At 36.6% G+C, this 144,179-nt stretch overlaps 1 protein-coding gene across 5 annotated transcripts; it reads right to left on the bottom strand.

Moving 5' to 3' along the window:
• Window positions 1–32,986: 32,986 nt before the first annotated feature.
• On the bottom strand, window positions 32,987–119,752 carry MSR1 (macrophage scavenger receptor 1). Of its 5 annotated transcripts, none has more exons than XM_082374805.1 (10): window positions 119,085–119,752; window positions 90,599–90,705; window positions 88,844–88,957; window positions 82,597–83,009; window positions 78,241–78,427; window positions 68,929–69,009; window positions 65,921–66,010; window positions 60,497–60,550; window positions 46,225–46,413; window positions 32,987–36,579 (listed from the first exon to the last, which is right to left on the bottom strand). In XM_082374805.1, exons 2-10 carry the CDS (start codon window positions 90,699–90,701, stop codon window positions 36,446–36,448), a joined length of 1,365 nt encoding a protein of 454 aa, XP_082230931.1. In that variant the 5' UTR covers window positions 90,702–90,705; window positions 119,085–119,752; the 3' UTR covers window positions 32,987–36,445. The 5 variants fall into 5 exon arrangements, with proteins under 5 accessions (XP_082230931.1, XP_082230930.1, XP_082230929.1 ...); XM_082374804.1 differs by lacking the exon at window positions 119,085–119,752 and adding an exon at window positions 104,397–104,735; XM_082374803.1 differs by lacking the exon at window positions 119,085–119,752 and adding an exon at window positions 100,949–101,189.
• Between the last annotated feature and the right edge of the window lie 24,427 nt (window positions 119,753–144,179).

Here is a 144,179-nt window from a genome sequence, read left to right on the forward strand (position 1 = left end):
ATCTGCACACATGCTTTTTTTAAGGCCATGCTATTCTTATGCTCCAGATCCATTAGTCACAGCCTGAACGACGAACCAGATATTTGAAACACAGGAGGCCTTTTCAAGGCTTTACCCTTCACCACAACGGCCCTTATTATCGGGGGTTTAGCGTTGACAGGAATGCCTTTCCTCACCGGCTTCTATTCTAAAGACTTGATCATTGGAGCTGCTAACACGTCTTATACCAACGCCTGAGCCCTGTTGATAAGTCTAATTGCCGCCTCCCTCACAGCTGTCTATAGTACCCACATTATCTTCTTCGCTCTATTAGGACAACCTGGCTTCTCCCCCCTAACCTCTATCAGTGAAAACAACCCCCTCTTAATTAACTCCATCAAACGCCTACTAATTGGAAGTGTCTGCTGGATTAATTATCTCCAACAACATCCCCCCAACCACAGTCCCCCTAATAACCACACCCGTACATCTAGAACTAACTGCCCTGCAGTAACCATCCTAGGCTTCGCATTGGCACTCAAAATTAACCTTAACACACAAAACTTAAAATTTATCCACCCCTCAAATACCCTTAAATTCTCTAGTCTCTTAGGATATTTCCCCACCATCACGCATCGTCTATCTCCTTACCTAAACCTATCAATAAGCCAAAAATCAGCATCCTCTCTTTTGGGCTTAATCTGACTAGAAAACATTTTACCAAAAACCATATCCCTTATTCAACTAAAGTTCTCCATACTAATCTCAAGCCAAAAAGGCCTTATCAAACTATACTTCCTATCATTCCTTATCACTCTCACCCTTAGCATGCTTCTATTTAATTCTCATGAGTAATCTCCATAATAACCACAACACCAATAAGCAACGACCAGCCAGTAACAATCACCAGCCAGGTACCATAACTATATAACTCCACAATCCCCATAGCTTCCTCACTAAAAAACCAGTCACCAGTATCATAAATAACTCAGTCTCCCAACCCATTGAACTTAAACACAACTTCCACCTCCTCATCCTTTAAAACATATAATACCATCAAAAACTCTATTATCAACCCTGAAAGAAATGGCCCCAAGACAGTCTTATTAGAAACCCAAACCTCAGGATATTGCTCAGTGGCCATAGCCGTCATATAGCCAAACACAACTAATATCCCCCCATAAATGAATCAAAAACACTATCAGACCTAAAAATGAACCACCACGCAGTGGTTGAGAATCTGCCTGCCAATGCAGGGGACACGGGTTCGAGCCCTGGTCTGGGAGGATCCCACATGCCGCGGAGCGGCTAAGCCCGTGAGCCACAACTACTGAGCCTGTGCATCTGGAGCTTGTGCTCCACAACAAGAGAGGCCGCGATGGTGAGAGGCCCGCGCACCGCGATGAAGAGTGACCCCCGCTTGCCCCAACTAGAGAAAGCCCTTGCACAGAAACAAAGACCCAACACAGCCAAAAACAAATAAATAAATAAATAAAATTTAAAAATAGCAATTAAAAAAAAAAGCATATCTACTCTTAAAAAAAAAAAAGAACCACCAAAGTTCAACACGATCCCACACCCAACACCACCACTCACAATCAACCCAGAGCCCCCATAAATAGGTGAAGGTTTTGAAGAAACCCCCGCAAAACTGATCACAAAAATAACACTTAAAATAAATACAAAATATGTCATCATCATTCTCACATGGATCTAAGCCATGACCAATGACATGAAAAATCATCGTTGTCATTCAACTATAAGAACACCAATGACCAACATCCCCAAAACACACCCACTAATAACAATGCATTTATTGACCTCCCAACCCCATCAAACATTTCATCATGGGCCTTCCCTGGTGGTGCAAGTGGTTAAGAATATGCCTGCCAATGCAGGGGACACGGGTTCGATCCCTGGTCCGGGAAGATCCCACATGCCATGGGAGCAACTAAGCCCGTGGGCCACAACTACTGAGCCTGTGTGCCACAACTACTGAAGCCCGTGCACCTAGAGCCTGTGCTCTGCAACAAGAGAAGCCACCACAATGAGAAGCCCACGCACCACAATGAAGAGTAGGCCCCACTCGTCACAACTAGAGAAAGCCCGCGCACAGCAATGAAGACCCAGCACAGTCAAAAATAAATAAATTAATTAATTTTAAAAAATTTCATCATGATGAAATTTTGGCTCTCTACTAGGAATTTGCCTGATCCTGCAAATCCTAACAGGCTTATTCCTAGCAATACATTACACACCAGACACAGCAACTGCTTTCTCATCAGTAGCACACATCTATCGAGATGTTAACTACGGGTAAATCATTCGATACATACATGCAAACGGAGCTTCCGTATTCTTTATCTGCCTTTACATTCACGTAGGACGTGGCCTGTATTATGGGTCCTGTGCCTTTCTAGAAACATGAAACATCAGAATTATTCTACTACTTGCAGTTATAACTACTACATTTATAGGCTATGTACTACCGTGAGGACAAATGTCATTCTGAGGGGCAACAGTCTTTACAAACCTGCTTTCAGCAATGCCATATATTGGCACCACTCTTGTCGAATGGATCTGAGGTGGCTTTTCCATAGACAAAGCAACACTCAGGCCATTCTTTGCTTTTCATTTTATCCTCCCTTCATCATCACAGTGCTAGCAGCTGTCTACCTACTATTTCTCCATGAAACAGGATCCAACAACCCCACAGGAATCCCATCTGACACAGACAAAATTCCATTCCACCCTTATCACACAATCAAAGACATCCTAGGCACTCTACTACTAATCCTAGCCTCACTAATACTAGTCCTATTTTTACCCGACTTGCTAGGAGACCCTGACAACTACACCTCAGCAAACCCACTGAACACACCACTGCATATTAAACCAGAGTGATATTTTCTATTCGCATATGCAATTCTACGATCAATCCCCAACAAACTAGGAGGAGTCTTAGCCCTATTACTCTCAATCCTAATTCTAGCATTTATCCCAATACTCCACACATCCATGCAATGAAGCATAACATTCCAACCCCTTAGCCAATTCATATTTTGAGTGCTAGTGGCAGACCTACTAACACTAACATGGATTGGAGAACAACCTGTACAACACCCCTTCATCACTGTCGGCCAACTCACATCTATTTTATACTTTCTTTTAATTCTAGTACTAATACCAGTAACTAGCATCATTGAAAACAATCTCCTGAAATGAAGAGTCTTTGTAGTATATCATATTACCCTGGTCTTGTAAACCAGAAGAGGAGAACAACACACCTCCCTAAGACTCAAGGAAGAAGCCCCAAGCTTCGCTGCCAGCACCCAAAGCTGAAATTCTACTTAAACTACTCCCTGAAATTATAAAACATTTACAGAAGTGTTAAGTGCTATATCAGTATCAAAACAGCCCATTTTATCACAAGCTACAATGTACATCATGCATACTTCTATTACCACATTAATAAGTACATACATCTTATACGTACATATTACATTCTATGTATAATTGTACATTACACTATCTACCCCATGCTTATAAGCATGTACATCTTATTATTAGTATTACATAGTACACATAGATTATCAATCATACATAGTACATTAAGTCAAATCACTATCTACCCCATGCTTATAAGCATGTACATCTTATTATTAGTATTACATAGTACACATAGATTATCAATCATACATAGTACATTAAGTCAAATCTATTCTAGTCAACATGCATATCCTGTCCAGTAGACCACGAGCTTAATCACCAGGCCACATAAAACCATCAACCCGCTTGGCAGGTACCCCTCTTCTTGCTCTGGGCTCATAACTTGTGGGGGCTTCTATTGATGAACTTTATCAGACACCTGGTTCTTACTTCAGGGCCATCTCACCTAAAATCGCCCACTCTTTCCCCTTAAATAAGACATCTTGGGCTTCCCTCGTGGTTCAGTGGTTAAGAATCCACCTGCCGATGCAGGGGACACGGGTTCGAGCCCTGGTCTGGGAAGATCCCACATGCCGCAGAGCAATTAAGCCCATGCGCCACAACTACTGAGCCTGCGCTCTAGAGACTGCAAGCCACAACTACTGAGCCCATGTGCCACAACTACTGAAGCCCGCGAGCCTAAAGCCCACGCTCCACAACAAGAGAAGCCACCGCAATGAGAAGGCCACGCACCACAACGAAGAGCAGCCCCCACTCGCCACAACTAGAGAAGGCCCGTGTGCAGCAAAAAAGACCCAATGTAGCCAAAAATAAATAAATAAAATAAATAAATTTATTTAAAAAAAAAAAAAGACATCTCGATGGACTAATGACTAATCAGCCCATGCTCACACATAACTGTGATTTCATGCATTTGGTATTTTTTAAGTTTTAGGGGGGATAATTGGACACAGCTATGACCTTAAATGGTCTTAACACAGTCAAGCAAATTGTAGCTGGACTTCAACTGAAAATTATTTACCAACGTCAACAATTCATGGTGTGTAATTCAGTCAATAGTTACAGGATATAACAATATTATACGTGTATACACGTACAACAGACACAGCATTCCACTCTCCCCTCTCCCATCTACAACAAACACCCATCAAAACAGATTAGCCTCAAAAACACCCCCATCATACCAATAAACTACTTAGATATTCACCACCCATATAGACTGACATCTCCCCTAGATTCATTAGCCATTTTATCAAAAATTTAATACTAAATCCAACACAAACCGCACAACACAGCCATATAAATACCACCTGTACACAGCAAGTTGATGTAGCTTAAACAACCTCTAAAGCAAAGCACTGAAAATGCCTAGATGGGCTTACTAGCCCCATAAACATACAGGTTTGGTCCCAGCCTTTCTATTAATTTTTAATAGAATTACACATGCAAGTTTCTGCACTCTGCTGAGAATGCCCTCTAAATCACTAAGATTAAAAGGAGCGGGTATCAAGCGCACTATGCCAGTAGCTCACAACGCCTTGCTCAGCCATACCCCCACGGGAGACAGCAGTGATAAAAATTAAGCCATAAACCAAAGTTCAACTAAGCCATATTAATTAGGGTTGGTAAATTTCGCGCCAGCCACCGCAGTCATACGACTGACCCAAGTTAATAGAAATATGGCGTAAAGCGTGTTAAAGAGTAATAAAAAATAAAGTTAAATCTGAATTAAGCTGTAAAAAGCCATAATTAAAGTGAAAATAGACTACGAAAGTGACTTTAGCATATCCTGATTACACGACAGCTAAGACCCAAACTGGTGTTAGATACCTGCTTAGCTCTAATTGTCATAGCCGGAAGCGTAAAACTGATTTAACTAAAGAAATATAATAAGCAGTTTTCAGAGTCAATAATTGTGCATTCATGATGGGAGCCATTTATCTTGTATAATTGTCTCTAGTTGTATTTAGCTACCTAGATCCTAGCAACAAAAATACATACGGTTGATTTGATACAGTATAGTATAAAATCTGGAAGTTTTCCACCAGGCATGTGGGTGACCATTAATTTTAATTTAATTTTACAAATGGCCCAAATCTTTGAATTATCCTAGACTCTACTTTTTCTCTCACATCCCGTTTTTAGTCCATTATCTTGGGTTGACATCTTGAAATTCCCCTACTGGTTTTTCTTAAAGCAGAAATGTGACTACAGAATAACTGTGTCTTAAAACCCTAAACCCTAGATAATATTACCTCTTCTCCAAAAACTCAGTTTATGACTGCATTTTCTGGGCTCAGTATATGGTGAGGTTGTTTTAGATTGTAAAGGAATCGGAGAGTATAGCTCTCCAACATTGCAGTGAAGGAAGTTTACACTAGATTTCCACACTGGGCTTTTAAAACTAATAAAATGGAGATAATTCAAGCTATAATAGCCATGGAAACATTTCATTCAGAAACCGCATGATAGAGAATATCTTTCTCATAGGCAAAAAAACCTAGGTGGCATATCTGAGATGGCATGAATTTCCATACATTTTTGTCCTCCTGTGAAAGCTATCTTTCTGAATTTCAGTTATGTTGAAGATGTCCCTTAAATAAGATAACTTTTATGGTGTACTTATTATGCTCAAAGAGCTTTGGCAGATATTTGGAAAAATACAATAATCAATCATATATCTCAATTTTCAAGAAGCCCATGTATTTGCATTCTTTATAAAATAGAGATGCAATAAAGGCTTAGAGAATTTAAAAAAATATATACGTTCTACAATGATCCCAGGATAGATACTCTGAAGTTAATTGTAAATTGTGCAATATGCATTTACTGGGGGCGGGGGATGATGAAAGGTCTAATTCATGATAAGATAGTGAACTAATAGTTACTGATTCCCACCCCTCAAAACCACCCTGCAGATGTCACAGAAGAGAATATTTGGTTTATCCCAGAACCTAATATTTAAATATTCTGACCAGTTAGGTGGTGATTGGGTTCTAATATAAGTTCAGAAAATAATAGTCTGGGTAGAAAGGGATGGATAGATCCCCTTGGCAGCTCTTCTGATTATGCCCTGGTTGGATCATTTCTTGTTCCAGCTCTACCTGGTGGCAGAAAAGCATCAGGAGCAGCTTAGTGCTGACTTGAGTTACCAGAATAGCATGAAGGACATGCTGGCTAATGAAGGGACTATAAAATTCTACATTGTGTGAATAGGGTGGCCACGATGGATTCTTCCTTATCTACCGCATGTGGGTGAATCCACCCAGGATCGTTTTTCGAAAAGAGCAGGACCTGCAGTTGAGATATTAAGAGGTTCCCCGAAAGATAAGATTGGTTGGTAGGAGGGAAAGCGTGATGGGGAAGTGTTAGAATGATATGGAATGTCATAAACTCTACCTTAAAGCAAATTCCACCACAATCTCCGCATAGACAGAAAGGGCAAATGCTAGGACCCGGATTTTCACCTCGCCTCAGTTACCCTTCCCCCAACAACGCATTAGCCAATTCTTCCAAGGGAATATGAGTTTAAGGGACTAAATATCTAAATATCTGAGAAGCATAATACCATAAGAGAAAGACTTCCAAACAAACGATACATACATTATTTAAAAGCACATGTGAAAAAAGAAAATAACATAACCCCACTACTCTGGCCACCCTGTTCTCTCGTTGGGGAGCTCCTCAACTTCTTGACACAGAGATGATACTCAGGACCCTGTTCTAGCACCAGGGCTGATGTTTGTCCTGATTCCTTGGGGTCCATATAAAGGTAAGTGGACATTTATAGGAAAGGCAAACACGGAAACAAGAAGCAGCTATGGTAGGTATTTAAATAGCCAATCAAATAGAATTAAGGGGGAAAAAATCATAAGGAATGAGGAGGAAATTATATACAGATAAAGGTGATACTCCATCAAGAAAACAATTGATCAGAAACATTTGGGCCAGAAAAATATAGTCGTGATATAAAAGGCAACACCTGACAGAATCCCAGGGGAAAATAAATGGATCAAAAGGTATTCTGAGATTTTAACTTATGCTTTCCAGAAACTGCAGATCAAGCAGTTGAAAAATATTTTAGAGGATATCTATATACTGTTATACACTAATAGGTATATATTATTGAGTAAAAACTCTTGGGGAAGATAAGTGTGTAGTATGTGACTTTCATGTAAGAATGTGGGAGAAATAATATGCGTGTGTAGCTTTTTATTTGCTTCTATTTGAAGAGAAACACTGGACGGGTAAAGACATAAATAAAAATATTAGAGGACAGGGAAGTAAAGTATACACAAAAAATATACAAAAAAATCTAATTATATATTTTAAAGTTTTGATTTTGTAGATAAGTATTTTTAAAAAGAAATAGAAGTCCAGGGCTTTCCAAGTCAGCCACCTCAGATCCAAGGGGGAATGGATTCTGTGACTTGATATTCTCTACTGTAATAGGATTAGCAGATGCTGAGACCCAGGGTCAGGAGTGCCTATTTGTGGGCACTAATGCAGTATGTAGGGGCTGGTCCAAGATTATATGATGAAAAGAAGTCTGAGACTTGAATCAGAGTTGAGGGCAAGGATTGAGGGAAGATCCACAGACCAGCTCCAGGGCAGGACCCAAAAGCTATTTGTCAAAGATTTGCCAAGAGTTTAAAGCCCCTTTAATGTGGAGGCTTTAAAGAACAGAGCAGAGGGAGATGAGACAGGTGCATCAACATTCTGAGAAATTGGTGCATCAAACAAAGTCTAACAGACCTATATGCAAATTAGGAGCAGGTGAGGATGTTCCAGTGGCTTTACTAGAGCTTTAATATGGGTCCATTAAGGACCAAACCAATCCAGCTTGGCTGGTGGGCTCAAGATAAATGAAAGGATCATGAAGGGAGGACTGTACGTATGAATCATGTAAGCAGGTCTTGAGGAAAATGGTACATCATTTTTCAAGTTCTAATAGTAATAGCTTAAGTTAAAAAGTGCTTTCACATTCATTCTGTCATGTGAAGCTCAGAATAACTCAAACAGCCAGAACTCCTATTTCTGTTACCACTTCTTAGATGAGAAAACTGATTTTCAAAAAAGTGAAATGGCATGCTCATGTTCATAGCTAGTAAGAGGCTGTGCAAAGAACGAATACAATTCTTATTCCCGCTCACTGCCTCTGTCATTAATTTATTCATCACTCATTTCGAGTCCCTAATAAGTGAGGCACTTCTTAACAAGAAGCAGTGTTTCCCTCTGAGCAGCCCACCATACCATGAGGTCCCCTCTTTCTGCTAATGCTGTATCCAAAAGGAATTTTCTTCTTCGTGTCTTTAACTGTACTACCGGCAAGAAGAAATGTGCAATCAACCCATTAAATTCAACTCCAGGGGGTTTCAAGATCTCCATGGGAGGCCAGAAAGCCCATTTATTCAGGGTCTAGTTATCTAGTCCTGTGGTTTGATAACACTCCCTCACCTACACTACCTCTGTGCTCCTTAGGACCATTTCACTGGATATTAGTATCGTGAAGGAGAGGATATGGAAATGAAAAAGATGGAATTCAAATCCATCAATTTTTCTATTTGTTAGTTGCCCATAAATAAGAATGGTGAGGAGGCAGTTGGGACTAATGACAAAATGAGAAGCTTGGATTATTTGATGATATAAACTATTCAGCCTAACTTCCCCTCTCCCCTCACTGCCATGAATAATAAAGTTGGAGGTTTCTCACAGCCACATGCTGATTGGCCTTGGATCTTATGTTTTTCTATTCTTTTATATTAAAGATTGCAAAAGCCTTCTCCAATACACAGAACTGTTTTCATGTTAAAATCATTATTTGTTTGTTTGCTTTGCTTTCAGTTAATGGGACAGTGAGTGGGTACAGGCAAATCAGAAATTCTGGAAATGCAGTCAATCGGAGGACTAAGGTCTACTAAGCCATATTTTTGTTTAAGATGGGAAAAGAACAGAGAAACTGTCATCGGGATTGAATGAGTAGATTTTTTAACTGTAAATGCAGGAAGGAATGAAATTAAAAATTTCAAGTACACACTGCTTGTAACTGGATTCTAATGGAAGAGTCTGCAAGTTCACTTCAGATCATAACTTTCAAAATGAGTTTGTTGTTAAAATAATGAATTCCCAAGGAGACCTTGCCAGTGTTGAACGAGTTTTTTCACAGTATAATTTGATAGAAATGTTTGGAACCTGTGTCACAAATAATAGACAACTGAATTTAGAGACATCCACAAAAGCTTTATAAAAAATACTGAAGCTAATGCTTTGTTTGGTCTCTGGAAACTGTCTGGAACCTTCCACCAGTGCTCCACTAACAGTGATTCCAATGACAGCCATAAGCAATTACAGTTTCCAGAACCAGTCGTTAACTATTGGTGTCTTTAAAGAAGAAGGCAACTGTTTGAAAATGTTGGGAAGAAACTGTGGTTCCCTAACTGTGCTTCTAAACAGAAATTCATGTTTGCCAGGCAGAAAATTGCAGCAAGGTGTTTTCGAAGTAATTCCCTCCCCTCGTATAATTCAGACTGCTTGTCAAGTTTCTATTCTATCTTTTATCCAGCTGGCTCTGTCTTTCCTGTTCTCAACCCAATCTACTGAAAGACTGAAGAAAGAGACGAACAATGGAAAGAAAATAGGCATGTCACTCCTCTTTCACGTTTTTCCTCTCTTAAGTCCGATCTCAGTTGAGCCAAATGTCATCACACTTTCGTGTAGTGGGCAAACACGACTAGACCCATTACAGGGGGGTGGACTAAGGTACGCTATTCATCACAGACAGAAAGTTAAATAAAGAAGTGCAGTCTGGAAAAATCAAGATTATGCAGTATGTCTCCTTGATATATTAGGTAAATACTGAGAAGGGGGCTGCAGGTTAGAAAGAGATAAAAAGTACAGCCAATTTAACAAAACTAATCTATAAGTAACCATCTGTATTGATAGATGGTAATAGATTTCCTCCATTAATGTGACACAATAAACTCCTCATCAAGACAATTAAAATAAAACCTACTGAAATACAAGAGAACTTTGGGATCTACCACACCACCCCAAATTTTTTGCATCTCTTCAAATCGGTGTTCCACTTGACATATTTTTCATGCCTGATGGGCCAATACATGTTTGTTATATAAAGTATTTTAAATAGACTTAAGGAATAGAAGTGGATCTATTAGGGTAAAGTATCTTTGGGTTTTTTTCTCTTCTCCCTCTCTTTTCCATATCCTATTATTTCCATCATCATCACTCTACTCTTGCCAGTAAGTTCTAAAAAATAGCTAGCTTAGAATAAATGTCATTAGTTCTTACATGATCGTCAGAGATACAAGTTGTTAGGATGTTTCTCAAAAAATGTTTATTTCAGGGTCAGATAAATTGACCTTTTCTCTTTACCCCTACATGATGATAGCTGACTGATTTTCTTTTTTTATTCTAATAAAAGTAGACCAATGTTGATAAAAGCTTAACTAATTAGTCTCTTCAAGTACAAGACAATTTGGAATAAAATTTTATAAAATCAATCTTATATCTATTGGCTAGGTGTCACCTACCCTGATATTTCTTATAGGGATTTGCTAACTACTTTCTTAGTTCTGTGTATCATAAGTTAACACATTTTGAATTTTGATTTTTCATTTTTGATGAGTAGTGACATGTTTATTTTACTTAGCTGGTTGGAGACTTATTTTCTAATTATTCAATGCCTCCATCCTCTACTTTTTATTCTTTTTCTTCACCTCTCTGCCCCACCACTCCCTCTCTTCTTTCTTCCCTTCTTTCCTCAGTTCTCTACCTCTTCTTTCTCTCTTTCCCACCCTTCCATTATCCTTTTTTTTGTTTGTTTTTTTCTTTCTATAAATATGTAATGACTTTCTACTATGTGACCGCCACTATGCTTGATTCAAGCACAGTTCCATCCTTGAGGAGCTCAAACTAAAACAGTGTTGCAACAGGGGATTATGGAAGGGACTATGTCCCGGGTACTGTGGGAAAACCCAGAGAAAGGAAGGGGCAGTTCCTTGAAGGGGCAAGGGATAGAGTGGAATGATTGAAGATGTTTTCAATTTCTAATTTTTTAAGAGTCTATCAAAGTAATGAGGACATTTTAAGCAGAAGGAAAAATAAACAAGTGTACAAAGATATAAAAATGCATGGGATGTTTATGGAATTGTGAGTAGCCATGGCAAGCTCATGCCAGAGAGGAAGTGGTAGTGTTTGCAGTAGGGGGAGCATTAGTTGTAAGGCAACATTTATTTTGTTTTTTTAAAATTTTTATTGAAATACAGTTAATTTATAATGTGTTAGTTTCAGGTGTACAGCAAAGTGCTTCAGCTATATATATATATTTTTTCAGATTCTTTTCTGCTATAGGTTATTATAAGACACTGAGTATAGTTTCCTGTGCTATACAGTAGGTCCTTGTTGGTTATGTATCTTATATATAGCAGTGTGTATATTTTAATCCCAAACTCCTAATTTATCCCTCCTCCACTTCCCCTTTGGTAATCATGTTTCTTTTCTATGTCTGTGAGTCTATTTATGTTTGTAAATAAGTTCATTTGTATCATTTTTTTAGACTCCACTTATAATCAATATCATATGATATTTGTCTTTGTCTGACTTGCTTCACTTAGTTTGATAATCTCTGGTCCATCCACGTTACTGAAAATGGCATTATTTCATTCTTTTTTAAATTCCATTGTGTATATATACCACATCTTGTTTAAATTTGTGGTAGGCACTGTGAATTTGATCTTGTAGGTAATTCACTCCTTTAAGGGTTTTCAAGATAGGAAATAGAGTGACTTATTCTACTTTAAAAAATCATTTTTTCATATAGTGGATTACAGACTCTTCAAAGAAATTTATAAACAAAAAAAAAATATCTTATCTGTGATCCCTTCCCAAGTAATTTTATAAGCAAATAGCCTGGAACTGTGAACCCAGGAGCATCTCCTGCCGGGGGAGTGCCGATGGTTTCACTGGACCCTCCCAAGTCAGGCTGCGGTACCCAGCGCTGCTCAAGGAGGAGATGCACGGTCTGTGCAGATTCACTGACAGCTGTTCTGGAACCTCTAGCTAGGAGTTTCTCAAAGCTCAGGTCCACTCCCTTCAGCATATAATTTGAGAGCATCCTATTTATCAAAATCTAAAATGGCAGGAGAAGACAGGATCCACCGTAGTATTGGAATAAAGGTATTCATTCAACGCATTCTTCCATTCACCCAAAATGCCTTTGCTTCTTGAGAAAGATTTCGGTTATTTTGTTATGATTGTGATCCATTTTCAAGTGCACTTGGGGGCAGCTGGAAACATTTGCTACTAAGTGCTGATCAATGTCATAAGAAAATTGTGGAACATCTCTTACAAAATTGCGGTCATCTTCTTTGACAGCTTTAGCAAGAAGAGTGGAAAATTGCAGAAAATTGTCAAAAAAAAAAAAAAGCAGTTAAAATGGTTTACACTTACTGACAATCTCTACCTCAAACCCTGCTGTTTATCATTTATTTAATTTAATCTATGATTTTAGCTACTAGTTTAAATTTCACTTTCGATTTTCTCCCTTGTGTTAAGACTCCCTTGCCTCCTGCATCTGGCAACCCAGCAGTGAGCATATACTCATTCCTGATTACCAGGCACCTGGGCAGTTACATATTCAGGTCTCCAGCTCTAAATGGGGATGAGTGCTTATTAAAGACTGCCGTTTTATGCACGCATTTTATGATTATTCTCCTTTGATTACATTGCAAACATTCCAAACTTTTTATTGCTGACAATCTGACCTTCTTTTTAAATTAACTACAGATGTTTGGTTTATACTAATCAATAAGAACTGTTAGCTTCAATATTTGTACACACACAAAAAAACCTTTTTAACCTATAGGAAAGTTTGAACTATTATTTGAGAGTTTTTAAAAATAATAATGCAATAGGATCAAGGCTCTGATTTTTGTAATAAAACTCCTTTCTCCTCTCTGGACTTAGAATTGTAATGGTTTTGTCCACTTATTTGCCTCAATCAAATATGACCTTGCATTACCTCTTATTTTCTTGTCTACTTGTCCAAATATTGTGTCATAAGTATTCTTACCACAAGTAAACTGTAAGCTCCCAGAAAGTATGAAATGTATACCATTTTTTTTCTAGCTCCCCAAACCCCCAGAAAACCTCATATGTTACTTGGCATATTCTACGTTAAAAATGTTCCATCAGGATTAAATATTTTGAGGAGAAATTTGCCTCTACTCTTTTAGTACATTTAATACACAACTCAGGAAAGTAGATTTACTTATTACGTTTCTTTCTCTTGTAGTTCATATTCTCATTTGCTTTGAGGCTTTTCAACTTTGTGTGAGTGAGGAGGAGCCCAATTACTCCCACAAATAATGGGAAAGTAGATTGAGGAAAAAATTATATTTTCCAGTACATAAATGGGGGTCATCTGCCTTAAAGAGTTACCTATAACAAATTTTAAATAATTGATATAATGCAGTGTAGAAAAATAGACAGAATTTGCAGCAACATGGATGGACCTAGAGATTGTCATACTGAGTGAAGTAAGTTAGAGAAAGACAAATATCATTATATGTGGAGTTTAAAAAAAAAGGATACAAATGAACTTATTTACAAAACAGAAATAGAGTCACAGATGTAGAAAACAAACATGGTTACCGGGGGTAAGGGGGGAGGAATAAATTGGGAGATTAGGATTGACATATACACACTACTATATATAAAATAGATAACTCATAAGAACCTGCTGTATAGCACAGGGAATTCTACTCAATACTCTGTAATGACCTATATGGGAAAAGAATCTAAAAAACTGTGGATACATGTATATGTATGACTGAGTCACTTTGCTGTGCACCTGAAACTAACACAACATTGTAAATTAGCTATATGCCAATAAAAAATTTTTTAAAATAAATTAAAAATAAATAAAACATTAAAAAAATAGGCAGAAACATAGGTAAGTGAGAGATGATGTGAAGGTTATTATTAAAAATGGAGCAGAAGAGTCTAGAAAGAGAAGAAAAGAGAGAAAGGAAAATAATTCATTCTGGCAAGAAATGACTTCAAGGCTGACTTTTATAGGAAAGCAGTACGTTTAGAAACAAACCGGAGGAAATTGAAAGTGATCTTTGATCATTTAGAGAGTAGATGCCAACAAAATGTTCCTTCTAAAGGAAGTAGTCATAGTAAGGAAAAAATCATCACCTTAACCCTAAAGCTAAAAAACTAGAACTTATAAATTATGAATACTGCCTTATAAATCAGTCAGGGATATTAGAGCACTAAGAGAACTATACAGGTGAAACAAAATATATATTGAAAAGGAGCTAATGTTACTCCTGAGAGAAAAGTCAAAACAACAACAAAAAACAGGGACTTCACTGGTGGCACGGTGGTTAAGAATTCGCCTGCCAGTGCAGGGGGCACGGGTTCGAGCCCTGGTCCGGGAAGATCCCACATGCCGGGAAGCAACTAAGCCCGTGTGCCACAACTACTGAGCCTGCGCTCTAGAGCCCGCGAGCCACAACTAGTGAGCCCACGTGACTACAGCCCGTGCTCCGCAACAAGAGAAGCCACCGCAATGAGAAGCCTGCAATGAGATGATTTGAGTTTGAATGAATAAGTCAGTAATTCTTTTCTGCGCCTATATTAAATTTATATGGAAAATAGGTGGATAGGAAATTATGTATCCTTTTGTGATCTCTGAGAAGGTTTTATAGCTATTCTTTTCAGTTGTTTCCTCATAATTTTGAATGATTCTGTATTCTCAAGATGTACTTCCCATAACCATTTATGTCAATAACTCAGGATTTTCCTGTCAAAGGTGAAATATCTGATTTTGTGAAAGCTGTTGTAACAATTGGCTAAAGATATCAACAAATGCCAAAATATCTTGAAGACAATGGTTTCAAATAATATGTTGAATGTTATCCCAACAAGAGCAAGGGTGCAAGTGAACAAATTAATTGATGTAAGCTTAGTGCAAAAGATATAATTTTGAAATTATATGTATGCTTAGGGATATCTTAACATGTGGGAAGAGTATTTTGAAGGTGCTTTTCTTTTTTAATAATTGGATATATTTTTATTTAGTTCTGTACTGGTATGAAATGAGAAGCCCTATGATTGTATAGCATCTAAAGTTCACAAAACATTCAAAAGTACCAAATAGAAACTATTTTTATCTTACAAAAATGTTTATAGTAGAAAGGTACTCTGAAAGAAGCAAAAAAAAAGTTACCTGTGAAAATATTTTAGCTAAAATATTTATACATTTTAATGCAAAAAATAAAATTGAATATACTTTCTGTCCAGCAGAATTTGCCCCTATAGAAAGATAATTTCTCAATTAAAAATGCGATATGTAGGGCTTCCCTGGTGGCGCAGTGGTTGGGAATCTGTCTGCCAATGCAGGGGACACGGGTTTGAGCCCTGGTCTGGGAAGATCCCACATGCCGCGGAGCAACTGGGCCCGTGAGCCACAACTACTGAGCCTGCGCGTCTGGAGCCTGTGCCCCGCAACAAGAGAGGCCGCGATAGTGAGAGGCCCGCGCACCGTGATGAAGAGTGGCCCCCGCTTGCCACAACTGGAGAAAGCCCTCGCACAGAAACGAAGATCCAACACAGCCATTAATAAAACTAAAATAAAGCACACCTAGTATAGTGTAATTTAAAAAAAAAATGCGATATGTAGAGAAGAGTCAATTAAATCTATCAACAGCAGAGTATGCAAGTGGAAATACAAAAAACTAAAAAGTTTCTGCACACCAAAGGAAACCATCAACAAAATGAAAAGGCAGCCTACTGAATGGGAGAAAATACTTGCAAATCATATATCTGATAAGGGGTTAATATCTAAAATATATAACAAACTCATGCAACTCAAGAGCAAAAAAAAAAAATTCAATTAAAAAATGGGCAGAGGATCTGAATGGGCATTTTTCCAAAGAAGACATTGAGATGGCCAACGGACACATAAAAAGATACTCAACATCACTAATAATCAAGGAAATGCAAATCAAAACTACAATGAGATATCACCTCACACTTGTCAGGATAGCTATTATCAAAAAGACAAGAGTTAACAAGTGTTGGAGAAAAGGGAACTGTCGTGCACTGCTGGTGGGAAAGTAAATTGGTACAGCCACTATGGAGAACAGTATGGAAGTTCCAAAGAAAATTAAAAATACTACCATACAATCCAGAAATTCCACTTCTGGGTACATATACACAGAAAACAAAAACACTAAGTTGAAAAGATAGCTATCTGAAGCCCAATGTCCACTGCAGCATTATTTACAATAGCCAAAACATGTAAGCAACCTATGTGTCCATCAATGGATGAATAAAGGAGATGTGGTATAAATATATACAATGGAATATTATTCAGTCATAAAAAAGAAGGAACTCTTGCCATTTATGACAACACAGTTGGACATTTAGGGTATTATGCTTAGTAAAATATGTCAGAGAAAGATAAATACTATATGATCTCACTCATATGTGGAATCTAAAGAAAAAAAAAAAAAGCAATTCACAGAATCAGAGAATGTATTGGTGGTTGCCAGGGGTGTGGGGTATGGGTTGGGCAAAATGGGTGAAGGGAGTCAAAAGGTACAAACTGCCAGTTATAGAATAAGTAAGTCATAGGAATGTAATGTATAGCATGGTGATTCTATTCTAGTTAATAATACTCTAGTGTATATTTGAAAGTTGCTAAGACAATAGATCTTAAAAGTTCCCATCAAAAGAAAAAAGTTTGTAACTATGTGTGGTGATGGAGGTAAATGACTTGTGGTGATGATTTAGATACACAGGCAAATACCAAATCATTTTGTTATATATGAAATCAATATAATGTTATATGTCCATTAGATCTCAATAAACATTTGTAATTAAATAAAAAGAAAGTATCAACCATTTCAAAGTTTTTAACCATAAATTGCCTCCTGGAAGAAAATAGCTGACAACGTTACGAAAAAAAAAATTATTCCCATCTCCTGAGGATGATGTTCTCCTGAGAAAGCACTTGGTACGTGGCAGCCCTGGGGAGTTGCCATGTGTGGGTACTCTCTTGTTCTTTTGTACTTTCAGCTAAACAGGAATGGCTTTTTCTTTCCCTACGGGTCCTGCTTTGCCCCCTGGAACAGAGATGTTGTAGCCATTTGACTAGTATTCTCACTTCCATTCTACCAAGCAGAGCCAGCAGAGTTTACAGTCCACACGTAATCACTCCTGCAGCAGCCACTCAATATAGCTTTTTTTTTTCCTCCCTGAGGTCTGTATGCTCCTTGCAGGCAGTTTAACGGGGCACCACACGCAAGATGGAGTCTGCAGAGAAGGGCCCTTTTTCACCATGCTTCGCACCTCCACATTTTTGATAGCATGTAGCCTAGGCTTTGACCTGTTTATTTTTTTTTAATCTAATTCTGAAACTCAAAAAAATGTCCTTTTTTGGGTGACATTTATCCTAAATTTAGTTTTTTCATCTCCTATTAAATTGTCTGTCAACAAAAGATAATTTTGTCCTGACATATTCCTAAGAATGATCCTAAACCCAAGGCAGAGGACTTCTACAAAAAATATCATTCTTTCCCCTATCTTCTCACAAAATTTTACCTGGAGAACAAGAAGGTAATGGAAAGGAAAGAGGGCCAAAAGGGCTTTTTGATTGCTCTTGGGTGACAAAAGATGTGCCCCTATATGGATTACAGTTGGGTCCAAGCACTTTCCTGACTTGTAGGCAGATGAAAGATAGTATGAGGTCTCCTCAGGAAATATTGAGGTGGCAGTGGTCTGAAAGACTGATTTATCTTGGGTGGTCTGATTAAAGTTCTCCCCATTCATTTGAAGGCAGCTGTGACAAAAGAAATGAATGCTAGAAGCCTGGCCTATCAGTCCCAGGTGTCAGATCATCCTCACTTCCAAATCTCTTGGAAGAATATTCCTACCCATCTTCTCAGGATTCTGAGCCCCACGCTGTGACAAATGGCTCTACCATAGTATTAAATATAATTTTTTCTCATCACTATTTCAGCATTTACCCTATCTGTAACTAGTTAAACTCATTCCTTTTTTTACTATCAACTTAGACTTCTTACAGAGATGAACTTATGGCTATATACATGTATATGTGTTTAACTTTTTACTTTATAATTTCCATTTGCAGAGATATATACTTAAAAGTTTAACAGAACTTCTAAAGTTCTGTAGAGCGTGAGGCGACTTTCTACTTTGGACACATGGAATAAGAAAGAGGTCCTTGGAAGGGGACAAATGGAAAGAAGAGAATGCACTCAAGCCCACTAATGACGACAGGGAAGGATTGTGATTCTGCTCAGAGAGGAAGATGGGATGGGAGCGGGGACATCTAGAAAGAGTCTTCACATGTACAGATTGGACAGTAAGTAAATGGGTCCCTCTTTTCTACATATTATTCTCAATCTTATCAATAAAAGACTATACCTCACATTTATTTTTAATGCATTTTTAATCAGATTGTTTCTATAGACACAGATCCCAGAGATGTCCCTGACTATATAGGTCAAGTGTCCTCTTGCTTCATATGATCTACAATCGTATTACTTTATTCATACAAGTCTTCATTTTATTTTATTCATACAAATTTTGATGCTTATAAGGATTTTAATAAACCGTTCCTCTCAGTTTTAGGCTCCCATCCTAAATCTAATGGGTGGGGGGCGAGATGCATAGGGTACAGTAATTTATCATCTTTCACTCCTGATCCACCAACAACATCCTGGGTCTTACCTCCTCCCCAGAGATAATATGTATCTGTTCATGGCCATAGTGTAAATGTCAATGAGTATATCAGCTAGATGGTGGCATGGAGGAAAGAGTGTAATTTTCCCCCCATCAGACTAGATATGCCTAATATGGAATTAAAGATCTAACTAGATGATATGACCAAAGGAGTTCATCTAAAAGTATCCTTTACCTCAAAATCCCATCGTTTTGTCCCAAATTTTATTGGCATCTTTTCTGGGTAGTTAATTTAAAGCTCATGTTAAATCATGTGTTGTATGGGTGTATTAGTTAAGGAAATGCTCACTAGGTGCTCTAACAGATAAACCCCCAAATATTAGTGGCTCAACACTAACAACTTATAAATGACAACTGTTCATTCCTCACTTGTATAAGAGTCCCTGATATGTTACTGGTTGGTAAGTTTCCCACAATCAAGTAGGACCCAGGTTGGCAGATGTTCTTATCTTTATAATATGGTTTTGAAGGTTATCTTGGGAGTGTGTTCCAGACTGCAAATGGAGGGAGGGAGGGAGAGAGAGAAGAGAGAGGAGAGAGGAGGAGATATTATGGGCAAGGCCTGTGAGTGGTAGATATAGTTTCTTCCTATATTCCTTGAGTCAGAACTCAGTAGCATGGCCATAACTCCCGCAACTGCATTCCCAGGAGGAAGGCAAATAGGTTTGATAAATGTTATTTTTCTCTGCCACAATGGAAAAGGTAAGAGAGAGTCGTTCATACAAATGCTACCAGAGGTAGGGTTTGCAAGAAAGTAGGTCTGAAGATAGAAGTTTTGTAGGATACTTGGGAAAGTGATCTTCCACCAAGAAAAAAATTTCCCATCCTCCTATGACACATCTAATGGGGAACAACATAAAGATAACGAACAGCTAAGACAGAGGAAGAAGATGGCAAAATCAAAGAGGAAGAATGGAGATAGGCACAGGAAGTTTTCCTGAGGACAACTGTTTCCACTTTGCTACATGCTCTGTGCTCTCCCTTCTATACAGAAGGTGTAAGAATCCCAAATGATGGTGAACGCCTGTGTGATAAAAGTCAATGCTTCCTAAAATGGAGAAAAAGGATCAGAATTAAGACTCGTCACTGACAAGAGTTACCAGAAGCACTTAGAATGAGCCAGACACTGTTAAGTGTTTTGCTTGTATTAGTGTTTTTTAACTTTCACAACAACCTTATGAAGTACTGTAGTTCTATTTAGATCACTTCTACAAAAATTAAAATTGAAATTCAGAACTAAAGTGGCTTGTATAACATCATACAACAGAAAGTACTGAAGCTAGGACTAAATCCCATGTTAGTTTTACTGCAAAACCTTGTTCTTCTTCTGGTGATATTGGGAAGACTGAAGCTATCGTACTTTAATATGATCAATAACATGATATACACCTCACTGGGAAAAGAATAGACTGTTATTTATCAGAAGAAAGCTATTTGCCTTAAGAAAGAAATGTTAAAAATGTTAATAGGTTGTATTCAGTAAAAACCAAAGTACTGATTACAAGTATAGTTTATTTTGAGAAAATTTTTGAGGAAATAGAAATATTCAAGTACAATAACAAAACCAGGAAAGTTTTAGAAAAATCCAATGTATTAAAATACATTCTACCCTTAGAAACTTGAAGTCCTTTCCCTTTGTCTGGTCACTTCTTTACAAATTTATTGTTCTTTCATTAAGGTGCTATATGAGTCCAGATTCTAACCACTCCTTTGAGTTACACATCACTGAGTATTCTTCACATTTGAGTATGATGTTCTGGTCTAACCTTCATTTGCAATCATTTGTTTCTGACTTCACTTGGTTTACAAATTTTCTGGACATTATTGCCACAGGATTAACATCTTCGTAAGCATTTCGTTAAATACTTGAGCTTGGCTGCTTCAAGAAGTGAGCACGTAGTTTTACAATGTGTTAGGCACAGATAATGAGTTTTTAATTGTGAATATACTTATTGGAGGCAAAGGAAGTATTAACTGTGTTCTCATGGGTCAGTAATTGCAAATTGAGGAAGGCTTTCCCTAATCCTCTCTTCTCATGCTATTTTATTTCTCCTGTTTTTCTCTTGCCTCTTCCCGATTCCTGGATCTGTCTCCAGCTCTCCCCTGACAGCTGTGCCAACAACTGGAAACTCAGCTAACTCTTCTCCAGTGCCCCCATCCTGTTGACCTTTTCTGGCTCTTTCTCATTTCAAAAGTGGCCTACACTCAAAGCAATTAAGTTCTCTAAAAATGCATGACTATAAACACTTGCTGTGCTTTTGCTGCTTCTCAGTAGAGGAACTAATGACCATGTCTGTTGGTTTAAAGTGTGACAGGGGTATATGCAGAGAAAAGCACACATGGCAAACCTCTTCATGGTAGGTTTGCTTTTGAACTGTGCCCAGACCATCTCACAACAGCTCAGCTGGAGTAAATATCTCTTTCATAAATGTTGTCCATAATCCCTGTCTCCACCTCCACAAATTCCAACCTCTTCTCAACCTCCATTTCCACCACCCCTCTCCCCTGCCCCCAAGTCAACAAGAACTTGCTAGGTTCTTAAATCCAAAAGACACTTTTTGCTTTTCATTTTAAAATGCTCTGCAGCATTTGATACTATCATCCCCTCCTTCTGAAAACAATCACCATCAAATATTGTGCCCTACAATACTTTTTCCTTTAAAATTGTGAAATAATGAAAATTGCAAAAAAAGTTTAAATGACACTATGATGAACACCTATGAGGCCACCACCTTAACTCAAGAAAGTTAAAACTTAACAAATACAGTTCAAACTTCCCACGCATTTCCTGACTGCAAGCCTCTCTCTCTCTCTCCATTCCCCAAACCCTCAATATGGTCACTATTGTCTATCTTCATTTTCTCAACTTGGATCACATGCGTATGTATCCTTAAATAATTTATACTGTTGATTTGCATTTATTTAAATTTTCTATGAATGGAGCTAAACTGTATCTACAGCAGTTTTTGTTTTATTGTTACTGTTTTTTAAGTTAAATGTTGTTTGTCAGATTTATTCATATTGCTTTGTATAGCTACAGATCACTTCTTTTTATAGTACATTCATTGTTTAAATCTACTACTGCTGACTGCCCAAAAGACCACCAGAAAAACTTGCTAATCAAGTAAAGTTTATTAGACTTAGTGTAGTAAAGCAGAAACAACACTGACAATTTTAAAATTATTTCAGAAGGGACAAACCAGGGAGAATATTTATGCAGTTTGAAGTACTGCGCTAGGTGATTTTAAGGTGGGCCTTACAAGGAAGGAAACAGTTTGAGACTGAACAGGATTTATGGTATTATGTCTTTGGAATAAGGGTTTTGAAGATCTTTCTCAGTCTGATAGTCTTGAGATGATAGGAGAATTATTAGTTTGTAAATTAGGCTATTGTAGATTGTGCATAGGCTTATTTCCAGGAGCAAGTATTTCTTGGAACAAGCTAACTTACTTTGCTTTTTCTCAGTATTGTTTAACACAGGACCATTGTTAACATGGCTCAATTTTATTTAACTATGGGGCAGAAAAGGATTGTTTAACACAACATGATGTAATTGTGTTTAAATTCTTCCCGCAAATTTTAAAAATCCATTTTCTCTGTCAACTGTTTTCAATGCTACTATGAACGATGCTATAATACCCCTTTTTAATATTAAAAAACCTAAAGTGTAATAGATGGTTATAAGGAATGTGCATTTTAGAATTTACTAGACAATGAAACTTTGCTCTACAAATACACTGTTGTAAGTTAAATTCCCACCAGAACCTTATGAGAATTCTTTGTCCACACTCTTGCCAGTACTTACAACTGTTAGATTTTTAAAATTTTCCCCAAATTTAAATGATACCATGGTTCAGGTTGCTTTTTGTAGTCACTACTTGGTTTGCTTTCTGTCAGTTGCTGTTCCTATCTTTTATCCACTTTTCTACTGAATCTATATTTTTCTATATTGACTTTAGATGCTCTGGAGTTTCATGTAAACCATTTTTTTAAAATGATTATATGCATTGCAAATATTTTATCTCAGTTTTCGGCTTGTCTTTTCTTTCTCCATTTTATATATTTAGTTTCCTATAAAGATTTTTTTTAATGTAGTAAGATTCATCAATCTTTTCATTATAGCTTATAATTTTTGTCCCATTCAAGATATATTTCCCTGCTAGGAAGTCATCAAGATGTCTTCCTGCGTTATTTTTTTCTCCTCGTTTTACAGGTTGGCTTTAAACATTTAGATCTTCAATTAACCAGGAATTAATTTTTGTACTTGGTGTTAGTCAGAAACGAATTTCATTTTTTACTCTACGTGGATGACTCGTTTTCACAGCATAATAGAGAACTTTTCAACTTTCTATCACATATCAAACTTGCAAATATGGGTTGTCTACTCCAGGCTCTAAATTCTATTCCACTGCGCTATTTGTCTATTCCAGAACCAATGCCATCCTTTCTTAGTGTAGTGTGATGATATTTGAGACTTGGAGAAGCAAATTTTCCTATCCAGTTCTTTTTTCTTCAAAGGTGTCTTTCCCCCCACTTTTTCTCTTCCACAGAATTGTGGAGTCACCTGTCAAGCTCTACTGAAAAAACAAACCAACAAAAACAAACAAGAAACAAATTTTAAAATCCCATTGCCATTTTAATTGGAACTGTGTTGACTCTAGGTCATTTGGGGAAGAATGGGGATTTTAAAAATGATATCCAAACTTTCTATTCATGAAGATAGAATCTCTTGCTCCTTGTTTGTAGCTTTCTAAATGTTATTGTGACTATGGAAATGCACTTCTCTGATCTCTTACTGTAGAAAGCATAGTGGATGGATGAAGGCCCTGGTTGACATCTCTCTGGATCTATCACCAAGTTCAGGCAGGTGATGTTGCACTTGTTCAAGGTTGCTCCCAGCCAGTGATGGAGCACACAGGGTACTAAATTCAGGCCCAGTCCTCCTTAATTCAAGTCTCCTCTGACGGGTAACTTTGACTCAGGGACTCCCCATTGGCTTGGCAGAAACTTTCTTAGGACTGCTTTATGGTCCTCTCCTACCCAAGCCTCCTTCCTTCCCTCATTTCTTCCCGAAGTATCAAACCTACATCACAGTCTAAGGCTTACTCTTCTTTCCCCTTTATCCTCCAGATGTTCCCTCTAATCAATCTATTTCATTGCTAATTACATCTAGGTGCCTGCCTCTTGCAGCACCCAAACACAGTGATTTTCAAAGTTATTTCCAGACTTTTATGAGATTTTTTTAGTAAACATTTAAGATTTAAAAATCATACTTCTTGATTGCTATTGGGGGTAGAGATATTGAACATAGGGACTAGCATATATCTTTGAGGACTTGCCTAATTCATGCTATTCCCTACCCAACAGATGTAGAAAAGCAGCAGCAAGAGTACACCATGTTCAGCAACCTGTAGGTCTGTGGAACCACATTGGCCATCTTCTACCAACCCCTCATAGCTAAGACTGAGGTTGCAGGGATAATAAAGGGAAAAGAGCAGAATTCTTGACCCCTTCCTGCGGGAAGAGACTAAGGAACAAGGAATCGCAGAGCGGCAGAGCTCAGGGACGGCACATGAACCTGGTTCTGTAAACCTGAAACTGAAAAAACAGAGTTCTAGACCCAGTCTTGGCTTCTCAACCTCTCAGCTTCTGTTTGGGGATGTTGTTATAGTGAGACAGGTCCTATGGCTTCCATCTCTGAGATTTGGGAGGTGGTACTTCAACAATACCCAGTTGCCTAGACAAGAAACCATTGCCGGGTAACACAGCCCAGGAGGCACCTCCTATCAATGGACCCCTAAGTAATGAAGACCACTTGCTAAGGGCTTGGCAGAGAAATAGTGGACGAGTTTATCCATAAATCCAGGAGGGAAGTCCAGAATGAGTCATCTCCTCTTCTGACAAAACAGCCTTTAGTTTGAAAACCAATCTAACCTTGAGGCAGGATGTTCTGAAACAACCTACAGGCAGAAGAATAGAAAATTCTCTTGGAATTCAGCTGCTCCTCTGTTAGGTGAGGCTGGGACATGGCAGCAATGCCACATCCTTGGCTGCTCTGGGCACTTTGCCTACAGTGCTCCTTGCTGCAGAGTTCAGCAGATCGTCATGTCCCAAGGCTGAATGCTAGGACCCCAAATTGCGTGCCCTCCTTCGGGTGATTAAGCTCATCCCACTTGGATGCTGCCCCAACTTTGCAGGCTCCTAGGTGGAGAGTCTCTGTTTTCTTTCATTCCATTGTTAACATCAGTTTGAGTTTCAATAGACCCTATCCTTTTGTTTACCTTTTGGTCCGGAAGCCTCAATCCTATTATTTACCAGCAAATACAGCGATCACTGGTCTGCTTTTCCAAGGACTGAGCCAGACTAGTGATAACATTAAGTGAGGCTTCCAGTGAGCTAGAAGATGACCATCGTTCTTTATGATAATTCTTATTACATGACTATGAGAGATAAGACAGCGAGTCTAAGGAAGGTTGAGTACTTTGCCTAAGGTTACATGTAAACTTGTAAAACGCAGAGTTAGGATTTGAACCCAGGATTCCTGGACTTCGGATTCTGTGCCCTTTCCATGGTGCATTTTCACCTACCGTGCTATGCACTTCAGTTCCCCATCTCTGTGTTCAATCTCCAGACTTGGTCATCTTATTGCATCTTTTTAGATGCCTCAGTGCAAAGTGTGTAATTAAACCTTGACAGCTCTCTCAGTCGGGTCTCCCCTTGGTCTCACTGTGTCCAGGGAAAACGGGGGTGTTATCCCTCACCATCTCCTACTACTCTACTTTATGGATAAATCCTTAGAAATTATAAATGTTGAGAAATCATGTTTTTTCTATTATAAAATTTTGTTATTTCTAATCCCTTCTATCTATTTCCATTGATAAAAGCTACTGATTCTCAGATGCCATTTTTATTATTATCTGAGAGAGTACTCAGCTAAAGAAAATGTTTTAAACTAATTTATTATATTTTCTAAGTTGTAAATTGCTTTCCATTAGCTTTAATTTATGAAAATATGCTATGAGAAGTCAGAAAATGTTGAATATGCACTGGCACCAACACTCAGGGAAGGTTATGCCTCAGCTAAGGAGATGCTTAAGTCATTTAAAGGCTTATTTCAAAGTTCAAAAATAAAATTATTACTGCAGAGCCATCAACACAGTGCTTAGATAAAGGATATGATGGGAAAGCAACGAGTGATACTTTACATGAACAAATACCTTCTTATGGTCTATTAACGGTTCTGTGCTTGAACTAGTAGTTACTGCCATTAGCTTCTAAATGGAGCATTGTTGAGAAGCACTGGACTGTGATATTATGAATGATGTCGCCAGTAGAACAAAGTGATTAAAGAGTTGAACTATTTTCAAATGATAGCTGGAGAGATACTACGGGATCAATGAGTTTGGTGTATAGGAAAGACAGGGAGTTGGGTGGGGAGCTCCATCCTTTTCAAATGCTGACTAGGATATGTAGAGGGCTGATATTTTGGTTGGATCCAATTAATAAGTCACAGAACCAGAAATCAGGATGGCTGGGGTTGTGATTTTCATGGACTCTCTTAATATACACAGGGTTACATTAGGGTTGACAAGACAAGAAAACCCAGCTGACGGAAAGGGAGAGTGTGCTGACATGGACTAAATGGGACCATAAGACCCCAGCAAGCAGAGCAGAGACCCTGTAGTCCTCCAGGCCAGTGGGGGGCGCCTGTGATAATCAGGCACTGAGAAAGACATCCAGTCATTTGGCCAGCTTATGTAGTAGAAGCAATAAGAAAGCCTCTTGTTGGAGGTACAAGGACGCTCAGCATTCTCAGGAAACAGGATGGATACCAGGATTATGACTATGCTTGTCATCGGAGATCACACCTGCTGGTGGGAACTGGGTTTCCAGTGTGTTCAGTCTTATTGCAAGAACCGGCCAGACTGAGTCATTAAGTATTGAATAACAGAGCCTGTTTATTTGCTACAGCCTTCTAGAGATTATGAATAATAAACTCAGTACATCTATAACCGTGGTAATTCTGCCTGTCCACCTCTTATTTACCAATTATATTTTATTCATTTTTTGGCCCCATAGTAGCTAGATAAATGCTTGCCTAGTTTGAGTTCTTAGAAAATGCATGGTGGTGTTTTCTCTTTGAAACTAACCTATAAGGTAAGGAAGAAAATGGTTTCAGTAGCTTGTAACAGGTCCTCTTAGAGAGAAGTAAAACTGTTAGGTCAATGTTTGTCGGTAGATTTAGGGGAGGAAAGTAAGACTCCTTAGTCAAGGACATACACAATGAGAAAAAGCAAGATGAAGATCTGTGATGCACAAGCAATTAATAGGCATTGGATGCTGGGCTAGAGCCTAAGAAGAATGAGAAAGAATTGAGGAAACAGGTAGGTATCTGAGAAGCAAAGGGGAAGTAAGATTGTTCAATGAGACATTCCTGATGGTAGGGCTTCAACAACAGGGATGCTTAATATTTGGTCCTGTATTGTTAACATTATTGGGAATTTTATCTGATTCTTTGAATCCTCAGGCTTTTTGTATGTTTTATTTTGGACATAGAGGAATTCGAATGGTGTCCATAATGAGGCAATGCAGAAAAAGAAATACACTCTTGAAACACTAAGCTGAACCCTAAATTTAACTTAGAAGAAGCAGGCATGGGAATCCCAGGTTGACCAGGTGAAGCATCAGTTCTAATTGGTTCCCTTCAGTAAATCTGAGAGGGACCTAGGTCTCCCTTTGCTGGTTGGGAGGGAAATCAATTTGTTTAATGTCTGGATTTAATTTTACAGGAGTTTTCAGTTCCAGACAACAAAAGCAAAAAGAAATTCTCTACTTATCATCTTTCCAGTTTGTAATTCAGTATGCATTTGGCATTTAAAAATACACGTATTCGAAAAAAATACATATATTCGGATCTAAAAGAACTTCTGATCACTATAAAAACACGTTTACAATCCTTCAAGATAATGAATTTCTAAAATTAGCATCCTCCTGTGTACTTTCATATCCTAAAAGTCTATCTGAGACTCTAGGGGTGGGGAGCTAGAATTGCAACACCCAGGAATTATAGTGGAGCTACAGAGCCCTGCCCCTTGTCCTCATTACTGTTAATAAAGTCCTCTTCAGCACTGTCTTCTGACATTGAGAAATCCTTCTTTCTAAATGACTTCTTAAATAATACCAGTCTTTAAAAATTATCCTCAGCTGCTCCTCATATTATTTTATTGATTTTAACAAGTCTGTAAGTACTTTTATTTTCACCATATACACATATGAGAAAATTGACAGTCATGGATTGACGTTTGTGTAGTTTAAACTTGTATACGGGAACCAGCACCGAACTCACATCTGACCATCAGAGAACAGGAGGAACCGGTAAGTGAGGTAGGAGCCCAGCCACCATGGTCTGTCCCCAAAACTTTCCACATAGCACTGTGCCTTATATACGCCAAAGGTGGGCCTTGCTTAAACCATTTAAGAAAAATATGGAAATGAAAGCAGAATCGCTATTACTAACGATGCTGGCACCTGGCAATGTCATAACATGAATTATACAATAAAGCAAGGCAATTATGCCAAAATGATTAATCAGAACTACTAAGAAACTTATAATATTATCATATATTAAAAATTCATCCTACACACACGTATAATTCTATACTTGGAATTACACCAAGCCAGACTCACTCCTTGGGAATAAAATGGAAGTACATTTTCTCTGCCTCTCTCTCACCTCCTCCTCCTAGACAGCAATAATAATAAAGCTAATTTAAATGTTATTAAAACATTTACACAGCATACCCATATTTTCGTATGAGTCTAATATTATTGTGACAGTGGCACTGTAAAGTAGGAGTTGCAGGTGTACATATCTTATTTTAAAGATGAATAAATGTTACGCATAAGAAGTGTCATCACCCTGTTTAATTTCACACTACTCGTTAGGGGGTTCGTGCAGCTCAATCCAGATTTGGGGAGCTGCTCTCAGGGACCGTGGAGTAGCGGAGAGCAGGATCACTTTCAGTTTGAACGAGCCCATTACTGAGCTAAACAGATGCTTGGTATTTTCATCACCAGCTCATCAAGCCTGCAGATAACCAGCTTCTCTCTAGCCACAATCATCATTAGATACGACTTTCCTTTCCACAGCTTTACAATGGGTCCCAGATGCTTCTTAAATCCAATTAAAAACTCCTGAGTTGGAGTTCTTTTCCTTCTAGGAATTTCCTTCAGCTCTTAGCGTTCTTCTCAGGTTGTTAAAGTTATACCCCTTCGTGGCCCTGCTTGTAAGAACCTCTTCTACACTAAAACACATTTTTCTTCTTTAGACCATAACCACTTCCCAAGAAGGGCCCAAGTTTCTTCCTTCTTTCTTTCTTGTTTTCCCAAGTCTCTGTAACTTTCCCCAACCTGACTCGGATGGTTGTGTGCTGTATCAGATGCTGGCTGACTCAATTTAGTAAGTGGTTTGGATGCAGACCTTGGCAGGCTTTCTCTAGGACAGGCCAGTGTCTGTCTAGTGGCTTTTCAATAGAACCCCAGGCCTTTTCAAGGGTGAGAGAGGAAAGGAAAGGAACAGCAGAGATAAGAGAGAAATGATATTGAGAGAAAACTACTCAGTAAAGGGATTGACATTTTGGAAGGCACAGGGAAGGAGATTCACCTGGGGAGTGTTTTGGCTTCTTCATCTGAGGTTTCTGCTGTGGCTCAGGATCAGTCTGCAAATTTCTTTGTCTCCTGTCTTCTTTCTCTGGACTCCTGTGCAGGCCTGAAGCTGCTTCTATAGGGGGCAAGGTGCGTACCCCCAGGCAGCCTTGGAAATGTCCCCCTTATTATGTTTTTCAGTTTACCAGGTAATTCCTTTACCAGGTTAAACTAAACTTATTCCTACAACATTTCTCCCCCCAAAAGATCTGAGTCAATTCAAAGTTCTAGATACACAGTAAACTTTCTATTCGAATTTACAGAACACTGTCACATTTTGAACCCCAATGATCCTATGTGTGTGTGTGTCTCAGGGTCATGTCCCAATGAAAAGGGCACAGTCTAGAAAACAAAAGAAACTTCAAAATCATTCCATTTCTTTACTAGTATTCACACCATCAAACACGCGAGGGCTAGTAATTATTAGGGGTATTTGAATCACTTCTGTTCTGTCAGTAATTCATGTTCACATCTACTCCTCACAAGCACGCCCTGAGTTTTAGGTAAATCGCATGCAATTACTCCCATTTATGTATGAAGGTTTGAGAATTTAGAGGTTAAATGACTTCCCTAAAGAACGTACAGCCAGCAGGAGGCAGAGCCAGGAGAGAAAGACTGGTTTTCCCTTCTAGCCCAGTACACTGACCATATCACAGGGCTTCCTAATAAACACTAGCCTTTTCGTGAAACGACGAAAATGAAATGCCTTGTTGGTGTAGAAAACACTTGGTAAATTATGACGAATTGCTTGTTTTTCACCCCTATGAGAAGCGCATAATCCACAGAGAACATTATGCATTTGTGCTTCATCTTAATGTCATATGTTTTCTCAGTGTTAAGGATTAAAAGACATTATATTGTAATTCTATTTTAAAATGAAACATGCAACAAATGGTGTTCTAGCATAGGAAATGTTTGTTCTGTTGTCACACTGTGAACCTAAGTTTATGGGTGGAGATTTCTCCCAATTGTAACTGGAGTCCACGGCCACTGGTGGGAAGTTTTTATATGCTAAATTTGCTCCCCTGAATTTCTTGGTTCCCTTACTACCTGCAATGTGGAGTGAAGCTCTGTCTTTAGGTAGAAAGTCAACTTTAGAATCTGAATATTAAGATAAAAATAATTGTCTAATATTACCATAGTCCCAAGAGCCTTTTTTCTCCAATTAAATTGTTACCTCATTTCTTCAGCATAAGAAGTTTAAAAATATCACAAACCGACTTACTTTCTAATTCAGAAGTTTTGGTGTATAATGAAGTGGTGATTAGCAGACTTGCTATTCCTTGGATCTCTTTTCTTCTTTCCTCCTTTTCTCTTTCTTCCTTCTTTCCTTCCCTCCCTTCGCCCCTACCTCCCTTCACTCCTACCGCCCTTCCTCCCGTCCTTCCTTCCTTTTATACTGAACTCGCAGGTTATCCCTTTTACCCCATAATCACTCTGGCAGCTGACTTGGATATGACATATTAGTTCTCTAAGTCAGCAAGCGTTGCCTTCTTGAATAGGCCCTTATTCAGAATAACAGCTGTGTTTTCACTTTATTCTGCCATTGAATCTTTACAGTAGGACAATTTTATGCCATTTAATAAAAGAAAATAAATGAGCAATTTATGTCATTAATTTTATCAGTCTTTTTAGGGAAATGATGTAAGCATGAAACATCAAAGACATTTTTTGAAACAATTCAAACGTCTTCCTGTAGGTTTGATTGAACTGACTTGGCCCTAGGGAGGTTCTTAATGGATGATTAACAAATGTATTTCAATCTTTTTTTTTTCTTTTCCCCCTAACCTAAAATTACTCTAGGCATGTAATCCTAAAGTTTTTCATTCAGGGAACCCCAAAGAGCTTTAGGGTTACAGTCAATTCTAGAGTTATTAAAAATAATATAGTAATTTCCTTTTTAAAAATTCTTTGGGTGCTTGACATTTTTGTAGAAAAACCTACAGCACAATAGTTTCATACTTTATGTAACCACTTTTAAAACCTGGGCCCATGTGTTTCAGTTTCAACATAGTGTTGCTTTCAGAAAGCTTGTTCAACAGCCAAAGTAGTTCAAAATAATTCCATGTTTTACTTGTATGCTTTATAAACTGGAAGAGAATCTAAATTTCTTTTTTGATGTGACCATTTTTTAAAAGTCTATATTGAATTTGTTACAATATTGCTTCTGTTTTATGTTTTGGTTTTTTGGCCATGAGGCATGTGGGGTCTTAGCTCCCTGACCAGGGATCGAACCCACACCCCATGCATTGGAAGGTGAAGTCTTAACCACTGGACTGCCAGTGAGGTCCCATTGCAATGATTAAATGTCCTCTATTCTCCGGTCCCCTTTTCTGCCTAAGACCAGTCTCAAAATCCAGAGCAACTGTTCCTTTGTTCCCTTCAAGAGATTCAATCTTATGCAATTGTGGATTGTGGCTGATGATTAAGTTTTCAAGGCAAGTGTGTTGTGTTTGTGCCTGGTCCTGGGTCTGAAGTCAGGTGGTGGCTGTTTAGGAGGGAGGATGGGTGTGAACTGGGAAAGAGAGTGAGGACAAAATGGAACCCCTATAGATGAGCTGGAACCTGCATTAGCTTCTCACTCCTCCAACTTTGATGACCCAGGTGGCATGCAGGAGAAGGTAGTAAATTCATCACAGAGCTCAACGTGCACCTGGCTCAGGTGGGAGAGAAACTGCAGGAGGCTCCATGGGGAAGTTCAGGAGCTACAGGCTCTACTGTCCTGCAAACCCAGTCAGCCATCAGCACAGCACCATCTGTGTACGCTGTGTCCGTGCCCTGCTGCCCCTCAGCGACTTTCTGAGCATAAAAGGGACCATGGCTGCTGCTAAACTCTCAGTTTCTCAATCCCATGCAAAAATGTCCTTGGTGGGCCATGATAAACCAGAACAACATAGGAGAGAGAGAATCCTGGAAAGTGCAGTTCTTCCATAGCTACATCGATGAAATATAAATCCAGCAGCATAGTGGAGAAGGCAGGGAGGATTTGGCCTAGATAGTATAGGGTTTTTTGTCTGTTTGTTTTTGTTTTGTGTTTGTTTTTTAGTAGGTTGGAGGAGGAGAAAGTTGGGTAATACTACCACACCAATTATTGTTGTCGTATATCACTGATTTGACACTGTTTTGTATTTTGTTTTAAAGTCTTTTTTTTTTACTATAGCATTCTTGTGAAAGAGATAGAGATTATTGATTTTTCTTCCCCTTTTATACAAGCATTGTAATTTCTGATCTGTAGAATTGCACTTAAGAAACAAAATCTATGTAGAAGGTGATTTGCCCAGTATCTCCCCTACAAGTCTATGGGAGAGTCAGAGCATTCCTGCTTAGTTGAAAAAACAATGACTTGAGAATAGGGAAACCTCGTGTGACTTCTCTCTAAAAGCTGGGTAATCTCTGGCAATTAATCTGTCTTACTGTGCTGCAATTGTTCTATCTGAAAAAAGGGAAAATAATGTGCAAGATAATTTCTAAAATTATTAGTTTTCAATTTTAAAAAGTCTGGTTATATAAATAATACTTGTTAAGTATAAGAAATTCAAAGTTCCTAGCACAATTATCAGTGATTAGTAGAACATCTCCTGGTTAGGAAAAAAAAAAAAAAAAAAGCTACTTTCCTACTCCTGCTGCTTTATTTCTTATGACTTTGAGTTAATTTCTAGTGTTCTTTCATTTCAACCTGAAGGACACCTCTTTAGTTTTTCTTATAGGGCAGGTCCAGTAGTAAGAAACTACCTTAGTTTTTGTTTATGAGGGAATGTCTTACTTTCTCCTTCATTTCTGAAGACAGTTTTGCCAGATACAGAATTCTTGGTTAATGGTTTTTTCCTTTCAGCACTTTAAACCTTGTCTTCTGGCCTCATGGTTTCTAATGAGAAATTGGCTGTTAATCTTATTGAGGATCCCTTGTACATGACAAGTTGCTACTCTCTTGCTGCTTTCAGGATTCTCTCTTTATCTTTCGACAGTCTATTATGATGTATCTTTCTGTGGGTACTTTGAATCTATCCTACTTGGATATTGTTGAATTTCTTGGATATGTATATTTGGATATTCCATCAAATTTGAGAAGTTTTGCACATTATTTCTTCAGATATTCTCCTTCCTCCCTCCCTCCCTCCCGCCTTTCTTTTCTTCCTTCTTTCCTCCCTCCCTCCCTCCCTTCCTTTTCTCCTCCTTCTCCTCCTTCTTCTCCTTTCTCTCTCTCTCATTCTCTGCTATTTCAGGGACTCCTATAATGCATTTTTTGGGCAACCTACAGGTACCTTACTTTACTTTTCTTCATGTTTTTGTCATCCTCAGACTCAATAATTTCAATTGTCCAATCTTCAAATTAGCTAATTCTTCTTCTTTTTGTTTAAATGTACTGTTAAATCCATCAAGTGAAGCTTTCATTTTAGTAATTGTAATTTTCAGATCCAGAATTTCTGTTTGGCTTTGTAAAAAAATTCTCTTTACTGATATTCTGATTTTGTTAGTACACTGTTTTCAGTTTCCTTTGTTTTTTTTTTTTTTTTAGCATACTTTAGTGGTTATTTTAAAGACCTTGTCTAGTAAGCCCAACACCTAAACTTCCTCAGTGACTTTTTCTGTCAAGTTATATTGTTCCTTTCAATGGGTCATACTTCCCTGTTTCTTTATATGCCTTGTGATTTTTTTTTTAACTGCTGTTGTTGGACACTGGACATAAGAATATTATAATGCAGTAACTCTGAAAAGCAGATTCTCCCCCTTCCCAATGATTTGCTGGGGATTTTTCTGTTTGTTTATTTGTTTGCTGAAGGCTGTAGAGTCTATTTGTAAAGTTATTTCCCTGAACAATTTTGCAAAGACTATGTTCCTTGTTGTGGGTAGTCACTGAAGTCTCTGTCCTTTAGCTTGTGTTCAGCTAGTGTTTTTGAATGTTAGGAGCTAAAACAACAAACAAACAGAACTCTACAAAAAAACCAAACATACCCAAACAAAAACAACAACAATAACAACAAAACCCACCTCTCCCAGCATTTGCAGATTGGCTCTGTGCTGAGGCACTCCTTCAACACTTAATCACAAAAATACACCAGTGGAGAAAATCACCTACGTTCAACAAGTAGAAGAATGTATCACAATAAATGCATTTTCAGCAGACCATTTCCAATAGTCCCAATTCCAAGGTAACAATTTTGCCTTTGCAAGTGAGAGGGCAGGGAGTCTATTATTTGGTTACTATCTGTGAGGTGAGACTTCAGGGTATGAAAAAATGCTTAAGCCCATGCTTTTGCTTATCACCATTAAAGAAAGAACAGTAGAGCCATTCTGTACTAGTACTATTTTCTAATCATGAGTTTCTCTGAGTTGGGCTTAGGAAACTTGAAAATTATGTTTTTCAGGGCTGAGATTAGATTTAGTTGAATTTCAATAGCAATCACTGGTCTTTCTGCCTGTACACCTAGACAGCAGGGCACAATCACCAGGTTCCAGGGTGAACTTGGCACTATTTTGGCATGCTCAGGGTCATCAACCCTTTAGGGTTGAAGATGCCTCTCTCTCTCTGGTTGTAAATATTGACTCACTTCATGAAAGACTACAGAGGAGGGTTGTTGAAGCTTCCTTCTGCACTCAAGACATTGCCTGCTGTTAGTTAAAATGGAATAAGTAGATATATTTACCTTTTAAACACAGTGTCCTAGAATTGTAACAAAGTAATTACTCATATTAATTTAAAATGCATAGCAAACTGAGCTCCATGCTGAAAATGACATTTTTTGATCCACTGATTAGCTGGACACATATAGCAATGGTGGGCCTGTGCCTTTTCTCGTATGTCCTGCTTTCAACTAACTTTATAGTGCAGTTAAAAAAAAAAAAAACTGTCAATACATGACCATGTCAAATAAACATGTTATTGTTAATGACCATACTATTAGCCATGTTATTAATGACCATCTCAATATATGAGCATGTAAAACATGATGAGTTTTTCATCATGGCCAAAACATATCATGAACATTGCTATCTAACAGCTAAGTTATTGCACAGAGATCTTGAGAGCTGGATAAGATTCTTCCTTTAGAAATGTGTATGGATTGGAGATTTTGCCAACTTGGCACAAAAGAAAACTTTCCAACCCTCTCATTATTCAAAAAGTAATTACATTAAAATGAACTAAATAGATTACAAAGAAGACAAAAATTATAATCTTGTGAAGATATAAATTGTAGCCAGTGATTGGGATGTGTTTCCATTATCACTGGCATTTGTAATCTAGAAGTTTTAAACTTCAATATATTCAATTCAATACATAAGTCATTATATTAGAAAATTCCATTTGAAAACCTAGAGAAGTTAGAATGGTTCAGATATAGACATATAGTAATTCTGAAGGTATTTTACATGTTTATCCACTGATTTTTAAATATTCCTTTTCTGTGGACAAAATTCTTAATCTCTTAAATATTCATTAAGCTGATTTTAATGAAGCAAAGTAATAAAAATCATTCTGCAGCAATTTCATAAATGTGAATGAAAATATGATGCATTATGTACTGCAAGTGACCCCGGCATCTTCAGCATGTGAACAGACTCTCACACCCCATTGTCTAATTTTACACTCTTCAATAGATGATTCTCTCCCAAAACAAAATACTTCATTCAGCCATATTGGACCAGTACCTGCAAAAATCAGATACAACTGTATTAATAAGTATAGTTTAGTGTTTATGTTTGAGTGAGACAGAGCCATTAATTTATTCACCAATTTAACAAAAAAAAATGTGTTGATCATTAGCCATATACAAGTTCTGTGCTCTGCATTAAGATTCAAAAATTAACCCCCTGCCCCAGAAAATTTTATTTTCTGTCACTGTGTAAACAACTAAAATACTAAGTAATAAGAGGTGTAACAAAGGTGCATACAGAGTTCTATGAAATCATAGATTAAAGAACTATTGGTTTCCTCTAATGATTTAATAGTTTTATTTTTAAAAATAAGGAAGGAAATAAACTTTAATAATAATGGATATATGCAATGATTTAATGATCTATATGTATCTGTACAAGGCATATCTAGAACATAAGCAATCCTGGAGTTCTTTTCTTAGGTTCCAGTGTATTTCAGTTTGCATGTGTCTGGTTTACCAGACATGTTATCTATTTTTAATTAAACCAAGAGTAATATGATCAGCAAAGGGCTTATAAAATATCCTGCAAGAACACCATAGATTATTAAGTGCAAACACAAGCAAACAACAAGAAAATGGCACAGCTAACACTGATTCTTTTTGTCCGAATTCTTCCTCAGACACATTAGAAGGAAAAACGGCCTGTCAGCATAGGCTACCTAGAAGACAATTAACTAAATGAACGTAACCGCCACTTTCAAGATAAGGACATTATTTTATCAATGAATAAGAAAACAACTGTTTTTTTGAAAGGAATTCATGGCAGGAAAAGATAACTTTAAAACGAATATTTGGAAATGTTTTTCTGATATTCTCTAAAGATTTTTTAAGTGTATCACTATAAAAGTTCGTTCTTTTATACTTAAGACATTTGGGAGCAGAACCTTTGAAAAACTTCTAAATGAATGATTTCATTGGGTTTTGTTAAACATATAATATTGCAAACCTCCTAATGAATTTTCAAGAACATTTCATGTTGTCAAGAAACTGATGATTTAGCAGCAAAATTTCAATAAACACCTTTGCAAAACTGGTGGATGGTAAATAAATATCTTAATACTGTAAGCATAATCAACAATGCATTTTTTCCATTTGAATCAATATGATGTTAAAAGGTTCTCTTTCAGTCACAAGAGCTATATAAAGCATATTTAGAAACGTCTTCAAGACTTAGAAACATACCTTTGTGTAGTTCTAAAAGTTAAATGAAGACTTGTTTTTCACAGAGGCATAAATAATGGCACATATAATTACATTATTAACTGATTTTTCAAATATTATGTCAGTTCAAGAAATAAAAATTAACAACATGTGCATGGTTTATAATGTGCATAATTGTATAGCAGTATGTGCCTATAATATATGAATAAATTTCCAAGATATTGGAAATTTTGTAATCACAATATGGATAATATTTGACTGAACCTTAAAAAAACTGAGGTTTTCCGTGTATGGAAAAGAAGTCATTCCATATAGTGGGGGCAGCATGAAAATACTTGATGTATTAGAACAGTTAATGGTCTCCTGGCATCTAAAACACAAAGTATATTAATGAGGGGAGGAGGACTCTTTGGGAAGGTTGGATAGAAAGCTGGGACCATGCTATAAACATTTTTGAATTTTATGTTGCGAGTCACCAAAAGAAATATCATCAGAACTATATTTTAGAATTGTATGTTTGGCAGAAATGTGGAAGCTGGATTGAAGAAGAAAAAATCTATAAGCTAAAAGAACAGTTAATAGGATGTTTATATAGATATTTTCTATGAAGACATGTTTTTATTTACCCTTAGAACTAGGAAATTTTGATTTCCACATAGAAAATAAATAGGTTCATTCACTTAGTTTTTGAATAATTTGTACCTTCACCAGAAATATCCAAATACAAGACAAGTTATATTTAGGTTTACATTATCAAGGTAACTGGAAATATTGTATTTTTCATTTCATATAATAGTAATTAAATCAATAGAATCCAAACAATGTTTCTATTAGACAAGCAAAGGTTTTCCTGGGCTGACCAATTATAAGAGTAGTAACCTGGACAGCTCAAGTGTTTTCTGAAATGTTTATAAGAGTATTAAGACTTTTCAACTTGAAATTTTAAGGCAGATAAAAAGGAAAAGATTAGGAGAATATGATCTCAAAGTCAGAAACCTTGCCAGGAATACTTTTTGGTTTCCAAACTGCTCTTACTAGGCATATCATGGTCTCTTTTCTGTTTGTGTTTGTATGTACTAGCATGTTTGTGTATGTATGTATGAGCATGTTTGTGTATGCATGTTTATTTTAAATATATAAAGTCTATCAGAACTTTTTGGAAGTTGCTCCAAAGGGCTATTCAAAAACATAGGCAAGGACTTCCCTGGTGGCTCAGTGGTTAAGAATCCGCCTGCCAATGCAGGGGACATGGGTTCGAGCCCTGGTCTGGGAAAATCCCACATGCTGTGGAGGAACTAAGCCTGTTTGCCACACCTACTGACTCTGCGCTCTAGAGCCCACGAGTCACAACTACTGAGCCCATGTGCCACAACTACTGAAGCCTGCGTGCCTAGAGCCTGTGCTCCACAACAAGAGAAGCCACCGCAGTGAGAAGCCTGTGTACCACAATGAAGAGCAGTCCCCACTCGCCACAACTAGAGAAAGCCTGTGCATAGCAATGAAGACCCAACACAGCTAAATAAATAAATAAATAAATAAATAAAACCTTCATAAAAAAAAATAGGCAAATAATAACAATTGCACAAATAATAAAACTACTTCCATTTTAACATGTAAAGGAACCAAAACAGTGGGACATTTATATATTATATTTATTGCATTTATGAACATTTATAAATTGTATAAACAAACATAAGTAAAACTTTTGGTGAAAGCCATGGCTCTGTTGTGTTTGGGAGCATGAGAACAGTATGGTTCCATGGCTTCTGTACCCAGGGGACAGTGATGCTTTCACTCTATATTTTGTAGATCTAGTCACCAGATTTATGTCTCAGCAGTGCAGAATTTTTACAATCCAGGAAAAGAGAATTAAGGGTGAGAATCCTCTCAATGTCTGAAGTATCCAGAAGGGCATCCCCATAGGGGAAGCGCAAGATAGATATTATTCAGTCAATGTGCCGACATGTGAGCACAAGTTTTTAGAAACCATAGTAGAGGAAATCATGAACATTAGAATACCAAAGCTGTAGTAATAACAATGAACATTTAAGCCCACTTTTTTTAAGAATTTACCATGGGGCAGAAAATATTCAAAGTACTTTTGAGTTGTTATCTCACTGAATTCTCAAACAACCTTAGAAAGTTAATAAATGCTATTATAGTGTCATTTTACTGTTGAGGAAAGTGAAAATCAGAGAGAAAAAGTAACTCCACCCAAGGTCACATAGCTAATGCCTAATGGAGCCAGTATTCCCACCCTGGGTCTGCCTAGTGTCAGTGCCTTTAATCAAAGATTTACTGCAATCCCCTGCATTATTAGATTTGGTCATTTAACAAATCTCTTTTGAGTGCCTATGTGAGTGAACAAAAATCAGAATCCATTCTCTCTTGGACTGACCTTCTAGTGAAGGCTTCTGTTTTAGGTAAATGCAGCAACTGAGGTCACATATGTAATTAGTGGCAAAGCTGATTCTTGTATTTAGAACCCCAAACTCATATTTCAGTGCTTTTCTCACCAAGAACATATGGATGTGATAAATATATTGTATTATTCAGTAACTCTGGTCTTATGCTATGTGGAAAAGATTCAGACACAGTGAACATGCTAGGTCTTTTCACATATAATTTAAAAAATTTACTTCTAGTAACTTTGTAAAATATTGGCAATTATTTCCATTTCACACGTAAATAAACTGAGACTCAGAAAGGATGCATGACTTTCTCAAAACAACAGAGAGAATAGAGCCAAGCAACAGAACATGATGACATTTAAAACTTAGAACTATTCATTGACCACAAAGAAGCCCAGATAGTTATAAAAATAATTTTCAAGGGTTTGCTGTTTTATTTTTATATTAATATATTTGGGACTATCAAGCCTAAGAAAAAAAATTATTTAATACTCATGTCCCATCTCCTTCCAAATTGTTTTCTGCATTAAAAATTAATGCCAAGGTAGCATAAAATGCATAAAATTTTATCTTCATGTGCACCTCAAAGATTAAAAAAGAGCACTCTGGGTTTTTGTTTTTGGATCAATGTTAAAAATGAAATGGGAATCAGAATAGAGAATGGGTAAACTTAGACTATAGTTCTGGATTCTAGTTTTGTGGTTCTGGAGAAGCCACTTATTTTCCCTGTTTTATTATATAGGCAGAACAGAGAGGTGGGGTCAAAAGAGCTCTAAGATTTCATTTCCCTTTAAAATTCTGTGATCCTAAGATTCTGAAGAAGCAAGCTCTTTAGAAATGAAGTTCTTAAGATTAAAGAACTTAGAAGGACAGTCTGCCTAGTGGAGAGACAGGGTGAGGGATGGATGTTGAGCGCTATCCCCACGACTGCCACAACAGCTATGTAAATGGTGCACGTTTTGTGACACTTCTGTCAGCTTTACTTAATTTTATATGAGAAGTGGGGCTGTAATATCTATTTCTCACAGGCTCTGTAAGTACTGAATGATAACATGTAGTAAACACATGATAAACATTATTATTCCATACTCAGTATTTATTGCCTTTGTTACTGTAAGTAACAGAACAGACACGTTAAGAACCCTATTATAACGGCTCTATATCAGGGTCCATAATACCCAACATCTAAACATTTACATTTCAAAACTTTCAGTGCGCAGGGAGCAGTACATAAGAATTGGAGTTCTGACCTATTGATGTATTTTATTCATCTTTGAGATTGTTTTTACTTCCAATCACTAATGGATAGTTCAGAGATGCACAGTTATATTTTTGATCTCCTTCAGTTTATTCTTGTAATTTTTTAAAAGTTTCACTCAGAAAATTGATTATGGAATGTGAAAGGGGTAATGAGTAAAAGATAGCATTTATGTTTAGAATTTTCTTTTGTTTCTGCTTTTAAGTTTAGAGCTTCAGCACCAACTCCTTTAAATTTAGGAGAAGATGAGATAGCTGCTCCAGATGCAGCTCTTACTTCCTGCATCAGCCGACAGGCTCAGATATGCCTGGAACAAATTCCCGGACTACCACTGTCGTCTGACAAAGCTCATCCAAGTTTGCTACAGGGAGACCACCAGGATGAGAGATTGGAAAGCTTGCATAGGGAGAGAAGAGGCTCGCTCCCCCTTCCCTGCCCCTTGCAATGGCAAGCACCAGAAGCTTCTCAGTGCTTCCTTAATTCAACCTTTTTGTCTACACAGGAAAAAGAAAGAACATTCCACTTTATGCAAATGGTGCAACCAGATGAAAGAACCCATTTAAAGGAGTGTGCTTTAAGCTTTGTTCCTATAAATCATTTTCTTTGTAACTGCAAAACTCATTGTTCTTAAAGCTAATAAGGATTCTCTCTGGTAAGCCAGGTTTGCTATTTTAAAATGAGAAGAAAGAAGAAAGAAAAAAAAAGAAGGTGAAACTGTGTCCAGAAAATTGTATTCTTTCCTTAATGGGAGGACAGATACAAAGGAGATAAACTTTTTTCTTCTTGTTTCAATTTTGATAGTAATGCAAAATATAGTATTAATCTGATTCTTCTTACTTTCTTATGAAAATGACACATAATTAAAACTCTAGTGCATTCCTCCTCCTCTCTACCCCTCCACTCATATTTCTAAGTGTCCTTTCCAGTCTCTGTTCTGCATTCAAAATTGCTTTTTCTTTTCCTCCTGAGTAAAACTGTAAATTTAAGGTGGAGGAGTGGAAAAAGGAGGAGTTGAAACAGCTTTACATGAAAAGGTGGTTTACCATGACTAATCCAACATCAGTTTACGATGCAAGCCTGTTTCTTAAAATACAGTGTACAATGAAGCAGATCATGAAATTTATTTTTTAGATTCTTTTTCTCCAGAACAAATCACCTCAGTTCTATTCTTTCTCCCAGCTCGTCTTGCTTTATTATTTTAAAATTCTCATCATCATTCTTCAATTTTTGGGGGACTGAACTCTATGCAGAGAGCTAAAACAGAGCTGGATGTGTGTGGAGCAGAGTGGGAAGATTAGGAGAGAAGGTTACACAGGACGCTTCTTAAATCACACCTGTGTACTGTGGGAAAAACCACATTCAACTTTACCACCCTTGGAACATCGTGAATATCGCCCTACAGTATAACACGGATCTGACTTTTCTACCATTCAACAAGGATGGCAAATAAACTTGTAATTTTACAGCTGGCAGTGCTGCTACCAGTGATCTCTGTCACTCTTGAGCAATGCTATGAGTCCGGCTTCGTAATGGGCACTTTCTATACGCAGCTCATTTCAGATTAAAATAAATCTGCTGGGTTGTTATTATTATTCTCATAAAACTGAAAGTCTGAGATGTATCAGAGCTAAGGTTTCAACTCCTATCTCCTTAGTTTATATTATAAAACTTTTAGTCTTTCCAGTTCACTTTGGTAGGTATTTGAGAATGTGAGAGGAAAAACAAAATTCTGATATACCTCATTGTTTTATTATAATAAAACTCTAGTCTAATGTATAGGCTCACCAGCTACCATAAATACAAAGCCTCACTGAAAATAGATACTCATCTTAGAGAAGTAGTCAGTTACCTGAAGAAAACTTGAGAGAATCGTCTCCATATAGCCAAATGACTCATTTCACATGAGACTAAACTCTATTGTTTCTTATATAAATAATGAGCTTTCTTTTTTTTTTGGCCAGTGTTTCAGAATATGTATTTTATTCCTTTCTTACCAGTGCTTTAGATTAGAAATCCCTAGAGGTATAAGCAAGAATGAATAAAAGCTGTGGGGAAAAGAATATTTTACTTGTGAGACTAGGCCTGCAAGTTAATGGAATCTTAAGATAATAGTCTCCAACTGTGTGTTTACCATCTAGGTTTAGAACCTCAATGGAAGAACAGCTTTGAAATCTATGGCAAGGCTTCATATTCGTAAATAGAACAGAGCCATTTATTTAAAATATATAATTGTATAAAACATTTCAAATACAATCTGTGGTGGGAAAGTGAATAAGATGTCTTATTCACTTTCCCACCACAGATTGTATTTGAAATGTTTTATACAATTATGTATTTTAAATAAATGGCCTTTCATGCTATGGATCTTAGTTACCATAGAAATGGATTCTTTCCTCATAGAACATTGTAGAAAACTCAGATTGGCAGTTTAGTCTTCCTAAACAATTCACTGATTCATTTGATTTTCTAGTGACTAAGAGTTAGGGATTTTTTTCTTTTCCCCTTCTGTGGGGGAAAAAAAAAAAATCCAGCTTATTGCTGTTTAAAACAATTCATTTAGGAGGTAAATTTTACAGGTGCAAAGATGATTTTGGTCTGACACTTTTCAAGATGGGGAAGAAGTTCTGAAAGTGTAGTAGAAATTTGGAAATTCCAAAGATCTATTGGATGATGGCAAATTATGGATTATTTTCTATTTCCTTTGTTTCTTCTATTCAAAACTCTAAGGTACAAATTAAAAACTGACAGCTGGGGGCTTCCCTGGTGGCACAGTGGTTGAGAATCTGCCTGCCAATGGAGGGAACACGGGTTCGAGCCCTGGTCTGGGAAGATCCCACATGCCGCAGAGCAACTGGGCCCGTGAGCCACAACTACTGAGCCTGCGCGTCTGGAGCCTGTGCTCCGCAACAAGAGAGGCCGCGATAGTGAGAGGCCCGTGCACCACGATGAAGACTGGCCCCCACTTGCTGCAACTAGAGAAAGCCCTGGCACAGAAACGAAGACCCAACACAGCCATAAAAAAAAAAAAAAAAAAACCCAAAACAAAACAAAACAAAAAAAACCTGACAGCTGGGAGCTTGAACCTGGGTGCAGAAACTTTCAACACCACCACTCTCTTCCGTCTGTGCTTACCCTCTTTATGAAATTAAATCACGTTTCTGGTCTCTAAAGACTTGAGAACCTGGATCCCTGCTAAAATTCATCTCTTAAATTTGATAAAATGGGGCTTCCCTGGTGGCGCAGTGGTTAAGAGTCTGCCTGCCAATGCAGGGGACACGGGTTTGAGCCCTGGTCTGGGAGGATCCCACGTGCCGCGGAGCGGCTAGGCACATGAGCCACAATTGCTGGGCCTGTGCGTCTGGAGTCTGTGCTCCGCAACGAGAGGGGCCGCGATGGTGAGAGGCCCACGCACCGCGATGAAGAGTGGCCCCCACTTGCCGCAGCGGGAGAGAGCCCTCGCACAGAAACGAAGACCCAACACAGCTAAAAGAATAATAATAAAAAATAAATAAACAAATAAATTTTTAAAAAATTGATAAAATGAATTCTTTTCATAAAGGAATAAAGGATATTGTGATCTTTTATTAATACTATTTACGTGTTTAGCACAATGCCTGACACATAGTTATTACTCAATAAACTGTAGCATAATAGTACTTAACAATATGCTTTATGAATTTAAGAAGCCTATCTTATCTTGTTTAGTCTTTTGACATGATAATTTGACATACTCTACTATTTTATCATCATACACAAGATTATCTGGTAATACTGCTATTTTATCTCTATTATTTTGCATACAATTTCCTATTGCCCATATCTATCTAGAAGAATAACACAAAATCAAGATGGTCAAATCTTTTTTTTTTTTTTGGTCAACATCAACTTCAGAGATACCAATTATCTATCACATATGGACAGTAGAATAAATAAAGAGGAAATGCTGATTTTAAAATTCTAGTTTACCTATATATGGCTACTTTTTTCTAATCTGTCCTTCAGAATTGAAGCACTTATATATGTTTAATTATACATAAAACCTATTATTAGGTGCCAATTTAGAAAAATAAAATGAGGTAATAAAAATATCATGGGTAAACATTCATTTTGTCTCCAGCAAATTTTCTTCCTAGCTCTTTCAATACATTCATAGAACAAGTTACTGAGTCATCCAGATGAAAATACACAGATATACATGCAGCAAAAAAATTATTCAATTCGACCTCAAATAGAGGGGAAAGTAACCTTTCTCTTCCCTTATTTCTCATCAAGTTCCTTAAAGGAGAAGTCACAATTAGTAGGCATAGAGAACCCGTAAAATCGTCTCTTTCTCTTTCATGGTTTTTCACTGTCCTTTCAGAATACAGGTGCTCCATCATGGACTAAGGTTTGGGAAGTAAATGCAGAAGCTGGTACCAGCCACCCACCCTCCAGTTCCGCAGAAGAGAGAATGAGGGAGCACGTGGAATTGCCCAGCTGTCCACAAGACCCAGATATGTAAATGACTTTCCCAGGAAGTCATGCCTTGTCTATATAATTCACTGGTTCCTGTTGTTCTGCTTTACCAGTAATTTTCCATATTTTCCTCTATTGTCCAACTAACTGATTGAGTCTAAACGAAATTTAGACATTAAATGTTGTCTGAGAGCATCTTTTTCTTTTTTTTAAATCTCTATCTTTTCATTTCTACTTTCTAGGAAAGGCCTTAAAAAAAGAATCCTGCTTCTTATTCTATATGCTCCTGTCTCTACTTGATTGTACATACTGGAGAATGCCTACATTTCATTAAAAAAAACAAAAAAATTACCTTGTCCAAAATAAGCTCCCTTATGCACATTTCGAGCACCTTGGTATCCCAAACTCCTACAGATGACCTGTCCTCCACGCAGTTCCCAGCGGTCGTCACAAACTGTACCCCACTGGCCATCATGGAAAATTTCCACTCTGCCTTCGTGAGGGCCACTACCACCAACCAGTCGAACTGTCTTAGATGGTGCTGTCACAGAAACAAGCAGGGCTTAATTTTACATATATGTACATATTGCTTTTTGCTTTAAAAAAAAAGAAAGCATTGAGCACATTTTTCCAGCAAGTTCAATTATTGGAATAAATATTAAACTTTCTAGCACCACCTATTGGTAAAGAGTTTAATTGCAAACATTGTACCTATTGGTCAGATCTGAAGAGTAAATCTACTCTTTCTTTTTTATAAGTTACATCTATGAAAACACTGCAATGATTTTGTTCCAGTGACTTTAAAATTTTACAGCTACAAGTCTGTGAATGTTATAGAGATTTTACATACTATTTTTAAAAATTTTAACAAAGTGATTGCTTTCTTGACACACTAACACACAAACTGGAACATACATCCAGTGACTTTCAGTGATACAGGAGGTTGAGGAGAAGATATTTGATAATATCATAAACATAAAAATAGACCAAACATCCTGTTCTTTACCAAGAAAAACAAGGTAACTATAATGACAAAATCAATTTTGAAATAGCAAAGATATTCCTTGATATAAGCCCCCTGGATTTTGTCCCAAAGTGTTTTTCTTGTTTTGAAAAAGGATGAGATAGAAATCAGACAACTTTCGTTTATTTTGAGAAATCGCTAAAGCAGTAAACTTTGGGAAGAAATATACCATGTTTACAACAAAGTAATTTTGTTCTGCAATGCCTAAGTAATCAAAATTGCCATATATACAGTAAACTTTTATAAAACTTTGATCATGTGCAGTGATTTACATAAACATGAAATGTCTCTTTCCCATTTTTAAAACCAACATACACATTTTGAACCTAAGAACAGATAAAGCGTGTAAGTAGTATCACAAAAAATTTCACTTAGAGTTAGAAAATTTCTTTAAACAGCCTGAACTATTCTAGTAAGTATTTGTTAAAAAATTATTTGGCTGAAGAACAGAAAAAGGCAAAGACAGAAAATAATTTTTAAAATTTACTTAGTGCTAAATAAAATAAAAATATCCTCTAATAATTAGAAAAGCCAATGAATAAACACAGTTCTATTTAAATATATCTTTTCAAATATGAGTTTGAAGAACACCATAATATAAAAAAGCAAGATGTAATTGTTACAACAGAAATATCTCTGTAATGTGAAAATGGAGTTTTAGTGTATGGGTTTTCAGAACTCAGTTAACTAAAGAAATAGTAACTTTTGTTTTCTAATTTGAGTAAATTTTGTTGGAACAGTAATCCAACAACATGTAAAAAAAAGACAAATAAACAATGTCCTACAAGCCTGACTGAGCCACTCAGAAACATGAAAAGCAAACATGTATTAACATGTAGTATTACAATTATAATTATTTTCTTGATTTGTCCAAAGTATAATTCAGTGCTAAATACTGAATTAATGTAATAATGTCCAGGTGCATAAGCCCTTCCTCACTTAATAAACATGAGTTACAAACATTAAAAACATTTTTAAAAAGGAAAATAATTTGCTATTGCAGTATTCAAACTTCCAATTACTAAGTAAAATAGCTGGGTGACCCAATCATTCACTGTAAATGCCTAAGAAAATAGGAAATAATAATCCAGGAATAGATTGTGTAGTTTTAAAACATTAGAGTCATGTAATAGTAACTAGTGCCACTCCCAAATGTTTATTTTTACAGAAGTCACCAAGGTGGACCAGTCTGGTGGCAGGGTCTGATCAGAACCTCACATATTCCAAAACCCGATTTTTGTAGGTTTAGAGGATTTATCTCTTAGTGGCAGACTAATGTTAAACAGACTCTCAGGACTAAATGTCAATTCAATTTACAACCAGAAATGTAATTGCCTCAAAAACGGGAATATCTTTAACTACTTGACAAGGCCATTTTCTCTCTTTGGGCAATCTGCACAAGAAGTCAAATCACAATCAGTGAATTATTTGTTTAATTAATTTATTAATTTACAATGAGACATAGCTATGAGATTTTGCCTCTGGGTTTGGCCAGTGCTCTTTGCTTAACACATTTTTCTTTATATATGTTAATGTATTCCATCAGGTTAGGTGGTTTGACATATCTCTGCTCTGATTCACTGCAGTTTAACTTTCTAAAGGCAATCTTACTATTCTTATTCCCTAGATTTGGAGGAAAGTGTAGAGTACTGATAATTTCTATATATTTTTAAAAGTCTGTGTGTAAAATTAAAATATATAAAATATTTATTACACAAATAGCTCATTCATATTTTTATAAGATACCAGACAAAAAATAAATAAGAGTAGATAATTTACAAAGGTTTTCTAATCTAATCTGAGAAAATAACTTCAAATATAGTGAAAGTTAACAAGTTCAGTAATTTTGTTTTGTTTATTGAAGGCTTATTTTTAAAGGAGGAAGTAAAACATATATTAAATATCTCTGAATAGAGGAATAGCTAAATTAATTATAGTATACATTAGATGGGTAGTTTTAGACTCATTAAACATTCCTGTCAAAAGAATCATATAGAAAATAGAGAAAAATGATAATATAAAATTTAAGTGACTATATTAACATTAATGTTTCATTTTAATGTGCAAAAAAAAATTGATATATAAAAAGATTAGAAGGAAGTATCCAAGCATACTGACAGTGATTTTGTACAGGGGACAGAAATTGAATATAAAATCTTTTTCTTATTTTCTGAAATTATATTATTTTTAAAAGTAAGATTAATTTAATTAAAATAAGTGGTGGCCAGATAGTCACTAATGTCCTTACTGTTTTAAAGGGTCTATGATTCAAGTTAAGCTGAAATTCATAAAATTGAGGGAAAGCACAAGCTCAGAATGAGAGATATAGTATAATGTCATTTATATAAAACACAGAAAATACCATCTATCATTTATGTAAACATACATATGCAGTAAATATATAAAAACATGAATAGAAAGAAACATGTAAACTCCATGATAGAAGTTCAACCTGGAAAAGCAAGGGAGGCAGGCATAAATGGGGCTTCATCTGTGCTAGTTAACATGATATTTCTTAAAAGAGAAATATGTGTAGTCCGTATGGTAAAAGGACAACACCTCTAAAATGCGGGTGGTGTGTACATGACTATGTATTAGCTATTTGTTGTAAATGTTCTTCCTTCTTTTCTATTTGAAATCTATTTTATTTAAAGAAGAAACCTATTTTATTTAAAGTCCCATGTTCACAGGGACACTGATGGAGCCATCTATGGGTCCAAAATAAATTATAAAAGTGCTTCATATACAAGTCTCTTCTTGAAAGTTAGGAAAAAATATTATGAATCTACTATGCTTGAGACAGGAAGAGGTCAGGGCACAACCTTTAAAAGAATGACATAGCCATTGAAGACACAACAAACTGGTTAGAACAACTAGGTCCAAGATGGCAGACAAGTTGACTTCTACTAGACCTTGAGCCTCATTATACACTCATTGTAATACATCAGCATACTAAATGACATACCCACAGGCACCATGACGGTTCTGAGGCCAACCATAAAAGGCCAAAAAGTAGGTGATGACCCAATTCCTGGAAATCTCCACTCCGTTCCCAAAACAGTTGGAATAATCCTCCCACTCATTAGCCTATGAAATTGTCCAGCCTATAAAAACTAACCACCCATATTTTGGGGACTCTTGCCTTCTGAGATGCCCCATACACTGTCTATGAAGTGTGTATCTCCCTGAATAAAACTTCTTTTACTTTACTCTGGCTCACTCTTGCATTCTTTCCTGCGCAAAGCCAAGAACCCACACTTGGTGGCAGTCCCAGCGACTCACGCGAGACCTGGGACGTGACCATCCTCTCGTGCCCCACTTTCTTTCCTGCAACAAGCTCTAGTAGACAAAATTTTAATTTGAAAAGCGAAGTCAGGAAGAATGTGGACTATGGGGTGTCTTTGCATTGTGTCTATCACTGCTACTTGAGTGGAAGGAAAGAACTGAGGTTAAAATGTAAAATGACTTTTGAGGAGTGTAGCCACTTCATTTCAATTATTATCACATTGTTTACCTCATGGTCATGCTTTCTTTGTTTTGTATCATTTATTGGAATTAGGATTTAGGGTTAAATTTATTACTCAATAGTAATTATTATATTTGAGTTTCAAATGTAACAAAAATTTTTTTTAAAAAGTCTGGTTGCAAGTTGACCCAGAAGTCCTTGCAATATGGCAAAATTCCTCTAGAAAGGGAACTGATTTTTTAATTTAAGATAATTAGCTTAATGAGGTATTTAGCTATGAAAGGCACATCCTGGTGTGAAATAAAACTCATTTTATGGCAAGACAAGAAAAATTTAAACATAAAAAATTTTCTCTGCCCTTTGGATTCCACTCTCCCTTCTACTGTGCATCGTGTATCTGCCTTATGCATCGACCAGACCTCCCCCATCAGCAGAAATACCTGCTCAACCATAAAGAACAACATTCTCCTAGCATTAGCAAGACAGCTCCTTCAAAGATAACATTCCTTCTTGATCTTGTACGGGATCACATGACTTACCACGATGACCCTTAGATCTGGATCATGTAAACTGTCAATAATACATCATTTGATGTACAGCCCTCTGTCTCAAAAAACTTATATAACTGTGCCTTGACTTCTAATGGGCGGAACAGTTCTCAGACCTGAGATGCTCTTGCTGAGTTATAATCCTCAAATTTGGCCCGAATAAAATTTTCCATTTCTTTCTTAGATTGACTGATTATTATTATTATTTTTTTACACTGGATATCAGATGTTTGGAGAAATAGGTTGAATTTCTTGGAAAAATAATTTAACAGATTTTGAATCTTACTCCAGAAGTCAAAGAAAACAAGTATTTTGGAAGTCCCCAAAAAGGGTAAAGAGGAGAAACCAGAGGGAGAAGATTTCAGTGGAGCAGGGGTATGCAAGGTATTTTGATGGCAGGGGAGAGACTGCGGAGAGCGGCCAGTGAGGAAAATTTGGAGTCTAATCTAGCCAGGAATTTCGACACAGTAAAGTCTAATGTTCAACTTGAAAGTTGTAGACTCTTCTGCTCACATTTTCCTGTTATGAATCAGTCTTCAGTAAAATTCTCTTAGATCCCCAGGTGGAGCTAGGGAACATCCTCAAACGAAGGGCGAGGTGTGGCGCTCACTGCTGGAATGAGTGACGTGGGGGGAACGGAGCGACCACAGATGCATAGGCATGTGAGTTTCCTAGGGCTACGATATTAAATGGTCACAATTTGTGCAGCTTAAAACAACAGAAATTTATTCTCACAGTTCTGGAGGTCAGAAGTCTGAAGTCAAGATGTCCACAGGGCTGTTTTCTCTTTGAAGGCTCTGGGGAGAAATCCTTCCTTGCCTTGTCTTAGGTTCTCATGACTCCGGCCAGTCTCAGTGTTCTTTGGCTTGTAACCGAATCACTCTAATCCCTGCCTCTGTCTCCAGGTTTTCACCGCGTCTCTGTGGCCTCTTCTTCTTATAAAAATGTCAGTTGTTAGCTTTAGGGCCCACTTGAATCCAACATGACCTCATCTTAGCCTAACTACACCTGCAAAGACCCTACTTCCAAATAAGGTCGCATCCTGAGGTTTCAGGAGCACATGAATTTCTAGAAACCCTATTAAACCCACTATCACAGCCGTGGCAGGGATTTGAATGAGGAGACATGAGGAATATAATTTTTCTGTATTTTCGTCAATCTACTTCAGACAAGAGGCACTGGAATTGCCTTAGAATGTGAGGTTGGTGCTCAAACAATTTTATTTCAATATTAAAGAACTGACCCCCAAGATGTGAAGACTGCAGAATAGCTGGGTAGTAGACATTTGGTTACATTGGAAATTAGTGGCTTAGCAAAGTTAACCATGATGACACTGAACACCCACAGTTCAGTGACTGAATAAAAGACTGAGAATGTGTTGTGTCAAAATAAACTGTACTAAACCTCAGATGATATTGAGTAAATCTATTATAACTTTAAAGTTCTTACTTCGCAGTGGATTAAGCAGGATATGAGTGACAATTCAGGTGAAGCAGGGGATAAGAATAACTGTAGTACCCCAGGAAAAGGGTCAGGATCTAGGTTAAGCCACAGAGGGAGATACTTCTGGGACACTTCATGTGCAAGCAAGTAACTGTGCTGTTCTAGGGAATCTCGTCTTGAGATTCACATTGTAGGGCAATGCATGGCCAGAGAAGCCAGGTTAAGGGAGCAAATGATAGGCTGTGAACTGGGAATTCTTTGGTGGTCCAGTGGTTAGGACTCCGTGCTCTCACTGCCAAGGGCCCGGGTTCAATCCCTGGTCAGGGAACTAAGATCCCACAAGTCACCTGGTGCGGCCAAAAAAAAGGCTGGAACCTATAACCTATATTCGGTAAGTGCTTGAATTGGAACAAAAGAAACAATCTTGTATTAGCGTAAGACTACATTTACTGCAGAACAGGAAGCCAGGACCTGGTTCTCTGAAGAAGAAAGCCATTTGGTCCTCCGAGGTCGTGGAGGCAGGGGAAGTGGCGTGTTGGGTCTCTCTACTCCATCTGAACTCCGGCACATAACTGGAGGAATTTCAAATTTTGCTAATGCAGAAGACCTGGCTGGAACCGTATTGATGTGTTTTTTTTTTCTTCCTTCTCATTAGCTCTGGTGAGAGTCAGGTTGTAAGTCAGCTGGGATAACTCCTAAACAGGACCAGTGCTAACCACTGGATTCACTACTGATTTAAATCTCTATTTCAATTTATAAGACATATTAGTTATACATACTACAAAGAAACACATGTATTGTGTTAATGGAATACTATACGTTTTTAGCGCCCATTTATGGAATCATGTAAAGCTTGAAACACCACGTAACTGTCAAGAATGAGCAGCATTTATCTAAGTTAGCTGGAGACATCACTGCTCAGGTACACTCTGCTCTGCTGAAGCCCAGCTGGGCTACTGAGAAAAGGACAGTGAGAGGTTAAACGAGAGACACAATAAAACAAGAGGACATCAAAGCAACCACATTATATTGAAAAAAAAATGTTCAAATTGAGCCAGTTACGGAAATAAAGATAGAATATTAGCGGGTAGCTTATTCCCCTTGTGCATATGAGTAATTCTCAATACAATAATGGAGGCTAGGTAAGCATTCTAGAAAGACTATGTTTCTGAGTTAATATACTTGGGGGAAGAGACTGGAGGCAATGGCTGGAATGGGATATGAAGGAAGAAACATGAACTAACAGAGATAAATTGAGAATGCTTTTTGGGAATTTGACCTAATGGAGTTCAGATTGTAAGAACTCTTATCTTAAGGTCTTTCAATGATTAGGCCCATTCTAGAAAACCAAATTGCTCTTCACAAATCTCTTTCTCTCCCTTCCTTCTTCCTCTCTCCACACCTTCCGTATGACATATTTGTGATATTTATATATAAAAAATATATAAAGCTAGTTGTGGGAGTGTTGAATGGAGTCACAGTTACAAATAGGGACTTTGGAGATCAATACACCAGGCTTTGTGATTCTGTTCTAACACTTAGTGGTAAGCTTCAGTTTCTAATCTATAAAATGGGAATGATGATAGGACTTACCTCAAAGGCTCTTCTGAAGATCAGATGAGATAACACATTAAAGCCCCTGCATTGGAGAGTAAATATTTTCTAAAAGCTCATTATTATACTTATTTCATGGTTGGAAGAGAAGCCTTTCCTTTGGTCAACTGAATGCTTGGAGAAAGACCAGAATTCATTAAAGGTTGTGCTGAGTCCTCAGCAGAAATCAAATGAAAGACATACAGCTATTTCATATCATTGTATGAGTTTCAAAATAAGACATTTACTCTAAATCCACATCCTAATTACAGTCTTATTGGGTTAAAAGCACAGTAGAAAACACTAACAAATGACACATTAGTAATTGGTATGTTGAGGACAGAACCTCACACAAAGTGTTTCACTGTATGGCCGGAATTCTGTTTGCTTGAAACACATACACTCTCAAGTTAGGGTGAGAACACAGCAAACTATTAGGACAAGCTTTAGAACTTGGTGTAGACTTGTTTTCTCTTTATTATACTTTATTAAATTTGGTGTAATATGTGCATTTGAACAGTTTTACTGTTCTACTTTTGTCTAAAGAAAAAAGCCTTTCTCCCCTAATTTGGAAAGTTCAGGTTCGTATTTGACACACTTAAGAATCCCTTTGCAGTCTGGGGTGCCAGATAACTGGTGAACCGAATCCCCTGACATTGTCTCCCAGGGTCGCTGGGATCAGGGCCATCAGTGGCAAGTGTGGACCAAGTACTGCTGGAGAAGAAGAGGGCTCCCAGGTGCTGCCTGCCCCCCGGTACAGAATGGGGTAGGAAGTCCTATCCAATTAAACCACAGGCAAAGAGATCCAACTCATCTCCAGATGTTTGCTTTAACTGGCTCGTCATCCGTTGCCAGCTTGCTACTACTGAGGATGATCTGATACCTCTCTGCCCCTTTTTTTCCTGGAGACTTTGGTGTCAAGCCGGCACAGACCCAGAGTACCACTGACAACTCTAATTTGTTTCAACACTTCTCGGAGCTTTTTCATCAGCAGCGTCTTGGGCTCAGACTTTGCTCCTCAGAGCCTGGAACTCCTGTTTTATTAGCCTGACGTTTTGTTCTGACCTCTGTTGACAGCTTCTGGCCTCTGGCGTGCACTCTGTTCAGTCACTCCTTTTATTTATAACTTATGCTCTTTTGCTCGGCTCAAACTCATTGATTTGTGATCTGGTCACACTTGCGTTGCTCTATCTAATGTAAAATCTTATCCGATTCTCCAGCGCCTCTTTTTGTCCACGGCATTTATTTAGCTTCTTGCATTTTCATTTGGCTCTCACTCCTGTCCTGATTACAGATTTTAAATGTCTGCATTATACCAGCGAGGAAGAGCAGCTCCGGTTCAGAGAGACCACGACCACTGAGAACTATGCCTTATGAGTGTAAAGCACTTTATAGTATTACAGAGCATCTGCGTACACACAATATCTTATGTGACCCTCACAACAATCCAGTGAGGTAGGCATTACGATGCCCATTTCACTGGGGAATGAATGGAAGTGGGGAGACACATATAGGGACACTACTGAGAATTCTGCTAGAATCTTAATGTTGTGAATCCTGGGACTATGTGTTAAACCTTGAAGGAAAGGAGAGTTGAGAAAATTCAATCTGTTGATTAACAGAGAGACATTCAAAACTAACATGGAATCCCACATTTTTCCTTTTTTTAGTTTGCCTTTTCTTACATTTTCTCCTTTCTCACTGTCAGCCCTTTCTTCACCTACACAAAATATCTCCAGTTCTACTGAAATATTTCTTTTTCTCCAGGATCTATACTGGATATTTAAAGCATAAGGTACAATGAGTTGTGTTTTAAAAAAAAATTTTTTTTACAGTTTTTATTCAATAACATAACTAGCACACTTAGGAACTTTGTTTTTTACATGTGCTTTTATGCAGCAGGCTGGTGAAAAGAGCTTTTTAGACTAAAACAATTTCAGCATTTTTTTTCAGCATTTTTTTTTTTTTTTATGATCAAAATATTCTTGCTTGAAACAGCTAGGTATTTTAAGGAAACAAGTTTTGGTCTTTGATTCAAAAATGTTGAATGAACTGCCCCAGCTCCACTTGACCTCACTATAAAACTTGAAAAAAAATATGCCATAAATTGGAGAATAAGAAGACATGAATGTAAACTAAGCAAATCAAAGTCAATTTACCTTTTTTAAAATTCTAAGGAATTTAAAAATCTTGACCTGCTCTGAACACCTACGGAGCCCTGTTCCTTCCCCCCATATACCTCTGCTCTATTACATAACTGCCTGTTTCCATGTCTATGTCTTTCTGGGACAATTAGTTCAGGAAGTCCAGGGACAACAGCTATCTTATTAGCTGTTAAGTCCAGCTCCAGGAGGTACACAATAAACATATGCTGAATGAACAAATGGATTCTTTTATGGCATCCCTATCTCTGGTTGAGACTGGTATTTTTGAGGGTAAAGAATGCACATATGATCGGTATCCATGAGACTTCTCCTGGAACCCGATGGGTTCAGGAGACACTAGGTGAGTGGGTGGCAGAGGGCTCCTGGCCTGGCTCGGAGGAAGGTAGGAACAGCCCGCCAGTCAGTACATGGGAGGCGTCCCAGCTCAGGACGGTGGTGATGGTGGGGTGCTGGAGTGGGGAGAGGTATGAGCAGGGGAGCAGAGACCCAAACAGTACCAAGGACCAGGAGAGGAAGGCATGCGGAAGCCGGGCACCACTCGGGAACCAAGGTTGTTTGGAGGAGCCACAAAGGGATCTTGGAATCAGTTGTGCTGTGACTTGTCCAGAGGTGAAGGTCCTTTTAGTGAGATGGTAGCACAGGGTGTCCCGCCCAACCCACCTGATCTTCAAAGGGGCCTGCCCTAATACGATCAGGGAGTTATGCTGGTCCTGACACATACATAAAAGAGGAAATAAGAATGAAATTAGAACATTCTCTAACACCATATGCAAAAATTAACTCAAAATGGATTAAAGACCTAAATGTAAGACTAGATACTATAAAACTCTTAGAGGAAATCACAGGGAGAACACTCTCTGACATAAATCACAGCAAGATGTGATAGATCTTTTCTGATCTATCTCCTAGAGTAATGAAAATAAAAACAAAAATAAACAAATGGGACCTAATTAAACTTAAAAGCTTTTGCACAGCAAAGGCACCCATAAACAAAGTGAAAAGAAAACCCACAGAATGGGAGAAAATATTTGCAAACGAAGTGACCGACAAGGGATTAATCTCCAAAATATACAAACAGCTCATGCAGCTCAATATCAAAAAAACAAACAACCCAATCAAAAAATGGGTGGAAGATCTAAATAAACATTTCTCCAAAGAGGACATACAGATGGCCAAGAGGCACATGAAAAGATGCTCAACATTGCTAATTATTAGAGAAATGCAAATCAAAACTATAATGAGGTATCACCTCACACCAGTCAGAATGGCCATCATTAAAAAATCTACAAACAATAAATGCTGTAGAGGGTGTGGAGAAGAGGGAACACTCCTACACTGTTGGTAGGAATGTAAATTTGTACAGCCACTATGGAGAACAGTATGGAGGTTCCTTTAAAAACTAAAAATAGAGCTACCATATGATCCGGCAATCCCACTCTTGGACATATATCCTGAGAAAACCATAATTCGAAAAGATACATGTACCCCGATGTTCATTGCAGCACTATTTACAATAGCCAGGACATGGAAGCAACCTAAATGTCCATCGACAGAGGAATGGATAAAGAAGATGTGGTATATATATACAATAAAATATTAGTCAGCCATAAAAAAGAACGAAATAATGCCATTTGCAGTGACATGGATTGACCTAGAGATTGTCATACTGAGTGAAGTAAGTCAGAGAGAGAAAGACAAAGATCATATAAGTGATATCGCTTATATGTGGAATCTTAAAAAATGGTACAAATGAACCTATTTACAAAACAGAAATAGAGTCACAGACGTGGAAAACAAAGTTGTGGTTACCAAGGGGGAAGGGGGGTATACATTTCAAGATTGGGATTGACATATACACACTATTATATACAAAATAGATAACTAATAATAACTTACTGTATAGCACAGGGAACTCTACTCAGTACTCTGTAATGACCTATATGGGAATAGAATCTAAAAAAGAGTGTATATATGTATACGTATAACTAGTTCACTTTGCTATACAGCAGAAACCAATACAACACTGTAAATCAACTATACTCTAATAAAAATTAATTTAAAAAAGCTGAACCAAAAAAAAATAAAAGAGGAAATCAATGATTATTTTTGTTATATTTAAACCATGCTTGAAAAATATTTTTTAAAAGTACAGCAAAATAATTCAATATAAATTTTCATATACCAGAATTAATTGAATATGTGGGGAATCAGTCACTTTCACAGGGAACAAATTGGTACAACCTTTTGGGAGCCATTTGCAAGAATCCATCAAATTGTAAAATGCACGTCACCTTTGAACTATTGATTCTACTGCTAGCAAATTCTCTATTAAAAAATATTCCCACAAGATCATGTAAAAGAGTGCTGAATGTAGCATTGTTTCTTAAAGCCAAGCTAAAGCAAAGAAAAATCATCAAGTGTTCATGACTAGGGAATTGAATGATACATTATGCTAATTATGGTAGCGCTATATAATGGAATAGTGTGTAGCCACTGAGAGAAAAGAGCCACATATACTGCCATAGCAGATGATTGGCATATTGACTTAAATAAGGAGAAAACAGAACACACTGTATAGATGTTTCTGTATTTGATTCTTTCTGTCTTTTTAAAACATTATGGAATTATATACTCTCCATGAGGGGCTGGGTACATGGAGAGGAATCTGGAGGCTATGTACACACACACACATTTATACACAGAAATCTCTCTTAATACTTCCTCAAAGAAAGCAAGCACGTAAACTTCAAAACAGCCATGCAAATATCTGTAACTGAAAACATATCTGAACGTATCTGAAAAAAAAAAATTCAAAGCATTTGATAACCTCAGGTAACAAAAGACAGTGTAGGTGTTAGATTAACAGGCTACAAAATAAAGATGTCCCTTATTTGCCAAGTTTAACCAGAGTCAAGGTGAAGAAGCTCAGAGAAAGTCTCAGGAAAAGGAGATAAAGAAGAACCAAAAAGGAGATAAAGAAGAACCAAAGATAAAGATGAAGGTAGAGATAAAGATAGAAATAAACTTGCAGATAGGGAAGAGTTACACAGGAGCTCAGTGAAAATAAATGGAGTGATAAGGAGAAAGGAGAAGAAATGGAATAAAAAGTAAAACAGCAGATCAAAGCGATCACATCAAAGAATAAATGGACACAAAGGAGAATTTTTCCTATTGTTTCTATTATCTTAATATAATAATAACAACAATAATAATCATTGACTAACACTAAAGCACTTTGAGGAGATACACAATACTCAGTGTTGTTCAATTTAGGGGCAAACACACTTCAACAATGCAACAATTATGAAAACAACTGTAGAAAGCATCATGTGGTTACACCGTACTTAAATGGTTGGCATTCACATTGGTGACCCTAAGTTGCCTAAATGTGGCATCAACACAGTGTATGAGGTAAAAATAATTATTTTTACTAAGACAGAGAAACTGGTACTGCATTTTTTTAAACAATAATTGCAACTGAAAACTGCTAGATTTGGGATCCATTAAAGGATTTGCGAAAATCTGTCTAAAACAGACCCCTGATGGGTAAAGATTATGACAGCTGTGTGTGTATCACTTATTCTCTCTCTCACACACACACACACACACACACACACACACACACATTACATGCAGCTCCAACTGGGAACACAGAGGAGGAACCCTTGGTTTCTGAGAAATCAAGTGTGGATTCCTCATTCCCTTTCAAAATCCTTTCATTATATCTGGTAGATTTGGCCTAGACACACAACCATTGACTTATGGCACTGTGACTACTGAAGATATCTCATCTAATATTTAGTTTTCAAGATCCAATTTACAGATTCTCTACATTGGAACATGAGGTCAGCGTTCCATCCACAGAGATCCCTGCTGTGAAATCTATTCTGTTGCAGTTTTGAAGGTCTGGGATATCGAATACCACTTTTCAAGTTTTTATCAAAACAAAACAAAACACACAAAAATACCCCAGCTGTCAGAGAATTCATCTGTTCTTAGATTGTTCAAATTCTTATATGTAACATTTCAGTTATTTCAGTTAGTAGGTAGGGAGGCTGTATTGTTTCTATTCATATGCTTGATTTTTTCAGCAGATTGAAATTGGCTTGAAAATTGAACAATTTTCTATGTGAAATTTTTAGAAAATTACACTCATCACAAAAACTAAATACAAATGGGTAATGAGATTTAGAGTAGTATAATTTAATCTATTTGTTTTACACCATTTAGCACAGTTTATTTGTAGAAAACTGTGGCTGACTTCCAGAGAATCCCCAGGGATCAACACTGAAGTTCTCAACCTTTGCCTCAAGCCCAGACCACCACTATCACAAGCTTGTTTATTACAAAGGCACACACAAAAAACCAAGAAACCGTAAACTTACTTAGCATGCTTCCACTCCCTTTTTCCCCCTTCTGGCCTTTTTGTCCAGAATTTCCTTTAAAAAAATAAAAATAAATAAAAGGAAAAAAAAATTTTTTAATGTAGGCAATTCACAGTGCTTGAAAAGGAGACAGAGCAACACAAGGTCATCTAGAATAACAATGTATAACAACCTACAGATTTTCAGACATAATAATGTTGTTGTTGATGATGATGATAATAATAATAGCTATCATTTTAGAAACCCTCTTATGAACTTAGCATTTTATGGGTAGGTCCTTTACATACATTATCTCAGATTACTTACCAGGACATTAAATGTTCCATTTTCCTAAAGTAGGCAAAACTGAGGTGTAAGCAGTTTGTTTGGGATTATTCACGCTCCTTTTTCTCCTCCTTCTTTGTGTCTTCCTCCCTCTCCCAGAAAGCCTGGTATCCTCCATCTCATCCCAAACCTTGTTTTTCCCTTCCCATTACAATTTGTCTGCCCTGTTTTCTATTTCTTTTGTGTGAAGCCTAGCAAAGATGGAGCTGTGAATGAATTTCTGAGAGTGGTGAGATCCCAATTACCTCAGTCTTGTGGGAAGCTGGGAAGGTGTGAGGGGTGTCTAAACCTCTAGATAGTTACTTTTGGCTTCGAGAAAGCTCATTCACATACTTTAGAGGTGTGCTACAGACCCTGTGCTAATAAGGGTCAGGATCTTATATGGAAACGTTGTTAAGACCCTGCTCTTTGCTAATGGGTTGCTATTTCACCTAAGGTTAGTAAAACTATATCCAGAGGTTAAGCACTTAGTACCAACAAGAGAATTCAAAGATGACAATTGCATCTCACTAGAGGGGTGCTGTTCTCACATACCGATTCTTCTTCCAAGAGTCGTCAGATATGTCTTGTAAGTAATCACCTTCCGGCATAAAGGCAGGACTGATCATAGAGCCATCTATCTCTAAGTCAAAATCTTCATTAATGTTCTTGATTTCCTCCAACAAAATCAAGGACTGTTCTCTTTTCATCCAAGAGCTCAAAGGGCATAGTTCAAAGATCATGAGCTTTGGAATAATAACAATAATTTTAAATTCTCTTGTGTTGAATTATTTTGCTCTGCCACTTATTAGGTATGTGGCTCAGAACAAGTCTGTAAACCTTTCTGAGCTGAAGTTTATTCTTCTTTCAAATGAAAAAATAGTACCTTCCATTGCAAACTTGCCTTGGAAATTAGCAACAATGTTTATAAAGGGCCTTGCTCTTAAGAGATGCATGTAAGAGATGGTAGCTCTTATTTGTTTTACAACATCACTTAGCTAGAACTGTCTCTGTGATTTTATTTTCAGTGAATGAGAGGATTTTTTCATTCCATTTCACTTTTTTATGGCACAATTATTTTACATTTTATTTTGCAGTTTTAATCATTATTTTGTTGGTTTTTTTGGTCTGTTTCTCTAGCTTACTTTGCCTCATCCATGCTTTGTTTTCGAACACTTGTCCTTATTCACTTCTTACAGAAGATTTTTTTGATCCCCAATTTACCAGATTAAAAAAAATACAAAATAATGTCTGATGAGTAACACGAAAATTGAGATTTAGCACTTAAAAATCGAAGTTATTTCCAATTAAAATTTTATTTTGAAATGCCAACCATTCCTTATCACAGTATAATAGTCTCTAATTGCTTTGCATATATGATTATACTCTACACCATTAAATTCATTTTTTAATTGTGATTCAGTCATTTCAGGTAATATTAAATTGACAAGAATTATTAATTTAGCACAAAGTACCTAAAACCTTTTCTATTTTTTTTTTTTTTGATGGTAGGCTTTTATGAGATATAATACCAAAGTTTTAGCTTTCCTCAAGAGGAAAAATCTAAGATATTAAACAAAAATTGGGGGGGGTGGTTAAAATGGTATAACTGATCAGTTCTAATTCTTTTCAGAGAAGATAATATAATAAACAAGCTTAATTTTATCATTCTAGCGTTTTTATCAGAATTAGAAAATAATTGTAAAATTACTCTGGGAAGTCTTTTCATGTTGTGGTTTGTCTTGGGTATTTTATTTTTTAAATAAATTTATTTATTTATTTTTGGCTGAGTTGGGTCTTTGTTGCTGTGTGTGGGCTTTCTCTAGTTGCAGCGAGCGGGGTCTACTCTTCATTGTGGTGCGGGGGCTTCTCATTGTGGTGGCTTCTCTTGTTGTGGTTCACGGGCTCTAGGCGTGCGGGCTTCAGTAGTTGTGGCACATGGCCTCACTAGTTGTGGCTCACGGGCTCTAGAGTGCTGGCTCAGTAGTTGTGGTGCAGGGGCTTAGTTGCTCCGCGGCATGTGGGATCTTCCCGGGCCAGGGCTCGAACCTGTGTCCCCTGCATTGGCAGGCAGATTCTTAACCACTGTGCCACCAGGGAAGTCCCTGTCTTAGGTATTTTAACGATACCTTGATCTCTGTTCAAGCCAGAGATCTGAACAAATGACCCATTTTTCTTCTTATAAATAAAAAAAAAAAAAATGTTTTATGTCATTTTAGCATGATTCAGAGATTTCCTCACAGACGACACTTGGAAATCTTTTCTCACACTTGAACACATTAAAAATATCCTTTCTAGAGAACAGGGATTCCTCTCTCCTTCATAATGACACCTTAGGCTAAAAACGAGCCCAAGGGCTTTCTCAAAACCTGGAGTTAACCACCTCCTGTCAGATATGTCACTCTTCTGTCAAAAATAAAGAACTAATATTTCTGAAAGCCACTGAAAAGTAAGAAGTAGATGGCATGTAATATACCACCACTCTAACTTTAAATATCAATATAAGAGGAGGTATTTTCAATAGCGTCATTGTGACTTCAAGCATTCTCAGAGCCTCTGCCATGAGCAAGGCACTGGGTTCCTCATTTTCACACACAGGCACACTTAGCCCAGCCCAACTCTTTTCAGCTACTTCAACTCAGATGTGACATCTTCCCTCCTCTGCCTAATGGTTCTTCCTATTTCCTGAATTCTTCACCCTCCACCTTCTTCTTAACCTTCCACAATCTTTTTAACCCTTCTTTCCTCTGTATCTTCAACAACTTCTCTATTTTACCTTGCTGTCAGCATTTAAATAGTATTCAAATTCACTTTCAAAGAAAAAACAAAATCAAATGAAAAAGCCGATCTCTTCCTCCCCCTCTGCAGAGCCAGACTGCTCTACCCCGCTGTCTACTAGCCTCACCACCAGGCACCCCTGGGCGTTCCCCAATCTGGCTTCCACCCCACTCCACCCGGCCCCACCAAAACTGCTCTCAATAAAGGCAACATCCTCACGGCAACAAATGGAAAGAGGTTTCTGTAGGCTGCATCTTACTTGACCAACTTTTGAAACTCCTTTGGGTTTTTTTCACCCCACCTTCTCTGGGTTTTCTTCCTCACTCTGGCTGCTTTGCTTTTTCTGCTCAGTCTGTACTTCTGGAACCACTCAAGGCTTTATCCTAGGCTCCTTCTCTTCTCACTGTTGCCTACCCGTAAAATATTACCAAAATCAATGATTATTAAAATTCATTGACTTCAATGAACATTTATACGAGCATAGCTACAACTTTGTCTTTCTACCTCTGGCTTCCCCTCTGAGTTCCAAACCCATATATTCGACTATAAATATCTCCATGAATGGCACAGAGTGTTCGATAGCTGTTTGTCAAATAAATAAAGGAATTCGTTGTGGTCTATAGTTTTAGAATTCCTAAGAAAGACCATAACTCACCCTTAGAATCAGACTTTGAATGGACTCCAAGAGTCTAACCGGAGAGAAGCACATTATTTACATTGCTGGAAAACCTAGTTCATTTAATGAGGTTCTATTCAGAGTACTCTAGGGGTTTTGAAGATATGTAAGGTTACACTTCAATTAAATCCTCCGAACTCTCTGCAGTAAATCTGTCGGATGGTAAATGCTCTATAGATCTGCCATGGATCAAGAAGAAAGTCTTCCCTTTCTCTTCTTATATTTGTACACTTTATCAGTTAAGGACTGTGTCTTATTTACTTCTCATTTCCCTGCACCAAGCATTGTCCCTTGTATATATATATATTGAGTACTTAATACATGTGGAAGGAAGAGGGCAGGGTGGGGAAGAAAAGGAGAGCAGGAGAGAAAATAAGAATAAATAGGGCTGCTCTTTCCTAATCTTTTTGCTTTGAAATCACTTTGCTTTGATTATCACTCAGATAGTCCAGGCTGGGTCATTAATTAGAAAATGACAATTAGTAGATTTTATTTCTAATTTTATTACCCTCTTTGGACTCTTGTAGAGGAAGAATGCATTCACTGTTTTAATCTGCAGTATAACTAAACTAGTACCAGGCACTGCTGCTCATATTTCTACCAAATTTGAGTCTTCTAATAAGGAAGTAATATCCTGAGAATATCTTTTGTCAAGGGATTTATTACCTCTACCCCTGCTTTCATTTTTACAGTCTCTCTTTCTCCAGTTTTCTTCACCTGAAGATGTGGCTCTCAAAGTGTGGTCCCTGATCAGCATCGCCACTGCCACCTGGAAACTTGTGAGGAGTCAACATTCTCAGCGAGCCCGACCCCTAACCTATTGTATCAGAAAGTCCTCCGGGGGTGGAGCCCGGTAAGCTGTTTTAACAGGCCCTACAGGTGATTCTAATGTCTGCTAAAGTTTGAGAACCACAGATGTAAAGAAATTCTGTGCATCTTTAGGCCAGCTCTAACACGACTTTCTTTGTAACATCTTGTCCTGCTCTACTTTCTACCTCCACAGCTTCCAGCTTCCGTTACTTTTGTCCCACTTTCCAAATGTTTTATTACTTACCACTTGGTAATACAGCTAATTGGTTCTGCATTTTTCTGTGCCCTGCTCTCTTCTAAAATTTCGGTGTACAGTTCACAATTCAAGCTTAGGCTAGCGGCATAAGGAGTAGAAATAATATCATCATGCATGTAAACTGTAAAGGGCCCGCACATGGTGATTACTAAGTACTAATATACAGTAGCAGGCAGGTTCTCTTGCAAAGGATAGGATTGCAGGTCTGCCTGTATTTTGCTAACTGTAACTTAACAGGGTTTGGCGGTTTTGGTTAAAGGGGTGTTAATACTTTGCTTGTTTGTTTTTCTCTGCCAGTCTTTCCATTCTCTTTATTCTGAGATAGATACCATTCTTCATGGTGATTTATAGTGGTGTGCAGTTGATAGATCCTCTGCTGTGTTTTTATATTGAACTATTTTCCTTCTGGACATAGAAACTTTCCTCAGGTGGGCAGAAATCAGTTTCAAAATGTTTCAGATCACAGAATAAACTACATGTGAGTGCTGCTATTCATACTATGATGACCATTGTTTTTGTTATCTAAGGAGTTGAAAGGAATATCTATGATCTGGTGTTTATTTTACATATTCTGTAAAGAAAATATGCATTATCATAATACCTGGCCTCCCGGTCTTCCCCACTGATCCTGGGAATCCTCGACTTCCAGGAAAACCAATGGATCCCCGATCACCTTTAAGACCTGGAGGACCTACACGGTAAATGAAAAAAAAACAACCCAAAAAACAGTGGTAATAATTCATTTTGCATAAAGATTTGAGAGAATAACAAAACAATCTAATTTCACTAATGGATATGAAAGAGGTGAATCTCCAAATGGAGGAATAATGTCTTTCCTAAAATTTCACGTGTAAAAATTGATAGATAACAGTAACAGTAAGTAGAAACATTAGTGCATTTAGTACACTGTAGATATTCAATATGTAACATACTGTCACTACAAATAAAAACACACAAGGAAAAAATAATCTTAGAGTTTTAACTGGAAGGCTTATATAGTCTAATCAGGAATCTTCAAATGGCAGAATTTTGCTATAGCTGAAATGATAACTTTGAAATGTAAGCTAAAAATTGGATTTTTAAGATTTGTCCCAGAAAAATCACAAGTCAAGCAATGAGAAGTATCAAAGAATATTTATTAAAAAAATACTGAGGTCCTAGTGCAGGAATATATTACTCTATCTCTCATGCTCTTGTTTTTACATACTCCATTGTAATCCCAAACAATAATGTAGCCATATGTGTGTGTGTGTGTGTCCCAGGCACAGGGAAAGTATTCAGTAAACATTTTTTAAAGTAAAAGGTCAAGTAATTCTCCTTGGCATGCTTCCAAGGAAATGCCATGCTGAAATGAATTTCTATTATATTATTTGAGATAAAGCACAGTTTAACATAATATCCACCCCAGTACATAAGTAACAATTGTAATATATTTAATGTACTGATTATTTAATACTACTAAGCACTTATATCTTCTCAGATTTTCATATCATGGTTTCGAGTCAAGCTGAGTTTAGTGGGCTCAATTGCATGTATAGGTATTTTTTGTTTGTTTGTTTTTGTTTTGTTTTGTTTTTTTGGTACAGGGTTTCTTTTGTCTTTTCTTTAAACACTCCCATTGTAATATTTATTTATTTATTTGTTTGGCTGCACCAGGTCTTAGTTGCGGCACATGGGATCTTTTAGTTGTGGCATGTGGGATCTTTAGTTGAGGCACGTGAACTCTTAGTTGCAGCATGTGGGATCTAGTTCCACGACCAGGGATCAAACCTGGGCCCCCTGCATTGGGAGCACGGAGTCTTAGCCACTGGACCACCAGGGAAGTCCCTATAGGTGGGATTTTAGTAAACCTGCTTGAATCAGGAAGTAGAATTATCAAGACCGTCCATCATATACTTTTAACTTCCTGATTCCCTACCAAACATGGGGCAAATAGGCAATCTTGCAAAGAACAAAACAGAATGCAGCAATTAGGTAGGAGAGATGCCTAGTAACTTGAATATTTTTGCTGCAGTGCACCAAATCAAACGGCAACCTAATAATCTAAAAGAGTCAATTTATCACTCTAACAATGAAATCTACCTCTCTTTTTTGAGGGGCCAGATAATGCCTATTTGTGTATATGAGCAATACCAACAGCAGCAGACTAAACCCTCACTTAAAGAATCAAAGCAGCTTTGCAACGGTATCCGTCTATGGTAGTAACAAAAGCTGAAGCTTTTAAATCCCTCTTTCTATTTGATTCCGAAACAGCTACAAAAGATGTTCCCAAGATGAAGCTTTGGAAGGCAAGTTGTAGCCCAGACTGAACTTTTAGGGTTGAGTTATAAAGCTTTGACAATTGCAATTTGTAATGGAGGAGCTGACAGACCTTTGACAATAGCCGCTCTGGCAGATAATATAACACTGGTTACTTCCTCTGCTTATGACATTAATGCACCATTGCTAAGATCTGCTGGGTGCGAGTCAAGTAGAAAGACTTTTCTGAATAAAGAATCTTACCTGGTATTACTTTCAAAGGCAAACCAACAATTTATATATATATATATATATATATATATATATAAAGAATTTTAAAAGCTTTCTTTTTTTAAGGTAAACTTTATATATTGGCTTTTTAAGCACTATGATGTAAAGGGCAGGCATGTGTCAAATTCATGCTTTTCATTTTTAAAAATTGTTTTTCTGATGTAACCTGGGCTGGTTGATACATTGATCAGAAAGAAGAACAGTTTATATAATCAAAAGACAGAAAAATAAGATCAAGTCCCTGGTATTTAGACATTTTTTTGGCAGCACAAACTATTCTAGTTACCATTAGACTGAGCAGTATACTCCCAACCTTCAAAAAGTGTGCAGGTATTTGATTTCTAGCCGTGAATACCATCACGATCATGTTACTGTTATTATCTTTATTTTTTTGAGAGCAAAGAAAGTTCATGCTCCTTCTCTTTTTCTGTCTCCTATTACTGTCTTTCAAAATATTGCTTTCAAGATTACAGAAGAAAATAATTTGAAACAATTTTGCTCTAAGTAAGATACAGAGTGGCTGACGGCAAAGGGAAAAGTCATCTGTATTCCAGTCAGGATTTACACTGAGATTGCATAGGTTTAAGCAGATGAATTCCAGTTAAGGACTATATAAGGAGTATATAATCCAATTTGCCTTTGATTTACATTAGTTGTTTTTTTTTTTTTTTTTGTATCTTAAAAACCAGGTAACCTCCAAATATATTCAACGTGAAAATGGTTTTCATATTTTCCTTCACATGTGACCTAAAACTAGGTCGGCCAAATACTGTTTGCAGTCAGTGATATGGACCACACTCTCTAGACTTACGAACAACCCCATGTTGTTAAAACACTTAACTTTCTTTAAAAATCAAGAGTCACTGCTTACCATTCAGAACATGATAGTGATTAGGCTACCAAAACATTTGATATCCCCTCAACACACACACATACACATGCAGACACACACACACACACACACACACACACACACACACACGCCACACAGGGAACCAGTCAAATAACTCATTCCCCCTACACACATACACAGATGTACATTACCTAGCCCTGCAGTATATGATGGAGTAGTTACCATACCTACTGGACCTGGAATGCCTCGTGGACCAACTTCTCCAGTGGGACCTCTATCTCCTTTTTCACCTGGAGGTCCAGGAGGACCTTTAAAAAATAAATGACAATTACTGATCATAGGCTTAAAGCATAGGTAAAATAGATTTGTCATTTGTCAAGACAGTTACATAGGTAAATCCAAAGGCTCTTATTTGTTGCACAATTACACAGAATGAATAGACTAACCTTCCTGAATGGAAGCATACCCTGCTACTGAGTAGTGCAATGAGATAGCTCTAAATTAGACAACCTAATTATGGACTAAATACTTCGGTGTGCCAAGCAGTGTTCTAGGTTCTCAGATCCTGGGGGCAGAGAAAGACAGTGAGTCAATGATGGCACAAATCCACATTCGTATTGTGTACCTACTGGGTATGAAACCCAGTGCCCCTAACACTGAGCTCCCTTGCCAAGTTTATGACTAACCTCTCTATCCAAAATTTTATTCCCCTTCTTGTCCTACCCCTCTTCCCCTCAGGATTGAGAAATATCAAAGAAAAGGGGGATTGAGACCAAGGAGGACCCTGCAGGGCCTTCCTGGGTGCAAAACCCCTCCAGGTCCCCTGTTTCTTGTTTGCAGAAAAAAGGCTTTAGTTTCCTAGGCCTTCCCCGAGCCCCAAAGAGCAGGCACAAGGAGTTAACAATGAGAGAAGTGAGGGGATGCAGAAACAAAGGAGAAGCAGTCAAGCAACGTAGCTAGAATGATAGCTTGGAGTCCTAGTTCCTCCTCAATGGATATACATAACAATCTGACACATATCTTTGAGCTGATCTGTAGAAACTAAGCCCTTCACCCATGTGGAAGATGGTGACTACATGCTGACCCCTAGTATGTAGACCCCAGACTGGCTGGAACCAGAAGGTTGATGATTAAGTTTCTGGGAACATCACCCTGTTACCTCAGCCCCAGGCAGATTTCACTATATTAATTTAGATGCTGTGTGGAAAATGTGTAATTCAAGTCATGTGTGATACCCTCAAGGAAAACAAAAATCCACATGAAGTAGACAACCAAAAACCCTATCATTGAAAATGATACCCTCGGATGTTAGAAAAATGCAGATCAGCATGAGGAGCAATGGTTGAAAAGACTTAATTGAGGAGGTAGGATTTGAAGGGGATTTTGAAGAATGGGTAGAATGAGAAGAAAGAGAATGCTGGGTAAGTGGAAGAGATGCGGGGAAAGGCAGGAAAGTGGAAATGAGTCAAGGAATAACTTCTCAAGTAAAATATTAGGTAGAATCCTTAGATAGATATAGACATTATAAAATAAGTTGGAAAGGTTGCAGGGAAAATTTTGACTACCTGGCATAGCAATTACCAAGGTGTCCCCCTAGTACTGAGTTTGATCATCACTGATTTAGTCATTTGAATTTTCTGTGCCCAGCAAAACAGATATCTAGTGATCACCTCTTTAGAATGATGGCACTGAGTATGTCCCTCTTCTACATGGAGTGCCACAGGACAATGTTATTCCTTTCCTTTAAAGCAGAACACTTAGCAATTTCTTCTCAATTCCAAAAGGAAGAAATGAACCTGGACATACCATAGAATAATCAAACAGTGATGTTTTAAAAGAGTCATTTTCGATTTCCGTGGTTCAAGGACAGCAAGGATAACACACAACTATGTTTAGCATCACTGGTTAGAGAGCACTTGTTTACAAATTTTAATCAGGTGGGTAGATATGATACTTGAAAAATTCTAAGAAGGGGCTCCATAAATAATGATAATGTTATTAGTAAGTATATTCTGTCCATTTTCTTTGCTTCTTTTGAAATCCTTGTCCCTTGCCTCTCTCCATTTTTCTGATCTCTTTCTGATTTTTCAAGGTACAACTTGGGTTTTAGCACCTTCCTTCCCTGGTGACTTAATTTTCCAGATACCACTGCTCTTCTCAATGGCACATCATCCATTTTCCTTCATACACACCATTGGGCTGTAAGGTTTTATTGCATTTTCATTACAATAGTAACTCTAGATATTATAGGAAATATAAAAGCCTAGAAAAAATGAGCAAAATATAATACATAATTCTATCATCTTAAGAGAATAATTACTAACAATTATTTTCTGTTTGTGTTGTGTGTGTATTTTTTGTTTTTTGGGTTTTTTTTTACATAATCATCATGCAAACCGCATACTACTGGGCATTAAGTAGTTGTAGTAACAACTAGCAAATTCTCCTAAGCTATAGCTTAATGTTGGAAACATATATTAAGGTGTCCACAAGAGATGTCATGGTTCTACATCAATGGGAATCTACGCATCTTCTATTCCTGCAGAATGTAGTTTTTCCCAACAAAGGGGTTTTAATTCCCACAACCGTGAACACAGCTGCAGTTCATTCATCTCTGCACAGTGACAATGGAGGGGGCAAGCAGGACAGAAAGACTCAATTTGCAGCTTGAATTTTGCTGAGCAAATTAAAGGGAAGCAAATCCACAGTACTCCAGGATGGCATTTTGAAAAAAAAATGCACACGAAAAGACTCTGATTCAGTGATTAGGGCTCTAAAGCAAGACAGACATTCCAGGAAAAACTAGAAGGTGTGAGACAAGAAGCGAGGGACACAGACTAGCTCTGGGCTCTTAGCCTCTGAGATTAAGAGTTTTCACCATTTCTTTAATAAGTAAGAAATGGAACTCACTATCCTTTCAATTATTTTGCATGTAACTATGCATAGTAACTGTGCACAGCCCAAATGTTGGAGCATTAACTCAATCATAACAAATACATCTATGTTATTTTATAAAATTCTGAGTTAAAGATCCCTCTCTGTCTATTTCTATATAAAAATGCTGATACCAGGTACCTGAATCCCAGAGTAAGAAAACGAGGTAAAGTCTTTCCTTCAAGAGTTCTAACTGAGTGTGTTGGATGTTACATTTTTATTGTTATCTTAGTCTTCATGTAACATTAATCTCACCCATTATGTTCTGTTTAAATTCTATAATTTGTTATGTGCCTTCTACTGCCTAGAACAAAATATGGAAAGTATCTCAATGGTTTAAGTGTCTTTTTGATATTTTGGAGGGATGGAAGTACACAGATCATATACTACTTTCTCTTAGCTTCTTATGTAGAACTTTCGAGAACATTATCAACATAATGCTCTCATCTACCTTCCAAAACTGGTCTCTCCAATCCTGCTGTTGCTCACATCCTTATCATACTGCAGTTGGACTAATCTAGAGGGTTTTTTATTAAAATCTGGTCTGAATATATTTTGTCTATTCCACTCTCATTCATTCATTTATTTCAGTCTAAAAACAAATGTCTGCATCAACTGTAAAGAAATGTAGCCATTTATTCTGCCACGTTATGGAAAAAAAGAAGGAAGAACTTTAAGTCTGGGGACTTCGAGTCTATTGTAGTCACCTTCTTGGTTCTGAGTTACTATTTAACCTTTCAAAATTCTGTCCCACAATCACATCAACAACCACTTCTGTGCATCAATAAATGGACATGATGCTTCCTGGCCGCTCTCTTGCTAACATATGTCAAAGGACACTAGATTAATATTGTTCAAAACATCTGATTTGCCCTAGTTCCAGAAGCCATAAGAATTCCACTATTTTTCATCATCTTTAGTACCATCTAACTACAAAGTTACAGGGATAATTCATAAATGCTATAGCAGTAATTTGCCATGAACAATTCCCTCTATAAAACACACCACCAAATCCGCTATTAGCTTTCTCCCTATGATTTTTTTTTTTTAAGGAAAACTAAGATTTCTACTTAGCCACAGAGATGTACTGATTTAAAATACTCAGTAATTAAAAAATATCATAGATCAAAATTACCCAATTTGCTGGGAAAGAAAACCCAGGAACATCACATCATTTAAAATCCTCAAATGATAACATAGCACTAATAATATCTGCCAAAATTTCCAGAGCTATGCTTCTCCATGTCGTGTTCATTATGATCATTAATTTCCTACTTTGTTCTCAGTCTTGCCTCACATTTAGATCACCATAAAAATCTGCCAAATCTTCTAGGCTGTTGCTATTTAAACCTGACTCTTTTTTTTTTTTTCTTCCAGTTTTCATGCTCACTGACTTAGAGATGTTTAATCTGGAAGAGGCCTTAAAGCTTGCTTAGTCAAACATAAATATAGAGGTCTGAGAGAGTGAATTCCCAAGGTCTTAAAGCCAGTTGGGTAAGATCAGAACTAGAATACTTCTTTCCTGATGTTCCAGGCTATACTTTTCCAAAATTAATTGATTTCATTTTTGGCAGCTGTTCTTTCATTATTCCTGAGACGAATTTTTCTTTTATGTAGTGGTTAAAGACACAATTCATTTCTTAAATCCCAATAATTAATTGCACAAATCTCCAAATTCAAATTCTATCAATCACTTCTTCCTTATCATGACAATTGATCAATTGATACATTTTTTTTCTTTTTTTGGTGCTTTTAGTTTCTGGAAAAAAATATGCTTAAAATTTTTCCAAATAAACACTGTTTTCAGCAATGAGTCATATTTTATTTCTCTTAACTTCTCTTAACTTCCTTCCTCAAATGTTAAACAACTTTGTCTTTTTAAATCATGTTATCCCCCGCTCCCCACCAAATTCTGCTTCACCATTTCAACAATGAAATTTCATTTAGTCCTTTAGACTTTAATTGCTATAATTACTTGAGAAATATATTAAAATATCTTTACCTCTTTAATCTTCATAAATATTGAGTAATTGCTAATATAAAAGAGGAGGGACACAAAGTAATGACACTGATCTTACAACCGACATTAGATAAAGCACTCATTAATTAATACAATGTCTCTCTTGGGTTATAGTTTAATAAATATTTATTAAAAATTATGACTAGATGCTGTAGAGGATATAAAAAAGTAGCCCGTAATTTTAATGAACTTACTGTTTCCAGTAAGAGACAACATTTCGATAGAAGACAGTATGAGATATTTTTAGATATAACAATCATATTAGGAATTCTCTTGTGAAAGAATACTTAATGTTCAAAAGTAAGCAAGATATAAATGTCAGCAAGAGTATTACTACGGTGGGACCAGAGAAAGCTTCATGGAAGAGGTTGCATGTATGTCATCTATGGACATTAATGATAGATAAGATATTTTCAGATACAAATAGAAGAGGAAAGATATTCTTTCAAGTGAAGGAAAAGCCATGAGAAAGGATGTAAAAAGTATTGGGCATGTCAGAATCACAGTAAAATCAATTGAAATATTTGGTGTCAAAAAGGGAAAAGACAGGGAATGAGGCATTCAAAAGTAGTTAAGAGAAGCACTATAGAAGAACTTGAGCGCTGCAGAGAAATGTGTATGTGTAATAAGGAGGTGACAGAGAGTCTCTTTGCAATCTAGGGTGTCCCTCTAACAAGAATGCAAGGCTGCATTCTAACAAGAGTGTAGAAAGGACTGTAGTCTGGAAGACTGAGGCAGGAAATGATTGCGAGACTATTTCAATAGTCTGGCAGAGCAGTGATAAGAATAGTTTACATGGAATATAAAGGAGTGACAAAGGGTTAGAGAATGTGGAACATAAGAACTAATGGTATTCTTGGGAGAAAATAACAACAACAATTAAAATTTCTACCTTGGAAATCTGGAAGAATGACATTGCCATTACAAAGTGTAACTTCATAGGAAGGAAGTGTTACTTTCACTTATTCCTTTAAGGCATATACATTTGCTCACCCACCATATACCAGGCACTCTAACAGGTGCTGTGTATGGAGAGATAGACAAGAGAGACAAGACCCAACCTCACGGAACTCACATTTTATTCGAGAAGATCTGTGATAAACAAATAAGCAAATGTATATATTAAACAGTATCATGTACTTTTAAATACTATGAGGAAGTTAAAGCACACCATGATATAGAGAGATAATAAGAATGGGGAGGGAGAAATTATCACTAAAAAGGTAATTCTGAGTGGATCTAAGGAGAATGGAAAGCTAAGAGAACATTTAAAGGGAGAGAGAGCTGTCTAGTGCACATTATGACAGCAAGAAGTGAAACCAGCACTTCCTCCTTGTTAACTTATACTGTTCAATGGCACTTTCATTCTTCCAGCTCTCCAAGCTAGACAGAGGGAAAATTAGAAAAGAGGGCAGATAAGTAGATGGGTGCCAGATCAAGTAGGAGTTCGGATTTTATTCCAAGTCCAATGGGAAGATATTGGAGGGTCTTAAGAGATAAAAGATCTAATCACATGTTATTATTATTATTATTTCAATAACACTCTTTTGCTCTCTGTAGAATGAATTAAGAGTAGAATCAGGGAGAACAATTGGGAAGCTGATGTAGTACACCAGGCTGTAATACTGTTGCTTGAATTAGCGTCGTAGCAGAGGAGACAGTGAGAAGGAGTTTTATCGTATGGAAGAAGAGTTAACAGGACTCATATATGGATTGGATACAGGGAGTGAGAGAAAGAGAGAAATCAAAGCTTGCTTCCAAGATCTTGGAGTGAGTTACTAGTTGGACAATGACTCAATTGACAGACAAGACTAGGTAAGCAACAGATTTGAGGGGTGGATGAGGGTAGGTGCTCTCAAGAACTAAGGGTTTGGCGCAGGTTCAATCCCTGGTCAGGGAACTAAGATCCCACATGCCGTGTGGCATGGCCGAAAAAAAAAAAGAGAGAGAGAGAGAGAGAGAGAGAGAGAAAGAACTAAGGGTTTGGGTGTGGATTTGTAAAGTTGGGGATATTTAATTGAAATCCCAAGTGGAATTCGAAATCCCAAGTGGAATGTCTAATCGTTAGAGTGAAAGCTGACTAATTCAATTTTTCTTTATCATTGGTTTCAGTGTAATACTTAAAGAAAACATGCAATAGGGGCTTCCCTGGCGGTGCAGTGGTTAAGAATCCGACTGCCAATGCAGGGGACACGGGTTCAAGCCCTGGTCCGGGAAGATCCCACATGCCGCAGAGCAACTAAGCCCATGCACCACAACTACTGAGCCTGCGAGCCACAACTACTGAGCCCGTGTGCCACAACTACTGAAGCCCACATGCCTAGAGCCTGTGCTCCATAACAAGAGAAGCCACTGCAGTGAGAAGCCCATAAACCGCAAAGAAGAGTAGCCCCGCTCGCCGAAACTAGAGAAGGCCCGCGTGCAGCAACAAAGACCCAACTGAAAGAAAGAAAGAAAGAAAGAAAGAAAGAAAGAAAGAAAGAAAGAAAGAAAGAAAGAAAGAAAGGGAGAAAGAAAGAAAGAGAGAAAGAAAGAAAGAGAGAAAGAAAGAAATCTATAAAAAAAAGAATACATGCAATATATTCTATACAAGTTAGCTATAAACACAAAAATAAATATACCTGCAACCTTACAACCCAACAAACAGCTATCTATTTAGCCACTTTCCCATCTCATTCATCTTCTTCCTTTTCAAAAACAATCATTAACCTGAATTTTGTTTCTCATTTTCTTGCATTTTAAAAACAACCATTCTCATTAAATGTGTATGTGTCTGTAAATATACATTATTTACTTTTTCTAAATCATGAGCATTAGAAACAAAAATCATACTGTAAATAGTCTCTGGGACTTATTTTTTAAATTCTTCTTTTCTTGTAAAAATTTGGATATTAAGACTTCTTAATTATCCTAAACTAGTGTTATGTAAGATGAAATCACATGGATTTCTGTTTCTCTTGTTCTAATAAGAATTAACAACTGAAAGTGTAAAGTAGAGCTTAACAGACATGGTAGCTAGAATAAGAAGATCCAACATGAATTTAACTAGTGTTACAGAGGAAAGGATAGAGAGAATTGTGAAGAGGCAATATTCAAAGAGACTGAAGCTGATAATGTTCCCAAATTTATGATAGACTTAATCCACAAATATAAGTGGATTTAGGAAGAAAATGGAGTAAAACAAATGCCACATGGAAAAACTGTCAATATAAAAATCACAGACTAGTGAAATTGTAGGTATTAAAGACAAAGATAATGGCAAGCAACGTGGTCATAATCATTTTAAAAGCAGTAAGAAAGGCCATAAACCAGAAGAAAATACGAATAAAAATAATAACTGTTACCCTAAGAAATATGTATGTGGTAAAACAATTTTAAAGATCAAGGACAAAATAGAAAAAAGAAATCAAAACATCTCACCACCAATGGACTTTCACTAAACAAATCTCCAAAAAATACTTCAGGAAGAAAAAAATGATCCCAGAAGAGATGTCACAGATACATTTAGGAGGAGGAAAAACTGGCAAACTCATGGGCTAATCTATATAAATATTGTCTGTATCATGTAAGCAAAACAATCTTGACTAAATTCTTGGTTTAAAAAATACATAAAATAGAAATGAGCTATACTCAAAGACAGCAGGAAACCGGGGAAGAGGGTCATCAGAGCGTTTTAAGTTCCTTGTATATTTGAGGATGAAGGTGAAGATACTGATCAACTTGTGACTTTAAGATAAATTTTAAGGATGACTATCAGCAAAATAAAAATAAATATAAGGTTTCCAAAAATTTTTTGGTGCCTCTGATAGAGAGAAAAGTTTAATGAGAAAAATTTCAAATAATCCTAAAGTTGACATGGAAGGAAAGCAAAAGGAACATGGGACTGGACAGAAACGGAGCACAAAATAACAGTAGAAATGAATATGGTGGAAAGAGATGGCCAGATTGCGTAGTAAATTTTAAGAACTGTTCTTTACAAGAGACAAGCCTAATACAAAGGATAACAAAGGTTGAAAGTAAAATATGAAAAAAAAAAGTTAAAATGTAAATAATGACTAAAACCCAGTATAGAAATATATATGATATATATACTAATTTAGAAGTCAGTAAGGTTCAATTCACCTTGTTTTACTCATAGGAGCTAAAGAAGAAATTGACAAACTCATTGTTTATTTGGAGAATTCAAAAGACCTTTCTAATTAATAATACAATTGATCAGGTAAGAAGAAAAAATCTGTAAGTTTAGAAAAATAGAATTAACAAGCTTGATTTACAGACAGGTAGAGAACTTTGTGCCTCACAGAAAACTTGTATTTGTACATATGAGAAATTCTGAACAATAATTCACTAAACCATAAGAGCAATTTCATTTGTTTTTTGCTTTTTTTAAAATCACCATTTAGAGGATACCAAGATACTGTCATCTTAACATGTCTTGATATGATCTCAAGGCTCCTTCCTCTGGATATTTGTAGTAAAATTTGTAGTAAACTATTTTAAAACCAGAGAATTTCCAATATCAAATTTCTACATATATCAGTGCATTTTAGTATATCATTTTCTGGAGAATGAGAGGATATTTTACCTTGAATTAAAGTGATATTTTTCAGTGTCTGAGAATGTTCCCAATCCTTCAGCCTGAGATCATTAGTGATGTTATTCAACAGTTTCACTTCTCCTTTTATTTCCTGTTCCAAATGCACTTGTTTTTCTTCCAGAGACTTAATTTTTGCTGATGTATTGTACACACGCTCCTCTAAGTTACTCATCTCCTGTGAAACATAAGCAAACATCCGCAATTTTTGTTGCACACATAATTATCAAATATATAAGTTTAAGAAGCCCTACAAGTCAGGTTTTTAAAAAATGTATAATATTACAGTAATATTATGGAATAAGAATATAGAAATTAGAGAACAATTTTAAAATAGTAATTCTTTGGTTTTGAAGCATTCCTCTTTTAACTGAATGGCTGAATTTTCACACCCTCTGCCAGAAAAAAATTGGTTAAATATATATCTAAGGTATGCTTCTATTCCCAAATATATACATGACAAAATGCTAAAAATAAAATAAAATAAAAAACTTGTCATATGGCTTTTAATTTATCCAAAGCGAAATTCTTTACACTGTACTTAGAGTAATTACAGTTCCTTAAATTCAATAGATTTGTATATTAAATTGTTTTATAGCAATAACAAAGTTTAATGTCATAATTCTCAGTGGTAAGGAACATTAAGGATAGCTTTTCAGATTCAATAAAATCTCAACTAGCATATTAACAATACCTTATGTTCAGTTTTTTTATTGCCTCTGCATTTGAGATTTCATTATTATTTTACGTTTTCAAATGCATATATATTTTGTGCATATTTACATACATGCGTGCATATCTGGAGACTGTGAGCAAGACAGATTGTACTACATTCTGGATTATGCTTTTATTTTTCACTCAATAATATAAGAATATTTACCTACTAAAATACTTAGAGACTGCTTTATTTTCTATAATTTAGTGGAATTGTATTGTATGTATTTCTCATAATTTGATACCTATTGATAGAGTTTTGAGCTGCACATAAATAATGGTGAAATGAACACCATTTTATATATATCTACATATTTATACAAGCACTTCTATAGGACAGCTTCCTGGAAGTGGATCTGATCAAAGGGACTAAATATTAAAATTTTTGTTCACTCCTGCCACACCACCCTCCTAACATATGGGACCATTTTTTAAATCTTTCTCAGTGTACATGAATGCTTACTTTTGCACTCAAATCCTAGTTATCATCAATATATTTAACTTTGTAGAGTAAGAGTAAACATAATAAAACCTTGTTTAATTTGCTTTTCAAATTAAGTATCTAGTCATAAAGTTTTTGATAATGTTTTTCTTTATTGCTTTTCCTTTCAAGTCTTTTGCTTGGTTTTCCTTTGGGCGCTAGGCTTTCTCTTTCTAGTGTACCTAACCTTCTCATCTATCCTGGTAATGTTTTCTGTCTCTCTGTTCTTTTATTGCGTCCTCTGTTTCCATGGTATGCTCTATACTTTCCTAAGGACTTCTAGGTTTAACTGTTGATAGATTCTCATTTCCCATTTGCACAAAGAAATGAACCAGTGGTTTATTGTTAATTAATCCAGGTATGAAGAGAAAATTTCACCTCCCTTCACTGGACCGGACAAGTTGAAGGGAGAGGGTCAAGAGAGTCAAGTAAAACCTTTGGAAAGAAATGAACATGTACCAGATCTGCCTCTACAATAGCAGTGTACTCAAGCAGAGAGACATCTGTTTTTACTGCTCCAAATGGCCTTCCCCATCCAAAACCTCGTTCTAGATAAGCATTTCTCTACCCTCTACCGCCTCCCTCCCTATTTGGCATCTTCCGTGTACACTATGGTATAAAGGTGGGATAGTGATCACGGATGTTTGCAGAGTGCAGCAACGTGGTAAATATGCTCAATGTCATTTAGGTGGCTGCAAATTGCTCCAGCTGTCAGGTAGTTCCTGATATCCACAGAGGAAAAGTCAGGGGACTAGCTGGTGATCTTGCGACCTAAACCCCGGGAACCGCCGATGATTTTCATACCTAAAGCTGCGGCTGCCTTTTCTTTCCTTCTTTGAAAACTGCATGTGGTGCTCACATTAACCATATTTCACTCGAAATAAGTTTTATTAGGAAGAGAGAAAATGCATTTGATATATTTTTTAAAGTGCTATACAGCACCCACACACACCGTCCACAGTCTATCACCAGTGGCACTGCTAGAAACAGGCATTTATTTTTGCATTCTTACAGTCCTTTGTACGTACAATGGAGAGGATAAATCCCACGTCTCTCTTTTATTTTGTGTCAGTGTTCTTTTTTCTTTCAAATTAATGCTTGGTCTGTCCTTGCTAAACATTACGCTGCTATTACTTAAAAGCCTTTTCCTCAAACAGCATTTACTGATTGAGGCATTCATTTAATTTATTTATTCCTGCATTGGGCTAAAGATTCAAAGATGAATACAATTGTTTTAAGAGATGAGAATGAGATTCCAAATATTGTTTTCAGTGAGCAAGCACATGCATACACACACACACACACACATACACTAGCACTGACCTAGATTCCAAATCTCCACAGATGACTACTGTCTTAAAAAAAAAAAAGCTTTGAAAAAAAAAATTAACTTTGGAAGTTCCTCGTTTCCCTTGTACCTCCACATCTAATACTGGGACCCCTTCCAAAATATAAGTGCAATCTGTCCGAATAGCTCACTGATCACCAGTTTTTGGTTATTTCTATTAAGTATCACTTCAAACAGGTTCAGGACTTCTACTGCCTTCCAAACGGTTTCCAATTTGGTTTCAACTCCTCATTTACATGGGTTCATAGATATTCTATAATCTCTAATGCGTTGGGGACATTACTAATATCAAATATATTATTTTTTCATCGTGTCCATCTTCGTTTTCTCCACACCCTGTCTCACTGCTCCTCTGATACTGTTTCCACACAAAGTAATATTTCTTCTCCCTTCCTCTTTCCCTCCAATTTAATCAGGTTCTACTCCCATAGCTGACATTTTACTTTCCTCTGTTCCTCAGCCCTGGGGACAGTTGCTTCTTTGAGAATTTTCTCTAACTCCTCCATAGCTTGAGTCCTTGATATTCCAATAGCATTTGATATGCTTGGGTACTTATTAACCGTGTGGGAAACACTAACAGTCAGATTTTGGAAGATGTGACAAGGATCAGAGACAGAATATCAAGGTTGGTGTTAGGAAGAGATTCACCAACAGTCTCCATATTTAAATAGCAATGTCACTGTCTTCTCAGTGATTGCATCTTACAAAAAATAAACATGTAGGGTGTTCTTTCTTAACCTGTTTAGTCTATTCTCTAGTCAATAATTTAGTTGGTTGCCACCTGATGTTACAACTTCAGAGGCTTCTCTTTGCTCTCTATAAGGGACATCCATTTTTAACAATCACTACTGCATAACACTGTATCTGTACAGAAAACAACCTCATTAATTAAGAAATGGTCTATTCAAGTAAAATCTACTACAAAGATGCCAGCCTTGCTGAGCTAATGGTGGAAAATTTATAGATTTCACATTAATTATGATCTTAGGGCTTAGGTACCTTGTAGTACGAAGATTATTTTTTCACATGAGTAATGAAGTTTTATCCATATGCTTATATTTTCATGGAATGGAACAATTATAATTACCCAACAACAAAAAATAATTCAATATTGAACTAAACAACTTGCTTCTTAATTTCTTTCTCATCAAAACAAAGTAACCCAGAGGGTTGGCCACAGAATAGTTTAGAGCAAAGGTGAGAAGATTATGATTCATGGGTCAAAGTCTTTTTCTGAAAAGAAAGATTTATTGGATCACATTTTCACTCATTTGTCCATGTGTTGTCTACGACTGCTTTTGTGCTACGGTGGCAGAGTTAAGAAGTTGCAAAAGAGACCATGTGGTCCCCAAAGCCTAAGGGTTGTATCTGGGCCTTTGCAAAGAAACTTTTGCTAGCAACTGGTCTGGAATATGTCTTGCTCTCTTGTCTTGTGTATTTGATCCTGTGATGGTAATAAGATGTTGTATACATTATTCAAACTTTAATTCTTTAAATATAGTTATCTTTATACATAAAAACTTGTGGATGCTTCTTGGGAGTGACAAACTATTTTAAAATTTAGATTTTGTACTTCGCCCATGTAAATAAGGTTTTCATTCCTTTGATGATGAAGAAAGTTTGGGTTTCGTATAAAATTTGCAAATGCAGAGTATCTATCTGTCCAAATCTGCTAAGATAATCTAACAACTATAATTGGTTTCGAGAGTCTCAAGAGGCATTCTAACAGTATTTATAAAATTAAAATACCCTAAGAGAGTCTGGATTCAATCCCAGGTATGACTTTCCAATACAAACCTCTTACCTCTTGTTGTTTAAATGCATTCTCTTGGACTTTGGCATTCAGTGTTGCAATACTGAGCTGCAAATCAAGCAGTGTGGTGTTCAGACTTATTAATGACTTGGAGACTTCACCTATTACATTTCCATGTCCCTGGATGAAGGAAAGTAAGGAACTTAGCTGGAGAAGAACGTCATTAAACCTTTGATCGGTTGTCACACTGAAATTTTGGAAATTCTTGGCATCTATGAGATTGGCTTCATTATCTGAAAGATATTGGATTCTCTTCTCCACGTTGCTCATGTGTTCCGTAACGACTTCTCGAAATCTCATTGCATCTTCACTGTCATTTCCTTTTCCTGCGAGACTTGGAGATATATCATTTGCATTAACTGAACCAAATGTGCAATTCTTCATTTCCCATTTTAGGAGTTGAGCTGCGTATTTAAGTAAAAATAAACAGAGTCATGCCCTGTAACCTTAAATGCATCCACCATTCCATTCCACATCACTTCATCCCATTCTAACGTTCTGAACGCTATCCTAAATCAGGTATGTATTTTAAATATACAAAGTATGAACCAAGGTAGGCATACTGCTGAGAGGGAAACTGTCTCCTTTTCCCAATTTACATTAGAGTTTATCCCACAGTTAAGTCACTCTTTCTGAACTGCTGCTTAGATGAATCTTCTGGGTCGTGGCACACGGCTCTGAGAGTAAGAGTAAATTCTAGAGATCATGAAGTACACTGTATGCTGGTCCTCAGGTGTGCTGTTAGAGTAAAACGAGATAATGCTTAACACAGTGTCTGCAGTAAACATGTTGAGTAGGTTAGTTATTATGAAGACAAATGATAATGTGACAGAAACAATATGTAGTATCAATAAAGGTAGAAATATTAGTGTTATCCACTGTACGAATAAAGTGTTGGCTCATCTTCCTTATCCTATCGCTAAGCTAGCAGAGTGTTATCATTTTCAGTTTCCACAGAACTAATTTACTGTTGGTAGAGAAGGAAACTGGATAAAAGAAGTTGTTTTAACTTTAAAAAATATTGTTTTTATAAGACTCCTCTTTACTTATTATAAAACATATATTTATAGCAGAAAATTTAGAAACAAGTAATAAGGAAAAATAATTTACCATTAATCTCACCGTCCTGAATCAAGTGCTAACATTTTGGCATATGCCTATCAAATTTCTGTTCCCACTACCATATTATCATCATAAAAGCAAGATTTTATATACAATCTGGAAACTAGCTTTTAATTAGCACTCTATCATAGACTTCTGCATATTATTTAATATTGTTTTACAAAAATAATTAGAATAACTACATTGTATTCTATGTGTGATTCTACCAAATTTATTTAACAAAACTCCTACATTTAGTTTGCCTCTGTTTCTACTAATATATTGAACACTTTGATGAACAATCTTATAAGTAATTATTTCCTGAATAAAAAAATTCTACTAAATGTTATTTGGGGGCATACGGAAGTGCCGATATATATTTCCAAATGGGCATATGTTCTCTAAACAAGCTAATTACCCTTCTGAAAGGATCTAGAGAAATATGTTTATAGTTTCAAAAAATGAAAAGCATAAACATTACTTTTGCAGATAAAAATAATATATAATTATACACAATGAAGAAAATGTTAAACACCATTTTATATAATCAGTGGCGGTTAAGATTTTATTGTTTTTTTCATCTCTCTTTATATATCTATATTGTTTATACCTTTTAGCTATGTATATATCAGTCGCATCCATATTAATTTGAGTGCATAAGATTTTCCATATTTGACCATTATTGAGCAATAAAGAGTAACTTAATATTGTTTAAAAGTATATCTACATAAACAGTGATATCTGATCTGTCAGTTTTCTTAATAAAATGATATGTCAATAGTATCAGCTTTATAGGTTTTTGAGACTTAAATGAGATTACACATGAAAAACATTATATTCCACCCTGAGCTCAGGGTACCTGTTACACAAATGAGAGCTTGATATTTGCACAGGAACAAGCTGCCTGGTTCTGGAATCTAGTTCCATTCCTCCATTACTAGCTAGATTACTCTGAGAAAATTATTTATCTTTTCCTTGATTAGGTTTCCCCAGTGATCTAAAAGTAATAACTATCTTACAGTGGTGCTGAGGATGAATGCGATAGGGCATGTAAATCAAGTAGCACACAGATGGCACGTGTGAAAACTCTACTCAAATTCAAGTGCCTTATCCTTGAAAGATATTATCTTAGTTACAGAATCTTCACCACGTTTACTTAAAGAAGCTGTTTGATGATGGTTGTCATTGTAGCTATGATTATATTAAGTATTAAACTACATATGCAATTAAATCTCAATTTAAAAAAAAACACATTATATCATATTTTCCTAGTTACATTCTCTTTAAAATTAGCTTATTTGAATTAATAAAATATGTAACTACATTTTGATATAATCCACAACTGAGACCATATTGCATGTGCATTATTTTACATTTCTAAATTTATCAATAAATTATACAAAATAGTATACTTCTTACTTGGATCTCATCACATTTATTAAATTAAGTGTAGGGAGCAAGTTTTGGATTGACAGCCTCACTCATGGATTCATCAATTCTATGATTTATTTATTAAGCACCTACTATATATAAAGCACTGCTTGAGCGACTCTGGGAATAGAAAATGACTGGGAATGGATTTTGACTTTAACAATCAGAAATCTAAACTAACAATATTTGCAAAATTATCTCAAACTTGTCCCTTAAAAAATTTTCTTTTATGATAATTACTGCTTTTTTAGGTAGCAGTTAATAATCCAAGTTCTGGAGGAGAACTGCCTGGATTAGCGATTCTTGCCTTTTCCTTTATAAGCTGTGCCTTTGAGCAAATTAATTGGTCCATGCTTCAATTTCACTATCTGTATAAATGGGATACTACTAGTCAGTGTTTAAATAATTAAATGAGCTGATATATGCAAAGTGCTTAGATCTTTTCCTGGCACATAATACACATTCGATACTTTTCAATATTTTAATTATTATTAATATTTCAGATTCAATATCTGTATGCCCAATACTGATAACAAGGGGAATTAATGTTGTGTAATATAAAAAAATTGGGAGGAGGTTGGGTGTTCCATGAGAAAGGTAGTATCTGTGCTTTATTTATTTATTTATTTTTTATTGGAGTATAGTTGCTTTACACTGCTGTGTCAGTTTCTTCCGTACAGCAAAGTGAATCAGCCATACGTATACATATATCCCCTCTTTTTTGGATTTTCTTCCCATTTAGGTCACCCTAGAGCACCGAGTAGAGTTCCCTAAGCTATACAGTAGGTTCTCATTAGTTATCTATTTTATACATAGTAGTATATATATATGTCAGTCCCAAAAGAGAAAAACAAATATCCTATATTAACGCACATATATGCTTCAGACATATTGATCTAATTACTCAACCATATAATTTTTACTTTCACTGGAAATACTTTTTATTTCATATGGGTAAAGCAAAACTTCTTCTCAGTATAGAAAGGGAAGACTTGATTTAACAAAATGTCATGGGACCAAGGATTTTTCTTTAATACCAAGTTCAACATGAACTGACAATAAAGGCTATTTTTTGCTTACAGATTTAAAAACACAATATTGCTTATTTTCCCAAATCTTGAATGAAAACTAATTTAATCCTTACTTTCTTTAAAAAATTTAATACTGTATCAGAAATCTAGGTAAAGAATGCCAGAGTTCATATTTTCAAATGTTCATTTCTTTCATTATCATCAGAGAGATGCCATTTTGTGACTTTTCTATTTTACATTTGAAAGGAGACAAATTTTATGGCTTGTGCAAAGACCTAGGGAGAGAGTTATATTTGATTTTACAGATCACATTTACTCTTTCATGTTGGCAAAACCTTTTTCTACCAAAAATTTATATTATTTTGAGCTAAAGGATCTTCAGTGTATCAGTAACAATTTATATACATTAATCTTAGATTATATCTTATTCTTCAGAAACATTATTCTATGTCGCTGTACTGTGATAGTGATCTAGTAGCTTCTGAAGAAAAGGTAGCGTGTGGAGAAGATTTTATAATTAAGAAATATCTTTCAATGTATAAGATACTTTAAATAGAGTTTTCATGTGTAACACTTTATCTACTGATTTATATTTGCCAAAACAGAGTAATTTCTATCATTTCAGGGATACATTTTGTCTATATTTGAAATTTTTGGATATCAAGTAGAGATATGTATTGCATTTTAGTTTTCTTTTGGAAAATATTCTGACCTACAACTTACAGCTGTAAATGGATTGTCAGTGTTTCTTATTCAAGTATGATAGACACAGGGAGATCTGTTTCAAATTCTGGTGAATTTGGGTGCTAATGTGAACTTATAAGATTTGAACATTTTTAGCTTTTTGTCAGTCTTAATAGGTACATGCTATAGTTTTAGGAAACAAAGCTACTTCAAATCAATCATTGTCAACCCTAGAAAGAATGTGTTGACTAGCCCATAGATTTTTGAACTTGGTTAGAACCCTGAAGTCTTTCCAGACTTCAGTTCGTATTCTGCCTGGGCCTAGTAGAAAGAAGTTGCACTCCCTGAGGTTGGCTCTGTAGGCCACGGTTTGTATAAAAGTGATGAAATGTGCCAAATTCTAACTGGCTGATAGCTAATGATCCCTAACAATGACACATCTTTCAGTTATGCATTTCAAACTACAGATAAGCATATACATAAACAGCACACAGATAATCTCAGTTCATCAGGAAGTTAGTTGTTTAATGACAAACATGTCAGTTTCTTTTACTTAGATGGCTGTGGTTGGTTTGACAGGTTGATTGGTTCCGTTTGTTGGGGTTGGCTAATGTTTTTGTTTTGTTTTTGTTTCAAAGTAGGAGTTGATTTTTACATATGGAAAATATTTTCCTGGCTAAAATTATGACAACTCTGTTTTGTTTTGTTTTTTTATTGGCCAACCATATTTTGTTCTAAAAACCCGATTGCACTGGGAGATAATAGACCACAGAAGTTAGCAGTCAGGAGCCAGGGGTGGGAAGTCCAACTCCATTGCTGAACAGTTTCCTTTTGTGGACGATGAGGGTGAGCATACATCTGCTCAAGGGTAACTGTAAGGTGTATTAAGATAATCTGGAAAATGTATAGCCTAGTGCCTGAACATAGTACATGCTCAGAAACATTACAAAAATGTTACAGTTATTGTTGTTTTCATTATCATTTCTTCCTTAGTAGAATTTTGGCTTTGTCTTGGAATATTCTTTAGGTTGTCTCTTGGCGGAGGAGGTTTGGCCTTTATTAGGAGCATTTTCTTATTAATCTGATTAGTATGCACATAAAAATATATCTTCCTCCCAGCCTATCTCTTGTTCGAGCATATGTCCATTTTGCCACTCACAAAGAGGAGAGCTACAAGGTATATAAATTCAAATGCCAATCAAATCCCTCAAAAATGCTCCCGAGGAAAATAATATTTACAGATTTGCTTGAGTTATATGCAAGCCATCTACCTCTGTAGAAATCCTCAAATTTATCCCCAATTCAAGCCAAACTCTCCAAAAAAAAAAAAAAAAAAAAAATTGTACCTGAAAAAATCATGTAGAACCCAAGAAAAGTGTTCTATTTTTCTTTTTCTTTGAAAGGATGCTAGCAGGTTATTTTTAGAGATGTTTTAAATAATACCCTTATGAAATATGTGGCCATATAAACTGTACGAATATTACTGAAGGATAGGCCATTATTTTACGAGGATTCCTCTGTTTGAAGACTCACAGGAATACTTCTTTCTGCTCTCAATACTAGGAGTAGAAGTGTATTTCTTGAACAACTGGCTTATTTTTATATTTTAGGCATCATTAATGTAAATGATCATGTTTATATCCTCACATTGGAAACTAGAATACTTACCATGAAATTTATAATGCACCATTAGAAATATATAGGACTTCAGAGGATAACATTTTTGAAATGGTCTAATTCTTTCCATCTTACCTTTACATATTTATATTTTTATCTCAAACTTCCATTTTCTATGCTATTTAAAAACATCTTTTTTACTTGGTAACTTTGCAGAATCTATTTTTTCATGAAATAACTTTGAGGAACACTTTGTGATGTGAAGTCACCCTTATGAATCTCCCATATACAAAAGACTGAATGCTCCTTTTTGCTCCTGCAATAATTAATTCACAAAATGAGTTGCTGAGTTTCAGAACTCTAGAATACTGTACCTGTCACTATTCCGATGATAGGTACAAGAACTACAAACACAAGGAGATAAAGGGCAATCAGTGCAGCTTTGAAAGACTTCATTTTCTCTTGAAGAGTTGGGCCATTTTTAGGATCTGAAAAACAAAAGCCCAACCTACTGTTAGAAAACTTACTCTTCTTACTTAATTAAAATTTTTGAAATCTCCAATTATATTGTTAGTATCAAACCTATTGGAATAAAAAGGGAACAAAAAAATAGGTTCTCATTTATTCAGTAGAAAGCAAAAGGGACAGTCACAGAAGAAGCCAATACAGGCATCAGTATGGACATTTGATTTTCTTATCCATTAACTAAACATCCAGGACAAAGTTACTATTCTCTGCAAGTTGTACTTGTCTCATTTGGGGGCACTAGCTGGAAAATTTTAGTATTGATACCATACCAACATACATGCAAACCTAAATTTCATTCTTCTATTTCACATGGGAATATATTCTGGGTGAAAATAAAATTCCTCATGCAACTATATAATTATACCTTTTTTTCAGATTTTAAGTGAGACAAGAGAAACATTACTGTCAATGATAATTATGCAAATTGTCTCTCCTAATTCCATCTCAATAGTTTTGTATTTGGATGCTTCTTATGATTTGAATATAATGTGAAAAAAATGAAATAAAATGACTCACATTTTGATTAAACTTTGGAATGGATCAGTGAAGCCCATTCTCTGGATATTTCAGAACATAGTAATATTTTAGTATTATTTGTTTATATGGAACACCAATTCACATAATGGGATGCTAATTGTAGAAAAGATAACTCAATGTAGAGGGGAATCTTACTAGCAAAGGAAGATATTTCTCTGATTAAGTGAATACAAATTTCTTTCCTATGGCCATTGTTTTTATTGTTTAATAAGAAAGAAGGAAATTTTGTTTCCAGGTTGTAAACTCCTAAATTAAAACAAAAGTTTAGACATTGTTCAATAATGTTCTATGAGGGATTGAACAAAAAAGGAGAAAAAAATTAAGGAAAGAGAAGAAAACAATAAAGAAAAGGGGGAAAATTGAAGGAAAAAAGAGAAGGAGCGGGGCTTCCCTGGTGGCGCAGTGGTTGAGAGTCTGCCTGCCAATGCAGGGGACACGGGTTCAAGCCCTGGTCCAGGAGGATCCCACATGCCACAGAGCAACTAAACCTGTGGGCCACAACTACTGAGCCTGAGCTCTAGAGCCCGCGAGCCACAACTATTGAGCCTGCGAGCCACAACTACTAAAGCCTGCATGCCTAGAGCCCGTGCTCCACAAGAGAAGCCACCGCAATGAGAAGCCTGCTCACCACATCGAAGAGTGGTTCCTGCTCGCCGCAACTGGAGAAAGCCCGCGCGCAGCAAGGAAGACCCAACACAGCCAAAAATGGATGAATAAATAAAAAAATAATTTTTTAAAAAAGAGAAGGAGCAACCACACTATAAGCAAGATGGGATATTCCATCTGTCAGGTGATTAAATTTGAAATCCAACCTGGCAGATGGAATATACACATCTAGGATAAGTCTCAAGACCATAATTTTACATAGTGTCACTAACTCTAAGGACATTCTCCACGATTGCTTCTTTTTGCTCCTGCAATAATTAATTCACAAGATGAGTTGCTGAGTTTCAGAACTCTAGAATACTGTACCTGCCACTATTCCGATGATAGGTACAAGAACTACAAACACAAGGAGATAAAGGGCAATCAGTGCAGCTTTGAAAGACTCTTATTCTACTTACTCGGAGGAAGCAAAGCGGTCATTGAGCGAGCATCAAACTTCACAGATTCTGTACAACTATCAGTGTCCTCCTGTTGATTGGGAGAGCTCTCCCACGGTTCCATACTTCTAACAAACACGTGGAAAAATATGATAATTACACATGGAATTGCTAGGGCCCTTTGGCAAAAAGTTTCAAATTGAAATTTATAATTAAAATCCAATTTTAGCAAGGGAACAAGTATAATTAGTTAAATTTACATATCTGCCATATATAGCAACATATTATACTTACCCATAAGTTTTAATTTTAACATTAAAAGACAGATTTACATGAACCCACTCATGTATCTTTCTATGTACAAATGTAGGTACCTGTGATTGTAGGTGTGTGTTTTTTTAGAGTGAGAGGTAACTTTGCTCTCTTTGCTAAAAAAAAAAAAAAAAAAAAAAACCCAACTGGCAGAAAACAACCATTTAGCTGAAAAGAAAAAAATAATTTCCCTTAGAACAAACAGTAGCTGAAAAGTTGAAGGAAATATTTCCTGTGATCTTTCATCAGAGGTTCCAGATAGAGCAAACAGTTATGCAAAATTTGGAACAAATGTTTCCTGTGGTCTTTTATCAGAGCTTCATGAGCCAAGTTTTCTTTTGCCGAGGCATCAGCTTTATTCCTTTAGAAAGATTTAACAAAGTCTAGTCACAAGATTACGAGCCAGGAAAAACTTAGTTTTTCTTTTCCTTTGTCTTCCTTTCCTTCCCTTCGCTTCCCTTCCCTTCCCTTTCCTTTCTCTTCCCTTCCCTTCCTTTCTTTTCCTTTTTTTTTTTTTTTTTTCTTTTCTTTCTCACATATTTTTCTTTCAGGGCTTCCTTCACTATATACATTGGCAGCATCTCAAATATGTGCTTGTATCTTTTTAAGCACAATCTATTATATTTTATGACCCAGTCTATGTCTATGTCTCTTTAAGGTGCATCAGAATCATTTGAAGGGCTTCCTTTAAAACACATTGGGGGGCCCCACCCCCAGAGTTTCTGATATTTAGGTTAGGGGGTGAAGAATCTGCAATCCCAACAAGTTTTCTAGTGATGTTGTTGCTGCCCATCTGAGGACTGCATTTTAAGAACATTTGCCGTGAAAAGAAATTGTATGACTTTTTCTTGGAAACAGTTCAGTTCATTTGATTGATAAATTTAGCCTAAAGCCAACATCTTCTGATCATTATTTATATTCTCTAATGCTGAGTTATGGATTTAGCACAGCTGAAGTTGTAACTGAGTGTACTGGCAGCTCCAGTACACCAAACTCATGTCTCCTTCAGAAACTGAAGGACAATCATTCATATGCAAACGTTCATCCTACTTTGGGAAGAGGTATTGACAAGTAAGGATGTGACTCAACTCCTGTCAATATATTTTTTAAAATATTACCAAGGAGATTCGTTATTTTGCAGTTTGTACCTGTATCATTCCATAACCTGGTCTTAGTTTTTTGTAAATCCTATTAATCTGACCAAGGAGTCTGTTCTTTAAATGCTTCAGCCACTCCGGAGGAAGCGGGCAGAGGGGGAATTTATAGAACCTACATTCTCTTTTCTTAGGCAGATGTGAAGCTAAATAAACGATTATCTGGGAACATTCACTATTACAGGAAGCCAAATTGATTAATTCAGGTCCAGACTCTCCTGCCATTTCCCCCTTTTTAATTCACTCTATTATTTGATTTGGATGACAGTTTTTTACTTGCCATGGAAAACAAATGAACAAACAATTTTTTAAAATGAGACGACAATAAAACTTAGCTAAATGCATTTTAAAACTACAGTTCAAAGCAATTGGGGGACCTCCCTGGTGGTGCAGTGGTTAAGAATCCGCCTGCCAATGCAGGGGCACGGGTTCGAGCCCTGGTCCAGGAAGATCCCACATGTCGTGGAGCAGCTAAGCCCATGCGCCACAACTACTGAGCCTGCGCTCTAGAGCCCGTGCGCCACAACTACTGAAGCCCGCGCGCCTAGAGCCTGTGCTCCGCAACAAGAGAAGCCACCACAATGAGAAGCCCGCGCACCACAACGAAGAGTAGCCCCCGCTCGCCGCAACTAGAGAAAGCCCGAGCGCAGCAATGAAGACCCAATGCAGCCAAAAAGAAAAAAAAAAAAACAATTAGGACTGTGGCAAAGCTTTTAGACTTTGAACTCAGTTTATAAAGGATGGGCTCACAAAGTATATACATTTAGACACCCCTGCTATGTACCTAGAAATCTTTTCCTGTCAGTCTGTCTACCAGCCCCTTCTTCACGTGTTTGACTATGGCTTTGGCTGTAATAGTTGAGATATTATGACTCCATTTTCACCTATATACAAAGGAAACATCCTTGGGACTTCCCTGGTGGTCCAGTGGTTAAGAATCTGCTGTCCAATGCAGGGGACGTGGGTTCGATCCCTGGTTGTGGAACTAAGATCCCACATGCCGCAGGGCAACTAAGCTCACGTGCCTCAACTAGAGAGAAGCCTGCATGCTGCAACTACTGAGCACGTGTGCCACAACTAGAGAGCCCACATGCCACAACTAGAGAAGCCTGCGCACTGCAACAGAGCCCACGCAGCAAGAAACAAAACAAAAAACAAAAACAAGAAAAACAAAACAAACCAAAAAAAGGAAACAAATTACTAAGTCTTCTAAATGGGAATATTTTTGTAAAAGAGGTGAAAACTTTAAATCTGATAAATCTGTCTAGATTGTGAGCTACATAAGAGGCAGGACCATGTCTGGTTTTGTTCAACATTATATTACCAGAACCTAAAGCAACCTGGAATATAGAATATACTTAATAAATATTTGTTGAATGAATGATCTGATTTGATCTGTGTAAGATACTAGTCTCATATAGTTTTTTTTTTTTTTTTTTAAAAAGATGGATGTTTAGAGGTAGGGGGACCAAAAAGGTTTGTTTCTTCTGGTAGAGAACTTACTGGTAAATAGGTTTTGCCCATAATTCAGATTTTTTTTTTCTTTTTCTATTCTACATTCTTACTCTTTTGATAGTTTCCTTGAACAGGAACCAATCTTAGAGCTGGGTGACCATGTTATATTATTGGGACACTGCCACTGTCTCTAGCCTGTTCCTACTCAGCATTCCTTTTTGTTTTGTCAGTTCCAATTGGCAAATAGCCATGACCACATCCCACTGCATCCTCAAGGAAACACTACTAGCATTTTGGTTGGGACCATTCTGTTTTGTGAAGGATTGTCTTAGTTGTGTAGGATGTTTACCACCCCTGGCTGCCACCCATCAAATATCAACAATGTCTCCTAATCATTATGTCACTGCTTCTCCCTCCAAAAAATCCAGAAACTTCATCTCCACACATTTCCAAACATCCAACCCTCTTTGAGAATCACTCTTCAGCATGTATATCCAATGTGGATGAAAAGTAAGGAACTTTCTCTCTCTCTCCAATATTTTCCTTGAGCAATCTGACAGTTAACATGTCTTTAATAAAGATTTGTTTTAATGAAAAAAATGCATATCTTCATGAGCATCAGCAACAATACAGATTCCTCAAAACATTACGGGGATATCTTTCAAAACACTCTCTGTGTGCTTAACCCTTTAAATATATATATTACAGATCTTTGTCAAAGCCTATATGAATGCTTTTTACTGAAAACTTAAACATTTTATTATTTTAAAGAGAAAAGAAAGCAGCAAATCCAGAATGAGAATCCACTGATCTAATCTTGGTTTCAAATAAAGCAGGATGAATGTTACTTTTATCCATATACTTGCTCAGAAGCTCCACATATATTTTCAAATACATTTGCAATTTAGAACGTACAGGGCCTCGTTGGCTTAAAAAACTTTTCTTGGGAGAAAGAAAGAATCTCATTTTTTAAAATTGGCTCTAGAGTGTTAGATGTTATATCATAAAAACAAAAAAATAGATGGCAAGTATTGAGATATTTTCAAACAATGACTTTCAGATGGAAATACCTGTCCCTTCACGTAGGCCAGTCCAACAAGTTTCTGTCATGTGTCATTATACCAAGCGCCGTGCAAGTGTCTAGGATGCTAAAGACAACATGTATAGAATATTCTCGACCACCAAAAAATTTATGCACTGAAATGAAAGACTAAAATCTATATAAAAAATCACAACGTGTTATGTATACACACAAAGCACAGGCATAGTCCAAAGAGGAGGGATTAACTCTTTGGGGAAAGTATGTAGTCAAGGTGAAAACATAGAAAAGATGACAATTTATCAGAGTTTTGAAAAATGAGCAGGAATTTGGGGTGAGAATATTCCAGGGAAGGCAAATATGTTAAAGGGCATAAAGGCATGAAGAACATGGGGGCTAGAGCGAATCAGGATCATGGAATCAGGAGTCCTGGAGAGAGGGTCAGCAGAAGAGGCCAGAGAGGCACGTAGCTGGGGGCATCCTACTCATCAATCTCTTCTTGCATTTTTAACGTCATAAATTGACCTCGCTTTCACAACCTACCCAAATATAATATTGAAGATGTACCTATACAAAGTAAGCAAAAAAATTATCTTTTGTTTTAGCAATAGGGATCTGGTTTATATTACTAGTAACAAAAAATATATTGTCCATTAAATATTTTGCTGATTTCCCTTACATCCTGAAATAGAGATTAAGTTCAATTTTTTTTATTAAAGTGAGTTATAAATTTTTTTTTTTTTTTTGGCTGCGTTGTGTCTTCGTTGCTACGTGCAAACTTCCTCTAGTTGTGGCGAGCAAGGGCTACTCTTCATTGGGGTGCGCAGGCTTCTCATTGCAGTGGCTTCTCTTATTGTGGAGTGCAGGCTCCAGTAGCTGCAGCACATGGGCTCAGTAGTTGCGGCGGGTGGGCTCTAGCTTGCGCGGGCCTCAGTAGTTGTGGCGCGCAGGCTCAGTAGTTGCGGCGCATGGGCTTAGTTGCTCCGCGGCATGTGGGATCTTCCTGGACCAGGGATTGAACCCATGTCCCCTGCATTGGCAGGTGGATTCTTAACCACTGCACCACCAGGGAAGTCCTCAATTTTGTTTTTCTTTAGGCCTCTACACTTTGATCTATCTTTTATGGGCTTTAGATGATAATATACATCTTTTACATTACTGTATTTCAAACTGTGATTTCTTTGGGTAGATTTATTAAAACTGAAAAAGAAAACTCTCTAATAAATGTTTACAAGTGGATTAGACTAAATGACCATATCTGGGAATTCCCTGGTTGTCCAGTGGTTAGGACTCCGCACTTCCACTCCAGAGGGCATGCGTTCGATCCCTGGTCGGGGAACTAAGATCCCACATGCTGGGTGGTGCAGCCAACAAATAAATAAATAAATATCTGGGCTATAGAGGTATAGAGGGCTGAAAGGGAGATGAACACTAAAATCTGTTGAGTGGCATGATGAATGAAAAATATTTCCCTTTGGCTACTCTGGGTGCACCATGAGTTTTGTTTGTTTTCTGGAGCAGTGTATAACAAGGGTTAGTTAATCATGATCTGTATGAAATATCAGTATACTTTTTTCCATTAAAAAAATAGATTAAGTTAATCATAGATGACATTGTCATAAGATGGCTGGCATTTTCTGTTATTTCTTTCTTTTGTTCTTAGTCTCCATAGTCGCTGAGAATCTCATCTATTTCCATGGCAGAACCACTACCTGCATCCTGACCAGGCCAATACATCCAGCTCAGATCTCATGTCTCAGAATCAGATTTTTTTTTTTTTTAAATAATACAGCTAGCTACAGTGGTGTACTTTCCACATCACCCTAACTTTTCTTTTTCCAGGATTTTTGATGTTGGCATGCCACCCGTTTATATCATCTGTTTATTATTATAATCATTCTTTTTTTTTTTTTTTTACTATTTTTTACTATTTTTTGTGTAGCAAGGCATACATGACATAATCAGGTGTATGGCAATACAGAATTAATATGGCAGTGCTAGAAAAGCATGGTCATTCAAACCAGAGGCCAGGACTTTATTCTAGATCACTCTCACCCAAAGACCCATATCTGGTAGCACAGCAACTCCTGACTTCCTCAAAGCCATTCCTTCCACTCGATCCCAATTTTTAGATTTCAGTTCATTTTTATCTACCCAGCCAGGCATCTTAGATAGTAGCAGTGGGGTAGGCAATTGAGGGGCGAATCCAAGAGGCATTAAGAAGGAGGAGGAAATTCAAAAGAATTGATGAACAAGCATCAAAATGTAGCACTTTAACAAAGACTAGGAGAAAAAAGTCAAACAGTAGAAATTATTTTTCAGGAAAAAAATATGGCAGATAGAAACAAACACATTTAGTAGGCAAGTAAGGAAAGAATAGCAGTACTAAAAATAAGGAAGAAACTTTGACACTATGGTAGAACAGGAAGTCAGGGTCAGGGAAAAAAGAAAAGAATGTCAAGACATGCAGGTCACCCATAACCTGCCACACGGAATTTGAGCTGTATGACTTGTATGGTAGAGGCAGAAGCAGATGCTGAGAGATCAAGAAGCAGTAAATGTATAAAAATGAAATGCCTTGAGTGTATACTGGAAATCTAGTCATGTTCATGCTTTTCTGTTGAGAAGAGATGCTGAAGATAGTACTGAGGTAGTACACGGAGGACAGGGTTATTTTTTCCTGCTTGTTCTTCTCATCTCCCAAACTATTAACACCAGAGTATACCTGGTCTCAGTTCTTGTCCTCCTTTTATCTTTATTCACTCCCTCGGTGAGCTCACCAGTCTCATTGCTTTAGATACAATCTATACGGCTGATGACTCTCCATCTTCATCTCCCACCCAGGCCACTCCTTCTAACTCCAGACCTGGATGTGCATCTCCCTAACAACACCACCATCTGGGTTTCTAATCTGGCCCAAACCTAGGGGTCTCCTTGTCACCCACTTTCTGTCATCCTCCACATCCAATCTACCATCAGACCTTGCTGGTCTGATTTCAAACCCTAAGCAGAAACTGACTGCTTCTCGTCACCTCCCCTCCTGCTATCCTGGCTTAAGCCCCGTCATCTTTCTCACCTGGACGATTTTAATAGCTCCCTATGTGGTCTCTCAGCTTCATTCAGTTCCTTCCATTTTACTTTCCACACAGCCTCTAGAATGTTCCTCTGAAAAAAGTAAGTCAGACCATATCACTCCTCTGCTCAAAACATGTGAACACTCTCTCATCTCACGCGGGTCCTGACTAAAAGCTCACTAGCTCAGACAGACCATTCTCCAGCGTCAGATTTAAAATGGCAGCCTACCTCTTTCACTTCCTCTTCTCCTTCCTGCCTTGATTTCCAGCCCCAAACTTACCACCGTCTAACATGAAATACATTTCCCTTGTTTATCTTGTCTATTGTCTGTCTCTTTTTGTCCAAGTTAGATCCATGATTCAGGAGTTTTTATCTCTTTGGTTCAATGACTAGAGAGTTCCTGCCACTTAGCATGTGTTCATCACTAGGAGAAATTCCATGAATAAATGAAAGACAAAATATTTTGCAAGATGACTGGATTTTATACCTGGCGTTATGCCTCAAGAAAAGTCTGCATTTCACTAATGCAGAAATATAAAAAATTCTGCTACACTTTGGGAAATAAAAGGTTTTTCTCTGAATTGTGCGTAAATAGGAAACTGAAACAAAAAATCTCACCAAGGTTCCCACTTTTGCCTCAAAGGCACTCTTGAGACTTACCAGATTCCTTCAGTTCCTTACTCTATCAGTATAAATTTTTTAGTAATGTTAGAGAATATACACATGTGAGGTTTTGTTATCAGCCAGTGAACAATTCACATAATCCAAGTGTGCCTTTAAATGCCTTTTCCAAAGTTAAGAGAAAAAGTAACTTCACATAAAGTTATTCCTAACAAATGTCAATGCACTGACAAAGAATTATGAAATCGTTTGAGTTTGTATAGGCTACCGAAAGCATGTTCTCATGAGAAGTGAAACACATCTCTGCACTATCAGCTTTTCATGAAGTGGGTGAAAAGTTTAGAGAAGCTACAACAGGAAAAACAATGAAAGAATTTCAGTGTTTTTCTGTTTGAAAACACACTCTTCTTTTTTCCTGTTTTTATTATAAAAACATTATAACACTATTAAAGATAAGTTGGGACAAAACTTCTATCATCCCATCACCCTAATAGAAGAAAAACATTGAGTGTATCCATGTTACAAATTGATACCATAGTGTACATTATCATTTGGTCTTATGCATTTCCCTTAAAATCATATCAGTAACTTCATACTTTGAACTATTTTTTCAAATTTAAAATGATGGGCTACATAATAATTCATCAAATATATGTATCTTATTTATGCAGCATTTTCCTATAATTCTTTTTAAAAAAATGTTCCCTGTTCTTTGGAGGGCAATGTTTAACTAATATAGATGATGATGCTGTAAATATTTTCATAACTTAAGCTTTCTTCTTTCGAAATGTTTCTTTAGGATAATTCACTATGTGTTGAACTACCAGGTGACAGGAAGACTATCTCAAACTTCTTAGTATCTACTGTCTGACTGCTCTTTAAAAAGATCATACACATTTACAAAGATTCCAGTCACTTATGTTTTAAACCAAATTCACCACTATTCAATAACAATGTTTATTTTAGAATTATTTAGATTTTAGTAAGAGTTAAATGATACCTTAAGGTGGCTTTCATTTGCATTTTTTTTACTTTTAGTGTGGAAAGACTATTTCCATGTTATTTTTTACTATTTATTTTTCTTCTTGAGTTTTTATTTATTCATATCAATTGCTCATACATTCCCCAGGGTATCTTTCTTTACAGAGATATGAAGAAACTCTTTTACGTAATATAATTTAATGCACATTCTTTTTTCTAAGACTATGTCTTATTTGAATTTATCCTCCAACTCTCAATGTTAATTTCACCGTTAAGATTTGGGGTAAATAATAACTTTGTAATCTTATTATTTAAAAACAAAAGCTCTGATTTTGTGAACAGTTAAAAACCCACATGAAGTGAACATAAAGTTAACGTGTTTGTGAAACCAGTAGCTCTACACTTACAGAACACATCCGTAAGAGGGATTAAGGTAAGGCCTGGAAGCATCCGTATTGTCCCTGATGCTACTCATATTCATCCTCTGTAGTGAAGGAGAAAGAGCCTCAATTCTTTAATGTGAGGTCTACATTTGAATGTTGGCTGTGTCCTTTCCTTGCTATGTGATCTTTGGCAAATATTTTAATTTATTTGATTGCAGATTCTTTATATATATACATATATATATATACACATACACATGACTATATATATATAACCATATATATGGTTATAATATCAATTTAAAGAATTATTGTGAGGATTAAAAATAATTTTTGTAAATTGTCTGGTACATAGACAGCCACCAATAAATGAATCACCATTATTTTAAAACACCAATTTTTTTTTTTAACATGAACTCTTCTTATTTTATCCTCACAGCAGCACCATGAGGTATTTTCTCTATTTTACAGGTTGGGAAACCAAGAGCTGAAACACTGAAGTACCTAGTTAATGTAACACAACTAGGGAGAGGGGGAGCTGGGGCCTGAAGGTAGGCAGTGTACTACCAGAACAACAGCTCCTAAACCCTGTGTAAAACATTTATAATCTCACTTTTATGACTTTTCTATCAGTATTCTCACATTGCCAATGAGAAGCCTAACCCCCATTTTTTATGTCGTGTAAATCTTAATCATTCTTCAAGATGAACTTAAATTCTAACACCTGCATGAAGATTTTTCTTTCTCCTCTTGAAGTAGTTGTGGCCTCTCCTGTATCCCCACGGTAGTTATATAGAGCACTTTCACACCCTTACAGTGCTCAAATTATATTATGCCAATTTGCCTTAGATCATGATCTTCCTGAAGACAGAGACTGTATTTTATTTTTCGTATCCTTTCCCTATATCTAGTTCAGGGAAGTGCACATAATCGATGCCCAACCAAGATTTGCTATATGAGCAGTAAAGACAATATGAAGTATCAAAGTCAAAAGTATTATGTAAAAACTAAGAAGATGAGACTAATTAAAATATACTTAGTCATATTTTGAATAAAGTCAATAATTTTTAATAAAATATGCCCAATTATATGCCAAAAATCGCTTGCTAGTTCAGCACACATATACATTTTTCACCCACAGAAAATCTAGCAGAAATCTCTATCACTGAAACAATCAAATCAAATAATTAGGGATAGGATAAAAAAATTCTACCACAAATTATTGATCACATATGTATATATCTCTCACATATCACATACACACATACGTTTAGACACACACAAACACACAGAGTAGACACATACACTCAATAGAAGCAATTTGGGAAAAGCATAAGTAAACTTCTTTTACCGTGTGTCCTAAAGACGGCAGCACTGATTTATCCACTTCCCTCTCTTAACAATTGAAACCTTTATCACATAATATTTCAGCAGGGCACATGAAGAAAGGAAATGACACATTTGTATGTTGGAAATCTTTCTTAACAATGTATTTCAATAGTACTCTCCTCAGTGCACAAGTGTGCAAAATCTAAATTTGTCAGATAACTCATTCCTCTTCCCATCTAGGACTTCACAAAAGAAAAAGAGAAGTAAAATGAAAAAGAAACGGAGTTATTGTAACAGGGTACATAATGTATGGCGGACTGATCTTTTCCTTTTTATAAGATATGTCTGCCTTCTATAACATTCTCATTATTATTTATCTTCTATTAATCTCATTATCTTCCACTAATTCTCATGATCTCTTTCGTACTATATAACCTTGAGGGAAGACTCCATGTTTAAGTGATTTGTTTTTCTTAATCCTTTTCCCTATATCCCTTATCTCTAGCTTCAAACACAAAACACAGGAGGAAAGGATTCCTACTAAGGAAAAGTAGTAATCCCATACTGCTCACTTCAGCTCTGTCTATAGTGATGTTAGCATTATCTATCGATCTCTTTTGAGCACCTAAAAAGTTACTTATTTCCCCAAGAGTATAATACAGGAAAGGGGTCTCAGGCATGGAATCAGAGCAAAGGAATGACCTTCATCTTCTACCCCTGTCAGAGTTTTACACTTTTAATCTCATTTATTTAATCACATTCAAGTTCCAGTAGGACACGTATAATAAAAACACACAACATTACATGCATGAGCTAATTTTTAGATCGATTCTTTTGGGGGAAGGTGTTTAATTTATATTCCATGGATACTTCTTGGTGCTCCAAACAGGGAGGGATCCTACTTTCTACCAAAAGATGGTCAAAATGACCTTGCCTTGCCCATGGGCACCACAGAACACTACCCCCCCCCCAGGAGATAACATGCCTGGTAGAGAGAATGCAGGAAGAGTGCAAAGTGCTTGAGAGAAAGAAAGTAGCAGTGTCCCACAGCCATTCTCATTACTGCAAAGGCTAACAACAGTAGTAACAGAGGTGTTGAAGCTGGCAGCACAAATGCTGGCCAGGCAGCTTTAGACAAGTGTAGGATCACAGACGTGGACCCAAGCTGGAGCAGCATGAAGGCTATTCCTTACCCACACTAGTTCACCAAATTCTTCGTGAAGAGGAACTGGAGACTAACATCAGAACTCACTCTCTTTCCTTTATAACTGTTTCTATATACATCTTATTATAGACTATGGTCCTTTGGGGGTCTTTAAAAGACAAAAATCTAAAGTTTAAGAACCCCTAGGTATATTGCTAAATTTGGATAGCCCTGTCAATATTACATGATTAGAAAAGTCAGACTCTGGAAATAACAAGTGAAGCCACCAGCTTTCTACCCTAATGAGGTCCACTTCTGCCAGAGTGGGCTATATTTCAAGGATGTCTCTGTAATATTGTTATGTATATATCTTTATTTCCACAATGCTAACCACTTCTCTATTTGATTGCTTCCACATTCTTCAGTCAACCTAATCATTCATTTAAAACAAAAAAATCTCTGTGTGTATAGAATATCATATAATGTATTATATTATATGATATTATCTATTAGGTCTTACTCTCTGTAAGATACCTTACCAGGGAACCAGGTAGAAAATGTTCAGGTCAAGCTAATGATTCATGGAAAGAACAGAGGGAGGGAATGGATTTTAACATCCATTGATTCATTTGAATTCACAGCAACTTTGTCAGATCATTTTCCTGATTAAGAAATTGAGGCTTAGATATTAAGTAAACTTGTCAAGATCATAGAGCTATGAGTCATCAGGGCTGGTATTCAAATACAATTAAGTCTGATTTCAAAACTTGGCCAAACACATTTTTCTCAGTCTGAGATCAGTGTGTGTATTATCAGGGGCCGTTAGCACAGATGATCTATTGAAAACAAACTACAAACATGGGCATATTCCAGATCATCAGAATAGCTGCTTTATCATCAGTTACTGCTATGGGATTCCATGACTTCGTTTTTGTTGCTTATGGACATATTTGTCTAGATTAAAGATTATGTAACATTATGCCCAATGTTCAAATAAAGTTTCACGGTTAAATAAAGAAATGGGTTGGAAGAATTGACTTGAGTCTCTCAGCGCTCATTGTGGTAGAAGAATGCAAGCTGAACTCAAAGGAAGATACATTTTATACTCATAAAGTGATACTTTTGAATGTCTAAAATTCCAACAGGTCATTAGTTACAAGGTACATGATACCATATATTTACTGATAAATCTGCACAAAGATAATATTTTTTCCTATTCTGGACTCAAAGTAATAGATAGTAATTCTTACTATCTACTTACTGTTTTAATAATTAAAAGTTTTAATAATGTTGCATTGGACACATCTCTCCATGTGAATATAAAGCCTTTATACAACTATTAAAAGATACCTCATCAAAATTGGCATTGAAAAATTGCATCCTAGCAGAGCTTTTGATTGATGATCATAAGAAAAACTTTGATGTTATCAGTATCATTTTATATAACTTTATATGAACAGAAGTTTCCTGCCAAAGTATTATTGAAGTTAAAATACATAAACAGACTAAGTACAGAATCAGAACTAAGTGTATCTTCCTTCTGCTAAGCCTGTGAAAAATGTTTTGGTTCACCCACAGGATCCTAAAGTGACACAGTTGATTAAAGTTTTAGCATTTTTGTAGTGTTTTTTAACATAATTTACAAATGCATTATATTTGTAAAATATATTGTAACCAAAAGTTGGTTAGAACTAGAGACCTATGGAATTTAGGTCTAAATTTATGTTTCTATGTTTTAACATATAATTATAAAATAATATAATCCACACTCAGTGAGGTAGAGGGACTAAAATACTTACTTTCCTTGGAGAAATGCACTTTACCATACTGTTTCAAAAACCATATGGTTTTTAAAAGAAAGTGCAGGGCTTCCCTGGTGGCGCAGTGGTTGAGAGTCTGCCTGCCAATGCAGGGGACACGGGTTCGAGCCCTGGTCTGGGAAGATCCCACGTGCCGCGGAGCAACTGGGCCCGTGAGCCACAACTACTGAGCCTGCGCGTCTGGAGCCTGTGCTCCGCAACAAGAGAGGCCGCGAGAGTGAGAGGCCCGCGCACCGCGATGAAGAGTGGCCCCCACTTGCCACAACTAGAGAAAGCCCTCGCACAGAAACGAAGACCCAACACAGCCAAAAATAAATAAATAATGTGAAACCTTTAAAAAAAAAAAGAAAGTGCAGATATCTAAAGAGCCTGTAAGTCCCTACAATAAGAAAAAAACCGGAACACACTGAAAATCAGTGACTCTTCCTGGAGCTGGCAGAGAATTGAGGTCTCAGGGCAAACTTTAGAGAGGTAAACACAAAAACTCACAGCTGAGTTCCGCTTACCTGGAGCAGAGCCGCTAGAATCCTAAACCAGCGAGAACACTTACGTTGTAATTTGGACGAATTGCTGGAGGCTGAGTGAGGGCCAGTGTGAGAGTGAGGGACTCCTGGGGACGCAGTCTCAGGGGGGAACCCCAAACTTCCTGGGCTTTATCCCCAGGAACCCCAGCAGGTTCTTACAGCGAAGAGCCAAGAAAACTCAAAAACTCAACTGGCGCCTCTGGCAGAGGGAGGGGAAAGTAACCATTTTGAAATGTCCCCCCTCCCCCCGGAGCATTCTCCATATTAAAGGCTTACTCTCCAGGGAAAGGCCTTCACCGGGCCTTATCTCACCTGGGCCTTATCTCACCTGGGCCCCTGACGGCCAGTTACCCTCCTCCAGCTTCCTTCCCGCCCTACTGAAGGGGGAGCGGGAGGAGCTAAGAAACCCTTGGGAAGGTCATGGTCGGGGACAGGGCCCAGTGAAAGACTGGGATTTAATCAGTTATAGAACACTTCCCCTCCCCATACCTTACCGCCTCTTGGGCTCCAGTAGGATAAGAGTGGATTACAGCTGAAAGACCTGCAAAGTTCTTTTTTTAAGGGAAGTTTGTAGGGAAACCCCCAAACTACAGAGGAGACAGAAACAGACACTGGAGGAAATTTTAGCCTCTGACAGCTCCAGCTGCAGCAAATATTAAACACAGCCCAACTCCTAGCGAAGTTACCATAAAACCTCACACTAACATGCTGTTTACCTCAGTTCCTATACCTGACCTGACATATCCACTCCAGTTTTCAACAAAAGACATGCTGCAAGTCAAGAAAGTGTGTGCCAGCCCTAAAAGTCACCGGTTCCTTGGATAGTTAGGGAAGTGGTGAGGGGTAAGGGGGGGTAGAGTATGTACAAAATACTAGTGACTAATTTCCCTCAAGCAACATTAAGAAATCACTCCTTCCTCGTGATTCATGTCTTATTAAAGAGACACAAAAATGCCAGTTAGGAAAAAAGTGATTGTGATATTTTTAAGTGATATTTTTAAAACATGAATGACCTGAATTTAGGGAAGTTTGGCTTCAGAGTGACAGACCCATGTAGTTTAAATAAGCTTAAATGTGGTAAAAGTGTCAATTTGAGTTTGAGCAAAATTCATTAAGCAAATTCTTCCTCTTTTTCTATTTTTTTTTTTTTTTTTTTTGCCACACCACACGGCTGGTGGAATTTTACTAACCAGGGATGAAACCTGGACCCTCAGCAGTGAGAGCCTGGAGTCCTAACCACTGGACCACCAGGGAATTCCCTCCTTAAGTAAATTGTTATCCAGAAGTCTCCTGGAATCATTATGAGATGTCAGCCTAGGGTCTCAAAAGAGACAGAACTTTCTACCACAGCTAAGAGAATTGCAGCAAACTGAGTATCACTCACTTTATAGCAACTTCACATGCGCCATATTCTTTCCTACTCATAGCAAAAAATTCTTCATTTTAAAATGAGAGAACTTAAAGACTCTTCAAAAACTTTATCGAGGGACACCTGGCCGGTGACAGAGCATGAACTAGAATCTATATTCTATGATGTTCTTTCCGCTATGCCACTTGGATCCTTAGTTTTCATGAACGCACATAATTACTCATCTCTACATCTCCATTTTCTCCCATATCTTCAGAAGCTATGGCTGATGATTTCCAGGAGTGCTTCCAAAGCTCAGATCTTTTGCTGTTTGATCTGCCTCCATTAGCTTTCAGAGAATAAAGGGCTCTCTCTCTGATTTCCAAATCTCTTGAAAACACTACTCCTTAGCCGACTCGAACCAGGAATCGTCTGGGGAAGGTGATTTTGAGCAATGTAGTTCCTGGCATCTCCCGTGGGGCACAGGAAAGACAGTAAAAGTGTAGTGAGGCAAAAAGCAATAGTGGATGTCTATGTAGTCTGACAACTCAGAAAAGGACACTTACCATCCAAAGAGGGAGTGGAAACTGAATTGCTGAAAAGGGGGAAAGACAGTCTTGGGTGCAGAACACAGTGCATCCAAATGCCTGAAAAAGACAGGAACATGAAGAGTGTCAAAGACCAGAGCAAGGCCAGTGTGGCCGGGGTAAAAATGGAAAAAGTGGCAAGCAAGGTTCCAGCTAAGGCTGAGCGTTGGGTAGGTGGCCATGAACTGAGGAGTTTTTCTTTATCTTAAGAGCAGTGGATGGACTTCCCTGGTGGTGCAGTGGTTAAGAATCCGCCTGCCAATGCAGGGGACACGGGTTCGAGCCCTGGTCTGGGAGGATCCCACATGCTTCGGAACAACTAAGCCCGTGCGCCACAACTACTGAGCCTGCGCTCTAGAGCCCACGAGCCACAAGTACTGAGTCCACATGCCACAACTACTGAGACTGCGCTCTAGTGCCCACGAGCCACAACTACTGAGCCCACGTGCCACAACTACTGAAGCCCGTGTGCCCTAGAGCCCATGCTCCGCAACAAGAGAAACCAACGCAATGAGAAGCCCGCACACCGCAACGAGGAGTAGCCCCCGCTCACCGCAACTAGAGAAAGTCCGCACGCAGCAACAAAGACCCAATGCAGCCAAAAAAAATAAATTAAAAAAAAACCAAACAGCAGTGGAAAGACATTAATGATTTTGAAGTGGGATGAATGAGACATATTTGGATTTTAAAAGTTGACTGAGTGCAACGTGGAGAACAAACTGGATGTGGGCAGTGTGGTTGAGTGCAAGTCGACTAGTTAGGAAATTACTGCAATGGTGTCGGGGAAAGTTGATGGCAGCTTGGACTTGGGTGGTGTCAGTGGTAAAGTGGAGAAGTGGAGAGAGATATTAAAAGGCAAATTTAATGGGACTTGATAATGGATTTGATGGTGAGAGATGGTGGGCTTAAATTTTTCTCATTTACTACTCCAGATCCACTCTCCACCTTTCTCTACCCTTCTATTTTCCCCAAGAGGTTGACTTTTTGCACTGAAACACATAGCTCTCTTGATCTCTGGCTTCTGATGAGGTCTGGCAAATGGGCAGCCCAGCAGGAGATTTGTGAAAGGAAGGAGAGTTGGTTCTTCATGTTAATTGTCTAGAAATGAAATAAATACTTATTATCTGGGGATGTTGGTGATCTCTTAAGGGCTACTTGACCTATATAAGCAGAAAATGTCTGGGTCTGTTAGGCAGAAACCTAACTCTCGTTACTGTGGAGGTTTCAATATCATACCCATTTCCAGAACTGTGATAGCTAAAAAATCCACTACTTTTTAAGAATAACCCATGGCTGGTGATAGGACTTAGGGTTGGTAGAATAATGTCCTCCCCCAGAAAGCTATCCACATCCTAATTCCCAGAAGAATGTTATGTTACAAGGCAAAGGGGAATTAAGTTTGCACATGGATTTAAGGTTGCTAATCAGCTGACTTAGGGAAATTATTCTGGAATTATCTGAGTGGGTCCAAGGTAATAACCAGGATCCATAAAAGTAGAAGAGGGAGGCAGAAGAGGGTCAGAGGAAAAAGTTTCCAGTTTTGATGACGGAGGAAAAAGGCCACAGGCTAAAGCCTGTGAGTGCCCTCTAGAGGCTGTAAAAGGCAAGAACATAGATGTTCCCTTAAAGTGTTGAGAAAGTATATGCAGCCCTGATGACAACTTAATTTTAGCCCAGTGAGATCCATTTTGGACATCGAACCTAGAGAACTGTAAGAAAATAAACTTGTATGCTTTTTAAGCCACTAAATTTGTTAATATGTTATTGCAGCAGTAGAAAACTAACCCAGGACTGTTTGTTTGTTTGAGCTGCCATAATAAAACACCACATTAGATAGACAGGGTGGCTCAAACAATAGAAATTTATTTTTCACAGCTCTGGAGACTGAGGTCCAAGATGAGGGTGTCAGCAGGTTTGGTTTCCCCTGAGGCCTCTCTCCTTGGCTTGCACACAGCTGCCCTTTTGCTTCTCCTTTACCTGGCTGTCCCCTGATGCTCACGTTCCCCTGGTGTCTTTCATTCAAGTTTCTTCTTCTTATAAGGACACTAGTCATATTGGATTAAGGCCTCATTTTACCTTAATCACCACTTTCAAGGCCCTATTTCCAAATACAGCCACATTCTCAGGTACTAGGGGTTAGGACTTCAATATATGAATTTGGGGAGAACACGATTCTGTTTATCAACAAAGACTATATGGTAAACCTCCCTTGATGCCCTCTCCAGAGGTTACTAAGGCAATAAACCAAGGTGATTTACTGGTGTCTGTTAAATAGAGACTCAGAGCTCATGCCATTCTTGGCCCAAGTCCATTTCACAGTGGATCCTAAGGGGCTACAGACCCATCCTATGGTTATTTCTCCAGTCACAAATGTGTATTGAGAATAGATATATTTAACAATTGGATGAATGCACATTGGTTCCTTGATCTATGGAGCAAAAACTCTTAAGGTGGAAAGGGTCAAATAGCAGCTAATGAAACTTCCCCCTCCGTATCAGGATAGTAATCCAAAAGCTTTCCTGCATCACTAGGAAAACTCTTGAGATCAGGGCACAATCAAATATTAATGTCGCAAAGCTGTGATTCTGGGGAAATGATATATGAGTGAAACTTTCAGAAGGGGCAAGAGTGTGAAAACACTCATTTCTGGTGTAAATGTCCACTAGAGGGCACCCACTGTGGAGACCGAATAATCTGACTGACAAAATGACTTCCTCTGGTGAAAGCCAGCCAGTTTTTCCCCCCCGTTAGTACATGTACAAGTCATATTGCAAAAGAGATGAAAGTGACTCCTGAGCTGAACAACACGGGCTTCCTCTCAACAAGGATGATCTGGATATTGCGAATGAGTTTCCAATATTTCAACAGCAGAGGCAGATACTAAAACCTAATCTGGCCTCTTCCAGGGAAGAATGTTTAATCCTCACTGGAATAAACACTTGCTTAGGATGTGGATTTGCCTTTCCTGCTTTCAGTGCTTTCCCCAGCACCAGTTAACAGATACACTGAATCCCTTATTCAACACTGATGTATTCTACACAAGAGTTTTTCTGACCAAGGCACATATTTTATAAATGGTTCCAACTTCAAAGGCTTCAGGAATGCGTTCTGATTGGTTACATTTGACCATTCATTTCCCCCTAGAGGTGGGGTTTTATGAGAATGCCAGCTCTCTCACAAAAAAAGTGGTTGGATTAGGATAAGAAATATGTCTCAGAAGAGGCATTGGTGGTGGAGGAATATCCTAGCATTAATTTTCTGTTCTCTTAAATTTCTTATTTATCATAGTGTTGTTTGACTTTTCACCTATTTGTCCTATTTTTCAAACAGAATAAGAACATGCATATTCTCAGTATATTTTTAATTAAAATGTTAATTAAAATACCTTACAATAATACTTTCTTTTTTTAATGTTGATTAACTTTTTATTTTATTTTGTTTTATTATTATTATTTTTTGGCTGTGCTGCACGATATATGGGATCTTAGTTTCCTGACCAGGGATCGAACCCATGCCCCTGCAGTGGAAGTGTGGAGTCCTAAGCTCTGGCCTGCCAGGGAATTCCCACAATAATACATTCTTTAGGACACATATTGTTACTTTTTTTTTTTCGGTCTCACACCTAGTAGGCCCTTAATACTTTTTTTGAATGGACAAAAATTGAAAGAAATATTACACAGGTTATCTCATATCCTTCCTTACAATGACCTTACATTCTAGACAGAATAACATTATCCCAGTTTAAAACTGAGAAAACAAAGGCTCAGAGAAGATAACTTCCTTAGCCAAAACCATCAGGATAGTAAATGACTGAGTTTGAATTAGAACCCAAATTGTTTGTTAACTGATCATCCTTTGCAACACTGTACTACCTGTGAATATGGTAATGATGACTGAAATGGGTCCAAAAAGTGTGACTAAAGAGCATTAGAAACCCTTTTGGTTGCTAATAAATCCCCCACTGTGAGTATATATCTTCTGGGGAGCCGGGGTCCACAAGGCTGCAAGGTCAAGAAGGTTTCTCTTCCTGCCCCTTGCTAACTGAAGGCCAGGCCAGTGACTCAATCCTGCCTGAATTCTGAGCGTTGAGAAAATAAGACAAAGATTTTAGGATAGGTAGGAAACAATTCACAGCAATGGTGGGAACGAGAGTCCAGAGAAAAGTTTCTTATCAAGGATCCCGTGCGGGTGGTGCTATGAGTAGCATCCTTAACTGAAGGCGGCTTTAAGCCTGCGTGCTTAGCGCACTTTACTTCTCAAGCTGGGCTCTCCAATCTTCCCACTAATTGGACCAGAGGGACCAGAGAGTCTTTAAGTCCTTTTTTTTGCTGCTTACATTAGCCAGAGTTCTTACTACTACAATGACGAGGATAACCAAATAGAAGCCGATGTAGAGAAACCAGATGGTCTCAAGAATACGGATTATTCTTCTCTGGCTAATCACCATTGTCTAGGACTTTTTTCTTTTCCCCAATTCAGTTGTGAAGAGTTCAAAGTTTAATAGTTTACATGATTCCAATGGTAACTTTATAAATGGAATGCTCTCTCTACTGAATCATGGGCAGTATGATTAAATGAATTCTTACATAAAAATTGGTCATATTCAATTTCTCTTCATTAGATATGTAATATGGAGATAGGCTTTGTGATCTTTAGTGAAGACCCACTTAAAAATATGCACTCAATCCTTAGCTACTCAGAGGTAAACACCTTAATTTACCCATATCTAAGATGAAAAGAATAGTTAGAACGTTGTTAATTGGGCTCTGATGCCTGAACAGATCTGAGGGAGTCCTGCAGCTGTCTGCAGGACAGAACATCATCCAAAAAGCACCCAACTAAGGAGAACAATGAACATGATAATGAGGATGAAAGGAAATGGCAACTTTTTATCATCAACCAAAGTGAAGAAACCCCATAAAAGACAAAAAGCAACACCATCTTCCAAATAATAGTTCAAAGAAGAGGATGATTCAGAAAAATGAAGAAATGGAATTCATATAACCTGCTCAAGATTGCATTTTTCTCTGTAATATAAATGGCAATTGCAATGCTTAATCTTCAGGCTCCTACTATTTAGATATGAATACAAATTATCTTAAGAAAATTCCTTTGCAAGGCAAAAGGTTTTTTAAATTTAAATGAGTCCTTTTCCATCTGTCATAATGCTTACAACAAGTTTACAGAGACTTCACATTGCACTGATTTAACCAAAGGGAATAGTCTTCCCTGGTTGTTTTTACATCAGATGGAAGAGATCTTGTTCATTTGTTCATTTCATTTTGTTTTTACTGTGGGAGACACTGGCATATCAAATATTCCAGCCTGTCTCCAAAACCTATACCCAAAACACTGTATTTCTTACATTTCAAAATACCTACTAGCTGAGGCAGATTAAGGAGATTGTTAGAAAATTGGTTACTGAGATTATTATGTCTCAGAATAAACTCTTTGCATCCAAATCACTTGCTATATTCATACAACATAGGAAAAAACAAGCAAGATGAGGTCTTCAAAGATAGAGTATAAATCAGCTAGTAAAAAACTATTCAATAAAGAAACACTGTGTTATTTATTTAAGAAACCCATGATAGAATCCTCATTGTTCCTGGGAACATGAACTAAACATTTTTAATTTCTTACGATAATTTACTTATTATTATATACAAGATTCTTATTTTAAGAGCATAGAAAGTAAAGTCTGGACACTAAGAATGGCTGCCAAGATTTTGAATCCTGCCTCTGGAACTTGCTGTGACATCAGGCATGTTATTTTATCTCAGTTTTTCATCAGTAAGCTGATTTTCAAAAAGATCTATTAGAATTGAATAAGTTCATAGTTGTAAAGCACGTATAACAGTGCTTGGCATCTGGTATGTCCTCTGTGAGTATATTGTTACATTGTATACAGTAAATTAAAAGGTTAAAATTGGAAAATGTAAAACCAACATTGAATCTTCTTCATTAATATTACAATACTTTTTCTTAAAACAGCACTCTCTTAGGAAACATTAACTGACTAGCAAAATTCTTTCATCTCTGATAACTCATTTTTAATATTGGCATGCCATTTTATCCAGTAAATTCACCTGAGGAGTACACTTCGATGTCAACAAGATGGGTTGCTATATTCTCTATATTCTTATTTACTTCTCTCCTGAATTATTTTTGTCCTTGATAATTCAGCAATTTAAATGAATCATTTAAACCTTAAAATGGTTGGAAAGATTCTTGTTATGTATACCATCATGGTTGATTTGCTCATGAATTCTAGCATTTTCACATCATGGGAAAAAAGTCACAGATTCTAGAGCCAAACTACCTGGCTTCAAATTCCAGATCTACTCTATTTAGCTACGTGATTTGGGGCAAGTTATTTAACCTCACTGTGCCACAGTCTTCCTCAACTCTAAAACAGGATGAAGGAGAACGTTATCTCATACATTTATGGTGAAAATTGAATAAGTTTATATAGCTGTGCTTTCACAGAGCAGATAATCATAAGTATTCATTGGTATTATTATAATACCAGTTATAATCAGTATTGTTATAATAGTTCTTGTGACATCGTTATATTTTTTTGTGTCCATTTTGGGACCTGTGAAATATATACTTTCTGTAATTTTTTGTGGATGTCAATTTCTTTGACATTGTCAATATTTCAAAAAAATGTTTATTGAGGATCTGTTATGACTTAGCTGCTCTGACAGACATGCAGGTGGAATAAATATAACAATAAAACACTCATGGTGCTTGGGTTTAGAATCTAGAAGGGGCATGTGGAAGGCATTGCTAGGACTCATCAACAGTGAGTTCTCCTTTCCTTCCTGGGTGTTTGGGAGATCAAACTTTCCAGCCCACTTGTGGGGCCATGTGACTATTATGGTTGAAAAAATATGAACAGAGTATCATGAGACTTTGGGGCTAAGGCAATGAAAAGCGCAAGTTCAAGCAGAAAGGCATAATAGAATCTTAATATCATAAAGATTATTCAATATCGAATTACACAATATAAAGAAAATGACATGACACCAAAAATAACATGCCATAACATGCATAAAACATAACATACTTAAATTAGTATTGAAAATACTATTTCTTAGTATGATAATTTGTTTGTTAGATTAATAACTGTGTCTCTTTTCAAAGAAAATAAAACAACTTAATTTTAGAGAATTTCACAAAATTAAGAATAGTTTATAAAATTCCAAACAAAATGAATTTAATAGAACTCTCAGAAATGTTTTGACATCTTTAGAATGGAATCAGTTTCATGATATTCACAGATTCCGTGAAAAAGAATACCATTTTGTTCATGAATCACAAGAACTCAAATCATATTTTCTGTTATTTACTAAAACAAAAGGAAAATTGTTGAAATGTATGTGCATCTATTTTGAGTCATGGAATTTAATAAAATAATGTCATTTAAAAAATAGACTTTTTTTCAAGACATTTGAATCAAATATTTATTAAAACCTGAGTTATCTTATCCTTATACTAAACTATGGCCTGTTTTTATAAATAAGGTTTTATTGGAATGCAGTCATGTCCATTTGTTTACATATTGTCTATGGCTGCTTTTGCTACAACTTCAGAATTAGGCATTTGTGACAGCAAGTGCATATCCCACAAAGCCTAAATTATTTACTATTTGGTCCTTTATGAGAAAGTTTGCTAACCCCTGCTTATAAAGAATTTCTATTAATTTATTCATTTTTAAATATTTTGAATTTCACTCAGGAGTTCAGTGCACCAAAAGAGAGACCTAATGATCTTTAAAGTATTTAGGAGTTTTAAGCAGAAAGGTATTTAATTCAGGGAATAAGGTATCTACAAAATTGTTGAAAGGTTTGAAGGGGCCAAATCTGGGCTGGGGCTCTTGGAATGTCTCCCAGACAATTTAGGAGTGAACTCTCAGGGTACCTACTACCTCTGAGGTATCCAAAGGAGGGATCTGGGCCCAAAGAAGAGGACCCAGGACTCTGCCTCTTCAACTGCTTCTCATCCAAAGAGCTGAATAATGAATACCATTCTCCAGAACTTTGCTGCAGGAAAGTTGTACAGCCCCATGTATTTGCTTGTCAGAAGCAAAGGGCAAGGACACCAGGAAGATGGGCTCTATCTCATTGTACTTTCTAATTTGCAGAAGAGTTATTCTAATTGGATAATTTTTACTCAGGCTCAATCTGCAAGGGAGTCTGGAAAATGTGAAATGCAGTTTTTTGTTTGTTTTTTTACTTTCAATATCTCCATCTAGAAGAAGGGTGGAATGGACAGACTTTCAGTGAGCCAATATTGAGAATCCACCTAATCATGTAATAAAAGCAACAATTATGCTTATTAAAATTATTTGATTAGAGGATAAATATTACAGGCTAAGTGAAATAAGTCAGACAGAGAGAGACAAATACTGTTTGTTATCACATATGTGGAATCTATGAAATACAGCAAACAAGTGAAGATAACAAAAAAGAAGCAGACTCACAGATAGAACAAACTAGTGGTTACCAGTGGGGAGAGGAAAGTGGGGAGGGGCAATGTAGGAGTAGGGTATTAAGAGGTATAAATTATTAGGTATAAAATAAGCTATAAGGATATATTGTACAACATAGAGAATATAGCCAATATTTTATAATAACTATAAATGGGGTATAACGTTTAAAAATTGTGAATCACTATATTGTTTACCTGTAACATATAATATTGTACATCAACTATATTCAGTTTTTTTAAAAAAAGTTATAGGGCTTTTCAGGTTATCTATTTTCTCCACTGTGAAGCTTGTTAGTTTGTGTCATTTATGATATTTATTTATTCTTTCTAAGTTTTCAAATATATTGTCTTAAAGATATTCATATTATTTCCCACTTATTTTTTAAAGTCTTTAGGACCTTGACTACTAGATATCATGATAGATATTGATAATTTGTGTTTTCCCTTTTTGGTTGTTTTTTTTGGTAAGGAAGATTGACGAAGTTACTAGGATTAAGTACTTTTCTTTAGGTATCCAGTGACTTTTTTAAAAAATTGAGGTATAATTGACATATAACAGTATATTAGTTTCAGGTATACAACATAGTGATTCAGTACTTCTATATATTTCAAAATTATCATCACAATAAGTCTAATTAACATGCATCTCCATACAGTTACAAATTTTTTTTCTTGTAATGAGTACTTTTGAGATCTACTTTCTTAGCAACTTTCAAATATGCAATACAGTGTTGTTAATCGTACTGTACATTACATCCCCATGACATTTATTTTATAAGTGGAAGTTTGCATCTTTAACCCTCTTCACCCATTTTTTTTAATGTGTTTTCCATTTTTATACTGATTAGTCTGGTGAGAGGATTATTCTTTTATTCATCTTCTCAAAGAAAAAACTTTCAGTTTGACTGATTTTTCTCTACTGTTTTCAATTTCATTAATTTCTAGTCTTTTCTTTCCTATTTTTCAGGTTAAGCTTGCCCTTCTTTTTTAATACAATGTTGACTGCTACAAATTTATCTCTAATGATGTGGTCTAGCCACATTCTACAAATTGTTGATGGTAGTATTTCCATTTTTATCCAGTTCCAAATATTTCCTAATTTTCCATTAATATTCTCTTTGACCCATGAGTTATACAACAGCATGCTGTTTAATTTCCAAGTATTGGGAATATTAGTGATATTCTTTTTTGTTAGTTTTTTATTCTATTGCTCTCAGAGAACATATTTTTATGGTTTCAATACTTATAAATTTATTGAGACTTCTTTTATGGTCTCAAGTATCATCTATCTAGGTACATAATCTGTGTGCATTTTAAAAGAATATGTATTCTCCTGTTGTTTGGTGAATTATTCTATAAATGTCAACTAGGTCTAACTGTTGTTCAAATGTTCCTACCAATTTTCTATTTTTCTGAATTATTGAGAAAGTGATGTTCAAATCTCTATGTTTATAGATTTATCTATTTCTTCTTCCAGATATAAGAGATTTTGCTTCATGTATTTGGTATCTTTTTTTAGATTTTACATATTTATGTTTTTTATGTCCTGAATTGACCATATTATTATGAACAATCTCTCTTAAGCCTGTTACTATTTCTTAAAATTTACTTTTTTGATATTATTATATCCAATGTCCATGTGCATGTGTGCATGTGTGTGTGTCTGTGTGTGTTGACATGGAATATTGTTGTCTATCCTTTAACTTTTAACCTACTAGTGTCTTTGTATGGGCCATCTTCACTTTGAATGATTCTGATATGATTTCTAGTTATCATTGTTAAAGTAACCAGACTGGGACAAGATGAAGCCACTCATGCTAAGACCCACATTAGCAAACCAAAATTTAACTAAGTTTCTATGCTCAGCTATCGCAGAAAAGGAGGTCTTATGTCAACCAATCAGCAATTGCCTGCTCAGCACAAGTTACCTAACCCAGCTCCAAGACTTCTCTTTGCTCCATGTAAGGAAAGTAATCCAGCTTTAACCAATTGGTAAATGTCCAGTAAACAAGGCAAAGATGCCCACTCTCACCACTTTTGGTTTTTTTTGTTTGTTTGTTTTTTTAAATGTATTTATTTATTTATTTATTTATTTTTGGCTGCATTGGGTCTTCGTTGCTGCGTGCGGGCTTTTCTCTAGTTGCAGTGAGCAGGGACTACTCTTCATTGCAGTGTGCAGGCTTCTCATCGCGGTGGCTTCTCTTGTTGCAGAGCACAGGCTCTAGGCTCATGGGCTTCAGTAGTTGTGATACGTGGGCTCTACAGCACAGGCTCAGTAGTTGTGGCGCACAGGCTTAGTTGCTCTGTGGCATGTGGGATTTTCCCAGACCAGGGCTTGAACTCATGTCCCCTGCACTGGCAGGTGGATTCTCAACCACTGTGCCACCAGGGAAGCCCACCAATTTTGTTTAACATGTTATTAGAAGTCCTAGCTAGAGCAATTAGGCAAGAAAATAAAAAGGCATCTGAATTGAAAAGGAAGAAGTAAAACTACTACTGTTTGGGGGAGAATGGATACATGTATATGTATGCCTGAGTTGCTTTGCTGTGCACCTGAAACCATCACAACATTGTTACTTGGTTATACTCTAATATAAAATAAAAAGTTAAAAAAAAAAAAACTACTGTTTGCAGATGACATGATATTATAAAGACTCCATCAAAAAATGATTAGAAATAATAAACAAATTCAGTAAAATTACAGGATATAGAATCAATACACAAAAAACTGTTGTATTTCTATACACTAATAGCAAACTATTAGAAAGGGAAATTAAGAAAACAATCCCATTTTAACTGCATGGAAAAGAATAAAATACCTTGGGATAAATTTAATCAGGGAGGTAAAAGACCTATACATTGAAAACTATAAGATGGTAATGAAAAAAATTAAAGATGAAATAAATAAATGGAAAGATATTGTATGCTCATGGATTGGAGGAATCAATATTGTTAAAAAGTCCATACTACCCAAAGCAATCTACAGATTCAATCCAATCCTTATAAAAATTGCAATGGCATTTTTCACAGAAATAGAACAATAATACTAAAGTTTATGTGGAACCACAAAAGGGCCCACATAGCCAAAGCAGTCTTGAGAAAGGAGAACAAAGCCGGAGGCAACATGCATCCTGATTTCAAACTATACTTCAAAATTATAGTAATCAAAACAGTATGGTATTGGCATTAAAAAGACACATAGATCAATGCCACAGAATAGAGAGCCCAGAAATAAACTCACACATATATGGTCAATTAATTTACCATAAAGGAGCTAAGAATATACAATGGGGAAAGGACAGTCTTTTTAATAAATGGTGTTGGAAAAACTGTACTACAGTTACAGCTACATACAAAAGAATGAAACCGGACTACTCTCTTAAACCATACACAAAAATTAACTCAAAATGGATTAAAGATTTAAACATGAGGCCTGAAACCATAAAACTTCTAGAAGAAAACATAGGCAGTAATCTCCTAGACATAGGTCTTTGAGATGATTCTTTAAAACTGACCCCAAAAGCAAAAGTAATAAGAGCAAAAATAAATGAGTTGGGATTACAACAAAGCAAAAAACTTCTGCACAGCAAAGGAAACCATCAACAAAATTAAAAGGCAACCTACTGAATGGTGAAAATATTTTCAAATCATGTATCTGATAAGGGGCTAATAACCAAAAATATATGAAGAACTCACACAACTCAGCAGCAAAAGAACAATCTGATGAAAAAATGGGCAGGTGATTTGGATAGACATTTTTCCAAAGAAGACATACAGATGGCCAACAGTTACATGAAAAGATACTAATTGTTTGTAACCAGGGAAATGCAAAACAAAACCACAGTATGATATCACCTCACACCTGTTAGAATGGCTATTATCAAAAAGACAAGAAATAACAAGTGTTGGTGAGGATATGGAGAAAAGGGAACCCTTGTGCACTGTTAGTGGGAATGTAAATTGGTGGAGCCGCTATGGAAAACAAAATGGAAGTTCTTAAAAAAATTAAAAATAGAACTTCCATATCATCCAGCAATTCCACTTCTGGGTTTTTATCCAAAGAAAACAAAAATAGTAAGTTTTAAAGATATATGCACCCCCACTTTAATTGCAGCATTATTTACAATTTTTAAGACATGGAAGCAACTTAAGTGTCCATTAATGTATGAATAGATAAAGAATATGTGGTATATATATAGAATGGAATATTATATAGCCATAAAAAGAATGAAATCTTACCATTTATGACAACATGGCTGGACTTCAAAGTCATTATGCTGAGTGAAGTAAGTCAGACAAAGAAAGAAAAATACTGTGGTCTCTTCCATACGGAATCTATTAAAAACAAAAAACAAGCATGTAGATACATAAAACAGATTGGTGGTTGCCAGAGGTGGGTGGTGGGTGGTGGTAGAAATGGGTGAAGGGGAAGGTAATAATAAAAAAAAAAAATTCATAAAGAAATAGTTCCAAAAATGTTAACATGTATTATAGCTGACATTCAGAATTTTAAAAAAATAAATAAAACATAATGGAACTCTTGTGTCTTTTCTCATTAACTAAGTTTACTTATCACATTTTCAACTGGCACAGTCCTTTCACTGTCCCACTCTACCATTCAAAGTGAGCACTGTCTATATTCCTAAGTGTGTCTTTTTATAAGACGGTGAAATGGTGTTTTATCCAATTGACAGTTTGCACATATTGTGAAAACATAACAGAATTAAGATATGATAATGATAGTCTACATGAAGAAAAATGTTATTTGTAGACAATTTCCTTCTAAAATATCAGACATAATGACAGAAAAAAACCCTCTAAACGCATTGCTCTGATTCATTGAACACTGCCAACAAGATGGTGCCATTTTATAAGTTGTGATCTGAAACAGTGTGATCAAGAAACTAAATACAAACATATCATTTTTAAAATCAAACAATTTATAATTGAATTAAACTGATATAGATTTAATGCCAGATTTAATCAAAGGCATGGTGAATATTCAAATGGAGCAGTTCTCAAAAATGATTTAATTGGAATTCTTTGACATAGTTAAGTTGATTTGCTGAGCCTGCTTTCACATTGTGAGTTTCCTTTATCTATAAGCAATATCAATATTGACAATTTCCCATGGTACCACTATAGCATTTGCTCTGCATTTTGCAGATGTGTGCACATAGGTTAAAAGACAAGTGAGTTTTAATTCCCTAGCTTATGAGATTGCTTTGCCCCCAGCCTGCTTTTATGTCATAGAATTGTAAAGCTCTTTTTAGCATTTCTGTAATCTGAGTCTCTGGTTCACTGTACATTCCTTATACTCCTATTAAAATTTGAACATAAACTTGAATAGACTAGATCTGAGGTTTCTTTATTATAACTGGTTTAGCATTTCTGTTTTGAAATTTATTACAATTTCTAAACGTGTATGGCACATTATGTTGTCTAAATTTAAAGAAAAACAAAGACATGTGGCACTATCTGATTTATTCAACATTCTAAACCCCAGTTTGGACATTTAAATTAGTCTAGAAATCATTCTGGAAAATAATAAGGCACATTTTTAGAAAACTATGAGGTGGAAATCGAGCTTGTTCCCTTCCCATTTCTTCCTCCACCCTAATGTGCACATTGACAAAATCATACTAAGTTCATATTAAGTTCAAATAATATTCTATTAGGCTTCTCTTTACTAGAGAGGTATGCTCTTAAAAGTAATGCTTTATTGTACAATATTTGAAATTTCCATTAGATACCTCTTGTGCACCAGTGCACAGTCTGGGTCGCAATTTTTGTTCTGGCTGCTACTGAAGCATCCAGCTCACAGTGGGCTTTACCCACAAACTGGACACCCCTCCAGATTTGCCCAAAGCCCTTACCAGGTACCTCTTGTTTCTATCCCAGAGTTTTGCTGATGACGTCACTCTGATACAAGGGTTACCTGGAACCTTGGACGGTTCTTTAAAGAAGTAAGGTTAGCCTTGACCAACAGGGACAGAAACTGGTGGTGAAATGGTCTTCCTTTCTTCAGGTAGACTACTCTGAGACACTTCATTTAAGTCTCTTCAGGTCTGGGCTTGAGTCTCATAGACATAGCTACAATACTGGGCAACTTGATAAAATATCCTTGTACTGTTTTAACTCCTTCCCTTTTTCTCTTTCCAGGTCTCTTCATAGGATCAGCCAAAACCTAAAACTAAAACAAACACTAATAAAAAACTACTCGCACATGAGCGTTTGTATCAGGTTTACCTTGGGCATGGGGAGTGGGGGAGGGCAGCTAAAATAAAGTAAATGGCATTAAGTTGCTCCCTGTATGTGCACATATTATTCTTCTGCCTGAGGTGAAGCTGAAACTAAAGAATGAATGAGAATGATCACAAACTATTTATCAAGATGAAATCTTTCCTCACCAGACAACTCCTGCTGTATCCTCCTCTCCCACTGTTTCAAATCCTCCGTGCACTTTTATCTGGCCTGTGTCAACTGGCTCTTCACTTGCTGAGCTAGGGAAGTCCTTTGTCTCAAGGTGAACAGTAGACTATCAGCTATACTGCCCATATCTTTTTAATCTTTCACCTTTCTTTATGAACAATCCAGAGGAAATGTTAATGATAAATGTTTGAATGAATGGATCAAAAAATAATTGTACTCAATCTTAGGTAGTCACTCAGGCAGCAAGGAGCTAAATTAATTTTTCTTCCTCCACTGAATGATAGTCCAGGTGGAAGGAAAATTTCTGAGAAGCAAAGAACACAGAGTGTCTTCTTCCCTCATTATCCCCCTTCTTTATTGAAGATTGCAAGATGAGCTTCAATAGGTTTTACTGTAATTGGCTATAACTGTTTGGGGTTAAGCGTCACTCTAGAAACATGACAGCAATACATTGTAACCAATTAGGAAACTGTATCTTAAAATATTAGTACAGACAAAATTGTCATATTAAATTTATGAACTCTTATATGGCAACTGCAAGGTATAAATAAGAAAGTTTCCACCTTGATGAAGAATGAGCATTACCACATCATGAATAAGAAGCACTACATGAAAATTTTTAAAGTTTTTAACTTTATGCAGAATTAGTCACCATACTAGAGTGTTTATGCATATTCACATATAGCTTTATGTAAATATATATGTATATGTAGTGGGATGGATCTTTAATCTCAAAATAACTTAAACAGGGACTTCCCTGGTGGTGCAGTGGTTAAGACTCACGCTCCCAATGCAGGGGGCCCGGGTTTGATCCCTGGTCAGGGAACTAGATCCCACATGCATGCCACAACCAAGAGTTCACATGTCACAACTAAGGAGCTGGTGAAACACAACTAAGTAGCCTGCAAGCCACAACTAAGGAGCCCACCTGCCACAACTAAGGAGCTCATGTGCCGCAACTAAAGAAGCCAGCAAGCTGCAACTAAGGAGTACACATGCTGCAACTACAGAGTACACGTGCTGCAACTACGGAGCCCACCTGCCGTAACTAAGGAGTCCAAGTGCCACAACTAAAGAAGCCAACTGGCCGCAACTAAGGAGCCCGTGAGCTGCAACTAAGGAGCACGAGAGCCACAACTAAGACCCAGCATAACCAAAATGAATAAATAAATAAAATAATAAATATTAAAAAAAATAACTTGAACAATGAGGCCAAGTCTACATAAAAATTTAGGATGGAAGTAAAACACTTGACCTCTTAGCTTATTTGTAGCTTATTATGGTTCAATATTCCTAAAACACCATAACTGCACTTTAATGTGACAATTTAAAAATTAAAATCAATAAAAAATGTATTTTGCACCCAGAGATTATCATAAGTGAAGTAAGTCAGAAAGACAAATACCATGTGATATCACTTATATGTGGAATGACACAAACGAACTTGTCTATGAAACAGAAATACTCACAGACATAGAGAACAGACTTGTGGTTGCCAAGGTGGGGGTGGGGGAGGGTTGGTTTGGGAGTTTGGGGTCAGCAGATGCAAACTATTACATAGAGAATGGATAAACAACAAGGTCCTACTGTACAGCACAGGGAACCATATTCAGTATTCTGTAATAAACCATAATGGAAAAGAATATGAAAAAACAATAAAAATTTTATGCTAAATCATACAAAATGTATAAGATATCTATATCTACACCAAGATTTTATTCCCAAGACAATTGTCTTGACTTGCCTTACCGTGAAGAAAGTATATATTAATACTCACTCCAAGTCTTTATGGTTTCATATACAATGAATAGATGAGAAAAGAAAATAACATATGTAACCTTTCTTGTTTTCTTCATTTATGAAAATTTGGAAAATAGAGAAGTTATAAACAAGTGAATTTAAATTATCCACAAAACTACTAAGAATATACTACTGCAATGAACTTTGTCTGTATTTCAGGTATTTCAGGTATATACAAATAGATGTATTTTAAGTGGATCAAATGCCTCTGGGTCATTTTTCTCCAAATTAATCTTTAGAACTCCTCCTTTTAGCTTCACTCCTGATTTGTATCTCCTGATTCTCATTTTTATACAACTTCTCCACTCAAATCTTCCTCATCCCATGTACAGAAGATGGAGAAAAAGAGGCAAGGTTGAGGGGGCCCCTGGTCTCAGACCATTTCTCTATTAGCAAGAATCACAGCAAGTATATTAGATGGAAAGATTAGCACTGGAGTCTAATAATTTAGTTTGTTCCATGGTTCCATGTAAATTGTCCCATCTCCAGGCTGTTTTGTTTTCTGACTCAAAACAGAACTAACAGCAGGCAGTTTGCTCAAGAAACCAGAACACTTGAAGTACCAAACTTCTCATTTCCATCTAGCACTTCTCTAGAAATTTGGACATATTGGTGTTGCCTGGTCCCTTTTCTATTCACTCCATGTTTACATATGATCAGACTCAATGTAGGATATAATCCACAGGTGTTAGGGGTCAGATTTTTATTTTTGAAATCCATGTCAGAGAAAATGTACCATTAATTTTGCCTTTTCATTTTCTCATCTCTTCATGCAAACAACTATTTCTAACTAACTAGAATATAAGTTAAAAACAAAGTTTTATTTCTTACACATTTCTATTCTAATACATTTATAATATTTAAAAATATTATATGTTTCTTTTAAAACATTTTGTTTCAAGCACACATTGTCATATAACATTTTTCAACTTCAGCTCAGATGCCCCTGCTTGATAGTGATTTTTCTTGGCTGTACCCATGAAGGATCTCTAACACTTCACCTATGGAAAGATTCCCTCTGCTATTCTGAACACCAAATTCAATAACATTAATAGCCTTCCACTTCCAATCTATGCATTTCTTCCTAAGAACCTATACCTATGTCCATTTTACAGACTGAACCACAATTGAATACATTAAAAAAAGCAGACCCTCAATAAGCATGTGAAATGCTGTCCTAATGCATATTATTTCCATAACTCAATAGAAAATAGAACAAAAGTACACATATACTTGAATAGTTGGTATAAATATGCACTCTCTCCATATTCTACCTGTGTATAGATTCATCCTGAGGCCTTCAGAAGTTACATTGACCTTGGGTTTGGATTTTTCTCTGCCTTGTCTAGATGGTCCAATTAAGTTGGGTAAGAGACAATTCTTTACTACTTTACTTACTTTTGAAATAGCTGTGGTGTCAACAGTTACTGTTTTGTTTTTATTAGAGATGTTTTTTATAAATGTTTATTCAGCACTTGGCTTGAAGAAAGAAAATAAAATAAAATAAAAATTAAAAAATTAAATTAAATTAAATTAAAAAAATAAAATGAATCAAAGACTTTCAAAAGAATGTTAGAATTCAAAGTTAATAGCTTGATTTTATGCATTTTTTACTATAGATATTTGTATTGGCTTTCTTACTGAGGCTTACAGATTATACATTCGTGACATAATTTAAATTGTCCTTAATCTCTCCATTAAATGAATGAAATCATTTGAATTGTTGTACAATTTTCTTTAAATTGACTATTAGGTTTTTTTTTTCATTTGGGGTTAATATAAATAATGTTGCTATAAAGATTATTGCATATGTGTTTTGGTATGTTCCACCATCATGACTGGAAGCAGTTCTATTTATTTTCCATCTTAGGAAAAAGAGAAACAAGAGAAAATTAAAATTTACATCTATATTCTATATTCATATTGAAATTGGCAGTATCATTTGGTCCTTCTGTCACATGCTATATCAGGGGTTATCTCGAGATAAAAAGTATCTATAAACACTAACATTTTGTGTGTGTGTGAATACGAAAGAGTGAAATTTATAGATAACAGAGTATGTGAATATTCAGATTTAGTAGGTAATGATGAGCAATTTTCCAAACTATTAGTACCAATTTGCACCCATGCAAATGGGTGCAACTAATCAGGAAATTAGTTTTCAGATGCTTTTCATTCTTATTTGGTATTTTCTGCCTTTTTCATTTTAGCCACTCTGTTATATGTGTAACTTTAATTTGCCTTTCTCTGATGACTAATCAATTTGAGCACCATTTTATGTTTATTGGCTTTCGGATATCCTCATATGTGAAATGCTATTTGCGTTTTTAGTCTGTTTTTCTACTGGGTTGATACTTTGCCTTTTTGATTTATAGGAGATTTTCTATGTTTTATGTAAGTCCTTTGTCAAACATATATAGAAAATAATCTTCTTTCAGGAGAGTAGTTGACTCTTCTCTCTTTTAACTCTTCTTTAACTTTGTAGCTTTTAGAAGAAATCTTTGCCTGCATCAAGGTCTTGAGGGTATTCTCTTATGCTTTATCCCAAAAGCTTTATTATTTTATTTCAATATTAGCTGTATAATACAGCTGGAACTGATTGTTGTATTTTGTGTAATAGAGATTCGATTTGGTCTTTTCCAAGTAGACATCTAATTAACCTAGTACCACTTATTTAAAAGATATTCTTTTCCCAACAGCACCGCATTGTAACCTGTGTCACAGATCAAATGACCCTCTGTGTATGGGTTTGCTTCTGGGCTCTTGTTCTGTTTTATTGGTCTTTTTGTTGTACTCTTTAAATATCTTGCTAATCGTGAAGTTTTCATTGTATTATTAGCAAATATCTCAAACACAGAATCCATTCACAATCCAATTTATTTTTCACAATAATACGTGCAATTTTGTATTTCAGAACACTCAATGATTTAATTTTTTTTGTAACTTCTCATATTCAACTAGGTCATCAAGGTTTTTGCCTCATAATGAGGCTGATGAAGAGTTCATACTTAGAGTAGACATGACAACAAAAGACTTTTTTTATTATTCCCTTGTCCTTAATTATCTTCAATATATGGTTTGTCTTGGTGAATATTTTAGAATACTCGGCCATTCACTGTAGTTAAAACTAGATAACAGAAACTCCTGATATTCTTAATCAGAAATGTTACATTAATTTCAATACTCTGAAAAGGAAATAAGGCCACTACCAACCCCCTGCATTAAGAAACATTTTCATCTCAAGATAACCCCTGATACAGCATGTGACAGAAGGACTAAATGAAACTGCCAGTTTCAATATGAATATAAAACACAGATGTAAATTTTAATTTTCTCTTGTTTCTTTTTTTCCTAAGATGGAAAATAAATAGAACTTCTGCTTCCAGTCATGATGGAGCAATAGAGACTAGATTTCTCCTCCTGCCTGAAACAACCGTAAAACTAGATAAAATACATGAAAACAGTTTTCAGATAATAGACACAAGGCAGCACAAGACAATGATCCCTGAGAGAGGGGAATCTGGTTGCCTAGTTGCCCTGGCCTATTGCCTGGCAGAAGTGCAGGGAGGAGCACGAATGATTTAACCCAAAGCAGAAGAACCTGTAGATTGTGGAACCTGTAAAGGACTCAGCAGATGATGGAGGGAATTGAGGTGGGGTGAGGAGACCAGGCAGTCGTTACTGGTGCTTATTCTTCACTCTGTATTTAAATATAGTTGAGACCTGCTCTTTAATGCCACATCCTTGACCCATTAGTCATTCCCTCTTAAAAATTTCTTTGGCCTAGAATCGCACAAACCTGCCTCCAACTTTTGCTGAATGGCGCTCTTCCCTTTATTGTGTGTCTGCTTTTAACATATTTGTGAAAGTTTCTGTAAAGAACAATCTAGAAGCAACTTTCAAAACTTTTATAAAAATCTGTTATTTAGACCAAAGTATGTCTTCACGTAGCTGCTAGAGTGCCTATTAGCTCTTTGATTGATTCTGTGTGAAAACCACTGGTGGGATGGTCTAAATATAAAGAATCAGATAAAAGTGAATCATAATGTAATTTTATTTCATGTTCATAGAGAATGACAATCTTTTATGGGATTATGTACTTTATATGTTCCCTTCCCATTATCATCAAGAATAAGCAATTGGTGATTAAGAGGACTGATTTGGAAAAATGAACTGATCCCAGGAAGTAAAGAAATCTGGATTTGCTCCTTCATACTTTTATTAAAGTGAAAATTTGCAGCATAATTTTACTTTCTATTATTTCATCAACTGATTCAAAATTGGGTATTTATCCAAATTTTTAGCTTTAAGAAAATACAGTTTATGTTAAGAATAAATCCAAGCAAATGGATACATTTCTCACATTAAATGATGCCAGATAGTTGGTCCACATTTTCTGTCTATAGAATTCTGAATTTCAATGGAATTAAATCAAGATGAGGAAATATTTTAGATTGTGTGAATGAAGAAGAAATGGGAAAATAAATCTCACTAAATTTAAGAGAATATATGGCAGCATTTGAAATAAGGACTACTTTTCAAGGGTAATAAAAAACCTAACTAGTTATCTTAGTAAGTTAGACTGGAAATTTTGGCCTCAGTGGCACTTCAGGGTAGGAGGAAAGCCCAGGTCTTTCCCAGTATATGGGAGTCCATGTTGGGATGTAAGCCAGCCTATGAAACAGACAAACAAAATTGAACAAAGGAACAAGGAGATGGCTGGGTGTCCAAGTCACTGGACTTCTCCCTGTGGAACTCTTCAGTAAGTAGAATAGAATCATAATCTTTTTACTTCACTCAATGGCGTTTTCTGCTGGGCCCATGCAGCCACATCTAACAGAGGTGATGACACTCAAGGGCTGAATCTCCCTAAGATCTGGCAAACGGTTCTCCTAACTGATGGGCATGGACAGGGAGCAGGAAATATGGTAGCTTTCAGGATTAACAGTGATTAAATTCCAGAGTCATGGGTAGGCAATAAATCTGGACCTCTTCCCTTCTGCTTTGCCTAAATTTGTATCATTACTGAAGCAAAGAATTGCTCCCATACCTTCCTAGGAAAGTTTACTAATCAAGTAAAATTTTACAAAATCCTTCTTAAGTCTGTTCATTGGAAGCCAGTTATATTTGCTAGGACAGGAGCTAAAAAAGGGTAAGCACAAACTGAAACTTACTTTATGATTCTGAATCCTATTATAACGACATATATATATATATATATATATATACACACACACACACATATATATACATACATACACAAGAACATATATTATTTTTCTCATCTAATGTAGTACTTTGAAGTGCCCTAGTGGGAAAAAAAATTTATTATAAAGTCTACTTCTAACTTCTTGATGACGATAATTTTGAACTCAAAATAAGAATTTGAAAAAATGGAGACACTATCTCTATCAGCATCATTTTCCTCATCTTTAAAACATAAGTGTTAACAATGCAGTCCATAGGGTATTGGCAGAGTCCTTTAGAACCTTGCCTGTAGAGGGCTTAGCACAGTTCCTGGATGCAGAAAATCTTTACAAAAGCCTGCTGTAGTAGGGAAGAAAAGACAAAGCAAGCATGAATAAACTTACATGCATTCCTATCACAGGGGAACTGAGTTTATTTCATTCCAATCTCTAGATTGGAGAGCAAGTTTTCCAGGACTCTCTTTTTGGAATTGTGACAAAGACTTCAGGGAATGAGATTTCATCAGGGTGAATCTCTCTTGCTCCTACCGTGACCCCCTGACGTCCTAGATGTACTTCATAAAGGACCCCATAGATCACAGTGGACCCCATAGATCACAGCCTGGCTTGTGGAACAGGGAATTGGTGGCTCCAGAACCTTATTACAAGTCATTAACTTCTGAATTGCTGTGGGAATTTTAGTGAAGCTTCCTGTGTATTCACATCTTGCATTCGAAATGCAATGAAAGATTAAGGCTCCCCTCCTGTGTATGAGGTCAAAGGCTGGTAAAGTCACAGAGAAATATATTTGAACAATTAAATTGAATTCTCAGCTGGTCCGAAGCTCTGCTCTTTCCTAGGTAATGGCATTTTCCCTAGACTCACACTTTTAGATATCCTGTGAGGGGCACTTAAGAGTGATAACCAGACCAGAGAAAAAGGACACTAGACCTTCTTACAATTCCTCCATCTAGAAATGAATGAGTCCAAGGAGCATCCCAAGCCACTCCAGGAAAATATGTTCCTGCCGTGTGAGGCCAGAGGAGCACAGAAAGGGGAATCATAATGGGAACTGGCTTACAGGGCAGATCTTGTGTGCTGCCCCTGAGGAACTTGACATGAGCATGACCACATTGTTTGGATAATGGTACCAGGGGACAGCCTGGCTGGATGAGTTGCAGAGAGAGACCAAGAGTCAAAGACCCGGACCTCTGGCAGGGAGAGGAACTGCTCTTGAGAGAGTGGTTCACTGACAGATGGGTGGAAGTGAGAGTAAAGGTGAAACCAGCAAAGTTCCACACTTTAGAAATATTTCAGGAGAAGGGATATAAGGACAAAAGCGCTTGCATCATAGGAAAAAAGAAGCCCAACTTTAAAATGGAAGTTTTGCAGGTGATAGTTAAGCTGTGTCCTGGGATCCTGTATTTACTGAGGGAAGTAGCTCCGATGCTGCTAGATCCCATGAACAGGGATATTTAAAGATGTGGCTGTCCCCCTCCCATAAGAGCCAGCAGGCATCCTGACACAGCTGACAGAAATCCCCATGTGTATGTCCAGAGAAGCCTCATCGATTTCAGGATAGACACTGAACCTTAGGAAAGGAGAGTGAAAGAGATTATAAAAAGTGAGACTATTTTTAAAATGAAGTTACCAATTGCTAAGGATGGTCCCTACAATAGTTAAATACTTAATAAGAAAAAAAAATCAAGATTAACAAATAAATAAGTAGAAATAAAAAGCAAAGGGGTCTCCTATGAATACAAAGAATAAGAGATGGCACTATTCTCTCACCTGAAGTAGGGCAGGAAACTCTTCTAATTGAAGTATTTATTCATATTGACCCAAATGAGAATGGTGACAAGTGTGATGCTAATGGAATCTCTTGGATATGACGTGGCTGTGCTCTCTTGGCCAATCTGTGGCTTCCATTATAAGTGGGGTAGGATTGGGTCATATCCAAACAGAATGAATGTTGTAAGCTAAGAACTGCAATCTACTGCAAGGCTGTTACATAAGATGCAGGTCTGAAATCTCACTGGTTTATTGACTCTTAAATAAGATCAGAATTGCTTTAGCTTCCTGATTGATTAAAACCAGTCCAAAGTTGTCTCCAACTCATTAATTCAAGACCTAGCATTCTAACTCAAGCATACCTAATAAACGAACCTAATTATATTCACTGAGATTCTCATTTCACCTTTCTTAAAGAAGAAATAATTGACAATATTCTTTAGGAAATTCATGGTACATATTCTTGGAATGAGCTAAAAGAGATGTATTTGAGAGTTTAGAACAGAACAGGAAACTCAGCATTCCCCCCAAAGTAGGACCTGTAGAATCTGTTTTTTTCCTCTTAGAAAATTATAACTTTAACATATATAAATATCAATTTATGTCCTGCTACAAATATCAATTTATGTTTTGCTATATTTTGCTTAGCGTTTTAGGATAATCATTTTTATATATTATTGCACACTCCATTTGTTTCAACCAAAAAAAGTAAAGTGAATGTTGATGGTTCAGTGGTTGGAATCCCCATAAAGAAAAACCTAAGTAAACCAGTGATATTTGATTGAATAGAAAGCAGGGGAAAGTAAATGACCAAATAATAAAGGCAAATGGCAAAAACTTGTCAAACGGACAGAATTGTTTTAAACAAAAATATAAACCTTGGCACGCTTAGCTAACACGTATTTCGTTAACAACTACTATGTCTCAGAAATTGTGTTGAGCCCTGCAGATGCAAAAATTAAGGCATAATTCTGATCTCAGAAGCTTCCATTTTGAGGTTAAAATACACATTAGGAAAATATATGCACATCAGGAAAAAAAGGTTAAAATCTAGCATTAAGAGTCCTTATAGCACCTGAGTTCAGAGTTTGTCACAGGGACATTTCATAGGGGCACTGAGCTTGGACTGCTGTGGCGGGGAGAGTCATAACTAACAAGAAGAATTAAATAAAAGGGGGCTTTGGACAGAAAAAGGTCTTCCGTGTAAAGAGAAAAACTTGAACAAAATAAGAAACTATTAAATGTTTAAGAAACTGCAAATAATTGAGTATGAAAGAAATGAGGACAGGAGAAAAAATATATGCGAATATTTTTATAATTTGGGGTTGAGAAAAAGCTTTCTAAGCCTGATACCATGATACCATATTAGGTAGCAAAGAATGGAAGGGAATTACACAGACCTTCAGACCCAGCTGCTTTGGTTCGTATCTTAGTAAGAGAGACCTGGAAGAATCTACTCCTAGGATTTCAGCCCTTCAGTTTCCTCTTTTTTTTAACCTGCATGCAATGTTGTTTTGAGGAGCAATGAATTAATATTTTTAAAAGTATCTAGAACAGTGTCTGACACATAATAAGCATTCAATAAATATTAGCTATTACTAATATTAGCAAAATCTGAAACCATAAAACTGTTGATAGATGTAATTGTATGTAGTACAAAAACAAATTTCATAGAGATAAAATTGTACTGAAATGTGTCACTGACACCGGTTGGGGATAATCACAGACTTCTCAGTGCCCATTGAGTCACATCAGGTTCTTAATAAAGACAAAAGGATAGAGGAGAAGACGAGAAAGTGAGCGCAGACAGCACTGGAATCAGAGAGATTTTCAGGCTCAGCCCCACAGGGGCCTTTCTTGGGAGCTCAGGATGTGCTTCACCTTCAGGTTGCAAAACACCAAGATATGCCTTGGAAATCTTAGCTCCAGGGGAGCCTCAGCAAAAGCTTCCAGTGGGATCTTTCATGCCCCACTGGTCACATAGCCAAGCCAGGCTGTAAAACTTGTATGACCAGGTCTAAGTCATCATTCCATATATCCTAAAATAAGACAAAAAGGCTAGCCCCTGGTGTCCGAAGGACAGTTTGAACTTTAAACAGCACATCATCAATCACTAGTTAGCGCATCTCATCCTCATTTTGGCCTAGGGACAGTACCAGAACCCCAGGCATCTCCAAAGATGAGCATAGAGCTGCCCCAATCCAACTGCAGGGTTTCTTTACCTTATACATTCCCCACTTCTGACTCATGTTCACATTTTTAAAATTATAAACTGTTCATTATCACATTTCTGTAACTTTTGCACCACTTACAAAACAGAAAAAGCAAAGAACAATAACAAAAATGATAATTACTTGTATCATTCAATGAAATATATACTGCTTCGGAGAAACATGTCCATTTCCAAATACTCCTACCCTACTTGTTTGTAATCATGCAAAACTCGACCACTCTTTTACCTCCTTTCACTACCAAAATTTGAACTTTGGGAATGGTATCAATAGATCAACTAATTAATAATTATTCAATTATTAACTAAAGCTAGTTACTCTATCCAATCAGCTTCCAACAGAAGAACATTTTGTGAAGGTTTTAATTCAATCTCCCATTCCATTTGATATCAATATCAGTATTATCAATCCAATTTAATTGCACCAACTACACCAATATTAGGATTAAAAGCAGTCCCATTATGAGTTAGAAAAAGATCATTTACAACATTAGTCAGTTTTAAATATAATAGCATTATCCCAGCCTTTTCAAAGGAGCCCTTACCCATATAAGAAATATTGTCATGAATTAGGGTCTAAATCAAAAGTAAATTTCAGCTAATTTTGGATTCCAGATCACTTATGGGTGTAGACATATGCCTTGTTTCATGCCATAAAGTTGTACTAATATGGTTTCCCGCTGGGCCTAGTCTTTAATTAATGCCCATTTCTCCTCACTGGTGAAAATCCTAGTCAAGTTTAATAACTTGATCGCACTATTGAGTACATATGGTTTTTGTTTATGAGTGGACCTTGGCAGTTAGAAAGCACCTATGCAAATTACACTGTCCAATTATGAATTCTCATAGGCTAAAGGGACAATAAATCTCTTATAAAATCATTCCCTGTGCTTCTACTGGCATGATCCCAGGTCATTACCCTTGAACAGATGAAGTAACATTAGAATTATTCTCAGTATTTCTTCACAAGGTGTTGTTAGTGTCACTGACACATAGCATATGGGCGACTCCAGGTTGCATGAGACTTAAATCAGCGGGGGTCCACATGAGATTTTTGGCTCAAAACAAATGAGGTGTTTTCTGTAAGCAAATAGCCCAAGTCTTTCGGGCATTAGCAAATATAGCTAAGAGATTATAATCTTGTTTTCAGCCTCTCAAAAGGCACCAAGTTAATACAGGCATTACTTTTTTGAATGGTTATTTATGGGTTTCCTTTCTCAGAGCAGTCACTGCCGCTTCCTACCATTTAGCATTAATTTTCATCAGAGCCTGTGGGGAGGACCATCAGGTTCCATCAAAGGACAGACGCACAGAGTTGGCAGCAATATGAATCTGGTTAATCTGGATTAAGTACAAATTTGTAGGACTATCTCATCTCCTACATGGGAGAGACGCAGAAATCACTGATCTCAGCTTAAGCAGGTGAGGGAAACAAACAACCCATGCCATCACCTGCTTAGGAACTGGGATAGTAAAATTTTGAGGAAGTGCCATGGGTAATATTTAGAAACCAGTCCTTCATCCAGAACTTATAAATACAATCCAGATCCTGGTGCTACAGGATTAGGGAGAGAAAAAAAAAAAATGGGAGTAGGAAAGAAATTTATGTACTGGTAAGTTCTTGTGTCATCTCTTATCGCTTCTTCCCTATCTTCCCACGATATTTCAACAATCTAACCAATGATGATCCCTCTTTATTTCCACGCATATTAAATTTTAACACACTTTCATTAAATTGTGCAAGCCATCCCTTCAGTCTTTTCTTATCCTGATGGTTTAGTAAGTAGGTATTTCAACAAGCTATTCTAATTTTTAATCAATCCTCTTCTTTTCACATATATAGGTATATGATAAGCCCATTGTATATGATGCTTCTTAGACCACTGTAATATTGCACCTACAGTAAAATTGTTTCTGTGATTGGATAATATATAAGCAGAGGGTTCAAACTGAATAACAGTTTCTGTGATATGTCTCTTAGAAAGTTAGAACTTTCCTTCAGTTACTAGGCATGTAAATCTAAAATAAGAATGAGAATGGATTGCAGTCAAGACCCATAAATATTCACACAGAGCTGCAGGCAACAGGTCAGTGCATTCCACCTGCTAGCTATGGTCCAGACTGGCTCCACTGAGCATCTGTAGCTGCTTTTAGTTTCTCATGGTCTTGTTGACAAACAAAAGCGCTGTTAGTCATCATTTTGCACTTCTGAGGATGACAGTGGGATGCAGCTTTACTGTGCCTTTCTAAAATTTTGCATTGCTTGCATACTTCCATGGCCGTTTATCTTGTATAGAAAAAGATCAAACAAACAAGGGCATCTATTTTTTAAAAAATTTGTGATTACTTATTTTTAAAATGTTATTGAGGCATAATTGACATACAATAAACTATCAATATATAAAGTATAAAATGTGATATGTCTGACCTCCATCCAGCCATGAAAACATCACCACAATTAGGATAAAACACCTATCTATTATCCTTTAGAATGTCCTCATGCCACTTTGTAATCCTTCCCTCCTGCCATTTTCCACATTTTTCTCGTTAACCAGGCAATAGAGATCTGCTTTCTGTCAATAAATTTGGCTTACGTTTTCTAGAATTTTATATAAATGGAATCATATAGTACTGTTCTCTTTTTTCTTTTAAGGCTTCTTTTACTCAGCATAATTATTTTGAGTTTCATCCATGTTTAGGAATATTATAGCTCTGCTTGGCTCTTTACTCACTGATATAAATTTTAGAGATAAATTCTACCAAAAACATCTATTAGTACTTTAGAATCTCATTAAATCTATAGATCCAGTTGTGCACAACTGACACCTTGAAAATTCTATGCCTTCCTATCAATAAGCATTGTATGTTTCTCCATTTATTTACTTAGGACTTAATGTTCTTTTTTTTTTTAACATCTTTATTGGAGTATAATTGCTTTACAATGGTGTGTTAGTTTCTGCTTTATAACAAAGTGAATCAGTTATACATATACATATGTTCCCATATCTCTTCCCTCTTGCATCTCCCTCCCTCCCACCGTCCCTATCCCACCCCTCTAGGTGGTCACAAACCACCTAGCTGATCTCCCTGTGCTATGCGGTTGCTTCCCACTAGCTATCTATTTTACATTTGGTAGTGTATATATGTCCATACCAATCTCTCACTTTGTCACATCTTACCCTTCCCCCTCCCCATATCCTCAAGTCCATGCAAGTTTTCATTTTCTCCATAGATGATGCATACTCTCATTAGATTTATTCATAGGTAACATACTGGAATTTTTGTTACTGCAAATACAACCTTTAGTATAGCATTTATAACTGTTTCCTGTGTGTAGAAATGAATTTAATTTTTATATATTGGATTTGTATCCAATGATTTACTAAATTCTCTTGCTGATTCTCTCTTTGGGTTTTCTATATAAAAGCTTATTAGTTGTGAATAATGACAATTTTGTTACTTCTTTTAAAATATTTTAGAATATAGACATTTATCTTGTTTTGGAGGCTGCCAATGTCTACAAGTGCAAGGTTGAATATAAGTATTCATAGGGGGCATCCTTACTTGTTTCTGATATTAAAGAGAATGCTTCTAACATTTCTGAATTACATTTTCTCTGCATCTTGGTAGATATTTTTGATGATTAAGGAGATTCAACTCTGCATCTAGTTTACTGACGGTCTTTATCATAATTGCATTGAATTGTATTAAATGCTGTTATACTGGGTCTATTGAGATAATAATATGATTTTTCACTTTAATTTTTAATTTGATTAATTTATTTTAATACATTTTCTCATGAAAAACACCTTGCAATCCTAGAGGAAACCAAATTTTTTTCCTAACAATTTATTTTATTTGTCATTAGGTTGCTGAGTTAGTTTGCTAATATCTTGGGGTGGATAAAGGTTTCTTAGATGTGACAAGAAAAGCATGATTCATAAAATAACAAATTGTTAAACTGACTTTACCAAAATTAGAAATGTCTGCTCTTTGAAAGACACTGTTAGGAAAATGTAAAGACAACTTACAGACTAGGAAGAAGCTTTTATAAGAGTATTAATAGGAGCATTCTTCATTATAGCAGAAAACAACAAACAAAAAATTCACAGAAAGATCCAAATATCCAGTAGGATGAATAACTAAACTGGGTCTATTGATTTAAATGAACAAGCAAGAGCTAATCAGCATAAATGGATTTCAGGAACATGTGGAGAAAAAATGCTAATTCTAGATGGATACATATAATTAGATTACATTTATGAAAATTTTAAAACTGGAAAAAAATATTTTATTTTGGAGAATACTGGCAAAACCATAAAGGAAAATGAATGAATTATTAACTCAAGATTCAGGCTCATGAATGGATAAATTTCAGCCTGCAATCTGGGTGAACACCAGAGAATTTCAAAAATACTGGTGATACACTTTATTTTTTTCATTCATAGATTTATTATTTAGAACAGCTTCTAGGTTCATAAAGTATTAAACAGAAAGTACAGAGATTTCCCATAAACCCCTTCCCTTCACCCCTCCCCCAGTTTTTTCCTATTATTAATATCTTACATTAGTGTGGGATATTTGTTAGAATTGATTAGCCAATATTGATACATTATTATTAGCTAGAATTCATAGTTTACATTAGAGTTCAATCTTTGTGTTTCACATTCTGTAAGTTTTGACAACGTAAAAAGTCATGTATCCATCATTACAGTGTCATACACTGTATGAACAGAATAGTTTTGCTACCCTAAAAATCCCCTCTGCTCCACCAATTCATCCCTCTTCCTTCCCCATAACCCCTGGCAACCACTGATCTTTTTACTGTCTCCATAGTTTTGCCTTTTCCAGAATGTCATATAGTTAGAATCATACAGTATATAGCCTTTTCAGATTGGCTTCTTTCACTGAGCAATATGCCTTTATAGTTCTTCCACATTTTTTTGTGACCTAATAGCTCATTTATTTTTATCATTGAATAATATTCCATTGCATTAATGTACCATAGTTGTTTGTCCATCCATGTATTGAAGGACATTTTGGTTGTTTCCAAGTTTTGGCAATTATAAATAATCTATTGTTTAAGTGTGTGGGGGGGCAGAGAAATACTTTATTATTATTACTTATACTCTACATATTATACACAATATTACATATTTATTAGATATTTCATGGTTGATATAATAAATTATCCAGTTGTTAATATTATGATATATGCCTCTGAATACATACATATGCCTACATATATGTATCTCTCTATATATCTAGTAATTATTAAAATAAAAATACATATCTCTCTGTATATGTATCTATATGTATGTTTCTGTATATTTATTGACATGCAAACTTTTCATGGCTTATTGTTAGGGGAATAAAGCCTAGTTATAAAAGAATATTCTTAGTGATTCTGATTTTATAGATTTATAGCTAGAGAGAGAGGATAGATAAATAAGTAGATAATATCTGAAATTATGTTCATCCAAATGTTTATAGTATTTGCCTCTGGGTGGTAGATTTAGAATGCTTTTAACTATCTCCTTTTATTATAGGGTGAACTTTCATCATTAACATTATCCTTTATATAATTTATCCTATCCTTACATTAAGGATATTAATATCCTTAATATTATCCTGTAAATTTGTAAAAATTTACAAAAATAAAATTTAAGTCACTTGTATTAAATATATGGAAGCATAAAACTTAAATTCAGAAAAGCACGCAGGGAAGGACAGATAATAGAGACCAAAAAAAGAATGAAATTTTGCCATTTACAACAACGTGGACGGACTTGGAGGGTATTATACGAAGTGAAATAAATCAGACAGAGAAAGGCAAATACTGTATGATATCACTTATATGTGGAATCTAAAAAATAAAACAAACTAGTGAATATAACAAAAAAAACAGATTCACAGATATAGAGAACATACTAGTGGTTGCCAGTGGGGAGTGGGGAGGGGAAAGATAGGGGTAGAGGATTAAGAGGTACAAACTATTAAGTATAAAATAAGCTACAAGGATATACTGTACAACACAAGGAATACAGCCAATATTTTACAGTAACTATAAATGGAGAATAACCTTTAAAAGTTGTGAATCACTATATTATACACCTATAACTCATATAATATTGTACATCAACCATACTTCAATTTTTAAAAAAATCTGAAATTAAAAAAACCCTATAAATTGATTGTAAAATGTTGAAGGAGGATGAAACTTCCAGAAAAAAATAACATGTAATATATAATATATAAAATAATACAATACTAATATTAAATTAAATTTTTTTAAGTCCTTCTGTGAAAGAGTTAAAACCTGAAAAGAGATGTAAAGTGACTTTAAGTGAATCCTAATTGCCAGGTCTACATCTGTTGGTTCTACCTTCTAATAAATTGAACTTTTTTGATTTGTGATTAAAAAATAAAACCCTATGAATTGATTTTTAAAGGATTTTGATGCCAAATCTTCATACATGTACTATGTCACTGATAACAGAATTTTACAAGATTTAGTTAGCAAATGAATTTTCATAATTCATGTAGATAAGAAAGACACTATATGAAAACAGACAAGATAACACAGGAACAGATAGAGGGCAATGGAGTGAGACAACCTGGGGAAGGAAGAGAACAGCTTCTCACTGACTGAACCCTTCATGTCAGATTGTTTCTTATTTCGACAAAGGTTCTTTCCGTAGAACGAATAGAGAAAGTCAGTGTGTTAGCAGGAATTTTGCTTCTGTTTTCACGTACAAAAATTTACCTGGAGGTTTTAAATGATACATTGCTTGTTTTTAGAAATTTTTTTTCATCAGTTCTCAGACATAGTTTTTAAAAATAAAGCTACCAAATATTTCAATGTTTTTGAATTGTATTATTTTACTTTTGGTGTATTTCTCTAAAATATGAAGGCTAGTATTCAAAAAGAAATTCAGAAACATGATTAGATAGGAAGATATGGATCATCTATGAGTAATTCTTTATAAATACTTAAGCAAATCATTTTAAGAAAAAAACACAGTATTCTATAAGTTAAAGATTATAAATATAAAGGAAAAAAAGTACATAACCAAGGGCAACTCAATTCGAAATGTAACATCCTCCGAAGAAAACCAGTAAAACTATTTTTGCTTTTACAATCTTAACATGTAATATGCCTTTGAGTATTTCTGCCACCTTCCCTCAGGATACATATCCTTAATAAACCATAACAGATGTATGCTAAACACTAAATGTATGTTAAAGATCTCCAGCAGGCTGCTTTGCATTTTGAAAAGTAATGCTATTTCAAACATACATGGAGTTGTACCTAAAATAATTTTTAAAGCACACATATATATATAGATCCTCAAGTAATAACTAAACAAGCATTTAACATCTCAAGACAAAGACAGCAAAACAAAAGAAACTACAACGACAAAAAAAGAGCCCCATATTCAGAGTAACTTAGATGAGAAAAGCAGAGCTGAGATCATTTAAGTATATAAAATGTCATTTCCTGAAATGATGGCAGTGGAGTCCTAGCACAGTTTTGTAGAAGACATCCTTAACCTCATCTCCATGTGAAGACTGTAACCCACCATGTATTTATTAAGCAAGTGCAATGGCAGATTCCATAGCTCCATGGCCACAGAGTCCCTTGTCTGAAATTAGAAATAAGGTAGGTGTAGAAGAAACTACAAGGCATTCACATAAAATTATTCGTAAATAAGTAAGATACTGTCACTCATGCATAATTGCTGTGCAGAACATAGGACATGCCACTAAGTAACTAAGGGTACCAAGGTAGGGGCAGAGAGTAACTTTTGAAAAATGGATTTGGTATTAGTTCTCTGAGGAGATGACTTTATGGCTGAGATGAGGAACCTCACATGCAAAGGCCCTGTGGTAGGGACAGGTGTGGTGTATTAGAGTAGAAAGCCCTGGGTGTCTGGAGAGTAGTGAACAAATGGTAACCCACATAGCAAAGCCTTAAAAGGACCGGAGATCTGGAAGGACCTGGCAAATGTTGGCCAAGAGCCTAGACTACTGCATTCAGAAGCCACTGGAGGGTTTAACTATAGAAATGGCATTTTCTGATTTCTGTTTTTAAAATCCCACCTTGGCTGCTCTGAGAAGAATGGATTGTAAGGGGAAAAAATGTAATGATGGAGATCAGCTTAAAAACCTATTCACTATTGTGCCCTCACTGGTTAGCACACAATAGGTGCTCAGAAGAAATGAATGAATTTCCAGGTTACAAGGGAAAGGTGTGAGGAGTCCATGGAATTGTATGTCTAAAAACAAATAGTTTGTAAAGGCACAGCCATCCTATATAATATCTCTCTGGGTTGCATGAGGACTAAACATCTCTGAAGATGTGGAATCATGATTTGAGCAATGTTGGTGAACACTCATTGATAAAATATACAAAAGAAAAGAAATAGAAAAAAGAGGTGGAAAATGACCCAAATACACCGTTAATTTACAGAGCCTATGAATCAGAAACAGCAGCATGTGAAGTTTTAATTGACTATTACACGTCTCTGAAATTATACATCTGCTATGCTATGTGTCCCTGAGGATAATACAACTTCTTCGTTAATGATGATTCAAATAGAAATCATATTTTACCTCATTAAAATTCATTTAGCAAACAATCATGCAGCCCTTAATTTTTTCCAAGGACTGTAAAAAGACAAATAAAGCCCAGCCTTGCAATCAGTGTCTAGCTGAGGACAGTGCCACCCTCAGGCCTGGTCACATCTTCTACAAACATTAAAACACAAGGACCTCTTTTTTTTTTTTTTTCCCTGATTTGGTCTTATGAGAAAGTTATTTGAAAGTTCAGCAACCTAATGAACCAAGAGAAAATGCAGAGGCAGAAGTGTGCCCCCAAGCAAGAGGATGCATCCCTGAGTACCCGGAAAGGAGGATACACCCCAGTGTGCATAGAGCATGGTCCAGAGAAAGCGTGACTGTGCTTTTTACAGCTGGCCTCTCCAAATCACCCAGCACAGCATCTAAGCAGACCGGTTCTGCAGATTACCATGCCCCTTCCTTCCCCTCTGCCCAGGTGGAGGCATTTAGAATTGCCTAGAAAGCTTGTTGGAAAAGGGAAGTTTTAGGAAGAGAAAACTACCCACTCCCCAGACCTCCATTCTGGTTCAGGCAGATCTGGTAGTGGGCCAGGCCCGCCTTTGGCCAGCCCTGCTCCAGCAGATAACAGGTAGCACCAAGGCTCAGAGGCAGCACGGCTGGAGGGAGGTGAGGGACGGTGGAACTCGGCCCCTTCAACTTTAAGCTGTGGGTTACAAGGGCCACGCTGGCTGGGCTGGCTGCTGGGCCCTGGGGTGACACCTAAGCTGGACATTGGCGGTAATTTAGAACTTTAAATATTTCAGACATGAATACACGAGCCTCTTTCTTTGCACTCACATATATTAAGTGAGCCTATCGAGGTGACTGGAAAAATAACCATAATAAAATATGATAGGGTTGAACTACATGATGGAAATTGCACAGGGTGTGGAACCAGTCAAAACTGGCAGTGAATCATGGCTCCCCCTCCTAATGGCTCTGTTTCCCTTTTGAATGGTCATTGCCCATCTCTCAGTGGCTTTAACTATAGGGTGGCAGAAGCAATATCTACTCCACACAGTATAGTCCTAAGGATTAATACTGTCACAAAGCTGAAGCCACCCACCCAGGCATAGTGCTCAAGACAGTTTAGTGCCACCTCCATGAAACAGGGTGCTATGGAAAATGGCGGGGAGAGAGATTCATTCTTCCCAGGGGTTCACGGTCATGGAAGGCTTCAAAGAAAGGAAGGCATTTAATATGGTCTTAAAAGTAAAGCATCAGAAGAGAAATAAAATGAGCAAAAGTATGAAGTATGCAAAATGCATGACTGAACTGAAAGTTAATTGTGGGGTGAGTGGTAGAAGTTAAAGACAGAATGATTGGTCTGTGAAATGACGTTTTCACAATATACAACTTATCGAGAGGTTTTACCTTGTGGATAACTGGATATTATTAAGTTTTTGTTTGTTTGTTTTGTTTTGTTTTAATGAGAGCAATGACCTCATTGGTCACTCCAAATGCTGATTGGAAATAAATGTTTTAGAAAGATAATTCCCACTTCAGGTTGATGTCTCCAGAAGGACTTGTTGATCGTCAGTCATTCTCCTAATGCTGAAATTATCACAGAACCTACAGGAAAGTCCCAAATGGTGGTGCCCACAGATCAAAAGTGGGAATAAAACAATTATTTCTGAGAAAATCCAAGGGTTATTTGTTGAACATGCAAGCTGTGATATTTACATTTTTCCCTTTTGTTTATAATTATGTTCACAGTTTATTTCCACATAACTTGTGTTTTAGACCCTACATCATTAAGTTTTATACTTTAGATTCTTTACAATAGTAAAAATAAAATATTAAAAACTCAGAAGAAAAGTTATATCACATTTGACTGCAGTGGATATGGAAATAGCAAAACATTTAAAATTGCCAAGAGCAAGGGTGTGGCTTGGTTCCTAGAAAACTTCAATTGGATTGGATTTCTGAGATTTTTAAATACTTTAGATTTTAATGCTACAGTTTTGTTGCCTTTCATTGCTCTGGTGGAAGTAAGCTGCTTCATGCTTTATTTGCTTTTCCTTCTCAGATTCCATTTTAAATAGTTAAAGCCTAGCTACATGGTAATGAAGGAAAGTGGGAAAGAACAGACCAGAAAGAATATTTGGTATTTCAATGCTTTAACTTTACAACCCAAAGGTTTTGAATAATTTATTGTCCATAAAGTAAGGCCCCCTTGTCTATTTCTAAACACTGGATGCCAAACAGCAAATATGAATAACAAAATCCTACTCACTTTTATCACAAATTCATTGCCCCTGTGTGGCACTTTTCTGGTCATTTTATTGCTTTTCCACTTTTGTCCAAGTTAATAAAAGAGGCTGATACCTCTTTCCTACCTAAACAATTCAGCAGCAACTGTGGGGATAATAAAAAGATGATTTACAATCCAGTTGGATAATTTCTTGAAGCATGTTTAGAACTATCTCATAATTCTCAACCTAATGTGAAATAATATAATTCATAAAATCCTGGCACTGGAGTGGAAATGAGAAAGAGGTCTAGTATGAAGCATGATGTGACATCTGGGTGGAGTGATGCCTCGATCATTCTCACCAGAATCATTCTCTATCATTTGCAAAATAGAATGAAAGGAAAATATTTTGTGTTGCAATGTTATAACACATTTTTTAGAAAATGTTGCCAATACGTGAACTGATAGCAGAAAGACCAGAACATTTACTACCCAACATGGGAAATATTAATAATTTTTCTGGGACAACATGGAGAAACCAGGACAATCCCTAACAAACCAGGATTTATTGTCACTAACCAATACTCTTTTCCAAAACTGTGACTTTAGTACTCTTTTCCTCTTTTTTTGCCTTAGAGTCCCTGCTGCACGTATTATTTCCCTACTTAAAATTCTTCAGTGGCATCTCACTGTAGTTGAGACATGTTCCTAATTATAAACCAGGTTTATAACACCTACACAATCCATTCTGCTGGTGCCTCCCTTGCACTGACTGTTGTCGCTAAGACTGCTCTTGCCATTCAGCTTTTTACCATTCCTTGAGTTTGCCAAGCTAATTCTGGCCACGTTTCTTTATATTCCTCTGAGTTGCGTTTCTCCTGCATCTTTGCGTGGCTGGTTCCTTTTCCTCATTCAGGTTTCACCCCAAATGTGAGAGCTCTCTGACAACCCCACTGGAAGAGGCCTTCCCAGCCCTGACTTCTCAGGCTCTCTTCATCTCCTTTCCATGTTGACGTTTATCCACCACGCTTAACACTGATTGAACTTTTCAGTCTCCATCTTATTTAATGCAGCAGCAT

The sequence above is a fragment of the Balaenoptera borealis genome (genome assembly GCF_965194805.1).
Source record: "Balaenoptera borealis genome assembly, chromosome: 21".
NCBI classification, from domain to species: Eukaryota; Metazoa; Chordata; class Mammalia; order Artiodactyla; family Balaenopteridae; genus Balaenoptera; species Balaenoptera borealis.

Bases quoted from the DNA above. Each gene is read 5' to 3' on its own strand.
- MSR1 (XM_082374805.1), bottom strand. From the start codon at position 90,701: ATGGAACCGTGGGAGAGCTCTCCCAATCAACAGGAGGACACTGATAGT. The intron at 66,011-68,928 runs GTATGGTAACTA...TTTACCGTGTAG, and splicing joins AGGCATTCCAGGTCCAGTAG to GTCCTCCAGGTCTTAAAGGT. The intron at 60,551-65,920 runs GTATTATGATAA...ATTTTTTTAAAG, and splicing joins GGGGAAGACCGGGAGGCCAG to GAAATTCTGGACAAAAAGGC.